This window comes from Poecile atricapillus, chromosome 4 (assembly GCF_030490865.1).
Source record: "Poecile atricapillus isolate bPoeAtr1 chromosome 4, bPoeAtr1.hap1, whole genome shotgun sequence".
NCBI lineage: Eukaryota > Metazoa > Chordata > Aves > Passeriformes > Paridae > Poecile > Poecile atricapillus.
This window is the reverse complement of record NC_081252.1, coordinates 30,342,378-30,486,556: the sequence shown is the minus strand read 5'-3', so window position 1 is coordinate 30,486,556 and position 144,179 is coordinate 30,342,378. Positions and strand designations below refer to the sequence as shown.

Below are 144,179 nucleotides of genomic sequence, written 5' to 3'. Positions count from 1 at the left end.
CTTAACTTTCATTTTTACCTAGTGGTAGGCCCGTTCCTTTCTTCTCAAAATACTGAGAAGGGAACTGAAATGAAAAATTAAAATAATTGTCTAATTTTGTACAAGCAGAAGGTTCTTTGGCATGGATTTGCAGTGAAACAGGCGTTATTGACAGCTTTGTCAAGTTCCCCATATGGACAGTTTATGCTGATTTCCAGGCAGTTACAAATAATTGAAGTTAAAGATCTCTGTAGCTTGTCAGACAAGGCTGAAACAAGAAACATGTATATGTTTGATTTCGGGAAGTTTATCATTTATGGTGCTGCTGGTTTGCTTCTCCAAGGAACTAGCAGGTTGTCTTCCATCACCAAACAGCAGAGACTAATTTGGCACTGCCAGAAATGATCACAAAGTGACTTTCATAAATGATCAGACTGTGCAGCTTGAAGGAAGCTGGTAATGTCAGGAAAAATGGAGCAAATCCTTCTGTTCAGTATGTGTTGAGCAAGAGTTCATTTCACCTGCCTTTGCTGTCCTATGATCTCATTTTCAATATGCAATAGAAACAGTGGCAAGGAAAGAGAAGCTTGCCAGCCTGACAGCTAGACATCTTTTTTTAGGGTGAAGATGGCTGTGGCAGTAAAAATCTGTTTATTAAAGTCTCTGAATATGTGTAATTATAGGATACTGTGTGATGAATAAAGATGAAGTTAGGCAGGAAATAAATGGTATTTTAGATGCTTGCAGGAGTTATTAAGATGCCTTGAAAGCATCTTAGCTCACATTGGTAATATATGAACAAAATGGACTTTCCTTGATGACAAAAATTGGAAAAATTACCAATGATCAAATCCAACAAGCAAAATCACCACAGTCATTATTGCTAAATTTTTGTGTGTATGACAAGATTTTCGTTGTATATTTTATAAATTTGCACTACTAAGAAAGCCAATAGGGGCTGGACCAAGAATCTACTGATAACTGATGTGTGTTGTAATTATGTTGGGTCTGGTTTACGTCTAGTGATAAGATTCCTGTGTTTATATAATTTAGACACCTGAAAAGAAAAATGGGAGTTTGGAACCTCAAGAACTGAGGGAGTTTCTCTTTCTGCTGATTCATGGAAAATAATAGGGCTGAAGGTTGAGAGGTCATCTAATCCATCCTCCTAAATCAGTAAGCCCAGTGCCTTTTGTGCAGCCTCTGAGGAACTGGGAGCAGATGAAGAGCATTTACATATTCTGAGGCTACTCTTGTACCCATTCTTCAGTGCTCTTTTTTCAGATTGCTGCAGTAGTCTTTTCTACATCAGTGCTCCTGACCTTTTCTTCTTCCTCCATAAGGTTTATTAGGGGAGAATGAAAACTCCAGGAGCACCTACTGTTCCTGAAAAAAAGAACTCACAGTTGATCTTTTCAGTGAAAATGAACACAGAACCTTGGGTTTATTCACCTTCAGTCAATAGGTTTGCCCACATGTCAGAATTCTGGTGCGTTTATGGAATGTCAGCTTTTTGCCCTTGTTAGAGGCCTTTAGGATTAGCTGGTTTTCTGCAAGAAATAGGAACTTTTTATCTTCATTGACATATAAGCAGTCAGTGAAGGTCAGGCTCATATCTCACTAGAAAATTTTAATGGGAGTCCATACTAGAAAATTCCACTTCCCATGTATACCAGTATGGTGCATTTGCTGACTTTGGGAATGTTCTGTCTCAAAGAAAATCTCTGAAGCATCTATGATTGTTGCTTAACTTTGGGAAGATGTAGAACAATGTGTAGGTCAGGTATAGAAAAATGTGATGGGATATTCTTCCAGCTATGGGATTTTCTGTCTGGCTAGAGACATGTTACCTTTTGTTTGTTCTGATAGAAACACTGAGAATCATGAAACTGAGAAAAATAGTATCTCATTTGCCAGGTATCTATTTCCCTTCTCAACCCCTTACAATTGTATTGACTCAATTGAGCTGATGTAATAAAGAAATTGAAATCACCTCTGAGTTTTGTTATTGCTCACTTCTTTGCTTCATCTGCCAAAAAAATATTGGAGTTTAATGCACGTGTTATAGATGTATGGTACCTCCAGTAGGAATTGCTTCAACTAGCACTATGTAGGATTTACTTTGAACAGGAGATTCTAGGAGATTCTATACAATCTAAGACTAGGTGTAGTAAAAAAATAGTAATATTTCTTTTTATGCCTACAGTCAAGATCTTCTTGACTTCTCCTTGCAAACCTTGTCCTGGAACATTTCTTGGAGTAATTTTGATCATGATTTACTGAAACCACTGCAAAGTTTTTTCATTGACATAGCAAGGACGTGGTACAACTGTGTTTAAACTGATCTTGTGTCTCTTTATTGTTGTGCTTGGCATTCTCAGTGTCACCTCCCAAACTTACATAGAGTTCTCTTTTGGCAATAGAAGTGCTGGCTTCCACTAGGATTCCCAGGGCTGAATTTGGACCAAAACCTCAGAGTGCTTTCAGAGTGCTTGTGATTTCCTTCTGAAGACACTTTGATTGTCCTACAAATATCATTGAAGTCTCTAAAAACCTACTTGTCAGACTCTTAAAAGACTAGCAGTGGTGTAGATCTCCAGAGTTCATCCACTGGTTGATGCCGGAGTTCAACACCCAAACACCGTGATCAGCTGTACCAGATTGATGTTTGTATATGGAACTAAAGAACATTTATAGCAGCAGCACATAAAATATCACACTGCATCTTTTCCTCTTCCTCACAAGTACAAATAGTTCAGAATATCTTAAAAGTCATTAAAGATGCAGAGAACTAACAGACCTAGTTTTTACTACTTAAAAAAAGTTCCCCTTGCAAATCTATTAGATCAAATCCTCCAGTCCCACTTCTGCATCCCAACATTTCATCCTAGTGTCATCACTTTCCACATAAATAGGAACAACCAGGTGTGCAATCCTTCATAGTTATAAGGAATTTCTCCCTTTCTGACTCTGAATTTTATTTGTGAGGAGCTGGGATTAAATTCTCATCCAAGTGTTCTGTGTTTCAAAATAAGTAAGTTTTCATTTACCCACAGATTAACTCCACGAGTGTATCATCCTCAGGACAGATAAGGCTTTGATGTCAAAGAATTAAGTCATTAATCTCTCTTGCAAGACTCTCTTGCAAAGTCAGTGTGCATTTTTAGAACTCTTTGGTGTTTTCCTAATTTCTATCAATTTGTGTCTGCATTTTGCATTTAATGTGTCCTCTTTTTTTCTCTTCCCTAAAACTTTGTACATCTTTGTCTGCTGATTGTAATTTCTTTCTTGTCTTTTCTTCACTTTTTACTCCTTTGAGGAAATCAATTCTCAAATTTTTAATTAATTATCCTAGCACTGTCTTTATATTGGGCATGACCTTTGAGATTTTACAGTTTTGGCTGATTTAACTGACCAAGTGACACACTCCTCCTGTTTACTGAATTCCTCTCCTTGCTGTAGAATCCCATTTGTTACATCTGGGTGACAGAGTTCTCTCAGCTGCAATACTTGAAACCATTTCAGAAGAGCTTTTTCTTTCTTATCACTCTCTTCTTTCTTTCAAAATAAATTCTATTAATTAGTTTTTAAATCATAAGTTTGAGTATCTCTGTGTAGTCTCATTCTTATCTCTCAGTCCTTTACACTGAGGCTGTCCTTATTAGGTTCCAATTAGGTTGTGATGGCTATTTATATTACTCCAGAATGTTCATCTCCAATTATAAATCTGTACAAAAGGCCAAGTCTGAATTTACACGGAGCATACTTCACCAGTTCTCATAATATAACTGACTGAAGTGTGATCAAAGAAACTAAGAGAGACTTGTGAAGACAATTTAAGGTTCTGTTGAAGTCATTTAAGTTACTGAGGCTCTATTAAAGTGATGAAATCAGGATTTGATGCCAGAATGGGAATTTTACATTAGATTTGGTATCCTATCTGTCAGGCTGTGAATTTATTTTCTGTTATACAGAATAAAAATAAAAACAGATCACTTAGTATCATCACAACTAGTATACAAAAATATTTTTGTTCCTCTATACAGATATAAACTTTAATATTTTTCTTGGGATTGTTTTTTTTTTTTTCCTAGCTACCTAAGCTCAAAAAAACCCCTGTCTCTTTTCTCCCAGCTGAGTATCCATTAACTTCAGGTGAATTTCATATGGTCAGTCTTTCTCATAAAATACTTATTTATAATTGTAAATATTTTTTTTTAAATACTGTACAAGGGAATGGCATGCCACATTTAACGTAATAAGCCTCTGGGTAAAAGGTAGATGCAATCAAAAGATTGAACACTAGTGAAATCAAGGTAAAGAAATGTGGGGATATTTTTCGACTGTTATCCTTTCTTTCTCTTTCCTTCTTTCTCTTTGTCTTCTTCTAACTTCTTCTCCAAATATATTGTAAACCAGACTAAAAAATCCAAGTCAATGCTTCATTAAGTGCCTTGTGTCTGGATAAGTTAAAGTTGAATAAATTTACGTTTGCAAAGTTAAAGTTTATTAAGTACCTTACTTTGTCCATATGCTGTTTTCAAATTTTCCAAGTACATTATTCTACCTTAGCATTCTAAAATTTGCAAGTAAAAGTTTACCACTGAAGCTTCTGAGAATTTTGCTGTTTCTCCCACACACCACCCAGAGTGAATCAACCAACCTTCCCCTAAACCCACTAAGCAGACCAGGGCATAACTAGGTGTTTTCACCTTGTCATTCACCTGTATGATCCACCCACAGATGCTTTATTCCTACTGTTCTAATGGGCTGGAATATATTGTTCAGTCAGATTGTGTCATGGAGGCTGACTTCAGGATTTTTACAGCAATCTAGAAATATCTACTGCACTGAATTTTAGCTAGAAAACTGCTTATTTCTGAACCCTGTTTTTGTTTGGGCACTCTGTAGAGCTGGTTTTCTCATCTATGTCAAGATCAGGGATGAAATATCAATGGAAAAACAGTGCCTCCAACACTGAGACCTAACTTCAAACTCAGGGCTTTAATTTGGGTGTAGACATCTAAAGGAAACTTCACTATTTACTCAATTTTATGCATTATTTTCCTTCTTTGAGACCTGTGTGCTTCCTTGATTAGTTAGGTGAGGAAATTAGTCTAACAGAAGTTGTAGTGACTGGAAAGCACCAACCAGTGGTGGATTTTAGTGTCTTTTGTCATTGGGATTACATCAGTGATGAATTTAATGCAAGTTTAACAAACACAGTCAGACTATAAAAATGTCTTGTATAAAGCTGAAAATTCCTCTGCCCAGTTCATTAAACAATCTTCATATTGGAGAGTAGTTCAGTGACACTGTTTCCCATTTGTGAACATTTTCCTCTTGCTTTAAAATTCCCAGTTATAATGCATCCAATTGTAGATCTTATCTACAGTTTAGGGTAAACTGTACAATAACACCCTTTAAAAATGGAAGTGTCTTCCCTCTAAGGTTCTATTGTGAAAGCTCCTGCAAGGGCTAGGACTGTTTTCTTCAATACTTTTCACTAGATCACAGAATCTCTCTCCTGCTTTCCTGCTAAACAGGACCCTGTCTGGGGTAGCATTGGCACTGAAGATAACTGATTCCTGCTAATAAATTTGTGTAGAAGTCTTCAAACAGCAGAACTGTTTGGGAGTTCAGGCTTGTTCATAGTAGTCCCAAAAAATATTTGACTTTCTAGAAGTTTATTGTTGAAATTGTAGACTTAATGTGAACAATATTGTTCTACAAATGGCAGAAAAAAACCAGCAGCTGTACTAATAACCCTCTTATTTCTTATTTTCCAAGTCAATGTTTCTCAGACAGTATGTTGTGGTCACTGGGGATCAAAGAGGAGGAGTCAGAAATCTTCACAATTGAGTCTAATATCCACCTTGGTGTGACTGATGTCCTGTCAGCAGTTAAAAGTAGCTCTTATCCTGGCTTGTGTAAACTGCAAAGGGAGACGCATCTGCAAAAGGTTTAAGGAATACTGCTTTAGGGTTTGTATAGAAAATGACAGTTTCCTGAAAACTGGTTAAGTGTTCACAGTCTAAACTTAAAGTCTTGGAACAGATGGATTTGTGGAGATGAGGAATCTGATGTTAATTGTGAATTTATTGAAGGAGAATATACTGCAAATCCTCAGGATCTATCTGAAACATCCTGTTTGAAAATGTCTATTTTGAAGAAACTACTCATGAATTTTCCTTTTCTCTGTGAAGACCTGTAATGTTTTGACACAGTATAGTTGACTAGATCAACACATTATTGCATGTTTTCTTGTAAGCTTTTAATGACTTCTTACCCTTTCACTAGTTTACAAATCAAGCAGGAAACTTTAATCAATAATTGCCAGCATTTTAATTCTCATTCCCACATCAAAAGTAATCAATCCCCTTTATAAGTCTACCCACACCCTTTCTTGTCCTGTCAGCAGATAGCATAACGGAGCTGAAGGAAATAAATTTAAACAGACCTGAGGGAAAGAAGTTCAGTGTGAGTGGTTATTATGTCTTTCTTTCCATTGTCCTTGTTTCTGTCCTTTGCATGGAAAAGCAAATGGATTGTGAGACTGGGAGGAACTGAGAAGAAAAGCTGTCCCTTTTTGCTTGGGGAAGGACAGAGTGAAGTAATATGTATCCAGCCTACTGTTAGCAGTTCCCATTTACCAGCCCACTTTAGCTTGGAATGCACTGTGTTCATTTTGTACTTATATCTGCAATTGATGCATAGATCCTGTAGAGCACTGCCTTGAGAAAATAAATCCTCTTCTATTCCTCTAACGGTGCATTTGATTTCCTGAGACCAAAATCTCAGTTTATTTAAAGCTTTCTGAGCACTGAATCTCTAGTATGTAAATAACCTCAGGCAGTCCAATCTATTGGGAGGAACATCGCCAGTTATTTATTGTTTTTCTGTAAAATGGCACACATGCAAAAGCAAACTGTGAAAAATATCACTGAGTAATAACATTATATAATTGTGTATATCATAAAGAGGGAAATGTGCTATCTACGCTTAATTGCCACTTCCACTGTAGTATCTTGAGGCACAGGTCCCTTCTTTCAGTAGTACACTTGTTTACAGAAATGGTAACTCCCTGCCAGACAAATGCTGCTGTCATCATCCTTACAAGCTCATAGTCATGTCCTATATGCAGTATTGGGGCAGGATTTCAAACTACTTTGTTTATCCACGTTTCCCTTGTTGTGGATAGCTGTGTTTGTGGGAATAGCTAACACAAAGTGATTGTCAGCATTTTTATAGTTTTTGCACTAACCTCTCTTCAGTTTTGCAGGGGTCTGCCCATGGGTGGTTCAGTGTAGAGCAAAAGCTGACTGTAGGTGTTAGGTTTTACTTCCTCTGTATTTTCAGTAGTGTGTGCACAGTGTGATCATCTGTCTGAAACAGGCAAAAGAAAAATTAATTCCAAGGAAGCAAAGAACAAACTGTGCCATGTGGGAGTCCATTCCAAATCAATTTTCTCTAAAGACAAATACAGCAAAATTCTTTCTGTACTTGCTGTGAAACAGAAGGTGAGCCTGCATACTGCTGAACTTTTTGCTTTTCCACATCCAACTCCCTGTTGGCAAATGTAGTTTAAGTTCTCGGTGCAGTGGGATAAGCTCTGTCAGTACCTCTCAACAGAATCATAGAATCATTAAGGTTGGAAGAGACCTCTACTCTCATCAAGTCCAGCCATTCATCTAGCATCACTATGTTCAACACTAAACCATATAGAGTGCTACCTAGAGCCAAGCTGCCAAATGCAACAAGCTTGCAGCACATCTAGAGCTTCAAGGAGTGGGTCCCAGGGAGTGCTAATATTGTGTTGCCTTCCCTCTGTAGACGTTACCTTCGCAGGGAAGTTTGATTTTTTTTTTTTTTACCTACTTAGCACCTTTGGGGCACCTGGTGCAGCATATTGGGAGGTTGAAACAAGACTCCAGAAACAAATTCTGTTAGTTGAGCACCCTAGTTCTGTTGAGGAGGAAAAGATGTTTAGAATGAAGATTTCCTACATGAAACAAGTCAGAAGCAGAGAAGATAGAACCTGCAGAATGGGCAGCTATAGCCCTGAATACTGAGATACTAGTTTTGGCTGATCTGTATTCCACTAAGAGAAGTTTTGAGGCATTTCTGAGTTCGTAGCTGGTCTTAGACACGGGGACAGCTGAGAGGGAGAACATCGTTGCTGTTGTGCAGAAGGATATTGGCAGGGTTAGCTCCTGCTTGTTTGGTGAGAACATCTGTGTCTGCTTCAACTCTCCCAGCCTGTCTTTATAGGAGAGCTGCTTCAGCCCCCTGAGCCACTTTCTGGCCTCCTCAGGACTCACTCCAAGAGGTCCATGTCCTTCCTGTGCTGGGAACCCCAGAGCTGGTGCAGCCTTGCAGGTGGGGTCCCACCAGAGCAGAGCAGAGGGGCAGAATCCCCTCCCTGGCCCTGCTGCCCACGCTGCTCTGGATGCAGCCCAGGACAGGTTTGGCTCTCTGGGCTGGGAGTGCCCATGGCTGGGTCATGTCCATCCTGCACCCACCAGCACCCCAAGGTCCTTCTCAGCAGGGCTGCTCTCAGTCTGTCCATCCCCAGCCTGTGCTGGTACCGGGGGTTATCCCAACCCAGCAGCACCTTGCACATGGTCTTGTTGAATCTCACAAGTTCATATGAGTCCAGATCCCTCTGGATGACATCTCATCCCTCAGGCATGTCAACCATACCACTAACCTTGGTGTTGGGGATTTTCATTTAATTCAGTTTCTTGAATAATAATTTATTCAGCTGGGACTAGATCTCATTAAAATACCTAAAAGATATTGACTGTACTTTTGTCCATAAAGAACTGTTATATTTCTCTTAAAATATGATAGTACAGTGCATTTTTGCAAATGGAATTTAAGTTCCTTTCTAAGCTGGATTGTTTTGGACAGACATAGAGAGATTTGGGATTTCTTCAAATAGAATAAAATGGTACCTGAAAATATTGTTTCATGCTAGAACACAATCTAAATTAGAAAAATAGTATTCTTTACAAATAGTGGGAATTAAACTTTAATTAAATAAAACAAAGAAAGCATTTTCAAATGTAATATACAACATTAAATTAGCAACATGTCTGGCAAGGATTTAGTGCATTCTGGAATATTTTTACAATTGTCAACTATTTAAATTGTTGTTTCATGATCAGCAAGGTAAAGAGAACCGACATAGGATCAGAAAATTGACAGAAAAAAAAAGGGTGAAAAGTGAGTTATGCAGCAGCAAAGGAAAAGAAGGAAGCCTCTGCCCATTCAGCTGACTACACAGCAGCTCGAAAAAATAAATTCAAGCTGTGAAAGGCCGCCTGTTACTGGCATCATCAGTGGCCTTTAAAGACATGAGAGAGAAGGCAGAAAGCGGTCGTGCATCATCCTGTGCTGTACCAATTAATATCTGCTGCTGAGGACAGCCCAGCTGGCAGTGGCAGCTGCCTTGGTGGCAAGGAGGTGCTGCTGCACCTTGAGCCTCTGCCCCTCGAGGCTGGCAAAAGGAGCTGTGCAACAGAGGCTGTGTGACCCAGGGTGTGCTGGAACAAGGGACTTCCTTTTCACTGAGTGCAAAGTTACCTTCTCCTGCGTTTAACAAGGCTCCTGAAAGTGGAGGGGTTCCGATGCTTGCAGTGAAAATAGGTCATTATAAGAAACAGCTACTATGTCAACTTTGTGATACTATTTTTGGATATCAAAACTGTCAGAGTTACTTTTCAAAAAGTAGATGAGAGAAGCAGAAGAACAGCCTGCTCCTGCAGGATCTGATCAATTTTGTCATCACACAACTTTTTTCCTATTAATGTCTTTGATAAACTTATTTACAAAGTAGTAGTAAAAATGAGTGTTCAGTGTATAGTTTGAATTGCAGTACAGTCAGACCACTACTTTTCTTAGCAGACTCGCAGCTACTTTTCAAGCATTTGCATCAAAGACTCAAGTCAAGTGCAAGAAAGCAGATATTCAAAACACATACTGGGGTTTTTTGCAGGCTCTGCAAAGGCAGATGTAGCAGTATCAGGCAGAGGTGACCAGAGAAGCTCCTTCTACCATGCTCTGAAGCCTTCCTTGAGCAGGTCTGCCAGCTGCTCCTCTCATCCACCCTGTCCTGCCTCCTTTGGGGCAGTGGCTGTCCTCTGTCATGTGATTCTGGTGTCCTGTGGCATCCCAGAATCACAGAACCTCAGAACATCTTGAGTTGGAAGGGACCCACAAGGATCAACGAGTCCAACTTCTGACCCTGCACAGGACACATAGAGTCACACCATATGTCTGTGTGTATTGTCCAAGAGCTTCTTGAACTCTCTCGGCCTTGGTGCTGTGACCACTTCCCTGGGCAGCCTGTTCCAGTGCCCAGCCACCCTTTGAGGGAAGAACCTTTTCCTGATATCCAATAACCTTTTCTCTCATTTTCTAATTTTCTAATATCTACTAACCTAAAGCTAACACAACTTCAGGCCATTCCCTCAGGTCCTGTTACTGGCCATAACAGTGAAGAGATCAATGTCTGCCCCTCCTCTTCCCCTCATGAAGGAGTTGTAGACTGCAATAAGGTTTCCCCCCGGTCTCCTGTTCTTCAGGCTGAACAAACCAAGTGACCTCTGCTGCTCCTCATACAGCTTCCCCTCAAGGCCCTTCACCATCTTCATTGCCCTCCCTGCTCTGTAACAGCTTAGTGTATTTTTTAAACTGTGGCACCCAGAAGTGTCTCCAGCACTGCAGGTGAAGCTGCCCCAGAGCACAGCAGGACAATCCCCTCCCTTGCCCAGCTGGTGATGCTGTGCCTGATGCCCTCCAGGACATGGGGGGCCCTCCCAGCTGCCAGGACACTGCTGACTCATATTTGATTTGGCATCCTGGTCCCTTTCCACAGTGCTGCTTTCCAGCCTGTCATTCCCCAGTCTGTCCATACACCCAGGGTTGCCCCATCCCAGGTGCAGAATCCAACACTTTCCCTTGTTGAACTTCATACATACCATGGGACTGTTAGAGATATAACTGTGCTACATCTGGAGTTTTGGAGGAAGTCAGGGTAGGTAAGCAAACTTCAGCTCCAGCACTTTCATTTAGGGGTATTATCACCTCTTATCTCTAAGCTATATTAATTCTAAGGGCCTCTCTGCCTTATCTGCTGCCAAATAAAAAGGGAGTCCAGATATTCTGGCAAGGTTTATAGGCAGCCTGTCGGATAAAATCTGAAGAAATACAGGCGTAAAAAGACTACAGACATCGTATTACTAGCCTTTCTTTTTATTAAGTTGCTTTACTGGAGAAAATGGTTTATTTTAGGTAATTCCATCTTTGTCTCTGTGTGTTGCAGACAGACAGTGGTAGCTGTAAATGCCGTCGTCTTCCTTCCAGTGACTTAGCAGATAGGCAGCATGTCTGCCTGGCAAGTACAATAGAAGAAATTGCTAAGATGGTTTTGAAACATTGAGTGAGGTCACAGAACCTGGAGTAGCAATGCTTCTGCAGGTCCTTTAGCACTACCTTCCTGCTTCACTCAAATAAATTGATACATTTAAGTTTGCTCCTGTATATTGTGCCCCGTGATTGTACCAGGTCTCTGCTACCTGCCTACATCCATTTTTAGCAGCTGAGCAGTACCTTTCTATTTTGAGTTGGTTTTTCAAGTGGGAAACAGTCTCATGAGAAGCTACAGCAATCTGAAAGAGCAGTTAGTTAGCAGTCATGAAATGTTGCTGGGAAGAAATGTAATTCCCACAATTTAAATATGCAAAACACAGCCCTGACATTTTGATCAGAAAATAATCTTTCAATTCTGATTGTGCCTCCATTCAGACAGTGGCACGATTTTGGTTGCCAGGCAGGGCTGCAGTTGTGTGTTAGCAGAACGTAGAAAGAAACAAAGCCAAATATTTTACCACACTATTTCCCATTGCTTTTTTAACAGGCCTCCATAGGTTTGGTATAGTTTGGCTTCTGGAATGGCCCATGCATTTAAGCCAGTCCTATAAACCTGTTAAGGAAACAGAGTAGACCAGATGTAATTTTTCATACCTTTTGTACTTAGTTGCCTAACAGTAAATAGGATTTGCCACCTATTTTTATCTGATTATGTAAACCAAGCTTGGTAGTACTGCTAGGCACTGATATAAAGCTGAGATAGTCAAGGTCACAAATCCACCATTTACTTGTGAGGTCTGTCAAGTGTTGAGGCAGATTTATGGGAAAGTGTGGGAGGAAGTTTGTGCATTTCCAGGGACTTGCTCAGACTGTTGGTCAAGGTGCTTTGAGCACAAAATTAATTTTATGTTACTTTTAATCCCATTCATTTCTGCCATGGCAGAAGGGTTTGTTTCTCAGATAAGGTTTTGAAAAAAGTAGTTATACCAAGGGTAAGACATGTGAGGTGCTTGCATTTTTCTGAGACCATTGACCTCCCAGGCTCCCTGTCAGTCACACCGATGGAAGTGTGCAAGGAATTAACCCTGGTTCAAATTTCCATCACACTTCACAAACTTCTTTTTTTAATGAAACCTGGAAGCTGCTTATCCTCAAATGTTTTAATGAACTGGAAAAAGCAAATGCACCTTCTAACTGATTATGGATAAAATGTTATGATAAACATATCTGGGTTTTTTTTTTTTAAATAGTAAGATTGATGGTCAACTTTTAAATGGAAAGAGCTGGCTGAGTCAGACCAGCTTTGATGCCAAGTTCTATAATGGAAGGACAAGATATTATTAGTTCCAAAGTATTACCACTTTATTCCTAAATTGACAACACCATGCACATAGGTGAAATCCATGTTACCAATCAGGACTATATAATAGGAGTCAAGATGTGGTTTTGTCAGGACAGAGGAGTAGGAATTATAGGAGCAAAATGGCTCTTTGCATACTTGATTAAATAATAAATATCTAACTGACCTAAAGCAGAGAAGGTACTCGCTCATACTACAGAGCATGTTTACTCTGGGAGAGGAAGTGTAATTGATTTATTAAACTAAAATACTTTCAACTTTAAATTCAACTAACCAATACTTAATAGTTAATTAAAGCCCACTTAAAACACTATAGGAGACATTGGTGTGAAGCTACATTTAGCTATAAATGATAGACAGTGCTCTAATATAGTATCCTTCAGCTATATACAGCATCCAGCCACAAACTGGGATTTTTTTCATTTCAGTGTTCAGTTTGGTAGGAGAAAAGTGGTCAACAATTCTAGAAATGTAATTTCCCTTTCATTAGGTGAAAAGGAGTCAGGCATAACCAGTACTAGCACTCTCAGGGACAGCCATGGGCACTGTCCTACAAGAGCAGCTAATTCAGTTCCAGCCACAGTTCTGACTGTTAAAATCAGCTGTCAGCATTAACTGGGAAAAAACCCGTAATTTTTGCATGGAAGTTGGAGCACAGTATCTACCCTGTGATATTCACTTTAAATTTTTTTTAATTGGCATGGAGCTGAGCCAGTAACAGCACAAATCAGCTTTTTGTTTAAGAAAATGCTATAAATGGAGGTGTAAAGTACTGGGCAGATACATTTTTAAATAGATAAGGAACTGTGCTTGAAAGAACATGTAAGAAGGGGCTGGGATCTCCCTTGGCATACTGCTCTTGGCAAAGCACAGATGGAGCTCCATGACTCAGCTTCCTTGTTCTGCTGGGATGATAGGACAAGTCCTTGGTAGATCCAAAGTGTTATTCTCCCTGTGCCTAGACAGCTTCAAAGACAAATTCAGTTTGGTGGTACGTGCAGCCTTCTGCCCAGACCAGAGCACTCTCTCCCTACCTGCTTACACAGCAGATGGAATGCTGTCGGCATTATGTTGTATAACTGTCAACATATTTTTCCCGTACATCTACTGCCAAGGTAAAATTGCTACTTATCCATAGGCTAAAACTGTAACTCATAGATCTTCATGCCCCTTAAACCCCTTAAACTGCTTGCTGAAAATGAAATATGCAGTCTGTATGGATACAGGCATTTATGACTGACTGGCGATACCAAGTCTTCAGAGAGAAACATTATGCAAGCAGATGGTAGCTGCTTTCAGCTGCCTTTAACCAGGAGACTAAGGGACCAGCTGGAGTCTTACTAGTGCTTGAAAAGCAAAGGCAGCCACTCATTGACATTTCCCTGAGCCACCCAGTTTCCAGAAAAATGATTTTGAATGTCTGTTCTGCAGTGCAGAGTTCCAGCCAGGAGCTACAGCCCAGCAAGTAGAAAAGGAGGAAGAGGTTTTATCAGCTGGGACTGACACTGATGTTGCCACTGGCTGTGAGAGCAGAATTTGGTTGCCATGTCAGCATAGGAGAGGGAGCCATCTCAATCAGGAATTAATCCTTAGCCAGGCAAACCACTGACAATAGTAAAGTGTTGATGGGGTTTCTACACAGAAATGTGTAGTAGTTTAAATGTGGACAGCATGTGCACCATCCAAATTTCCCAAGTGTAGGACAGCTTGCTGGTTTTTCAGGCTGAAAACTGGAAATAATCCTGTTTATATGTTACTCAGGAGTGGCAAAATTTCTCTGATAGTTTAGTGCTGTTTGAAAACTATGCTATACTGCATATAAATGGCTGTTTACAATATGGAAAAAAAAATACACTGTGATTGCTTGGAATTAAGCCACACAGGTTATTTCAATTATATATATATAGAGAGAGAGGGAGAGACAGACAGACAGACAGAGACAGAGACAGAGAGACAGAGAATGAGAGAATGAGAGAGAGATATTTTCTCCTTTCAATTTGGACAGTCCTCTCTCTTACCCAAACATCATGTATGCCAGGACCAGCCTAGAAGCAAATCCCAGGCCCTTTCCTTTCTGCTTGCAATCCTTCTAATGACTGCAGGCAGTATTTCTGTTTCCGTTGAAGTACAAATTTTAAAGTAATAGAATGGATAATTTTGGAAAATGGCTGGCTGAAGTATGTATGTATGCAAAGGCAGTGAGCAGATATTGTTGGTTCAGAAATATTGCCAGCATCCTCTTCACTGCTGTCTGGGGAGCAAATTTCTGCTGTACTTTCTCAGAAGCTGTGAAGCAGGGGCTGGAGGAGCACTGCTGCAATGCTGTGCTCATATGTAAAGCCTCTCTGTACTGTGTGCACATCATCACTTGCATAACCAAAGCCCAACTGACCACCAGATGGCCTTTGCAGAAGCAAGAAGTTAAGGTCAAGATTTTTATTTCCGATTTGCAGGTAGGCACTGTTTCCAGTCCTGCATAATCAGATTCTCTGTGCACCAACTAATTTCCTGAGGCATAATGTATTTAGATGGGTAGAAAATTGATAATGTTGTTCCCAAAGCCCTACAAAGGTAAGCAACAATACTCAGTATCCTTCTTGCAGAGAGCAGGATAGAGACATGAATTGTTAATCACACAGGTTCTCCATTCATTCCCAACAGGCACTGCAGGGTTGTGGTGCCTCCAGCTGGCTCAGGAGGGCTTAGTTTGCAACAGAGTGAATTACATCTGTCTGTTGCACCCACAACATCAGGGACTGCATAAAATGCTCCAAAATGGGTTGGAGAAACTGAATCAGCAGCAGGGTGGTTATTTCAACACTGAGTTTTACAGATGCAGCAGTAGCTGAAGAGTTTCTAACTTAGGTACATCTGCTGTATTCTGTCATTGTGGCAGCGAAGTCATGGTCAGGAAGCTGAACACTGAACGGTGCAACTTTCAGTATCGGTACTGATAATGAATCTACACCTCAACCTTTACCTCTGGTGTACATGGAAAATAAAAGTGTATAGAGGAATGCACTGGAAGGAGTTACGTCTGTTTTCAAGGGAGTTGGACACTGAAAAGCATTCCCAGATTATTTCAGTCCCAGTTAGAAATCACCCTTCCTGTGCCAAACTGACACAAAGTTCTGACTCCTCCTTCCACATGGCCCCTCAGATCTACAGAATCCAAAATCATTCTCTGCTACCATCTCACTTTTGCTTCTGCTGCAGCTCCAGGCCATCAGTCTGTGTGTGCATATGGTATGTGAGTGTGCAGTACTGCCTCTCACAGCAATTCCAGGGACTCTAGATGAATAGGTGTGCTATTTCATTATTCTGTTTTCTCAAGGACTGTTTCCTTCTTTCTCATTCCAGGTGAGGCAAAGGATGCTTGTGACTTTGTGTTTATATTGCATGGGGTGCTGCTGAGGGAGCAACATGGCATTTCTGGTTATGAAAAAATGAGGATGCCTGGAGTTCCCAGAACTATGTCCCCCTTGTCTGTCTTTTTTCCTCAATGCCAATGGGTTAGCAGTCACCTCAAAGCCTTCAGAGATTCATAGCAAAGGGTGGACTTGAAAATACACTAAGGAATTACATTCAATTGTTGTTTTTGAATTAGATGGCTGGAATAGTCTTCATGCCCTCTTCCAGGTTCAAGGAAAAGTCCGACCAAAATACTGATGAATTTTGCCTTTCACCATCAATAGACATTTATGAAATGCTCTTGTATGTACTGTGACTGTGAGTTTATTGAAGCCACCTATTTCTTGTCATTCCCAGATATATGCCACAAAGTGTGAATGAGTAAGACTTCACTTGTGAAGAAGCTTGTGAGCTTCTACATATAGAACCACGGAAGCATTAGGGTTGGAAAAGATATCCAAGACCAAGTCTTGGATCTAACACCACCATGTACATCAGACCACTAAGTGCCATGTCAAGATGTTTCTTGGAACGCTTCCAGTGGTGATCATTTCCCTGGGCCATTTCCATTCTAACACTTAACCACCCTTTCAGGGAAAAAGTTCTTTCTGGCATCTAACACGAACCTCCCTCGGTGCAGCTTGAGGCCATTTCATCTTATCCTATCACCGGTTGCCTGGGAGAAGAGACCAACACCCACCTGGCCACAGCATCCTCTCAGTCAATCGTAGAGAACAAAAAGATCTCCCCTGAGCCTCCTTTTCTCCAGGCTAAACAACTCCAACTCCCTCAGCTGCTCCTCATGCGAGTTACTCTCCAGACCCTTCACCTGCTCCACTGCCCTTCTCTGGACATGCTCCAGCACCCCAGTGTCCTTCTGTTTGTGAGGGGCCCAGAACTGAGCACAGCATTTGAGGTGTGGCCTCACCAGTGCCAAGTACAGGGGGACAATCACTGTGGACAATCCTGCTGGAGGCACTATTGACCATACAGGGCAGGATGCCCTTGGCCTTCTTGGCCACCTGGGCATGGCTGGCTCATGCTCAGCTGCTGTCAGCCAGTACTCCCAGGTCCTTTTACTCCAGGCAGATTTCCAGACACTCTGCTCCCAGCCTGTAGCACTGCCTGGGGTTGTTGTGGCTCAAGTGTGGGACAGGACACTTCCTTATTGGACTGCAAACTGTTTTCCTCAACCCATGGATACAGCCAATCCAGATCCCTCTGCAGAGCCTTCCTACAGTCCAGCAGATCAACACTCCCACAAAACTTGGCGTACTCTGTGAACTGAGGGTTCCCTCAATTCTCATGTTCAAATCATTGATAAAAATTTTAAACAGAACTGGCCTCAACACTGAGACCTGGTGAAACCCACTTGTCACCAGCCACCAACTGGATGTAATACATTCTCCCCCACTCTTTGGTTCCAGCCATTTGGCCAGTTTTTAACTCAGAAAAGAGTGCACCTGTGTAAGCCATGGCCTTCTCACTCCTATGCCATGTGAGACAGTATGAAAGGCTTTTCTAAGTCCAGCTAGACACATCCACAGCCTTTCCCTCATCCACTAGGCTGGTCACCTGGTGACAAAAGATCAGGTTGGCCAAGAAGGATTTGCCTTTCCTAAACCCATGCTGGCTGAGCCAAATCTCTGTCTGTCCAGTAGGTTCTGCATGATCACACTCAAGATGATCTGTTCCATAACTTTTCCTGGAACTGAGGTCACATTGACAGGCCTGTAGTTGTCTCAATCCTCCTGTAACCATTCCTGTAGCTGGGTGTCACATGGCCACCCTCCAGTCATCTGGGACCCCCACAGCTGGCCAGGACTGATAAATGATGCAGAGTGGCTCAGTGAGCTCTTCCACCATTCCCTCAGTACCTCCATGTGAACCCATCTGGCCCCAGAGAGTTGTGAGTTCCTAAGTGGCACAGCAGGTTGAGTAAGGATGTCATGGGTGGTGTTGTCATTGAATATACCCTCCAAAAAATGTGGGGGCAGAAGGCTGTGGGGGAGCTGCCAGTGGACTCCTGCAGAACCAGGAAGAGTGCAAGAAATTCTCCCAGAAATACCACTGTCACAGCAAAGGAGAGCTGTGGTGCAGCTTATGAGAGAAAGCGTTTATACAGTATTCCTTACCACACAGGTTATATGTCAAACCAAAATCACAACTATTAAATGGATAAAAGTGGGAATCCTGAGCAGAAGCTATTATAATGGCTGAATTCACAGATGTCTTAGTTTAGGGCAAATTAGGGAGGAAAACTTTAAATGGGGATTTCTCCAGGGAAATGCCCCCTCCTCACTAACTGGTCCGGGAAAGGGAAAAAAATTCCTTGGAGAGAAGTGGAAAAAGCTGTTTATTTAACAGAAATTGTATAATATTAAATAATAAAACCTCTTGCTGTTCAATGGGATGGCAAGTTTAGGAAGAAAAGTCCTTTTCATGTGGTGTAGCTCAGCTCGCTCAGGTTCTTATCAGTCCCTCTGGCGCTGGAAAGTGCCGAGGCCCAGGCCCCAGTGGGCCACAGGCGTGAGCTCCCGGGGTTTGGCTGAGTGTTCAGTCCAGAGCAGGCTTGCACAGATCCAAGAAAAAAGGAAAAAAAACAAAGGTCTAGGGAACTTCTCTGTCTCAGCTAGCTAAAACTAACTAAAAGCCAGAGAGAAGCTCTGTCCCGCTGTCTGTCCGTGCTGCAGACACCACAGTCCAGGAGCGAGATGTGGGGGAGTGATGTTTTTCTTTAACACAAACTGCGCGCTTCTTCTTCTCCCTTTCTTGCTCTCAAAGCCAGTCTTAAAGGTGCAGAACTTAATATATAACATAAACCAGATGATTTGGGATACCAGTATCATAAAGCCACCCCAGGACAACAGATCAAATATGCCTAATTCTGTGCCATCGCTAATTGTTACGTCACAGGCTGCAATCAAGCTTTGGATGAACAAAGCCACAAAACAGGGGTCTTACTTGTATAAGCCAATACTTTTTGCTGGGTGGCAGGCCAAAACTGTGGGAAAGGTTTACATTTTTTTCCAGGTCAACTTGGAGCCCTGTTTTGGCACAAAATCAGGACATACCTCATTCGGCCAGAAAAATTCACCTTTTTGGCCAGCCAGGAAAATTCACCTTTGGTTTCTGACCCACCACAGTTCTCCTCATTTTGTTTCCTTCCCAAAGCCAAGTTTCAATTAGTGCATTAAGAGCAAAGACTCGTGCCCCACATGACAGTGTTTACCTCAGTGTGGAAACCACAGGAGATTGCTGAGCAACCAGGACTGCTAAATAGTTCTTGGGAACTAGTGCAGAAAGAATAATTGAGGAGCAAATGAGGAGTTTATGTGGAGCCCGTTCACACAGGCATACACAAGCCTGCTCTCAGTTGCAGTCACTGAAGTTGTGCCTACTAACAGGTCTCAGCTGAAACCGTTGGTTTTATAGTTGACAAAGGGTGTTTGTGCAGTGACAAATAGTTGAAACATAACAGGTTTGGCGTTTTTTCCCGATTTTTATTGTACTATATGTTTTGTGAAAGCAATCACTTAGAAATCTCCATTATGTAATGCTGTTTTAGAATGTTCTTAAGCTCCATGAAAAAAATATATTTTAATTACATGATCAATTTCTTCCTTTAGCATGCTTTTTTTGCATGCTACATGCCTTTCTTTCTACCTTGTCTTTCTTTCTACATTATCTTCATGGGAGGATAAAGACTAGCACTATTTACTGTTCTAGGATTAGAGTTTCATAAATAAAACATATAGTGAGAATCATCACGTCTAAATAGGATTAGCATTATTTTTCTACTTATTTTTAGGTGGATTATTTTTATGTCATTTATTCACACCCATCTTTTGTGTAGCAGTAGAACAGCTTTAAGCTTCTAACCCTCTTCTTCCCTTCCCCTTCCTGCTGAATATTTTCTTAACATAGAAGTTGCTAGAGGCCAGGTCATGTATGAAACAAGATCTGAACCTATTTATTTTTTCTTAACTGGAGATATAAACTGAGAAGTCTATATCTCTCCTTCATCTTTTGCTTCCCACCAGAAAACATGCATTAAGTGGGGCAGTTTAGGAGGGGAAATGTGCCTTCCCTGGGTTTCGAAGAGGCATTTTACAGGTTCTGCCTAGAGCGTGCTGCTGGCAGGGCTCCACATACCCTTACCTGTGGGGACAGCTGGGCCATAACCAACTCCTGGAAGAGTGTCCTTGCTAGACCTTGGCCCCAGCTGTGTGGAAAATGCTTTAGGGAGTGCAGCTTGAAGCCTTCACCTCATTTTCATCCAGGCTGGTGGTAATCCGCTAGGGACACTCCAAGTAGGAATGTCCTCTGAGGCTAAGGGCAATAGCTAGCTCCCATCTCCTCAAATCAAACTGAAAAGCCCCAAGGAGCAGGTGCCTCTGCCTTTCACCCTGCAGGTCACCTCCTGGAAAGGGCATGTGGGGGCTCAGAGCTCCCCAGTGAGCTTTGTGCAAGGAGCAGGCTCAAGGGGCTCCTGGCAGACATCTGGAGTATTTGCTATGGTGACACCTGTGGGAGCTGCTTTAGAAAGCATGATACACAAGCAAAAGAAGCCAGTTTGACTGTTCAGATGGGATTCATTTCAGAGACAGAAATACAGATGCAATTGGGATGCTACTACTTTTAGGGGTAAGTGGCAACTGAGAGAAATCTTGAGGGCACCTACCTGAAACATGGAGTCATCACTGATAGTTTTGTTAGACAGTCTCACTGTGTTCCCAGAGAACTCTGGGACACATTGGACAAAAACTTTGTTAAAATATCCATTAAAATGAGAGAGACTATTTTCCTTTCTCAGCAGCCAGGAGTTTTAAATGAGGTGGTTGAGGACCTCAGTATTTCTAGGATGAATTTTAAATAACTATTTCGAGACAAAGGCATCTTCAGCTCTATGCCAATGTTTACAATCAGAAGATGGCATGATTCAGATGCTTTCAACTGCTATTTCTCATTCTGACATTCATTCTGGGTAAAATATTTTAAATGGGATAAAAAAATAAAATAGAGGAGAGAATTAATGAGTTTATAATTATTACTTCTTGCTATTTATTAAAAAGATTAAATGATGCTTTCATATTTGAAATAGATTGCTACATAAAAGGATAAGTTTGGCTAGCAGTGGAGAGCATAATGTGCTCAGACATCTGGTAAGAGTTTGATTAGATCTTACACAATATTTTGATAAAAAGTAAGACTGCCACAAAATTACCATAGCACATCTTAAAAAATAAGATGGGTGACAAGTCTTCAGTACATATAAGCAGGTAATCATGAGCAAGCATATGTGCCTCCACAGTGGTGAGCTGGTAGCTGCTTCTTGATCATTGACTAACTGCCAGAAACCAAAGTGGTTAACAATGACAGCAGTGTTGAGCTTAAAAGCCAGACAGAGCAACGTGGTTCTCTGTATAAAATGAGAATAAGCTAAAGTGTAGGTCTTAAACTGAAGTTTATTACTCAAATACATAGTTTAGGTGCAATTTATAATAATAAAAAATGAGGGGAGGAAATCTTTCTGTGTCCCAAAAAGCAGCAATCTGTAAAGAGTGGGAAGGGTAATTTGAACTGTTGGGGTAATAAGCTTCTTCTTCAAAGGATAGGGTCTAATGCAGTCCTCAGATGTACAAACAGGGGTAGCTCAAATAGCAATGAAGCAATGATATTTGTATTTGGCACTGGAGAGAGCACTAATGGAATCTGTGTCCAGGTCTGTCATTTGGAAAGGACATTGGCAAACTGAAATGGGTTCAGAGAAGAGTTAGAGAACAATTAAGAATCTGGAAAATACTTATGGACAGAAACCCCACAACCCAGGAGTCAGTGTGTATTTTATAAAAAGAAAGTTAAAGAGTGTGTAATTTGCAGTCCATGAGTTTACAAGGGAGGAAAGCTTTGGTGATGGCTTCCTGCAGCCTTGAAGCCAGAAAAATGGAACTAGAAGCATGGCACAGGATCTAACAGTAAGGATCTCATTAAAAGTTATGGTAGCAATTGTAAAACTTTTTTTTTCTTGTTTTTTCTTACAGCTACACTTTAATAAGAGTCAACACAGGGGAGTGCTGCTCAAGAGTCATCCCCATTGGACTCAGAAGCCATGAGTCTGAGAAAACTACTGAGAGTATCTCAAACAATAAGTGAGTTAAAATTGCATGATCATTCACGCAGAGCCATAAATATAAGCATGAGGTCAGAGTCTTACCTTAAACTAAATGCTTTGAATATTGAGAAAATGATTCTAGACTATTCACATGTACATAGAAGACAGGCACCTTATGGCACACTGGCTGTCAAGAGAGAGGTAGGAAAGTTCCAATGTTTGAGATTGAAATGAAAAAGGAATCCAACATGGCAAGTGAAAAGGTTTGGCTGGGCAAATAACATGTAAAGTGTGGAGCAATGAGAGTAGCAGAGAAGCCAAGTAACTCCCTGCCATGGAAGGAGGTCTGAGAAAAGTGGGGTTTTATACAAACATATGAGGGTGAAATTAATCCTGAAAGGAAAATGGATGAGGTAGGGATTTTTGTTGGGCTCAGTTTTTATGCAGATGTTCTCATTAAGGTGAGAGTAAAGGAAACTGCAGATGATGTGAAAGTATAAGTAACTGCCCTGGAGGAAATATAAAAGAAGATACAAAAAAAAAGTGGTGGAAGATAATAACACAGGCACAGAATAACAGTGTGAGATTCAGAGTGAAAATATGTAAATTAACTCATTGAGGCGGAGGAAAAGATGGAATTAATCCAAAGGAAGGGAAAATTGTACAGAGCAGCTATGCTGAAAGATAAGAGATGTGCAAAGATGGAAATGCGAAGCCAGTGAAATGAGTCTGCAGTGTGATCTGGTAGCTTAAAAGATGACATTAGTTCTGGATTTCACATGTGAAAACACAAGCTCAGAGTCTAGACCTGCAGGAAGGTCTGCTGCCAGGCTCCAAGCACAGCATGAGGTGAAGGTGTCCTCCTAATTGTTGTTTTCTTGGGAAGAAAAATACCACATTGTGAGTTGAAATATCAATAATACAAGGCAATTTTGGAGTCACTGAAATTAGTTTAATAAGGATCCAGACATGGACCAAAGTATATTTGAATCAGAATTTAGTTGAGGTATTTTGATATTAGACAGGATTTAGCTTGTCTGCATATTGAAAAGTGATGCAAATTGGATTGAGGCATGTTGCTCAGGAAGCTACAGGCTGAAACTTGGAGAAAATCAGTTCTGAAACTGATCTGGAAATCTGAGTCTTCCTTGGTTGTCAGACAGGGAATTTCCCTAGAAAACTTATAACATTTTCACCGTCTTAGCTACAGCCCTTGTACAACTGTAGCATAAAGAAAAATGTTTCAGAGGCAAGGAGATGGATTAGAATACACACTGGGTTTTTTCCACCTTTGTGGTGACTTTATGAAAGCACTTTGTCAGTGCTTCACTAGCTACTGTGTACTTAGCTCTGATCTGTCCTGTCAGACTATGGTTAGATCTAGGGAAGTTAGATTTAGCTATAAATTCCAATCTGTCTCTCTGAAATCTAAAAATAGAATAGTTGAGAATGTATGGGCTGAATTATGGATCAAATGTGTCACTGCAGAAATCAAGGACAAAATGTGTGACATTAAACCGATGTAAAAGAAAAACTCTTTACTTGACTATTTCTGTACTCATGTAGTACATTTTTCATGCACAGAGCTCTGTGAAGACATTAGCTAATTAATCCTCACAGGATGTCAGGGGACCATTACTCACACTTTCATTTTTTAGTCAGAAGAGAAAGTTTAGAGACTCTTTCCATCTACAACTGGAATCTGGAATATGCATATCTTGCCTATTGCCCCATGCTGAAGTCTCCATACTGCCACCTAATGCCTGTCTAATACATGTGAGAAAATGCAGCTTTGAAAAAAAAAAGGAGTAGATATTTTCAAACTACTCACAATGTTTAATAATTTAAAAACTTACATGATAGATAAATTGACTCCAGGGGCAGAACAGCAGGAGAACGTGTGATATGAAGTTGATGGTAACTGCACAGAGAAACATTGTTTCCCCCCGTGAGAACTAGCAGATAGCCTTCCTGGGCTGGGCTGGTACAAATGTGCCCTGTAGCAGCACAGGCACAGCTTCTGAACATCACTGATGGGTCACTCTGATAACTCCTGGCTGGAACAATCATTGGAAGGAGTTTCCTCATCACTTAAGGGGCTTCAGGACTGATATTCCCCACTATTGCTGAGGCAAGCATTGGTGTGTGAGCTCCACCTTTGTGGTAGAGGGGGAAAGTAGGCCAGGCTGTGATTGTAAGTCTTCTCAGAGACCTCAGGAGCCCAGGAATCCCAAGACGTCATTTGTGATTACAGCAGCTGCTTTGCCCTACATACTGATGAGGCCAAAACTTGTCATGGGACCACAATGCTGAATTGCTGCTCCCTCCATTGCAGTAACTTCTACCGCATCATCAATCACAATTTCATCAGTTTTCAGATCTGCCACAAGCTGTTACAGTAGCTATTATTCACAGCTCCATCCCCAGCACGGTAATATTCATAGCCACACAGGGCTCTGTGTGCTGCCCCTGGATTGTTTGCAGCTGCTGAGGCACACACGGACACGTCCACGCTGGCGCTGGACCAGGGGCACGCAGTTTACGCAGCCATCGACTGCGAGATGCCAGTGTCCTTAAACCAGAAAGAGGTGGCACACTTGTTGCACTGAATTAACATTCCTGATGTACCTGCACTCTAGACTTGCTGAAAAAACATGCTTGTCACTACAGCATGCAAGTAGCCATTGTCCAGAGGCAGTATAAAACAATTGTTAATCTTTTTCTCAAATTCTCCAATAGTTAGAATATTCCATTAACAGTAATATTTGCATGGTCTTGCCACACACTGACCAATTTTCCTGTAACTGTTAGGTTTAGTACTGGTTTAATGAACCCTGATATTTTATTGTCCCAGTGGTGCTGACAGCATTGCCACTGGAAGAAAATAACAAGGGAGAATTGTCACTAAAGGACACAAAATGATTCACACGACCACTCTCAGAGTTAGAATAAAACCCACGACTTTATTCTCTGACTCCAGTATTTATAGACAATGACCAGGGATTGGATAATTAAGTTACCACCTTCCCAAGCACACTGGTCATGTGAAACATCCATCAAAAGATATTTCTTAGAAGGAAAGTGATAAACAACTTATTTTTACAGGACTTTAATGGGAAAGTAACTAAAACTATGAAAACATTATCAATAGGCTTGACTTTCATGGTGACAGAGAATGAACTTATATTGTCATAACAATCGTTGCCATTGTTATAGAGGTGAAATTCTGTTTTGCTGTGGTTAAATAACCTTTTAACTGGGGGAAAAATCAGGCCTATTGTGTTTTGATATACAATATGCTGAATGTAGGGGATTGCTGACAAGGATTCACAGTGAAAGCCAAGCTTTTTCCATTGGAGAACATTTCTGTCTTTCTGACCATCATTCAGAAATCCCTTATTAATCTAATGCATGACATGTCCAAAACTACAAACCTATGCACAGAAACGCAATGCTATGCCTTTGAGGATTTGGAGATTACACAGTTTGTTTTTGTCCTAATTGAAGTGGGAAAACAAAATGTTTTGAGTCATTGATGTCAGCACTTGAAGGCATTCTTACTCTTGACTTATGTTAACTGCATAGCAGATATTGCTAGAGCCTTCAGCCCTTAAAGTACCCAAAATTTGTGCCCGCTGGAGATCTGTGCACCAGACAGACCAGCTTACCTGGCATCTTTTCCTTTTGAAGAGAGCTGCCAACTGACTGGGAAATGGAACAGGGAAGAAACCTGCTGAAGAGACCTTGTTTGTTTTCTTCCTTTCTAAATTTCACTGGCACAGACACACATTTGCAAAGCATTTCAGGCTCAGTTAATTCAGTAGCTTGTAGTGAAAAGAGAGTTTTCTCTGTTCTTCCCTCCCCACAGTGGTTCTAATCTTACCAGAAGATGGCTAAAATTACTCAGTATTAACTTTCATTAGAAACTGTCAAAGAGAAAAATTCATAGCCTGATTTTTAAAAGGTAATGACTGCAGACTTTCCCACTGGAGTGCACATACTTGAAGAAATTGGGTTATTTTCCTGTTTCAGTATCTTTCAAAATAGGCCAAATTCAGCTTGGGAGGAAGTAATTTTATTTATTACAGGAGAACTCAGTTTTCTGGGAAGTCAGTGTTTTTTTTCTGGGAAAGCTTCTGTTATTGTTACTATTATTGGTAGTGGTGTTGTTTCTGTTAATTCCGTATGGCAGTCCCACTGTGCTATGTAATATAAAAGAAGAAACACCCCCTACCTCAAAGAAGGTAGATCCCAGGAAGAGCAAAGCAAGGGAAAGAAAGGAAAGGAGAGAGGAAAATTGCAGTTTTCCCATAGGATCACGTGTATAGGCCACACTGTTTCTTATCAGTCATCTTCTAACTTTCCCCCACTACCACTCGAGTTTAAAAAGGAAATGTTTTTGATGGCACCCACCCCCATTCAGAGCACCACAGTGTCAGTGCTCTGTACCAGATTTCCAAGCGCATTCCCAAGCAGCCAATTAAAGCAGACAAGATAGGTACCAAAGGAAAAAATATTCGTCAGCTGCCACCTCGTTATGGAATGCAAGTGCCTGTCTCCTGTCAGAATCACTGGAAGGTTTTTGCAAATGCATAAGTGCATAAATTGTGTCTGGGAAATTGTAGCTACCATTGCTCCCAGAGAAGTGCATCTTGTTAGCTGCTTTTTAGATATATTAATTAAAGGCATAAGTGAGGATTGTGCAAAATTCAAACATATTGAATCTAGAACATGGACTTTTGCAATATTAACAGGCCTTCCATTCTCCACATTTCTTAGCAGATATACTCCTTTGCCAAATATTTCCATTCTGCTGTTTACTAGGCATGGGACAGGCTGAATTCAGGAAGAAGCAATGTCCTGCTTTTGCCTAGGAGTGCAGACACAATTTCTTGCCTGCACAATCAGGTACACATAGTAGCCACTCAAATGTTGAGACTTAGTGTGTTAAGAAACACAGAATTGTCCTTCAGAAGAATGATATGCCTATGAGGCAGCAGACATCAATTTAGATTATTTATCACAGATCAGCCATAATTAGCATGAGGAACACATGCTAGGCTTGAGCATTTTATTGCCAAAGTTACGTGGATACTGTATTTGTATAACAGGAATGCTGTGCTTTTTGTTTTGTTGTTGTTGTTGTTGTTGCTAAAACCAGCACATTACAGTGTTATTTGTACTGAAATAGTGACTGTGGGCAGTAGACCTTCACTCTTCCCTTTGAGCAGAGGGTGGAACAGAGGATATTTTGTGATGTGATTTCTACCTTTAATTGCTACTGTTTTGTCCTTCGAGGTAGGTTAGATAGAATATATTTTTCTGAGCCTGATAAAAGAAGCTGAGATCAAAGTGTTGATCTTTTTTCTTCTTAGTGGCATTGCTGTAACTAACTAAATTACTTGGGAATGGAAAGATAATGAGTACAGAAAATGGATTGTAAATGTTACCAGAATACCTTAATGAAATTTAAATTTAAAAAAAAAAAATAATTTCAGCAACACACTGTCCCTCACAAAGTCACACATAACAGTGCACAGTGCAAAGTGCAGGAGGAGGAAGGGCCTACCACAGTGACCAGATTCCATTAAGTATTAATACCTAATGATGAAGGTTTTGTCCTTGACCTCACCTTTGATGAGCCTTCTTATTCTCCATGAACTTACTTATGAAAGATTGGGTTCTTCAGGGGTTCTTAGGACAACAGGAGTGAAAATCTTACCATTGTAAATTGTTGGTTTAAATATAATCCCAGTTGCTAGTGGCCAGAATTCACCACTGTGTGACAACTGCTTGCTGGCACACATGGCCAGTGCTGGCATCCAGGCTGTGGTGAGATAAATGTCCAGGTCCCAGAGATCACCATGACTGGCTGTACTTGCATTTGCAAGGAAGGGATGTAGCTGGAAATTGATCTGCATTTCCACTTCTGGAGGCCAGCATGATCATGCATGCTGCTTTTGATATTTCTTTTCCGGAGGCAGATGATTTGCTTTCAGTCCTATCTGAGGCTCACAAAGACACCTCACTGCCTTGCTGGAGGGGAATGTCTCATGCAATAGAAAAGCAGGTTTTCCCCCACACACTTTTAACTCTCTGACTCCACATCAACATAACCCTTACAGACTGAGTACTCCGTAATAATGCAGTAGAACAGTTCTTCAACTCTGCCAATTCCCAGGTGTGCTCATGTAACTCTTAAAAGCCTGGCACCTTCAGCAGTAAAACCCTGCTTTTGTAAAATCTGAGGTGCTGTTTTTCTGGCAGAGCTGAGAATGTTGTTGGCACCCAAGCTGCACAGAACACCTTATTGTTCTGCTTGTCAACTACGATGCTGGGATCATTGCCTGCACGCTTCAGTGCACATCTCACAAATTATAGCTGTACCTGTCTGTGGGCTCAATTAGGTTCGTTTGTGTTCAGGGGAGCTGAGACATTTCAGTACTGGCTTTGGCAGTGCCTATTCCCAACATTCTGATGTGGAAAGAAAGAACAAAAAGACTCCTTTTCACAAGAGAGAGCAGAAAAACCAGACAGGATACCTGCAGTAACACCAGTCACTGCTGCCCATTGCATTTTCTACAGAACAGGCGAAATGATCCAGGGTAGTAGCAAGGGCCTGAGATGTGCACAAGCAACTGGGAAAGCAGGGAAGGAGCACCAGTAATATAGTGGGGAACCCAGGCCAAACCTTTAAGGACAGAGGGAAGTTGGGAATAGAAGAAATAAGCTTGAAGCTGATTTATAATCATCTGTCTGGGGTTTCTTCCTTCCCCCTCCTCCCCAAGTAAAGAATGGGACAACAAATTAATATTTCTTTAGTTTTCTGGTAACTGAGGCCTTTAATTTTACTCATAAGCTGTAAAAGCAATTAAAAAAAAATTCTGAATGAAAATTTGAACTTTTAGGCTTCAAAGGCATAGAGATGAAATTTTGATAAGTTATCACGGCATGATATGTTAAGATATCATGATAAGATATGTTATCACGACAGAAGACAACAGAGGACCCAACCTAATTCAGCTGAATTCATGTGTGATCACTTAAGATTGAATTTTTTATTACACTTAGCTGCATTTGCTAACAAAGTTTAATCCAGTCTTGTTTGGTTTTTTTTTTGTTTAATAATTAAAGTTTATGGTACTATGCTCATGCTGTAACCTAGATAGTTCCCACATGTTCATGTCTGGCTGTAATGTTGTTTCTAATAAATTTGGACTATTTTTTATTTCTTACTATTTAAATGAAAATTATTTCTGATATGAAATAGGTCTAGATGTTGAAGAAAGGGTGATATAAAAATATTGTATTTTTGAAGATTTGATTTCAGTAAATTCACCTGGGTTTGGTCAAATTAAACAAATCTTGCCAGAAGATCCATTAAATACTTTTTATCTAGGTAGTGGGAGATGCTTATAATTTATATAGCAGGAACTGTCCTTAAAATGTCTTCTGCAGTTAAGGTCCTTATGTCAGCTCTATTTATGAATTTTTTGAATAAAGGGGATATTGACCAGTTCTTTAACATCTGACTGAGGTGAACATTTGTCAGCCAGGCTCTGAAAATGTGAAGACAGTGAAGAAACAGATGTTGGAGCAAGGAGGTGATTATTATGGCCAGCAGGAGGACGGGGGCTACAGATGTGCTATTAAAGCCTGAAGCCTGTAATTTCATCATCACGCTTGTACTTGACTCAGTCTTCCCTGCAGCTTGAGCTACAACACAGCTTTTTGTAGATAGAGTTTGTTCTGTTAGAAGAAGAGGGTGGTGACCTTCCAGGCTGGAGTTACAGATGAATGCCTTTAGAAAGACAGCAGGAAAACTGTCCTTAGTTTCAGCTGTCAAAAATGAAAGGCATGTCTATGTCAGTTACAATACATACAGGCACACACAGATCTAAATTGATCTCTGGTCCTACTTCAAGTTACAAACAGGTTACAAAACCCAAAATGCTATTTTGTTGCATGTTACATTGCATTTTACAAAATACCTTACAAAATAATTGCATTATTTTACATTGAGGGTTAATGTTGTTTACCTTTAATAATGTGTATGGTAAAGAAAGGTGCATAATTTCTTAAAACACAGGCATAAAAAATAAATTTATTTTTTCATAATTTCTATACAAAGAAATCAGTGGTGACAAAGTTGAATGAGCATAATTATCTAACACTCTCCCAAAAATAATTCCCCTTCTACTTCAGTTTCCTTTCTCTCCACTCTTCATAGACCCTCAGCAGTTTTTGTCCCTGCTATTTTTCTTCTAGTTCAAAGCATGGCTTCCCTGCAGAGAAAACAGATGAAAGAAGTTTTGCCATTGATTTCAAAAGGGACTTGATTTGACTCCAGATCATCCTCCCTGCCATGACAACAAAAGAGTAAGGGCTGAAACACACAGTCTAGGAGCTTTTATGGAAATTCAGGGCTTTATTCTGAATGCACTCAGGTGCAGCATTTCACAGGAAATTTCCAAAGGTTCAGCCAAATGACAGAAATCGAAAGTGCAATCTCACAGCCAGTCTGACCACTTCGTCTGAGACTGAAAATCATGAGGATTTCCTTTGAGCAGGGCTGATCCCAACAAGTGCATCAGGCCTTTGAGGTTAAATGTATTGAAAGGCAGTCATTAATGTCACTGGAGTTATAGCAAGGACGTATTTATGCTGAGAGAAATCTGTGGTGTAGAAGTACAAAATGCCAAGCTCAGTTGAAAGGTTTTGGGGCATATGTGTGCAGATGGGTAGAAAGATGTGATTTCTTTCTGCTCTGTTTGGTATTTGTTTTTTTATTTTATTAGATTTTTGGAGTAGTAATTTATTCTATGCAGCATGTAGTGCTATTTGTCATCCTTATTCCTTCAACTATTCCAAAATCGAGGCTTACTAGTTTTGGGTGACACGTTTCAGGTCACTAATTCAGGAAATGAAATGAAACTGGAAAGCCAGTAGAAGTAAACCACCAGGAAAATCTCCTTAAGGACTGCTATTATCAGAGCATTGAAGAATAAATATGGAAAAAATATGCCTGTTTCCTATTTATCTGAGCAAGACAGTGACTGTGACCTACATAAGTTGTGGACAGGACAAGGTCTGTTTGTCTAGACCCCAACCACAACATGGATATATACAGCACCTTGTTCAGGGCTCCTGAGGGAACAGCTTAACCTATCCACAGCAAGTCAGTCTAGAATCTTTCATTTATAAATGCCAGAATACCAGTAATGTGGGAAGGTTTCCCAGTTTTGCTCTGCTATTGGATCAAAATCTCTCTCATCTCAATGCACAGACCATAGTAATTGTTTGTGTGCATGAATATTAGCTTTGTTGGAGCACAATCTCCCTACCAAGGAATCTCCCTTCAAAAATGCCTAATTATTCTAAGGTAAATTCAAGGTGAACCCACAGCCCTTCTTGAACGTGAGTGCAGAAACTATCTCCAAAATGCAGATCAATGAAGGTGTCAATGAAGGCATCTCAGAAAGAATGTCACATATTTTATTATTCATTTTGATCTCTCAGGGGTCTTTGCAAAACCATTTAATTAAAATGTGATTTGGGATGTTTGCACTAGATGTGGAGGTGGTACAGAGTCCTTTTCTACATTGCCATTGGCAGAGGAAAAAGCTGTGATGGAATTCTTAGTGGACTTGAACCAGCTGATATCAACTGTCCTACCTCTGCTGACTGCCACACAGCTAAAGTGGTTTACCCTCAGTAAAATCTGCCCCAGTAATTCTGACCCTTCTCCAAATCTGTCTCTTTTTAGCAAATGAGTTTCATGAAGTACCTTCACCCATCTTGTGCCCCTCTTTCTATCTAATATTTTCCAGAGTGAGACATCCTTTAGTAGAATACATTTCTCTAGGTTAGTTCCCCTAAGGTTTATAAATAATAAGTCACATAAGCGCAGCATCTTATTTGCTGTATTTGCTTCATTTATTTCAATACAATTCAGTTGTATTTCTCTGCATGGGAGCAGCAGGAAATAGCCTGCAAGTACCTAACAATACTCAGGACAGTACAAAAGATGGTACTGAGTAATGAACTCAGCACAGCTCAAACATCCAGAGACAAAGCTGTGACAAAAGTCTCTCACAGACCACAACTTACAGAGCCAACCTCCAAATTACCTCTCGGTGCAAGAGTCTTGATTGTCCCTGCCAAACAGAGGGAAGCAACACTAAAAGCTAGTTCAGCAGCTGGACCCATTTATCAGGGTTTCTCAGTCCTAAGGCTGGTGCTTGCCGTCCCTCTACTCAGTAGAGAGAAATGGAGTTGGCATTGGGGAAGAAGGCCTGCTAACAGGCTGGAAATTGCTGTATAGACTGCAGGAATTAATTGAACTTCCCCTGGAGCAGAGAGGAACCAATAGTGAGAGCTCTTGTGCTCTCCACCTAAAATTTACCTGGGAGCAGAACACCAGAGCTCAAGTGCCTGTCTCTAGGGTTTATTCAGTGCCTATCCCAAACTCAACAGTGACACCATTGCAACTAGCAGGATCTTAAAACCAGTGGGGGAGAACTGCTACTGGCCCCATCTCTTGAATCAGCAGCCTGGGGCAGCCCTCAGGGGCACACACTGCTGGGAGAGGGGCTGTGGAGGGCTTACTTGGATTTTAGCAGTGGCTGGCCCTTTTGCCCAAGTCTAGTCGTTATCCAGTGGTGTCCAAAACGCAGGCTCCAGCAGAGGGCACAGCCAGCCAGCAGAAAGCGGGGAGCTGGGCCAGCAGCAGAGGCAGCAACAGCAGCAGGATGTTCCTGGGAGAGGTCACAGAATCACAGAATCTTCTGAGTTGGAAGATACTCACAAGGATCACCGAGACCACCATCCCAGCCCTGCACCGGGCCATCCCCAAGAATCACACCACATGCCTAAGAGCATTGTGCAAACACTTCTTGAACTCTGCCAGGCTGGTGCTGTGACCACTGCCCTGGGCAGCCTGTTCCAGTGCCCAGCCACCCTCTGGGTGAGGAACCTTTTCCTAATATCCAACCTAAACCTCCCCTGACACAGCCTCAGGCCATTCCCTCAGGTCCTGTCACTGCTCACCACAGAGAAGAGATCAGTGTCTGCCCCTCCTCTTCCCCTCATGAGGAAGGTGTAGACTGCAATGAGGTCTCCTCTTAGTCTCCTCTTCTCTGAGGAAGACCAAGTGACCTCAGCCCCTCCTTCTAAGGCTTCCCCTGAAGGCCCCTCACCATTTTCATTGCCTTCATTTGCACACTCTCTAACAGCTCAACATCTTTCTTAAATGGTGGCACCCAGAACTGCCCCCAGCACGGGAGGTGAGGCTGCCCCAGTGCAGAGCAGAGCGGGACAATCCCGTCCCTTCCCTGGCTGATGCCCCCAGGACAGGGTTGGCCCTCCTGGCTGCCAGGGCTCAGTGACTCACATTCAATTGCCATTGACCAGGACCCCCAGGTGCCTTTCTGCAGCGCTGCTCTCCAGCCTCTCGTTCCCCAGTCTGTACATGCCAGGTGACAAATCTGGCACTTTCCCTTGTTGTACTTCATGTGGTTGGTGAAGTCTCAACACTCAGCAGAACTGGCTCCTGCTGCCCCCAGATGCACCCTAAGAGGAGCTGGGGTCTTTTCTTAAAAACACCCTTGTCCCTGCCACTTCAAGAGAGGCACGGCATCTGCTTTTAGCACCAGAGCACATGAGCACCTGGTCTGGGCAGGTGAAAGGAAGGCAGAACAGCCAGAATGTTGCATTTTTTTCTTTTCTTGCTATGTTATGTTTGATCTTATTTTATATGTGCATCAGGCAGGCTTCCTGAGCTGGCAACTGAGGTTTACCATTTCTTTCCACTAAACTCTGGTACTAGACTCAGGGTTATTTGGGAGTTACCTGGTGAGCAGTGTGCTTGCCTTGCAAGAAACAGAAGACCCACCAGGTCTAACCTGTAACTAGGTTTTCTGCCTAGTTCAACAGGGAGCCATGGGCCTGAGGAAGGGCATGGAGGCCCTTCCTCTCCAAGCTGGGACGGCTCTGCTTCCTGTCCCCTCTATTAGCCTGTGCAGCATTTCAAAGAGACCAAAGCAAATGGAGGGCATTCCTCCTTTTCAGCCAACATGTAAGGAGAAAATTATAAATGTCCTTCAGGGAATTACAAATCAGGAGATGTGCCTTCCTTGTGCAAGGGAGAGCTCAGGGACCCCTTCTTCCTGTGATGCCTCCCAGTGTTCATTTTAGCTGTCTTCTCCCCAGTCAGAGCTCTCCCTCTGCGGCATGATTAAAAGCACACTTGAGTTTTCTGTTTGTCTCAGTAGAGCATCACTGCAAGTGCAATTGTCATATTATACAATATGACAGCAATTAACACCTAGCTACAGCACTATGGCATCTAGGTCTTTCTTCACTGATTATCACAAATCACAGACAAACATTTACGCTATAACAGTATGAATAGGGTAAATTTTAATTGTGTGGATAATGTATGTAACAGATAAGCAACATAACAACTATATTTTGTACATAAAATAACACTTTCCTTCTAAAGTTCTCTCTACATTTAAAACTTGGTAATGAATTTAGCCTTCTGTATCAGCTGTGATGGGAAAGTTTTGCTCTTTAGAGAGAAAATGAAGCAGAGAAGTGACTTGTCAGAAGCATCTTAGAAACTCTGCCATTGACCCATTTAGGCTTAATGAATAAAACCCATAAAGTTCACAGGTGTGGGGTGTGACCATAAGCTGTGTTTGCACATGCCTGCTTCTGGGGCCTGACGGAAGCCCAACAAATAATCTGTTGATTCCTGTAATAATGAATTAGCACTTTGACCTTCAGAGACCATGCTGTGACACAAGTTATAAGAAGCAAGTGATGAAATTTCCTGTCTTCTGGGTGTTGATTTGAACAGATGAGGGACTCAGATAGGAAATACTTGCTGTCCTTCCTAAGGAAGCTAGTGAAAAGCCCCACATGGAAATGCAAAGAATCTTTCTCTGGTCAGTTTTTCATGCTGATCATAATGACTTATGCATATTCAAACCTTCATCCAAGAGTCATATAAGCATGCTGGAAAATTCATCTCTCTTCTTTGGACTGTCCTGGACAAGAGAGAGAGAGAAATGACAGGAAAAAGGATCTTGGGATCAAAGACAGTGGTATATTTCTGTATCTTCCTATGGGAAGGCAATTCTTATGGAATCTTCTTATCTCTTCTGGAAGGATCTTTCCCAGTATCTGTACTTTTAAAAATGCTGGAGAAAAACAACAAAGTTCCAGATTTTATCACCCTTTTTTCATATTCAATATTGCTTAAACTGATATAATAATGTCCTACCTTATGTCCATATGACAACTTATGTATGGCCTTCATACCAGAACTCTGAAACTCCTCATTTCCAACTGAGAGCCAAACTTTAATCGGAGCCTTCTCCCACACTGAGCAGAAGTTAACTAAGCTGAGCAAACTTGAACCTACCCCTTTCTGATCAGAATAGTTGGCCCAGGGCTAATCTATTTCAAGCACTCTGCTTCTCTGAATGAGAAGCTGTTTCTGCTGTAAGCTTTCAATGCTGCAGGCTTCTCCTTGGACAGCACCTGGCTGTAGCAATACACATTTCCTAGTTTACAGATTGGTAGATAGATGACCACTGAAGCAGTAAAACAAGATTAAAACAAGTAGATAGCTGGAACTGAGGAGCAACCTGTCTGCTCAGTAATATATAAAACCCAAAGAGAGCTGACACTTCACATTTTAGCACCCTTGCCATACTTGGCAGGTGGCCTTTCTTTCCTGCCCATCCCACAGCCCCTGGAGATGTTTCATGAGTTGGCCACCAAGTTGTCTTGCTGGCTCACTTGGCCCCTTTGAGAGAGTGTAAGGGACCATCCCAATTCCAGCTGCACCACCGAGCACAATACTCACCCTTTCTATGGGCCAGATCTGACCTTTCAGGGAGCCAACACGATTCATTGCACAAGCTATTTACCTTTCTTTTTTTAGCTGAATTACCTACTGTAGTGAGCTGCATCAGCTGATGGAGGGGGCCAAGGGAATGCCAGGGTTGCAGAAGTAGGGGGAATTCATGACCAACAGGAGAGCAAGGAGAAGAAACTCCCCTTCTGTGGCAACCAGGCTGGCTCAGCCCTTCCACCCAGGCAGTCTCTTCCTGCCAGTGTGGCAATCATTGCAGTGCAGAGAGCAAGATGACTTGTTATTTTGGAACACTCCCCAAATAACATTCATCCTCCAAACAACTGTCATTCCCGTGGCTCTTCTGTTGGAATGCAAACAGCTTGAGGTGCACAGGCATGGTTATGTGTCCAGCTGCAGGTGACTGCATCCATGGGTAGGTAGGCTAAAGTATCCAGCACACTTCTGGGGCTGGCACAGAGGACATGAGGTTTGGGGGAACAGCTGCTGGAGGCCAAGAAGAATACTGGAAGTCATCTCAAATAGCAGCACCAGACACCCATCTCTCTGAAAACGAGTCAAGAATGAAGCAACTTAAGAGTCCTCAGCCATGACATAGCTCCAGCTACACTGATGAAAATGCTGGGATAAAGGATACTCCAAGGTTTGATTAGCAGGGGAAGAACCTTCCCACAGACTTCCCCAAACCTCTGAAATAGTGACAGCAGATTTAACATATAGCTGGGTACAAAAACTCGTCCTTGACCCCATCAGCTTCGTACAAAAATCCTTGTAGTTTTATTATCATAATTTGTTTTCCTTTCTTCAAGTATTCAATCTAATACTATCATAGACCACATTTTTATGCCAACAAAAAGCACTTACGAAGCCAAAAAAATACATGTGCAGAAGATGTTCAAAGATGTGTTTAAAAATTAAAAGAAGCCCTTTGAAAACAGCTTATCTGTGCAACTGTGCAACTTTCTATAAAGCATTTATTTCTTGCACTTTAAAGTGCATGCATCTCTAAAATGCAAAGTAAAGTTCTTTTCTATACAATTTTTGCACAGATTCCAGATGGCACAGAGCAAGTGACTTTGCTATTGAGAGCTAAAGGTTTTAAAGAAGGTGACTATAAAGATTTCTTCATCTTTTGCACCCCCTTCCTCATTGACTGCAGGGTTTAGTCTAACTGATGAAGTGAAAGAACAAAAGAAAAGCTCAGCAATCATTTGCCATTTGGAGTCTTGAAGAATCAGCCTAAGCATTATTCGAGGCACCGTTACTTTTTTGATAAATCCCTAAAAGTGACTACAATCAAATATTCGTATGGTTAAATGTCTCATTATTACAGGGAAGAGTGAGACCTCCTTTTTCCTCTTTTTAATCAGTGAGCCTTTGTGCATACCTGTATGATCTCATCAGCAGCAGGAAGATTATGCGGCATACCTATGTCTAGTCCTGTCCTTCATTTTGGTAATCTCTACATGGCCCTTCTGAAGCATATTCACATTTGATCTAGTAACAGTAGTAAGTAATCATAACCTTAACAGTTAATCAATAATTAACAGGAATTAATCCTGTTCCTGCTGTGAAGGAGCCCAAGTGATAATTTTCATCTTCATCTTTCCAGATCCCATCACTGGCTGCATTCCCTCAGATAGCAAGTGTGCCACCACATCTAGTCCCTGCTGAGTGGCTTTCCAGAGCCACTGCAAGATACAGCACAAAACTCTGCAGCAGAATCACAATCTGTTTGTACTGCAAGCTGAAACAGTTGGGATAGAGCCTGTAAGCCATTTGGCAATGCCACTGTTGCATTATCAGGGGTTTTTTATGGAAGGGAGTGAACTGGTTTGTTCAGGAGTGATAGCAGTATCAGTTGTGTTGGCTCTGGAAGTAGTTAAACCTGCACACGGCAGAAGCAGATGAAAAGTCCAGGCTTGTTTGATGACACTTTCCTAATCACAGCTGGCAAGCAATCTCACTGCTAGAGAGTGAAATCATGAAAAAAAACCCCAACCACAAGATTTTCAGGGTGCTCAGTATTTTGCTCTGTGGCCACTTTATCAAAGCACCTGTCAGCTTTTTGCTCACTTTCCAAGACCACGAAATATGCGGAAACAGGCTTTCAAGAAATCCAAACTATAAAAGAGCATGGAAAGTAAAGGTTGAAGTACACACACTTGTTGCTGTGTTTACATCTTAGCACTCTTCACCCAAAATACATGCATACCTACCCAGACACCCGTCATAACAGAACTAGGCATCTGAAGCCATGTTTTCTGCTTCTGTCTCTTTTGTACTGTAAAATTAAAAGTCTTTAGAATGTGAGTGCACAGACCCCATTACTTCAACCATATTTTCCATTTTTAAATTAACTCAATTAAAAAGTAATACACAGGAATGTCAAGAAAATATATGGATTAACATCAAATACCATAAGTCAGCTCCTATTCCAATCTCTGCCATAGACCTTTATCATGACCTCAGCCTGCAAACAGGTAATTCAGCACGGGCATCCAGCTCCAAAATTATGTCCCGTATTTCTTTTTTGCCTTTTGCACCTGCATCTTGCCTCCTAGCCTTACAAAACAGATTCTTTTTGTTGAGCTCTGAACAATGAAAGCCAGTTTATTTTCTCTCCCATTTACTGATATCATCCTATCCAATGCTTTAGGGATAGAAGTACGCTATTGGTGTTGTGCTTTCCCCAGCTTGTACAGATGAAGCACTCCACAGGTCTGCAGATGTACTGGCAGATAATGCAGAAAAAGACTCGTGTCTTTTGCCTATGAATGAATACCATCTGGGATATGCTAAGAACTGCTACTAGTGTGTGCAAAGATAGCAAACACAAATTTGGTGATTTATATGGAAATGGCTGTAAGGAGGGAGATCTTGCTCTTGGATTGTGCTTTATATACAAGATGTCATGTGATCCAAACCCACAGATATTTTCCAGTTCTTGCCACAAACCATGGCCTAGAGCTTCAGCTCAAGCTGAAGAATGCTTCTGGTTCTTATGGCTGTGAAGGGAATACTGAGAGGGGCTGAGGAGGTGAACCATGTGAAGTCAAAGATAAAATTACCCCACTTACAACAGTAAGATTTTATCGAGCCAATCTAAACCAAAGCCCTGACAATGAGGAGGGGCAGATTTCCATCTGAGCTACCCACAAGGGCTGCACCCTGGAGCTGCTGCCCGGGCCCAGCGTGCACTCTGCAGCTTGCTCCTGCCCATCATCTTCTCTGTGGTAACTGGCATGAGCTGCACTAAAAATATTTCAGAGCTCAGACCTAGATGGTTTCAGAGCACACAGGTGACTTCTAAGCACGTGATCAAGATGAAGTCCCTGGGTACTGTAGCATGACAGAAGGGAGTACATTGAGACATAGGCTATTTTGCAGGCCTTGAAGATGACACAATAATTCTGCTTTAAATTTCCTTGTAATTCAGATTAGTGTTTGCCATTAATTTGTTATGTGCTAACACTTCCTGTGTACAACAGTTGGTTCATAGGCTTAGACTTAGCATGGAATCCATTCAAGCGGCTTCCCAGCTGCCCACGGTTGAGACCAGGAGTAATGCAGTGGCACAAGCAATTTGGGGGCCTGAGTTGTTAGGTAGACTTGGGCTGGCCATAAACATCCTTTGGACATTTTTTGTTCATTGCCTGGCACTTGATGAAATCTTTCTCTTTGTTAAGACCATTCATTCTTGATACTAACTCCCATCTCCTTATCCAAGAGCATCACCGGGTTGCTTCTAGATTATGGGGTGTATACAAGAACTCAGTTTTCCATGGCTTCCACTTTGCCTGTTGCTTTCATTTCAAATATGGCAAAATCACAGACAGAGAGATTAAATCCTTTGATGCATTAATTGATACAGCTGGAAATAAGCTCTTGAGCACACAGGCCTCCTTCAAATCTTTGTGTGTTTTAGTAATCGATGTTACACTTAAATCACAATGTCAACTCTCATTGCCACTTACTATACCTTATGTTGACTTGTCAGCAGTATAGCATCTCATTTTCCGGCAGCTGCTAAGAGTTTAGTTGAGACCTAGCTATTCATCAGCAAGACTAACTATTCAAAATTACTTCTTACAGCAATAGAAGCCTAATGATTTTTGCAATAAATTAACTCTATGACACAGAGGGAAAAGTATTTGCTTGGTAGCAGAAATGATAATGGTAAGGTGCCCAACCTGATTAGAGAGTTATCTGTGAATCCTGAATGAAGCTGCTTGCATTATTCAACCAAAGGGTCTTGGATAAACAGAAACAGCATAAACATATATCTGGTATAAAATGTATCATTTACCTGCTATGCCTTCTAAACAGCCATAGGAGACATGCTAAATAAAGGGAATAAAAAGTAATGCTCAATAACTATCCACTCACTGAATGAGATGGGCGTCCCATAAAAAAACACAATATAAAGGTATGCACATGAACAAGCACAGAGGGACTAACGTTGTGCTCCCTGTCTCTTGAGACCACATAATTCTCCACAACGTCCTTTCTCCTGAGAAGTATTTCCTACTTTCACTTCAAGTTTGTGCTTTTATGTGAGAATTAATTGAATTGCTTCGAAAACAGTTACATAAAATTATTTTCCTTTAAAAAAGACTATACGTTTTTGTTTACTGTTCTTAACTGTGATCAGTATAAACTGGAGTAGGTCTTACAAACTCCTCGAGGTCAAGAAGGTTTTATACACTCTTCCATTGTTCACGCAGATTTTTCAACTGACCCCAAGCCTCATGATTAACTTGTAGATAGTAAAGTGCTAGGGGAAATTTTCAGGTAGAGCAGGACAGGAAAGGAAGTAAGATTCACTGCAGATTGTTCAACCTATGCAGAAGTCCTGAGAGATATAGAAAACTTGGGAAAGTCCCCAGTGAGTTTTTGAGACTCACGTGAATCTCAGTAGGGTTTAGTATTTCCAGGCTGTTAATGTATTTCCTGAAACTGTTACAGTAAAATTTCAAGTGTTGCTATGACTTAACCTCTACCTGATGTCTTGCACTCCACAATGAAGGCTGAATGCCACACGGATGCTTTCTGAGTTTGGTTGGCAGCTGAGCTCCCATCTAGACAGAAACCCTGTGGGGGCAATAGTCAACCTCATCTGAAGCCCTATGGCCATCCTAACCCTAAAGGAGCCCTTGTCATAATATTTCATAACCTTTGGCTTCATCCTGTGGGCTCCACCAGCTCTGACACCAACTTTAGGATGCTGCCAGTGTAATGGAGCAGGTCTTCAGACCTTTGGGTTAATGGGCTGAAAACCATGACACTGAAGAGCATGGTAGTCCAAGTGCAAGCAGGATCATCAGACTGGTTAGCAGTTGATGTCTCTATACTTGAGGGCTCTCTCTTTTAATTTTCTCAGTGCTTGGGTTTAATGATACTAAAGCCTTCCATGTCAATGAGAACTGAAGTCCAGGAGAGCCAAGAGCATGCTGACCTTGCTAGACCTGCTTGCTTAGGCTGGGTTCCTTGACATCGTTTTCCTCCTGCCTTAAGACTGCAAGTTCAGTGGGGGCTGGGACCACTCTTTTAGCTCTGCTCGTGCTGCAGTGCACATCCAGGATGCTGCTGGAGTCGGAAGAGCTCAGCTGGAAACATCAGCAAGTGGCAGATGAGACGGGAAGGAAAATTAAGGCTACATAAACACTGTGTGACCCAACTGCGAGAGCAGCTCAGCAGGTGATGGTTAGACCTAGGGTCTCTGCCCCACACTCCACCAGCCCCATGCCTACTGTAACATCCAAAAGCGTGTGTGTGCACAGCAGGGAGCTCGGGGCAGCCTGGCTACAGGACAGCGCCCCCAGCATGGGGACACCCAGCTGCAGTCCCTGTCCCCATGCAAGCTGGACCCGGCTGGGCAGGGGGGCAGAGAGCCCCCTCCCGCGGGATGGAGGCACCCGCAGCAGGTGCGCTGGGATCTAAATGCAAAAGAGGACATGTCGCGGGGTGTGTAGGCTGCTTCTGGGGGACTGCATGCGTCTGCCCTTCTAGCTAAATCTGGGCTTGTGCTTCTTTAGCTCCCGGCTGGCCGGCGAGGGCACGCAGGGCGCTGCGGCACGGATTCAGCACAGGGGTGGGGGCTTCCTATTTTTGTAGCTATTTTTGACACCTGGGGTGGGGGGGGTGCCGGGGGGGACGGAGTTCCTCCCTGCCAGGAGCGCAGCCCCGCCGCGGTGCACCAGGAGCGCCAGGGCTGTGCGAGGGGCGGCGGGGGGCGGGTGTCCCGGGCAGCGGCGGCGGCGGCGGCGGCAGCGGGCGGGCACTAAGACCGCGCCGCCCCCGGGCGCTGCGCGGCGGCCGCAGAAGAGGAGGAGACCGGCGGGCCCGGGAGGAGAGGCGCGGAGGGGAGCGGAGCTATGCTAAACCCGGGGTACCGCTGAGGCGGGGCGGGCCAGGCCAGAGGCGGGGGATCTCCGGCGGCGGGCGCGCAGGGGCCCGGCTCCCGAGGCGGCGGCAGGCAGCATCTCGGCGCGGGGAGCGGCTCCGCAGCCACCGGGCCAATGAACATGTCAGTGTTGACTTTGCAGGAATACGAATTCGAGAAGCAGTTCAACGAGCATGCGGCCATCCAGTGGATGCAGGAAAACTGGTGAGTGCCGCCCCCGGGCCCCGCCGCCCGCCCGGATCGGGGAGGCGCTGAGCCCATCCGGGTGCGCGGGTTGCGCCCGGCCGGCGCGGTGCGGCTGGGCTCGGCTCGGCTCGGCTCTGCGCCGCCGTGCGCGGGCACACGGGCGCTGCCGCCGGCGCTACCTGCGCGCCCGGGCGGGGTTCACCGCGCCGGGTTACACAAGGCCGGGGCATCCCGCCGCCGGCGCGGTGCGGTGCTCTGCGGGGCCCGAGCCCCACCGCCGCCCCCTCCCGCCGCGCCCCGGCCCTCCGGCTGGCCCGGCGGCGCAGAGCCGCACACGTGCCCCCGCTCTGCCCTCGGCCTCCCTTGCCTCCATCCTTGCCCGAGCCTAGCGCTCCCCGCGCTGCAGCCTCGTTCAAACAAGTTGCGCGTTTGCCCGCCCTCCCCGCGGAGCCCCTTTGCCTTCCCCCTCCCCTCCCCCAGCTCGTATTAAACTTCATTTGCAGCCATGCGGTTATTAACTTTCCCGGCGTGTGCGTGTGGCCGGGGAGCCGGGGCGAGCCGAGCCGCGGCGGGACCGGGGCTGCGCAGGGACCCGTCGGGGCTTCCCGGGTCGCGGCGAGCCGGAGCCTGACGGCCCCGCGAAGGGACACACGGACGCTCACAGCCTGGCCCGCCGGAGGGGAGTGGCTGTGCCGGGAGACTGCTCTCTGCCAGGCGCTGCCCCGGGGGCATCCCTGGGCCTTGGCCGGTAGCAGGGAGACGAGGATGGAGAGCGCCCCAGCTGCCCTTGTCTGCTCCGCGGGGCCCTCAGAGCTGTCCTCGGGGCCGGGATCCCTCTCTCCATGACGCTTGCCCACCTTGCCTCAGTTCTCGTCCTGGCTTTGTCCACCTCCACGGGCCTTGTGTTCACAGTCTGCCCCCGCTCACCTGTGCCTTGCTGGTGCACTGTCCCTGACCACCCTTTCCTAGTGCTCAGTCCTGCCCTTTCTGCTGCTCCTGCGGTCTCTCTCCCCAGCTAGCCCCCAACTTTTGCACTGCCTGCATGCCCTCCTGTGGCTGCGCTGTCTGCCCTTTTGAGTTCCTGAGGACCTTCCCCATGCCACCCTCATGTGACAGTGGTAGGATAGGACTGTCTCTGGGCCCAGGCTTTGGTGTCTACATTTGTAGGGCAGAATGGTCCAGGATCCTAGGTGGATCTCAGCCAGGGATTTGCTAGAATCCTTTATTGACTTGTCTGGGGAATGTCAAGGGTGGTATAATTAAAATGACTATTTAAGTGCATGTATGTCTCCCTCTGTTCTGCAGGTGAGTTCATCACCTCTTGAAGGGTGCCTGGTGTCACTCATGTTTCAGGAGAAAAGAGACCACATAGATATTCTTGGGTTGGGAATATTGGATGCTTCCCATTCTGTCCATGTTCCAGAAGAAAATTGGTATCAGAATAGGACATGCTGGTGAAAGAGGCTGGAGGGGATGATACATGAGTATACATAATAGTCAAATAACCCAGGAGAGATACAGTTTATGTTAAAGAACATGCCTAGCAACTAGCACTCCTGCATCTTCTCCTTGACTCTCCTGTGCTTCATGATGTGACCTTGGGAACATTACATAACCTCTACTAGGCCTCAGTTTCCCCAGCAAAGAAAGACCAGGGGAGTGCAGAATAAAAATGCTGAAATGCCCTTATGAGGTGCTTCAATGACTTAGTTAGTGTTTGCCGAGTGCCTTGAAGATGTCGGGTACTATGTAAATACTAAGCAGTGTTACTAAAATCTCCCTGGCAGTTTCATGTGCTGCAGAGGTCGCCAGCTGGGACTCCATAACACCAGGCTCCCACTTCCCAGGTTCAGAGGAGGAAACTGTCAGTGTTACACTGCTGTTGTGCAGCTAAAGAGACACAATCATACATGTCCACATGCTTTTCAGTCCAGTTTCACCTTCTCTGAGGGAACCGATGAATTAATATCCTTGATTCTCGTGAAAGTGAGGGAGAATGATCTTCCTGTGTCCTGGGAATGTTTTTGGAAACGAAATAGAGCTGTGGCCTCTGAGGTCTCTGTTGTGACAGGCTTTTCCTGAAAATGCTGCTGAAGACTCTTCTGAGTTTCAGGTTAAACTGTGCATTTTTGTTTGAATTTGCATATTTATTTGCATTTGAAAAAATGCTCTTGCTTAATGAAACAGGTCCTGTTCAAGCGTTAGAGTTTTGCAGGGAGCTGAACTGGTAAAATACAGCAGCTTTTTTTACTTCCTATCAGGATGACTCAATAGGTTTGTGTATGCAGACATCAATGGCAGTACATGGCTCCTGCACTTTGTAGGTGTAGCTTTAATGTGCACATCCTTAACGTAAGAGCCATCCAAGGTGAGATTGTCAAGTAGTAGTATGTAGGGATAAACATGTTCCCTCTTTGAGCAGGACAACAGACTAGGAGACTAGGAGGACTTGCTTAAGGGAAGACTGTGACAGGATTTTATACTGTAATTATTATTTAAATTTGGGTGCAATATTATTACAATGTCTAACATGAAGGTAAACAAATTCTGTAGGTGTGGCATTTGCTAGTTTACCTCATCTCAGAACTATGTCTTGTTACCTTGGAACATATACACACACAAAAAAGGGCTGTAGGGTGTTAGGGGACATGAATTGGCTCTAAGGAGTTAACCCTGACTTTTGGATTTTGAGATGTCTGACTAGGTTCCATATAAAGATGTAGCCTAGTTTGAGTGTGGATGTGAATCATTTTACATATCCTCTGAGTTCTGAGCTGGTTAAAGCACCATCAAGCCCTTTTAATTAAAACTAAAGCTGGAAAAGCTGGTATGCAAAGCCTAGGGGTAGTGGCATACACCCCTAGGTACTGGTATGGTTGGTCGGGAAGGATCATGGTGCAAAGTCTGGTTCTGTTCAGCCAAGGCTCACCTCTTTGCCTTGGTCCTTTGAGTGTGCTCCAAGCTCCATCATTCCCTGGGGCGAGTGCATGTCCTCTGCCCTCACCAGTAGCTGGCACCCAGTCTTTTCTTCCCCATCCTAGGGCTTGTTTTCTTACTGCCATTTACCCCTGAAAATTCCATCTGAGGGCTTATTGGTCTAATGGCAGTGAATGAGGTCCTCCTTCCTTCATTCCAGATGTTCCTGCTTCACTGTATGGAGGACCCCATCCTGCAGCATGCATGGCACTGATACCTCCTCAAAGCTTGGGCCTGGATTCACAGTGGTGTAAAGAGGGTGCTGGTTTTGAGCAGAAATGCATAGTCTGTTGCCTGATACTTACAATCTGATGGGTTTCATGCCTCCCTGAATGCCTGGCTTTATATTTATGTACACCTTTGTGGTATAGCCACCAGACTGCGTGGCTCTCATGCAGGGAGGCAGGAGTGGCAGAGCAAGGTTGGAGGCTGCAAACTTGGACCTGCAGCCTGATGGTAAGAACTGCCACTTAGTTGCCTTCCCTAAACTAACAATGACGGGATTTAAGGAGGTTAAAGAACAGCAGGTCCATTTACTGTCATGAAACTCTTTACACTTTATGTTGTGGGAAAACTGTTGTTAATACACATTGAAGTATAGTGCCATTGAATAGCTTTGAATATAAAATACAGTGTCACTTTAAGATACTTTCATGGTGTGCTCAAACTGTCAGAGGTGTGAAGTCAGTATGTTCAGGTTTAAGTCAAATGTTTATTAAAATAATTGCTTAAAATTATTTCTCTAATCAAACTCTCTCAGCACCTCTTCCCAAACTTCTTCAAAGAGGGAAGTGGTATGAAGTAAATAGTCTGGAGAAGATTATTTTTTTTCTTTAAACTGCTGCATGACAATTAACGCAGTTCTAGTCCTTTACCTACTCCTTTATCTCTTATGGATAAGTATATTATTATTTTTTGGAGAAAATTCACGGTTCTGTCAGACCTGCAGCTAAAAGTGTTGTAGCTCTGAGATCCCAATTCCCAGCTGCAGCCGGTGAGGCAGCAAAAACTGGCCGGTGCTCAGGAAAGGCAAAGGGACAGAAATGCCTGGATGGGGTGGTGACCACCGGAGTCCTTCTCCATCGTGCTGCAGAGCACCAGGTTCAGGCATCAGCAGAAAGTGACAGTCGTTCCTGTTATAATTGTCTGGCCAATAATAATTATCTTCAGATGTCTGCTGACGAGGGGCTCGCCAATGGGGAGGCAGGAGGCCTGTGCTGACTGCGCCGAGATTATCTGGGAGAGCTGACGTCACACCAGGGCTTGCCTAAAATCACAGAAACTTTTCCTCTGCTGCTCCGCCGGCTGCTGCAGCGCTCCGGACATCCCTGCCCCAGCCTGATGTCCTCCTGCCAGCTGCTGCCCTGAGCAGGCTCTCCTCAGTCCTCTCTCTCTCATTCCCCTCCTGTTTTTCTTTCTAAAAAGCCAAGGTTTAACCCTTGGCAGCCAGCAGCATGCTTGCAGGTAGTACTGGGAGGAGGACGAGCAGGATGAAAGTGAAACTGGTTATTTCCTAAAGATGCTGTTGGGCTCTGCTGCAGAAGGCTGGTGTGGTTATCATTAACTGAAGTAATGATTCAGTAAAGAGAGAAGCGCTGCATAAGGACTGCTGGGTATTTTTGGTTTTAAGGGGATCTGACAACTCAAACTCGATTCTAAAAGCAGTTTAGTGGACCTTAGATGAGGATAAATGTTTATGTACTTGGAAGAAAACATCTGTTTAGGAAGTTATTTTTAACCTTTTGTTACCAAAACTTTTATGTGGCAGAGGCAGAAAATGGAGCCAGTGCTGGGAGAAATTTATCCTTTGGTGTAATTTTCTTTCAAGTCAAAACTAGAGATAAATGTTGAAGGGCAGAGGGTCAGCTAATTTGGATTTGTAAATGCACTTGCCTTTTAATAATTCACAGAAGCACCATCGTCCTAGACAGGTTTGTTTCCTAAATGCAGAACAAGCTCTCCTCATCCACTTAAGGTACTCTTGCCTCATGCAGAAATCAAGAGTGAGAGGCTGTGAGTGTATCTCTCCAGGCATATGTGTATAGCAGCCAAAAACTGATGTAAATTACTTCCCCCCCCCCCCCCCCACTCCCCAGCCCCAAGCTCTCGCTAGATGCCAAGTGAAGGATGTAGAGAGGGATGCTGCAGTCAGCCTGTGCTTTCCTCTATGCTGCAGCAAGGACTCAAAGGGAAGATGTGAATTGGTTCTTTTCAACAGAGACACTGTTTTACTTGAGCAGAATTCTTTTGGTCCAAAAAATTTAGCCTACCTCCTACACATGTCATTCTCCAGAGGGGACTTATCCTGCTTTCTTGTGCAAACTGCCCATGAAGCTGAGCAGAGCATGGCAGGGATTAGAGGATCCACTTCTTTGCCTTTCTTTCATCCTGCAGGCCTTTCTGAGCAAAAGACTGATGTTTTGGAGTATAACAGGGTTTTGGCTCTTTGAAAATAGAAGGATGGAGTCTATGAGGAATAACAGCAGATGTCCTTTCAGAGTTCAGGTGTTTTCTGTCTGTATGGGTTTAGGGGGAAAAAAAAATTAAAAATATGGTGGACACCAAAATATCATCCTGAAGATAAATACATCAGTGTTTTCTTGATTCAGCCTACCACTGAAGCGTTGGCCTTTTTTTTTACTCTGTCCCTGGAGTATGAACACATTTGTCATCATGTTGCTTTCGTGATTTTAAACCTCTTGAGAGTGAAGATTTCTCTTTCACTTTGTGAAAGACCACATACTTCTGGGAAAAATAAACTTATAGAAGTGAAGCAAGGAGCAATTTAGGAACTTGACATCATTTTCAGAAGTGAATATGATGTTCAGGAATGTGAAATGTTTCCAAAACACTTTTTGGAAAGCTTTGTTAAGAATTTAGATGCTTTTTCTTTTAATGGAAAAGAGCAGAGATTAAAACATTATTTTTAACTATAAATTAGCATTGTCTGAAGTATAAAATAAATTTTTCACTGGCTTAAGCTATATCAATGTGTGAGATGTTTGTGTAACCACATTACCTGTGTACTGCTACCCAATAAATTTTTTTTTGCCAGCAGTTTTGTCAGCCCACTTGAGCCTTGCCTTGGGTTGGAGTGGTAGGGTTTTGTCTTCTACTGTGCTGCTGCATCACTGACCAAAGTGTCCCAGACTGCTGCTACTACAGGCTATGCTGTTCCTGTGTGCATCACAGTCTCAGGTCTCCTGGGGCTTCCTGGGTTCTCTGGGGAAGGCTGGTGCAGCCCTGTGGGGAGCTCTGCAGGGACACCCAGGTTAACATTCCACAAGCTGTCAACAGAACAGGAAACAGCGAGGCTGTGGCTGCACCTGGGCTAGTAGAAAAAGAAAATTATATCAGTTTGTGTGCAAGGTTTGCAAATATTATGACTGCTTTCAGAGCCAAAGTAGCAGTGGTACTGATACTGCCCTTCAAGGTGTGCCCTGTAATATGTGCTCTGTTGCAAACCAGCAATTGCAAGTCTTGTTGACTTTCATGAGAACACAAATTTTTTTTTTGCTGTGAATTTTATTTACATACTAGGACAAGGTGGAAGGACTCCAAAAGCAACATGACCTCGCTTTGCCTAAAGAAGGGACCCAGGTCCCACAGAGCAGACGTGGCATGAAATGATGGGCAGAGCTTGCATCTGCTGAGCAGTCCTTTACCTCCTGTGGGAAGAGCTGGTATTCAGAGTGGGGCAGAAGAGGGGGAGATGCAAGTCATGGAGGAGACTCCTCATGCCAGGGGAGTTGGGACCTTGCAGAGCACAGGTAGTGTTTTCTGCAGTGCGTGGCATGCAGGGGAATGATCTTGAGGGGAATCTCTTCAGGATGTGGGGAGCCAGACTTCAAACTGAAGGCAGCCATATCCACCTTTTAGACACTGGGCATCAGTCAGGTGCCTGAGTGCCATCATTTCAATGGAAATCAAGGACCTGTGTCATTTCTGAAAATTGCTCTTTGTGCCTCAGTTCCTCTGCTGTAAAACAGGGAACAGTTCCTTTCTGGGGATATTCAAAGTTGGTTTTCTGCCATGTCAGAAAGATGATCCTGAGGTGGTAAGATCTGTATATAACTACAATAAAACAGTACAGAAAACATAATGGTCTTACACTATTACTGTGCAGCTTTACATTTGTACTAGCAGTGAAGAATACTTTATTCTTGCCAAGGATGTGGGGCAAAGTTTGTCTCCTTGATTGTGGTAACCGAGGACTGAGAAGAGCTGCTGTAATATTAGAGGCAAGACAGTTTAGTGTTGGTAGCATGGGATTAAACTGCAAAAGTCCAGACCATTTTTAATTGCAAATTTATGAAAGGAACTGTCCTTCAAATAGTCCAATAAAACTTCAGACTATTCAACATCTGATGATAATTTCTAAACAGAATTTTTAAAATTTGTTGATAATTAGTTTCAGTATGTGAAGTCTGCAAACTGAGTAAAAAAATGAATTGGACATCATCCAGGGTGTGAGCTCGTCAGATTGAATGTGTTGATTTTCATATCTGATGGCCTCAGTTACCCCTGGACGTAAAACTTAAGGTCAGTCAAGAGTGTTAGTAAGGCCAAGTGTCTGTTCTATATGCCTCAAGCTATCAGTAGTATAAATACACCTGGAAAGAGCAATCCCAGGGAGTGCCAATTAATATTTTAAGGGGAAGAAACAATGGGCCAAGTTAATTTTTGAAAAAAGAGGAATCTTACCTTTGACTAATAAAATTTCCTGTGTTTTTCTCCTTCTGTCTTTCTCTATCCCTTCCTTCCTTCCTTCCTCCCTTCTTCCTCTCTTCCTCTCTCTTAAGAGCTACTTAAGATAGCAGTAAAATCCCCTAAGTCTAAACAAAAGTGGGATGCCAAAGTTGTGGCATTGTGCCATTCAGATAGTGGGTTTATTAACAAATCTTTACAAAGTCTGTCTTTTTCCTTATGTAATTTTCCTTTTAGCTTTAACTGGGAATTTACCCTCTAGATCCCCTGATGTGATTCTTCTGAATGCAGATCCTCTGTAAACATTAATGGGAAGTTTGTTGTTGCCAACATACATCATCTCCAGGCAGCTGAAAGCTGTGACTTTTCTTCCTTTTTGTTCTCCCTGGAGGAGCTGGCTGTCCAACTCCTTTTCCATGTCTTTGCAGGGCACAAGCAAAATAAATGTTAGTTATTAGCTGGAAGTGATGTAGACACCTTACATTTCAATTCCTTCTTGTTTCCTCGCCTGCCTTGTCTTGACAGCCAAGCAAAAAACTCCAAGCTCTTTTGTCCACCACATGGATGTCTAGATGCTCTTTTCTACCTCAACTTTCAGAAAGACTTTTGCTCTGCTGGCACAGTAGCTCTGGGGCTGCCAGCTGCCCTGGACCCTGTTGTACTTCACCCCAGAACAAGGATCCATCCTGTTCTATGTGTGCCTGGCGTCTTCCATGCTCCTGGGCGTCTGGCCCAAACCCATGAGTGATTCTACTGCCATTCCCAGGTAAAAGCAGAAGCTATGAGGATGAGCTAAGTGGAACTGCTGATGAGAGTGTGCAGCATTCATTTCAGACTCATGATGAAACAGGTTGCTTAGCAGGTAGAAATATTTCAGGATTCATAATGTTTGCTTTACATTATTTTGTGAGGGCATTTCCCCATTATAGTTTTCCATAAAATATTGCTGTTGGCACTGTCTGAAACAGCATACTGCCTATTTCAGTCTTTTATCTGACCTGACTGCTCCTGTGTGCTTAAATATACCATTTTTGGTCACATGCCTGATCAAGAAAATACTACTTTTGGTCACACGACAACTGTCTGGAAGTGACATTGCCTCTTTCAATGACAGTGTACACAAATGATCAGATTATTTTGTTACACCATTATTTGTTGTTTTAGAACTCTGTAAATACTGTGGAGTTAAATACATTATATTTAAATCTTGCTTGGGAGTCTTATGCTAGGCAAGGTTCCTTCTGGGCAAGGTACTGCCTGTGGATGCAATGAAAAACTCTTGTCTTACCCCAAACTTGGGCTTTAGTTTAAGACTAGTACCCCAAGCAGACAAAACTCACTATTTTTTAAAAGTTTAGGTAAATTATTGCTTGGACTATGAGAGCCAGGTCTGTGCAGCATTGCAGGCATTGCCACCATCTCTGTGACCCGATGGGAAGTTTTGCTTCTGTTCCATTGGAGAGAGAATGGCTCCAAACAGCTGGAGACCACAAAGAAAACTAATGTTGTAGCACTGAAAGGAATCCTCTGTGTCCTTGTTCACTAACTTCTAATACCATGACTGAAATGCCTATTTTTAATTTTTAAGAAATTCACATAAGCTTTCCAGCATTTTCCAAGAGCTCCTCTCTTATATCAGTGCTTAGATCATGGACAAATTCCAAAATTTTGTTTGAAAGATAGGATCAACACCAGCTATTCCTATTGTAACACTTGGAGCCTGACTGTTTCAAGGCTGTTGTATCCAGGATGCTCACCCTTGTTAGGAAATAAAGGAAAACTTATTTTCCAGTTTTTCTGAAAGAAAGATTCTGAAAACCAGTCCCCTGATGTTCGTGAGAGTTGGTCCTTGTGTAATGGTGCCCATGCATAAAGATGGTAGTTACAGTAGATGTGCTTCCCACATCCTTCCGCATGATTTCTTTTGATCCTGCTCAGGATGTTTGCTTGGGATATTTTCTTTAATGCCCAAGATTCTGGTATTTGGTGATTACAGACAGTTTATATTACTGTTCCCTCAGTCAGGTCCTAGGAGTACCTTGCAGGCACTGGTGATGGTATTTGTCTGACCACACATGCCTGCTATGTAAGGTGTCTGAGTCAACAGGAAGTGGGCAGCCAAGAGAAATTTTATTGTAAGACCGCTCCCTCTCTTACCAAATGTAGAGACAAAGGGAGTGAGCCAGACCGTAGTTATTTGTCCTGATCCTTCTTCTCCCCCATAATGCATTTTCTTCTTTTTTCAGATACTTACTTGGTTTTTACTTTCTACCACCCTTTTCCCATTCCCCTTTCATTTCCTGCATATCTTTTTCCTTTTAGGAGCAGTCAAGTCAGCAGCACAGGTGGCTGGGGAAGCCCTGGATGTTTCTGTAGAACACTCTTCACGGTGGGGAAACAGCTCGTGCATATTTTGGTGTTGGGCTGGTGGAGCTGGGAAGCACAGGCTTGGCCTTGTGTTGTCTCTGGCTGAACACAAAAAACACTGCATCAGGGTAGTCCCACTGCCATCTTCTAGTAAAATCACTTGGACCTTGGTTTCTGGAATAAGGCAATGATAACCAAAGAAGAGTGCTTGCTTGTACCTTCCCACAGCCCCATCATATACTGGTATAAAAGGACCCTCTCTTTTAAAAGCCACTTCCCAGTCACTATGTGGAAAAATACTAAATAAAATCCAGAGTTAAACAGTGGTTTGCTTCATTGTAAAGATTTATTTCCTAAACCTATGTGTGTTAGCTAAATGTAATGTAGGATCTGGTATGTGAAACAGTTATGGCAATTCACATATTTTGAAATGGTCATTACTCTAAATGAAATATTTGGAAAAGATGGTAGGAGAAAATGAAAAGAAGTTGTGCCTACATGTAGAAAAAAATACCCCAGGCTGATAACATGGGCAATCCAGAGATTAGAGAGAAATCGTAACTGCAAGAGCTGCCCCACAGCTTTTTATTGCGTGGCGAGCAAGTAGAGCTCCTTCCTCTGCTTTCTGTAGTGGCATGCCCTTGATGGAGAGGAATTGAACAAGGGTAACAAAACAGGATCTGTTAGCATCTATCATATATCGGCATTATCGCTGGGAATGCAGATTTTGACCTCAGGCTTTCCAAATGTTCTTCTTGGTGTGGCAGTCCTTGTGACTTCAGCTGTTGGGGTGTCATGGGGCATCTTCCCTAATGAGTGCTGGTGGCTCTGGGGTAGGTGTGCTAAGTGTGTAAGATACTGAGGGTGGTCCTTTGCTGTATCTCAATGAACTGTTCCAAGTACTGTGAGCAGTTTTCATTGCTTCCAATAAAATGGCATACAGGATTAAGGGAGATTCTTGGCAGACCACAGGTATCTCGCCTATGTTTTTATGATTGTGGTCCAGCATTTTGTCTTCATAGGCTGTGTCCTGATGACCTTAGTTACGATCCATATTTATTGCTGGCAGAGAGTTAGACTCCTTTCCATTAAACTGGATAGTGTTATGTCTGTTTACAGGGGATATGAATTTGGCTTCAGACATCTTTAACTCACTTACCTTGTTTAAATTTTCAAGAATGAGTCTTGACTCAATGGAATTTCAGGTAGTTCTTGTGTTGTAAAGTAGCTGTACATCTTGAAAGAGGAACACTTGTGTTCACTGTATTACCATCAAGAGTTATGGCATTTTAAGAATCCTTTTTCCCTTTGTTAAGATAATACAGAATCCCGCAGTCACATTCTTGGTGAGTTAGATGCTTTAATGACAGAAAGCTCTATAATGTAGCATTTCTAAGAACAGGAAGGATGCCTTGAAACTGGTGGATCCACATAGCCACAAGGGCTGCTCTGAGCGTTGCCCGAAGCCACTACAGCTGGAGGTCTTCCCAGATGAAAACAACCATTTCCACTGACTTTCAGCTGAGGTCTCTCTTCTTAGCTTCCAAGTCCTGTGTGACATTAAAAGAAAGCATGACTTTGGTTCCCAAGACTTTGGAGAGTCTTCCATTGCATGTACAGACATAAACTTGGTACTATCATGCATTTTTCCTGACTGCTGGATCAAATGCTTCCTCTTGAATGTCAGCCAGTCTGTGAGGCAACAGGGACAGCCTCCCTGTCAGCCAGGTTGCACAAGGGGCTGATAGCGGGGTGTGTTGCCTTGGGTTTACTGGCACTGGAGTAGCTTGCCAGGGCTGAACTTTGCCACACACATTGGAAGCACTGCCACAGCTGGGTAAAATGAGCCTTTCATGACTCCTCCTGGGACTGTGATCTCCTGTGGCAGAGTGGCAGGGACCAGCAGAGGCAGTAAACTATCACACTGCTCCAGCTGCCTTGGCTGTGTAGCTGTCCTGAAAGCAGTCCTGGAGAGAGCACAGCATGGAGATGATGTGTCCTAAGTAGTACCCATGATGGCATCTGTACTGGTGCTTGTGTGCCCAAAATGTTGCACCCATGCAGTTTGGGCTGTTTCACTATGGCTGTAGGAGTGGGGATAAACACTCTTAAGTTGTGAATTTGACAAACATCCCTCTCTAACTGGATCCCACGGTATGCTGTGATAATGCCCTGTGGTGTGGTCCCTAGACTATCTTGCTTGACGTGCTTCATTCAAAGAGTGGGTAAGGCACCCATCTGGAGAACTAGAGACTGTCAAGGACCTTTATTATTAAAATTGGAGCCTGGGAATCATCCAAGTCAGTATCCATGATGGGAATGGGAAGAGGATGTAAATTTTTGTGGATGAATAATGAGATGGCTCTACCATTACCTGTAGCTTTGGTGCAGACAGAGATCTGAGAGCTGCTGAAGTTGGACTAAGCCACCACCCCACAGGCTTCCTGTAGAAATACCCATGAAGAGTTTTAAATGCAGGATCTGGCTGTGGAGTAAGTGGGTACGTGTGGGAGATCACTAGAAAACAGGAAGGCTAGATTGAAAAGGCCTTGTTTCCCAGAGACAGGCTTAGATGTAATTCTCTCTGTGCAAGTGCTCCTCTTCCAGAATAGAACTACCCAGTGTTGAATGAGTTAATATGAGCAATGGCTTAGGCTGCCTTCTGCCATGCTCTGAGGTAGTGGCTGTACACTGCAGAAAGCCTTACAGAACAGAAAGAGGAAAGATGTCATTTCAAGTCAGGCTGTGTTGACTCATAGGAGACATTCTGAAGGTTATGGATATATGTTAAGCAGGTATTAAATAGCTCTTGCTTTATAAATATCATTTGCAAAAGCAAGTATCCTTGAGGCGCCAGAGTATATAAGCATGTGAGTTAATTAGAGTCTGCATTTTCAAAGTGGCGGAACAACAGGATTTAGATCAGAAAAACTGCAAATAAGTTTCCTGGTGACGTGAAATCCAGTGACTTCTGTAAAACTTCCTGGCTTTGTGCCTTGCTTTTTCTTCCCCCTCCCTGCGTCCCTTGGACTCAGTGCAGTGTGTTGTGATGTGTGTGGCCCCAGAGAGGAGAGGTGCAGCCCCGCTCCCCACGGCTGTTGCGCAGGTTCAGCGGGGATGGGGATGTCACAGCAGTACTCTGAGGCACTCAGTCACTTCTTTTGCAGAAAAAGCAGGCTGACAGGAGGAAGAGCCAAACCACAGGCTAAACAGGCTCAGTGGAGCATTTCATGGCCTGCAAAGTGACCAGGCTAATCCTGGAAACGTGCAGCCTTTATCATGACACCTGACACAGCAGCACAGCCAGCCTCCTCTGCTTTACCAGATTTCATGCTGACATCCCTGTCTTTCTAAACATGGCACAGATTTTTTTCCTTTCTCAGGCTTAAGGATGGGGGTAGGGTGGGAGCAATGGAAAAAGTCTACATTAAAGTCTTCCCAAAACCAGTTTGAAAATTTAGAGGTCCCCCTGCAAAAGGGTGGGGGCCCTCACACCAGGATGGTCTTCTGGGTTGTCAGGGCTATGACTTTGCAGTGTGAGCAGCCTGGTGGTGCATTCAGAAATGCTTGCCTGACTAACATATTGCTAACATTTGCTGACTCACTCTTGCGCTGCCTTTTCTTTCTTGTTCCCTGGGATGTGTTGATTTTTATCTCTGTTACTAGGGCTGTGACCCAGACACTGTATAATCAGTGTGTTTGTGTTTGGCTCCTGTGTCGGTGGGAGGTATTTACATTTGGATACAAACGTTAATATCATTCACCCTCCAGTGAATAACAGCAGTGAAATACCGGGGTCTGAAGACCCCTGGCATGGGAAGGAGGGCAGGGACACTCTGCTCTTGGCCAGGGCCATCCCCAGCATCACTGCCTGGCGTTTCACACCACCACCTGCATTCGGTTTTGCTGTCTCTTCAAGCCCTGCTCCCCCAAACTGTTTTGGACAATGAATTTAAATTCAGAATCACAGACTATTCTGAGCTGGAATGGACCCACAAGAGTCATCAAGTCCAGCTTTTCAGTGAATGGTCTGTAGGCAGCTTTGTGTTTTCACCTGCAGAAGACTCTAACACAGGCAGCCTGTGTCTGAAAGCACTTCCTAAGTGGGAGCCGTAGATGGGCATGGCTAAGAACTTTGGCGGAGCTTCTGGGTCCCCACTGTCCTGCTTTCCTAGGAGAAGCATGGGCGATCAGAGGCCCTTCTTACTACCTGCCCTGCTTGTAGGTTGCTCCTGGAAGGGCTTCATCTGGCTGCTCTTCACCAGCTGAGCTGCAGCAGCCCTGCATCCTCACAGCCCAGAGTGCTTTCCCACTTTGATCTCTCACCCAGAGCCATTAAGTGTCTATGTCTCTTGTCACTTCAAAGAATGCCTGTTATTGATATGCAGTGTTCATATACTTCTGGAGGTACAGCTCATTTCTTACATGTCTTTTCAAATACTAGTGGTCCTGAGTGATGGTCCTAAAATATTTGAGGGTCCGGGTTAGTATGCAAGGACATTATGTCCTTGCATATTAACCCTTTAAATTTTAGGCTCCCAAACATTTTGTATGAGTAGCACAGATGATTGCAACCATCTTGTCTTCCCAATGGCTTCTAAACCAGCCACCATTTATTTTTCTTGTCCAGCTTGTTTAGGTCTAGTTTGAAGACCATCTCATTAAGATCCCGTCACATTACGCTCCTTTCTCTTGTTTTAATCAGATGATGTCCAGTGTATTCACAGTAGTCCTCATGCAAGGACACTGCATGGCCAGTTACCAGGGAACTAATTAGCAGCTTCTTCCTCACGGTTCAAAGAGCATTATGTACACATTCCTATGAGATCATATCACACAGCATCACCTTGCAGCAGCATTGCTGTAAACAAGACATGCTGTTTGCCTCTCTGCCTTCTCCTTCCTGCTCACCACTTTTGTGTCAGTTTAGGTGCAAACAGACAGCGCCATGTGGAATCCAGCTTCCATGGTGCCTTCAAAACTCTCCCTGTGTTGAAACTACAGCCTCTCTGTGCTGGTTCTGCACATCAGCAGCTGAACAGAGCCAGGCTTCTGTGTGCCTGGACACTTTGAAGAACTTTAGCCTGGAAAAGGCTGCCTTTTTGGTTCTTCTTAGGCATGATTGTTTTTCTCAAGTTAAACAGTATTTATAGGATTTCTTATTGCAGGTTTCAGTATTCCAGATTCAGTGAGATCAGTGATATTTAGCATTTGCAAACAGAAACTTCAGAAAAATCTTGTCATTTTTGGTTGTGACTTTTGTAAGTGCTGGAGGGAGTTTAACATGCAGCTTCTCTGGTGTCTTCTGTTAGCTGTTTCTTCATAGTGGAAATGACTGTCAGCTTGTTGAATCAAGCTCTGAAAGCCCTCCAGGCATTTCAGTGGCAATGCTAAGGACTTGTGCCCAGCTTTACTCACTTTAGCATTTACATTTTTGTCATTGATTCTGAATACATAATGGACCAAGTATATATTCAAACAATATCAGGACAATGTGTGCTTGCACACATGCTTTTGTACATTTGTTAATGCATTTTTCTCAATCCCTTTGACAGTAGAATGCAGGTTACAGTCTGCTTTCACTTGGAGGGGCATGCAGTACACCTGAAATCCACTGCCCCAGTGGTAGAAATACAGCCCTACCCTCTGCCATGGATTTACCCAGACTACACTGGAGTGGGATACAGCTTTGGAACACCTGTCATTGGTGATATGTGGGGCAATAAAGCAGAGGAAGTTCTTAAAAAAGGGAAGAAAATTATCAAAATCCTTCTGAAAGCCACTTGTCCTTACTGAGTTCCAAAAGCAGTGCCTGGCACCTTGAACCCATACAGTGAGAACTAAATGATGAGCAGAGCTTTTGTTTTACATTAAATTAGCCCGTCTTCTCCATTCCAGCTGCTTCTGAATTTGTGTTATACTTACTGGCAAAGAGTATCTGGCATGACCTATTTGTAAGTCATATATTTAGATTTATTTTGCTCAAGTGAACAGAAGCCAGTTCCAGAATACACAATAATATGAGAGCTCTATCAGTTAGTGGTAGTGTGTATTCTGGTGAGGTCTGCTCTACTGAAATATTTCTTCATTTCTGTTGCCTAAGGTGAGCATTAAGCTTTTTCTTCAGCGTGACACACTCTCACAGGACTGGGTGAGCAGTGGCACTTCTCCACCTCCAAACTGCAGCACCTGCTCCTAGTAATGTTTTATGTTCCTTTGTGCATCTGGATGATGAATTTCTGGGATGAAAAGCTGCTTCAATGCAGAGTATAAATGGAAACCAGGACTTTGCCACCCAGCCTTCAAATCCCCTCTTTTGGAGAGCTGAAAAGGCTTTGTTGCTTTATCAGAGTATCCAGTAGTCTGGAAACCCTAAACCTGCACCCACCCTGCTTGACCTCCAAACTGCTGACCCCTTCAGCTTTGTGCCACAGGCCTTCCCCAGACCAAAGTTGGCCACTTGCCTTTTTCTGTAAGATAAAGAAAGAGGTTTGTACCTCTGGAAGGTGCTTTAGGCTGCAGTCAGTCAAGGAAATATCCATGTATTAGTTATATGGATAGTTAGATCTGATTTTCCAGCTGATTATTTTACAAGCATGTTGGGACATCTTAATGCAGTTAGAGGTTATTAAGTCCAAGTTGTTAATTTTAATTATTTTAATAGACCTGTAGCATTCCTGTTTAATCCAGTACTACTTACTGGCCTACGTTGTATGTTGATACCATTTAAAGCTTCAGATTTGCCAGCTCTCTGAAAGAGTACCTGTATTTCCCAGATACTTGGATGAATTTCTTTCTGCTGCTGCTAACCAACATAGATTTCCTATCTGCATTTGGACTAAAATGCAAAGCCATCTGCAGAAAGGAGCCTGATGCTGTCATTGTAAGCAGCATCACTGATTTTGAAAATGGTGCCTGGATGTGTCTGCCAGGCAGAGGCATTGGGTGGAAGGCTGATTGAGAGAGAAAGAAAAAGATTTGGTTTGGTTCAATGAGGCATAAAATATTGTACCAGCCAAGGAGGTCTGAGAAGCTGCCCAACAGACCATGTGAGCTTGATCACTGAAGTGAAGCCTAGCACAAGATGCTTTCAGCCCTCTTCAGATTCCCTGGGAGAAGCATCCTGTTGGCTACAGGACAACAGAGTAAGTATCAACAACCACTTTTTTTTGTGTTAGTTGAACATCTTTTCTTTAGGTTTAGAAGTGTTTCTCTACTAATTCAGTTTTAAGTTTCAAAGTTTCTAGACTACATTAGTATTTAATCTGCCTTCTACTAGCTGGCAGTTTCTATCCTGATTTGCAGTGATTAAAAAGTAATCTAGGTAGGATTTGATGGTATTCCAGGATTCAGGCATTTTGATCTTTTAAGTCAGATTTTAAACTAAAAGCACATTATATGTACACCTTATTTTTAAAAAAAAACAACAGAATGAGTTTCATTTTTCATGTAAGGACTATTAATGGTTTTCTGATTAACTCAGAATTCTATAACTGAAACCACACAACGAGAGAGTACTTTTCATTTGACTGGGTGCATCTTTTGTGGCTGGTATCAGAAAAGTATAAAAGCAGTTTGTAAGCCCTTACCTGTGGCTGCTGCATTTTTGCAGTTGTGTTGCAGGAAGCAGACCCAGGCAAAGCTTCCACTAATGCCATAGGACAAGTTTTTTCTATACCATAAGGAACCATAAAAGAATGCTAACTCAGAAAGAGAAGAGCCACAAGGCCATATAAATACTTGTTTCTCTTACAGAGATTATCCCTATGTGACTTTATGTTTTGTCAAGCTTTTCTGTCTCTTGTTTTCTGTAGTGTATGTTGGCACTACATGTCTGCTGAGTTTCTTTGGATCAGCCTTCATTGTTTAATAACTTGAGGTAATGTGTGCAGATCCTGGTATTTATTTATTTCACTGGTTTATGAGTAAATCCATCTCAGTGTTTGTTTAAATCTGCTTAAGTCTTAAGCAGTGAGGATGTTGATACACTACAGATGTATTGCAGGCGTATTGCAGGTACTTGCACATGACAGGTTTTTTTTTAATTATAACAAATTACCAAGTGGGAGTGCTGATTGGGGTACATGACATAGGCCTGTTGGAGTGAGTCCAAATGAGGCCATGGAGATGATCAGATGACTGGAACACTTCTCCTGTGAAAACAGGTTGAGGGAGTTTGATTTGTTCATTCTGGAGAAAAGGAGGTTCTTGGGAGACCTTAGAGCAGTTTTCCAATACCCAAAGGGGGCTGTAAGAGAGCTGGAGAGGGACAGTTTACAAAGTCATATAGTGATAGAACAAGGGGTAATGGCTTTAAACTTAGTGTAGCTTTGGATGGGATATAAGGAAGAGATTCTTTACTGTGGGGTTGATGAGGCATTGGAACAGGCTGCCCAGAGAAGCTGTTGATGCTCCATCCTTGGAAGTGTTCACAGCCAGGTTGGAGGGGGCTTTGAGTAACCTGGTCTAGTGGAATATGTCCCTGCCCACAGCAAGGGGCTTGGAAATAGATGATCTTTAAGGTCTCTGCCAACATAAACCATGCTGTGATTTTATACTTTTCCATAAACACACCGTAATTAGTATTCATCTGAATTCTTCCTGGCTGCTTATTAGTTCATAAAGGGCTACACTGCACTTTCACTGGTTAAATTCAGTGATTAAACATGTATGAAGGAACCCATCTAACCAAAGCTGTAGTCGGTGGTTCCTGGTGTCAGTGCTTTGTCCGTATGACTTTCATGGCTTGCCTCTCACTTTTTCATGTTATGATCTGTTTAGCTTAAGATATCTTTTGATCTTTGGCTTGTAAGCAGAAGCAATAAACACTTCTGTAATGTGTCAAGAGCTTTGTAGAGAGAGGAGTCTGTTGTGCCATTAGGTAACTGTTTAGTGAAATAGCTTATCCCTGTAGACACTGAAATGCATTTAAATGGAAATCCTATTTCTAACCCAGGTTAGGCAAATAACTGTATTTGGAGTCTTCACCAAGGTTGGTGTGTTACCCAGTAGCGCAGTCACACTAGTGTCAAACATTGTTTTATCTCCCTTGAGTAGAAAAGGCATCCTTGAGTAGCATCATGCAGTGTCTCAATTTTAGGCACTGCTCAAAAGCAAATGTAATGAACATTGTTTTTTAAAGACTTATTGTACCTGCAGTCATTGACACATGGGGATAACCCGTCTCCACTTCACTAAGCATGGTGAACACTCTTGTGTTTTACATCATTGCATTTTACTTGGTACTAGCCTGGACTGTGGTCCTGCATGAGGTAGTGCCCTTTCTCTTCTTCTGGGACCTGCTTCCAGTTCACCTTGGGGTGAAGATGCAGAAAATCTGCGTGCAAAAGTGAAAGATTCAGACCCAGGTTTCAACTATATTAGAGCTTTTGAATATTGAAAATATTTTATTTAGATTCCTATTAATTTCTTAGTGAATGTGAACTAGGTCTAAAATTCCAACATGCTGTACATTTTTAAGTCCATATAAGTTCATTTCATTGAATTCAGAGAGTTTAAAACCTTTTAGGGTTACTTTTTCCAAGTGAAATCCAGAACAATGCTGTTGTTGTTCTTTTGTATATAATTCTGTTCTGTGACTTCTTCAGTTATGTGCAGTACATTTTTTCTATTACTTGGGTAACATTCCTAAGTCTGATAAGAGGTTAATTTAGAAGACCTAATTCTCAAACTTCTGTCATTTTAGTGATGTGGTCTGGCATATATTAGCAGAGTTTTCAGCATTATAAATTTGTCATATTCTGCAAGTAGATTCATAAGTCAGAACCAAGTTTTAAGTTAAGTAAGCAGGAAATAAAATATCAAGTACAGACTTCCAGAATAAAAAAGCACAAGGGTTTAAGCAAAAATCCCACAGGTTTTAAAGAGATGTAATGTTCTTACCTTGCTGAAAAAGCTCTCTAGAGAAAGATCACTGCTGTCTTTAGGTTATTCTCTAGAGTCATATTTTTCTCAACTAACAGCTAATCTCTAATACACTTACTGTTCAGTTATAAAATAATTTTGCTTGAAACACCAAAGCTCTCTTCTCTTATTTAAAGTTTCTTCTTTTTGCTCTCCATAGATGGGGCTGTGATAACTGTCCTACTATACAACAGGTATAGCAGACCAAATACAGGCACAGTAGTGTCTTGCCAATTTTCTGAGAGATCAAATAGGGCAAAATCAGGTAGCCAAATTCCTGAGAGCATTGAAACTTCAACAAGTGATGTGTGGGAATCTGGATGCTCAGCACCGGACTTCAGATTGGAGTTAACTCCAATGGAGACAGACCCTGTATTTAAATGGTGAGCTTTCAGAAGGTGATAAAATACATAAGCTATTCTTCAGTAACAAAAGGTGATGCAGGAACCTGCACAGGTTGGTGTAACTGGACTAGAGTGTCCAATACAGAATGGCAATAATGCTGTTCCTTACTACCTATTATCAGTAGAAGAATGATGGACAGCCCAAACTGCAAACTCATGTAGACACTGCATGCTCTTTCCCCCTTCCCATGCTTGCAGAACTGTGCAGAGATCCATCTGTTCTTCTCTGCACTTCAGAGTCTACGTGGGGAGAGAAAAATCACAGGTTTGCAATGTTTTTAGGCTCAGTCACAGTCTTCACAGAAGGCAAATTTTGAAGTCATTTTGGAAGATCATAATGAATGAATCAGCTAGCCCTGTACTTTTCAGTTGTTAGAATGATTACATAATTCTGTATTAGATTTAGTTCAATTCAGTGTAGTTTAGGCAGTTAAAATAGCAGGGAAATAAGCAGGATGTCGTGGTTCAGCTACCCCATGACACAGGAAGACTGGAGAATGAGTCCAGGGGAAAAAAATTACCAAAACCTGGTCAGCATCTCAAAGGCTTAAAAAACTAGCTTATTTGCAAAGAACTTCAAGCTGCCATTTCCTTTAAGGCCAAAAGGAATTTTCTGTATTCTGTCAAATATTTTTGGATCACTCCTTATGGCTCCAAAGTGTATAGGTGGCCAAACCTAAATTTGCTTAATGGTCACTAGAAAGGGGCTATGTATTTTTTTAACCTCTTCCTTTCAATCCAGGATGGAGAGAATTAGAAAGAGGAGAAAAGCCTATGAAGCATGGTCTGGACCTTTCATTGCAGACCTGATTAACCTGGGGAGCTCTTAGTAATTATGGGGTTTGTCTTTCTAGTGTCTCTTCAGTGCTGGGCTATGCAAACAGGAAACAGTTGGAGGAGAAATACAGTGCTCTATTTCCATTGCATTTCCTGTGCAATGCTGAGGGTTGAGCCATTTGGGAATTTTCCCTTAATTGCACCCTTGGTTGTGAGAGGCGTGTTGATTGAGCTTCAACAAGACCCAAGTTCTGGGTTCTGGACTTCATCCACAGCAACCCTGGGCAGTGCTACAGGCTGGGGGGAAGAGAGGTTGAAAGTGGCCCTATGGAAAATGACCTGGAGATCCTGGACAACAGCCAGCTGAATGTGAGGCAGCGTGTGCCCAGTGGCCAAGAAGGCCAATGGCATCCTGTCTTGTATCAGTAATAGTGTGGCCAGTGGGAGCAGGGCAGTGATGAGGTACTCAAGTCCAGTTCTGGACCCTTCACTACAAAAAAGGTATGAAGGGGCTAGAGTGAGTCCAGAGAAAGATGATGGAGCTAGTGAAGGGTCCAGAGAGTTAAATCCTGTGAGGAGCAGCTGAGGGAGCTGAGATTATTTAGCCTGGAGAAAAGGTGGCTCAGGGGGATTTTATGGCTCTCTTGTACAATTACCTGAACAGATGGTACAGCCTCATGGGGGTTGGCCTCTTCTCCCAGGCAACAAGTGACAGGACAAGGGATCTTCATGCCATAGTCTAGTTGACATGGTGGTGTTCAAAAGCTGGACTTCATGATCCTGGAGGTTGTTTCCAACTTAACTGATTCTGTGATTCTGCGGCTGATTTCACCTCACGCCTGCCTACACACACACCCGCTTGGAAGTGATTAGGGCAAATTGCCTTGTGTAATGAATGGTGCTTCAGCTCAGTTTGCTAGCTAAAAAAACTGAGGGCTGAATTCAGTCCTGAGTTATGCAAGATGAGTTGCAGAGAGATTGTGACCCTCTTGCCAGCTGTGGGAGGAAGATAGCATGGTATGAGCTTGGCACCATCCTCCCTTCAGGCAATCCCAGAGAAGTATCACTGTGATTACGGCTTCTGCTGGTTGCAGGTAGCTACACAGTGTGGTTGGGGAATGCGCCCCTGCCCTTTGGTCACACATGGAGTTATGTGTGTTGCACAAATAAACATTACTATATATAATCCTCTGAGCTCTCCGGGATGAGCTGCACTGCTTGCCTTGGGGCTTCCTGTTTGTTGCCATGTTGCTGCAGTAATAGTAATGACATAACTTCAAATCAGAAGAGACCGTCTTAGGCAGGCAAGTCCTTTGAAAGTTTCGTGAGTGCCAGCAAAATGAAACTAGGACATCAGGGTATCCATAACCCCTTGAAAGTTCAATGAATTTCTGCATAATTAGTAGCAGTAACCAAAGCAGAGCAGCAGTTGAACATTGGTCTTGGCTTGTTTTGGCAACTGTTTGGTACGTCCATTTTCTTGACTGAGAAGGATCAAGACCAGAAGTAGGTTTCATTGCTATCAAACTCAGTGCCACTGGTAAGCTTTAGCACTGTTGAAGATCTCAGAATTGTGTTGCTCTTTCATTTGCCTTCAGAGATGCATTAGTTCTGAGGTATCCAAAGGATGAACTTGGCTGCATATACACTAAAAGATTCTAGAATTGCCCAAGATGACTAAAATTTTTCCAGATTTCTGTAGTGCTGTTATAGAAGAGAGTGCAGGCAGCTGTTCTCAAAGTCCTCCTGTAAGTCTGGAATTAAAAACTATAGGGTTTTGTGATACTTGCTAGAGTATTCATCTGGATTCTCCAGAATATGTAGCTGTGCTGTAGGGAGGGATGCATGTATACAAGTAAACTTTTGAAAGACAATTTTAATGGAGAAACAATGAAATGACACAGTATGGGGATTACTACCAAAAAATGCTTTAAGCACAGAAAGGTAAATAAAAAATAAGTGCATGGTCAAAATTAAAATCGATTACTTTATGTTGGTTGGTTGGTTTGTTTGGCTGTCTGGTGAGACATGCAGTCTTTGGTAAGATGATTTTTCTTGGTGTGATTGTGTATGTAAATATCACTGTTTGGATTAGAAGTTTCTGTGTGAAATGCCATTTGGCTTCTCCCTGAATTAAAAAGCATCTTATGATCATCCAACTTGAAATATGAAATTGGATTGATAATATGGCCATAACTATAGAAAAGAATACCTTTTAAATCTAGTGCAGAATTACTCTTTTTATATGGTTGTATTTGGAGGGATGGTATTTAAATTACAGCCTAGAATAATTACAGGAAAACAAACAATTACATTCATGCATCTACATTTTAGAAGTTCAGTTTCTTAAATCTATTTGCTGAATAAATATCACCTTTCTGGAACTTTCACAACTGGGTGATTTGTTCACTTGCACAATCCAGAGCAATTCAAACAAGGCAGGAGGACAAAGATAAGCTTGGTTTTGTAATGATAATGCCAAAGGCCTTTATTTTTATGCAATTAAAATTTCACCTTAAAATTGCGTAGTGAGTTGTTTGCAAAGAATTTCCTTTGATTATTCAGCCATCTTATCACAAGAAATATATGTAAGACATGTGTTAAACAGGTGCTGAGCTGCACTTTGGAGCTCTTCTGGGCTGTGGTGCTTACTTCTGATGAGGCAGTGGTTAAGGTATCAGGTGCTTTTAGTTGTAGCCATCTTAAGTTTGTCTGCTTTCATATTTCTTCCCAAGGGCTGAGAATGACCTCCAGTGAAGCATTTGTGGATAGCTTAACCATTTTGCAGTTAGTCTTGTGCCTCTCTGCCTCTGAGTGCTTTGGTATTTGTTTTTTATAGCAAGAAGGAGGAAATCCCAGCTTTTCTTGATTGTTTTTAATCTTTGGTGAAGTGCCTTGTAGAGAAATCAAGCACAGAGGGCCCTTGTTTAATGGTACATCCAGTATGCTTGGGGGTCGTCTGATTTTAAACATCTCTTTTGGAGGATGTGCCAGCTGTTGTTGTTGTAGACAGGTCAGGTTTTTCCTTCCCCAGAACATGCTCAAGTCAATGTCCAAAGAGACAAACATGGAATAAAGTAAAAAAAAAATGTTTTGGATATTGGAAAGTTATGTATGTATCCAGCATTGACAGTATTATTGCAAAGATGGAAAAGTTGTGAAAGAGCTGTCAGATGATTCAAGGGCTGCAGAAGATGCCCTCTGAGGAAAAATTTAAGCGTTTATCTGATGATTTTATCCAAAATTGTCATGTTAGCGCCAGAAAAGAAAGAAAATACTGGGTACTGAAGAGTTTTTCCATCTTGTAGAGGGAGGAAAAACCGGGGTCTGTGCCTGAGAGGTGAAGTCCTATGCACACATTTGTGACTAGTAATAAGCCTGATTATGCATTGGAACAAATTAGTAACCTACATAAGGAGACTGCTGTAAAATGTTTTGGCACCTAGGAAAATGTCGTACTTTCCTTAAGTGTATCCTGCCAGTTCTTCTTGTGATAAGCATATCTTTAGAAAAAGCATGTATTCTCATCAGTCCCTAGGTAGAAGCCTTTGATGTAGAATTTCTGGAATTTCAGTAGTGAAGCAAGGTTCAGAAGTTGTATTACTTTAACTGCCATACATGGTTCTTTATTTGTAGCATTTCATGTGTTACCAGTGTTAATGATGGCATTCTGGGACTTAAGGCTCATTGTCACATAAACAGCTGCTGGAGACAAGACACATCCCTTTCTTTACTCTTGCTCACTGTTGTTCACAGGATCAACTTAAATGTATTTTCAGTCTGTTACCTGTATAGTTTCATTGCATTAGTTTTATTTATTTATTGCTGTGAATGTGACAATATTTAGAGATACCGTTGCCTTTCATTTTCCACTGGATTATTGTGTTTGTTTACTTATACCTTTGACAAAAATATTTAGCCAGAAGGTGAAGCTAAAATGAGGGAAATGAGGAAACTAAAAAATACCGAGGCCACTTAGCTTTGGTATGGGTAGCAAACCTTTTTTTATTTATTTTTTTTTAAATTATTATTTTTTTAATTATTTTTTTTTCCTGAAAACAGAAAGCGTTTGCAGTGGGTTAAACCAGGGGATGACAGAATTTTTGATCAAATACTGCTTCTCAGAGCTGCCACTTGGGTTTCAAAAAACAAATCTTTGGATAAAATAGAACTAAATACTTGGAAAAAAAATTATTAAACCCTCGTGAATTAAGTTTGCATCAACATGTAATTTTCTGCCCCATTGCTTGAACTGAATTGAATGCTGCCTAATTTTTTCTTTTGTAAAGCACTAGTTCTGAGAGTTTGATGATAACAATTTAAAAGCATTGTTTGCTGATTCCTTTGTGGGCAAACACAAACGAAGTGGACTGGAGGCATCACATCTGAGTGCTGTCTGTCATCAGAGGTGTGATGGGCTGGGTCTGAGAAAGCAGTTTTGGGGTTCGTTCCACTCCAATTCCCTCTCCTCCCCATACATCCCAGTATCAGTATGCACACAGTGTGTGTATATAGCGTGTGTGTAGGTATTGCTTTTGCGCAGTGCAAGAGACATAGATGTTCCAGATAGTAAATTTTGCAAGCTTGTCTTTCCTAAATGCATGTATTAATAAAAAGCCCATTATTGGCTGTTTGTGGAGCAGAGGCAGGAGAGCTGATGGTGGGCAGCAGAGAGGAGCCTGTCTCTTATGTAAAAGACGTTTCCCCAGTCCAGCGGAGCTGCGGGCGGTCCCTGCGGGTGCTGTGCTCCAGCAGCAAGTGACCTCATGCTCTCTGCAGGGACACGGTGACTCAGGAGCAGACAGATCCCGTACAGACACCGCACCGCTGATTGGAGACTGCTCAAACACAGCGGCCAACCGGGATCTGAACAGTGCCTGCACTTGAGAAAATGAATCAGGGGCAATGAAAAAAAAACCACACTAAATGGCTGGAAATTAAAAAAAAACCCCAGCAACCAAAAACAAACCCCACACAACAGCCATAGCACACTGATCTGCTTATTGAGATATGTGTGTGTGTCTGTCCTCTCTCTTTCTAGTAATCTTCTACACTGTTGCTTGGTATGTCTGATTTTTGAAAGACTAGGATTGTTTTTTATTAAGAAACTAACAAAAGCACTATGTCAATTAGTCAATTGTTGTGGAAGCAGGCTTCTTATTTTAGTTTATTGTAGGAGTAAAATATGCAGTTAGGTCAGCAGAGACTAGCTAAGCCTTGTAAAGCTGCTTATGTTGTATTAGAGAACCTGTAAAGTAAGGGGAGGCTCATTATTTCTTCTTCAAAGTTATTTCAGGAATGTCACTGTGAAGTGCAGAAGATCCCACTTCAGAAGAGAGAAGAGTCCCAAATACTTGTTGGGAAGAAAAAATTGTCATTGCAAACAATAAAACGATCTGTCAGTAGTACAACAGTGCCATACCTTGCTGTTTGAGGAAAAATATAAATACAGAATAAAGTTCCCCATTTCTAGAGAATAAAAGCTTTGTGTTCAATCAGTGCTGTTGAAAGTACACATTCTTCCTGTCAAGTCTCTGAATGCAGACAGATTTGGTTTTGCTACACTGAGGTAATTCTGTTTCCTTTGCCTTGAAATATCAATATGTTTTGGAAGCTGCCATCCAATCTGTTTAGAATAACTATTAAAGTCAATAAACAAATAATTTGAATGTAGTTATGATTACAACACTGACTGATCGTGAGGCTTCCTACTAGCCACTCATCAAGACATTGTAGTGTGTCAAAGACTTGTTTTGGTTGGAGCCTTTTTTAGTGTTGAGGGTTTTACCTAGGAAGGCTGTCTGTGTGCAAGCAGGTGTTTATGCAAGGACCACAGGGGTGACTCCCTATCCCAACTGGAGACAAACAAGTGAAAACACGGAGCAGCTGGGTTATTACTGGAGGGTGCATGTGTAGTTTAGGTGAAAGCCAAGTTTCTTTATGTGGTGTCAGATTTGGAGGGTTCTTAACTAATTAAAGAAGTATTTGTTTGAATCTTAACATGTGACATTCATTACTCTGCTGCAATATTTGCATGAAATTTGGAAGTGGTGGGAAAAGAGTGCCTGTGAGCAGACCAGTAGCTGTGGAGTTAAGTCTGCCCCATGTCATGTGAAAGTTTCTCTTTGAAATGTGTATGAAGTGAGGTGTTTAGTCTTGGATATCTGCTGTGTCTCAAGGTTTTCAAAGTGACTAATAGTTATAATGTCTCCCCAGGAGTTTCCTAGTGAGAAACACCATGTGAGAGTCTGCAAAAGGTACTGAGCAGCTCTGCTCTGAAATCCAGACTGGCTGCCAAGATCTTGGCCACAAACATTTACAGTCACTATCCGCTGCGACATCTAAGACAACACTGCTCAGAAGTTGTTCTTGGCTCTTTCATGTATTGCCAATTGCTGAGGCTCAGTCATATATATGTAAAAGTAAATATATGACAAATTCCCAGTTAGGTCAATGACTGCTTTTTACTCAAGCTGCAGTCATTTTTCTTTTTAAAAAGGTAAGCTAGAACTACTATCCTATACGATATGACTAAATGCTAAGCATTATTTTTTTAAAATTCAATTAATAACAGTGTCCTGCAAACATTTAGTTTATCCTACATCTGCACACATGGACATTGGAAAGTCATAGCCTGTGACTGCATTTGAAAGAGTGCTATGATCATAGTGTCAAATCCACAGAGGACTGGGTGCAACTCAGCAGTTTTAATTTCATTTTCCATGGCCAAAACAATGGTGAGGGTTTGTGAGATCTCCCACCAGTAATCTCTTGCAGAAGATAATCCAATCCATGTAAAACTGTTGTGAGGAGACTGTGGAAGGGGAAGGCTGAGGTAAGCTAGGGAATTGCGTTTATTGCATACATTGCCTGTTTTGTCAAAATCGGTGCTTGATGAGGGTGCTTGTTCAGGATTGATTGAGTGTCTGCTGTGACTCCACATAAAAGCAAGAGTTAGACGGCAAGATGAAGGGTCATGATGCTGGAGGTATCATCCTGTTAGTGAGACACATAACCTCGGTCAAGCCCATGTGCAGTCATAAGAGAAGGGTTGCCAGCTTGAGAGCTTAGAATTTCTGTTTGAGTAATTATGTTGTGCCTACCCGTCCTAAAGTTCCCCATGAAAATGTAATAAGTCCCAGTTTATTTAAGTCCTTGAGAAAATAGTTTTGTTGCATGTCCATGTCACATTTTACTGTCTGTGAAGAGGCAGCAATGTATTTTAAGGCTTGCACTGGAATCCTGTCAGGGTGAATTTATTATTTTTGGTATGTGCTTATGTATGGGCTGAATTGTATCAGTACCAAACAGAAGAGTATAAATTTTTAAAGGAGTGGACGTGGACACTGTATGTGTTGGCTACCGCTGAAAGTTGTGTGTATTTTGGTTTGCTGGACTGACAAGAGGGTACAATATACCAGGATTAGCATGGTTCACATCCCTAAATGCATTTCTGAACCTAATGAATGACTAGCTAAACCTTAGACACAATATGATCTTTTATGGGTTTAGTATTTATTTTCCTGTTCTCTTTACAAGTGTGCTAAAAGCAAACAATCTGTGACAGTGAGTCAGAGAGACACATGGTGTCTTGCACAAAAAATCCACAAGCTTTTTCACCTCCAATTATTTCTTTTTCACCTTCATTTAATTCATTGCTGATGAAAGATGCTGGGTGAACAGTCCTAATGTCTGAAATTTTCTGACCACAGCTGTGTAAAAGTAGCAGTGACCTTCCTCAGCTTTGCCTTTCTGCTGAGAGGAAATAATAAGGCTGTTTCTTGCTTAAGGCATGGGCTTAATGCTTAATGCTACCAACTCATCTCATGCAGGTTATCAAATAGTTTTCAGGTAGTAATGACCTTTGGTCATGGTGGACATGGGCCAGATCTAAACTAGCAAACTGTGAAAGGATCTGTATCCCATTACCAAGCCACTACCTGGTCTTGCTCATTAACATTTTAGTGGCAAAAGTTCAAATGAGTTATTTCATTAATAGTCATGAAACTAATTACATTGAAGTGCATCTGTCAGTGGTAAAGACAGCTGACTTGTATGCATCTGAATAAATTCAGTCTGTGTTAGGAAATGTTATTCTGCTTCTAAATGAGAGAAATACATTGCAAATCATGAAGATGTATTAAAAAGGAGAATGTAAATGTGTCCTACATGTGATGTGCTTGTTGCTGCAGTTCCCTAATGCAGTCAGTTAATGAAGTGAATAATCAGAAGTGCACTTGAGTAGAGGCAGGGTCTTGGGTATTTTGTGCCTTATTTCCTCCCACAGACACCAAAAAGTCTGCAAGTTAAGAAAGGTAATGGGGCAGAAGGGTTGTCACTGACTTGAGTAAAACTAAATGCACCCCAGTACCAAGATTAGTTTGGGCATATAGAGACATGGGTATAATGAGAGTGTGTCAGGGAGGAGAGAGAAAAGGGACGAAGTCTTAAATCTGTTCCTGCTAAGTTTTGTTGTTGGACAGCATTCAGCCACTGAAGAGACTCAAAAGCACAGGTAAGACTGGGGCCAAGCCTATTTTTTTAACACGGTCTTCTGTCTGTTAAATGGCACTGGCCTGTTCTGGGCTGAAGTAAAAAAGTGTGTGAGAAGAATGTGAGCAGTAACAAGGTTATGCAGGCATTTAAAGTGGATAAACCACTTTCTGTAGTAATCATGGCCTGAAGTCATCTGCATTTACCAATAGTCCACTGTTAGGAACAGTACTGTATATGAGTAGTTGTTACTGTGAATCTGTCCATACTAACATGTCTTTATGTGTCCCATGATGCTGTGGCATTTTACACAGGTATGAGAAACTAGCAGAAAAAGATAATTTTCCCTCTTGGCTTTATTATTTCTGATTTTTGTGCTGTAAGGAGGCTCTAGCAAACAGTTGTGTTCCAGGACATTGCAGGAGGTGGGAGTCTCCAAAGGTTTAAGAAGATGGTGCAGAGAAAGAAAATATAACACATATTTATTTTACCTCTGGATAAGCAAACTGAGATACTTCATGTGACCAACACTGAAGTTCATGAGGTGGTACTTTGATATCTAACATACATGCTTGCATCTAGTGAGCTATTGTAAACCAAAGATGAAATTCAGTTACTTTTGCTCCTGGTAAATTCTGGGTTTATTTCTGTTCTTTAGACATTACTCTAGAGAAACCTGCACTAGAATAAGTGTACAATGGAGTTGTTCAATGCAGATTCACAGTGTAGACAGCCTGGCACCAGTGCAATTTACAGTCTTATAGCACTGCCACAAATGCCAATGAAGTGAACTGTAATGGGCATAGCTGGGCTTTACATGCCAAAAATTAATAGAAAGAGAAGAACTGGTTTTTTTCTTTAGTAGAGTGCAACTTGCTCCCACTTTGTATGTACAATGTTCTCCAGCAGCCTGGGGATTCCTGGTTTTTCTTGGGAAGAAGCTGAGTTGTAGCGGGCCAAGGGATGATGCCACCTGTATGCAGTGAGTGGGAGTCTCACAAGGAAGCAGGAAGGCATTGATGTCTATCCCCTTCTGACTCCCAGCTAATGCCTGTTGTAAGGATGCAGAGGCTCTAAGTGGCTTGAATTGACTCCTGTGGTTGACCACAGCAGGAACATGGTCAGGATGCATAGTTCCGCCCTTGAGATACCTTTGTTTAACTCACTTTTGAAAGCTGGACCGAGTGAATTTTTTAGATGAGGAATAGCTTTTTGAATTGTTTCTTTTTCACTTACTAAGCAATATAGATATAGTCAACACACCCATATAGGGAGTGGTAATCTTGCCAATCCAGTCACAAAAAGGCAGAACACTTCAGAGGTACTGCAAGGTCCCCCAGGGAAGGGGAATAGGTGTTCAACACACTTCTGCCTGTGAGTAAGTCACACAGAAAGAGAGATCACTGAAAGCTGATCAGTCCCTTAAGAAAGTTTGCTTAATCAAGAAAAAACATTGGGCGGGGACTTGGGGGACTAAGAAAAAAATTAAGATTGTTAAAGCTGTTGAGTTTTGCTGTCTGACTTAGGAATGTCAAATGACAAAAACAGGGTCCACCAGTTAATATGCAACTTTTTCAAAGTGTTCCAGAATTTTAAGGAATTTTCCATTAATGCCCCTAAGCTTGGACCAGACCTAAGTGTTTTTCTGGCAGTCAGAGAGAGGTGAAATCTTTTCTGGCTTCTGTGTAGTTTCACCACATATTTTGGCAGTGTTTGGCGTCCTCTGTCTATTATTTCCCACTGGGCCTGTGCAGATAAAAAGGACAGGATACAAATATGTTTGTTCTTTGACAGGCAGTAGAGCAGCTTTGCCTGCAGCATTTATGTTTGGCTTGGAGTTGCTGAGCTGTGTTGCTCAACTATAGAAATAGGTGCTTTCTGCCAGCTTATGCCCTAAGCAAGAGTTGTTCCCTACCCGCCCTGCCCAATAAGTTGCACTAACTTAGGAGTGTGTCCAAAGAAGGGCAATGAAGCTGGTGATGGGTCTAGAGGATGAGTCCCATGAGGAGTGGCTGAGGGAGCTGGGGTTGTGTAGCCTGAGAAAAGGAGTGACCTCCACCAGACTCTACAATTGTGTCAAAGGAGGTTGCAGTGAGTTATGGAGTGGTCTTTATTCACAGAATGATTTGTGTTGGAAGGGACCCCTGGATATCATCTAGTCCAACCTCCCTGCTCAAGCAGGGTCTCTTAGCCCATGTTATTCAGAGCTGTGTCCAGATGGCTTTTGAGTATCTCCAGAGAAGAGACACTACAACCTCTCTGGGCAGCCTATTCAGTGCCAAGTCACCCTCATAGTAAAGAAATTCTTTCTCATATGGAACTTCCTGTGTTCCAGTTTCTGCCCATTGCCTCTCATTCTACTTTCTGGCACCACCAAGAGGAGTCTGGCTCCATCCTCTTACATCCTTCCCAAGTAACAGGCGATGGGACAAGAGGAAATGGCCTCAAGTTGCACCAGGAGAGGTCTAGATTGGATATTAGGGAAAATTTCTTCACATGAAGGGTTGACAGGCACTGGAGCAGGCTGCCCAGAGGTTAGTTGAGTCACTGTCCTTGGTGGCTTTAAAAGTCATGTAGATGTTGCACTTAGGGACATGGTTTAGAGGTGAACTTGGCAGTTCTGGGTTAATGGTTGAACTCAATAATTTTAAAGGTCTTTTCCGACCTCAAAGGTTCTATGATTCTATTTTTTCTTGATACATGCATGGTTACACCTAGATAATTATGTGGAAAAGCACATTTATCAGTGGGAGCAGTGGGAGTGCCATCTTGGCAGCCCTTTGTCCAACCTTACAGGCTGATCAGTGCAGGTCTCTCTACATCACCTCAGCTGTGACCTGGGCTGACCTGAGCTGAAGTGAGAGAGTGACTCAGTTAATTCCCTGTCAGCCCTTTTGGCGTCAGCTGCCACAATGGCTGAACTGCCAAGTGCCGTCAGTGCAGTGCCGTGCTCTCCTTAAGGAGTTCTCTTGGGAAGGGGGATGAAACTACAAAAGACTCGTCAACATCAGTTGGTAAAAACTTCCAAGACCTACCAAGTCCTGAGCTCAGATAAATATTGTTATCACTAAAAGCCAGACTCGCTTTCTCTCTCCTTTGTGCACACACAGTGTAGGGACAAACCGTGAAATCTTTATCCTCTTTCTATTCTGTGGTGATGCATAACAAATGCCATTGATCCAAACCAAGCCAGACAAAAATGTGCTCTTACTACAAGTGACGTATTTGCTAGGAATGGGCTAGAAAAGAGTTGACTGTTTAGCTCCAATGCACTGCTGCAGCAAAGCAAATAAAAAGAAGGAGGAATCTGTGCATGGCTACTGCTCAGTAAGCTTTTTCGAGTAAGGGGTTTAAATATTTGGCTCTGAGTTGCCTTCTAAATTGGAGCCCTCTAAAGTGTTTGGGTAGCTGCAGGGATGTGGGATGTTGAGCAAAGCTGGGCTTGGCTTGGGGAGGTGTGGGAGCCTGTTCACTGGTAAATTGTAGTTCACTGTTCTGCTGTGAGGGAGGCGAGCACATGGGGGAAGGGAAGGACAGGCCAGTAAAAGACTACATTTCTGTTATGAGTCAGCTCCAAAGGAATCTTAATTTTAATTTATTAGTTTTGGGTTGAGCTACGAGCTATTACCAGTGCAGCCAAAACCCCTGGGTCTACAAAGCACTGTACTGGAGGCAGACTTGATACCATGACAGGGACCACCACTTCAGGATCCTTGCTGATTCCACTGCCACTGCAGCCCATCTCAAGGTCCAGAGTAATGAGATTTTCTCAAGCTTCATCCCAGGTACTGGTCTCTGTGTCTGAGTGGTTTAGACAGCACTTTTCTTCAGGGGCCCTGGAGATAGAGACCATCCTTTGTCACTGGGCTACAAGGATGCAGAAGATGACGTACCAGCTGGGTTGGACTGACAATCACTATATGGCTGTGCAAGGGCAGACCTTTGTGCCTCTAATGCTTGCAAACTTACTTTTCCTTTCCTTCTTTCCTTCTCTAGATTTCCCTTCCTTGCTGATAGCTCTGCAGCTCTCCTAGGTATGTGGTTTGTAGGAAGTTTGCTGCCCAGAGGACGGCTGTATATCATCTTTATTGCTGTTGTGCTATGCAGGAGTCTCAGTCAGAGTTTCACTGTGTACATCTTGCTCAACAAGTCCCGGCCTTGCAGCCTGGGGGATTTGCATTGGCGTTGCAAGTACTGAAAGGCAAGGGAGAAGTTTTTGCAAATTAAAGGTGCTAGGCTTGCATGCTTCTGTCTGCAGAAAGACTCTGTTGTAGGGTGGAGGTGAGACTTGTCTGCCACCTTTGCGCATCACACGCAGCCGTACCCAGCACCACCAAGCTTTTCCTCTCCTGGGTCTGTGTTCCCAGTGATAGCTTTCAGCACAGTCATACAGGAGGTGATGGGGCACAGGCAGGAGTGCCCAAGCCCAGTTTAATTTTGTAAGGAACCTGAAGGGTCATGCAGCCCATCACCTAGTCTTTAATTATTTTTTTCCCCAAACTTGCCAAGCACCATCTTTGATGCAGGCAAACTGTTCTGCACTTGGAAAGCAGAGTCTCCCAGAGTTTGGATGTCCTAATGACTGGGAATCATCTTCCTGCCTACACTTAGTGGTGGCTGGCGTCTGTGGGTTTGTTCTGCTGCCAAAAAAACTGAAGCAATTATATACCTTCCTCACCTTCCCTCTTGCATGAGAGCGAGCTCAACCTGCCAGGGCTTTTTAACAGACATGAAGCAGGGAAGAGTTGTGTGAGCCTATGTAAGGCATCAAAAGATCTTTTTTTAAAAAAAAATAAATTAAAGCATGTGTGGTTAGTGCAGGCTGAAGAGCAAGATAATCCTTCAGACCTTGTGAGATCAGCCACCCACTGTGTCTGTTGTGATAGATTTTCCCAGCCTAGCCAGCTTGTGCTAGAAACTATTTCTCACTGTTATTTTGTTAGTGTTTATCATTTAATATGAATGCAGAGATCCTCTATCATTTAAGATGCTTGCTTGTTCCCCCTCTCTCTCCCAAGCTAAAGAACGCTGAAAAGTAAGGCTGTACTTAAGCAAAGGCAGCAAAACCTTTTCCTAGTATTAAAAATGGAAATGGATTATAAAAGGCAGCTGCACTGTTTGTTTTTTCTTTTAGTGCAGAGAAGCATGTTTCCTTTTCATTTGTTAATTATGAAGGAAAATTCACCAAGGAGAGTCTTGTTAAACAAGTGTGGCATTGAGCAGGGAAAGAAAGCAAAGAAAAGGACCTGCCTTCACTCTGTAGCTGCTTGATCCAACTCACAGCCATGACCTGAATTTAGTTTCCTTAAGCTTTTTGTTCCCACATTTTTCCTCCAGTTTTTTTGGTCCAGTATTGACAGCTCCAGGAAGGATGATAGAGCCCTATATTTTACCCCCAGGCACCGCATAGAAACAATGATTTAGAAATGGAATCGTCAGGTAAGGACTTATTTCATGTGACACACTCTTGCAGCCCAGGGAGCTACGGGAGCACTGATGCGTACCCGTTGCTGGCAGGCAGCTGCAGGGACTTTAATTTCCCAACCTTCTCACTGCCTGTCTGACTTCCTCTTCCTCAGACCCATCAGAAACAAGTATTTCCCCAGCCCATTTTATCTCTCCATAAAATGTTTAATTTGGGGGAAGCAGAGATTTTTTTTCCAGACAGACTAAGACGGAGTGGGTGTGTGAGCATTTGGGTTGAGCTCCCTTGCAGGATGCTGACCTGAAGTCATGGAAACATCTCACGAAGAGCTTTTGACTAGTGAAGGGAAAGAACTGCAGCTCTAGGTCTAAAACTCTGCCCCCCGAGACAGCATTCAGGAAGCTCACAAAGTTTGCTGGAAAACCAATTAAATAGTGAAGGAGCCTTCCTTTTGTGAAGGAGCCCTAGTCCTGGTGTGTTCATGGAGCTTTGGATGCAGTTTTCCAGGACTCACTCTCTCCAAAGTGCATTAGCATACAAGAATAAGCCATATGGGGACATCAAGACATTATTCTGTCACTTTCCAGTTATATTAGCTACAGGATGATTAGGTTTTGTACCAGGATTTTCACATTTTCATTTTGGCTGCAGGACGTATGCCGGAAGGGTGCTTAATGTGCCACCCCTATAGTTTAAACAACTTTATGGTTTAGAATGCTTCAGTGTAGAATGGTGAGGAGGAGAAGCAGCTGCTTGAGAATGTTTTTGCTCTGTTCCTCTTTTGGATCAGTGCAGCCACTTAATTCACATAGACACATTACCAGCTTTTTCTTGGTCTCAAGGAGCTCCCAAACCATTGCTTATTAACACATCCTGTCATCAGTAGGTTTTAGAAGGTCTAATGGAATCAACTCATGAGTCTTCTCAGAAAGGTGTCAGCCTAGCACAGCCTGTGAGCACCAAATTTAGCCAAGTGATCTGAATGTGGTTTTACTCAAGTTTACAGTCTTTCTGTGAATACAAACGTAGCACTGGGGTTAAGGTTCAATTGCATGGTGCCACATTCTCAACTAGTTAACTCTTTTGTGAGTAAATCCATTTTCTTTAATTATTATTTAAGAGGCTCATTTAGTATATAACCATTAGTAGTATTATCAGTAGTATTTAATTTTAGCCATAGTGCTGGTGTTATTTTACCAGAGTGAGTTAGGAGTAGGAGTGGGATTTATTCTTCTCACCATGCAAGCAAACAAGCACATGTGAGACATTAATAAAGTGTGTTATAGTGCAATAGGGAATTTGGTGTGTATCAGCACAATGTTTAAATAGAAATACAGAAGAACAAGGAAGCACAGGCTGATTTAAGTAATAACAACTGATACAGTTGTGACTAAAGTCTAGTTATGTCCATCATCTGGTTTGTAGCCACGCTACATACCTTGTTTTATTTAGAGCAAAAGCTACCAGGGGTGGAGCAGGATGGGTGTAGCAGTAACTGTAACACAGATCCAGCATTTTCCAGAAATGTGGATGAGAAGCTCAAAGCTGTATTTACGAGAATTCTGTCCCCAAAAGAACAAACTTCTTCTGCAACTGCAGGCTTGATACATCTTTGAACAAGTCACCTGGGTCCTATGAGATTACTAAATGTCTAAGGCGGGGAGTTACTGATTCTTTTTGCTGATAGAGTAGACAGGTACAGGGACTAAAAACATAAACGGTCGGCTGAAATAAAAAAATTTGCAATGAATCACAAACTGACTGTGTTTTTGCTGAGCCCAACCTGTTCTACCAACAGGACTGAAACTGCTGAACCAAAACTTTGAACATAAATGTTGTTCCTTCTTGGCAAAAGACAGACGACTCAAGCATTTTTCTTCAGTGGTTTCTCTCTGTCACTTGTCCTTGCTGTCACCTCAGTGATTCAGACTAGCAGGAAGGACCAGACTATAGGGCTGCACTGGACATGTCCACGTGAGCTGGTGCACCCCTGCACTGTGCTGAGGATGTGGACATAGCAACTTGGAGCCCCAAAGAAGCAAAGCAGAGCTTGAGCCCGAGACCATTGCTGCTGGCTCTCAGTGCAGGTACAGGCTGACTGCACCACAGCAGGGCTGTGGCCAGGGTGCAAGCAAACGCAGGGGCATGTGTCTGTGTTGTGGTCACTTGGTGGTGGTACAGGTCAAGGTCTCTAAAATGTTTTTAGTGAGCTGGAGTCCCAGTGTTCTGGAGAAATTGGATAAAGTAGAAAACCCCTTGCAATGGGGCAGAAGGGAATCAGTGGCATAGCTCCCTAAAACATGAGTAAACTCCTTCCCCTTGGTGCTTTCAATTCCAAGACTATCTGCCTTTTGGAAAACAGCCTGGAGTGAAGTGTCAGTCCAGATGCAGAGTAATTGTGGAAGTCTCTAATATGCATTTATAGCATGCTTACACTCATAAATCTCAAAGCAAGCTATAGCAACAGACGAAACAAACCCAAAAGCAGTGAGCATTAGCAAACTGCCATTTGTTCTAGGGTGCCATGGAAGTGAAAAAGCTTGTTGAATACACAGCTGTGCAACTTTTTCTCCGGGCACTTAGGTTAGCTGGGTTGTAAATGTGCAGTTGTGTTGATCATTACCAACTTCAAAGAGATAGCATTTACCTTCCCAGGAGAGGCTCATAAAAGCAGGATAATGTTAATGTTTACTTAATGCCCAGAAACTGGAGTGCCCCACCTCTGGAGAGTGTGGTAGGTGCTTGAATCGTACAGGTTTAGCAAGAAGGCATCAGGTAGTTCCCAGGTGCATGTGTGGGTTTTGTGATGGGGCCACCAGGTTCAGGGGCAGTGAGGGTGACCAGTGCCTGGGTGTTGCTTTTGTTCAGCTGGTGGGTTCTGATGGGAGAGTGGCAAAGCACTGGAGCACCTCAGGGCATCCTCTGAGAAAACAACATCTTTGGGAAGATCCATTTCTTCCCTCTCTCTTGCCCACCAAATCCTGCACGCAGGGGCCAAGGGACTCTTGTATTCTGTTTGCAAAGGGAATAGAGCATACTTGAATACTTGAGATACTGATGCAAATCTGTTCATGTGTCATCTGATCATAACATGAGAGAAAGAGCGGACAGATACAGGAGACAAACTTACTGCTGACTTTACAACAGCCCCGCAAAAGAAAAGCGGTAAGCATAGGTGATGAGAGAGGAGAGTATTCTACTACAGTAGTTGTGTGATACAGAAATTAATGTAGGACTAGCCTGGCTTTTGACCGAAACAGTTTTTTTTTTAACCTCTTTATAGGCCACCCATAAGCTAGTAAACCTGCCATGGAGAGATATTTGAGCAAAATTCACAAGTTAGAGTGGTGTACAATCCAATGAAGAAGAGAATGGCAAATGGAATATATTAGGAGATGTAAAACAAATTTTGGTTATGTGACTTTTGAGAACAAACCAAGGTCAGGTAACTTAAATAAGTTCTCTACCTTCACAGGAGGCTGCTTCCTGTTTGAAAAGAATCTGAAGCAGGAACACTGACATACTAACAGGTTCTATTCTAATCTATTCTAACAGATCATTTGCAGTGATCTGGTTCTGCTTTTTGTCCCTTAGTGACCACAGCCATTAAATTCTAACTGTTGATGTCTGTGAATTGTTTAAAAATTTATTCATATTTATGTCTTTGCTTGTTCCATTTGTCTGCATGTCCAGGAGAAGTGGATGTCAATCACTGCTCTCTCCTCATAATGCTTCTTTTTCTTCTCTTGGGTCATGCATGCAGCCACTTCCACCATAGTCCAGATTCACCACCTCGTTTGTCTGTGATTTCTTTCCTTTTGGCATCTCCTGTCTTTTAACAGGTCCCCTCTGAGCAAGATTTAGCAGAGACTAGGACAGGCAACTCTCTTTGTGTATATAACACTTTAATGTTATACTTCCTAATCCTTTAGTAACCTGGTCTTCTTACGCTGCGATGGAAAGTGAAATACGGCTAAGCAGTTTAGTATCCCATCTAATTAGGTGAGGGGGTGGCTAATGGCAGAATGCAGTCAGTCAAACCCTCATGGCTGGAAGCGAAAAGAGATTCAGACTCTTTAATTTGGGGGACCCAGTAGGTCCTGCCACCTGTTGAGACAGAGGGGTGTGTGCCAAGCATGACGCTGTAGGCAGAGGTGGAAAGCCAGAACAAGCTGGCACAGCCATATTGCTGAAAGGATGAAGATAAGCTACATTAATGCCATGTACTTTGTACTGCTTTGTGCCACTCCTGGTTTATGCCGATTGTTTTGGACTTGTTCAGGAGTGCAAATGGGATGTCTGCAGGAAATAGCCATAAAACAGCTGAGCTGTGATATTTAGCTGAGGAATGGATGTTGGTGATTGTACAGTTTTTGCTACATTCCTTTGTCCCTCTAAACCCATTGCAGGTTTAGGAATGTCATCCTGCTTCTTAAATTTTGTCCATCTCAGATCCTGAAAATTCTGACAGTAATTAGAAAATTACCTCCACTGGTTTATTGCTTGCAGTATTTCTCATGGTGTTTAATATACTCCTCAGAGACTTTTAGTTGGATTCAGGCCAGTTTGCCTTTACCTTTGCATTTGAAAGGGTCTGCTTTAAAGATACTGCCTTGATGGATTTCAAGTAAAACAATTCTGGATTTAATGGAGAAGCTATAGGTCACGGTCAATCATATGGGAATTTTGACAGCTTGAAAGTACCTGGAAATTTATTAGCAGATTATTCTGGGTATTGAAGCTTCCACTGTGAATGAAAAACAAGAAACTCTGAAATAAGTAGTAGTGATGTTTTGTTCACAAAAATGCCATTTGGTAATGATAACATAATCAAATAATGCTACCTTCTCTGCCAGTGGACACGTTAGACAAGTGGCAAAGCATTGTGCTGGAAGGAGGTAGCAGCACGTAAACCTGCCTCCTAGCTACTCCAGACTGCTTGCTGTTGCAAGTCTTGAGCTCTGGTGAAACACCTTTCTGTTTGTTCTGACCAGATTCCCAGTTGATTAAGAAGGAAAACAGCTGTTGGGAAGAGCTGTTTGTTTTAGAGAGGTAATTGAAAAGATTATGAAAAGGTTGCCCCATTTTTACAGCTTCTTATTGGTCAAGAGTTAGATCTGGGTTCACTGCGGCATTAGCATGTCCATTAGCATCCGTTGTCACTTGCTCTTTCACCCACAGAGAGAGGTCACTTGTCCTTGAAGATTTTATTATATACATCGAGCAGTCCTTGACATCTTGCATCAGAAAGTACTATGGGACCAGTCAGAGCAGGCAGTTGTTCTCAAGATGACCTGATTTTTCTTCAGTAGGGAATGTTGGAAGATACTCTTTCATTTGCTTCTCCACCAAAATGTCCTTTTTTATGAGTTACATTTGCTCCCTTCTCTTCCACAGATTGCCTGGACGTTCAGAAAGTTTGAAAGCAAGGCATTTTATTCCACAATTCCATTGCTGCAATACCACTGGTACCCGTATCCCCTTTTAATCAAAGCTAGGCCACCAAATTATATTGCTGGCTTGCTCTCATCCATGTATATGGTTTTAGGTCTTTAGGCAGGGAAGAAAAGGGGAGTTAGTGTATATCTGACATGGTTCAGGAATGGTATGTTCCAATTTAGAATTCCCACCAAAACCCATGCTCCTCTCACTCCCTCCCCTCCTGGCCACACCCCTGCTGTAGAGGAGAATTGGAGGCACCACTGTTTGAAATAAGAACAATTTACTGGAAGGAGCAATGAAATGAGAAAGCAAACAGTAGCAGCAACAATACCAATGACAGAGGGTATAGGAAAGGAAGGATTCACACAGAAAACCCCAAGCAGCAGACAGGACTGGACAGCTCCCCCTGCCATGCTCACTTGACCCAAAGGAACCCCTTCTCCCCAGAAGACACTCCCTTACCTCCACCCTGGGCAGTGACACAGTGCCATATGATGGTACAGAATAATCTCTGGGCCTGAGCCATGCCTCATTCCTGGCTACTGCAAAATTAACCCTATCCTGGCCAGAACCAGGACAGTATTCTAAATTATTATGCTCTTCAGGCATCCCCTTAGTTTGGTTTCCTCCAGGATCACTTAATGCTTTCCAGCACTGAAAAAGTTATATGGTGATGCTTTCTGTAATGTGATCAACAAGGCCTGGCTGTAAGCTCTTATTTGAGCACTACCTTTTGCTGTCCTGTTTTTGCACTCTGCTCTGTGGGAAAATCATGCATGCCTGTTTTGGCTGAGAACACACTCACGGAAATCAGAGCAGTTTTATTTATTTGTGTTTTGCAATCCACTGACAGTTGTAGCAACATCATTTTCTGAGGTCGTATTGCAGAAGGCTGGAAGGGAGCAATGCCTGCTGGAATGTCTTTTAGGGCGGATAGATAGAAAAATAACACGCTACTCACAACCCCTCCATTTTCCATGTTTCATCTTGAATGACTGCTTTTATTTTCACTTGAATATTTTTGGAGATCTGACAGACACTTTTCCAGTGTATTTATAAGTTTCTTTGCAATGGTAGAGGGACCTGATCTTGCCAGTGTAGTGCTGAGGCTTTCCACAGGTGCACAGGCAAAGGCTGCTTCAGTAAGATATTCTTATTGATCTTTTGCTTGAGTTGTGTTTTGTCCTGTTTAATAAACAAATATGTATCTGCTAAGCAGTTTAAAAAAACAGCAATTGTCTATATAAATAACATTTTGAGTTTCTTCAGGGATCTTCCTGGATCTGAAAGACTTACATTGACGTAATCCTTTAAGTGTAAAATTACAAAATGTCGTAACCATTGATTAACTTGATCAGATAAAGCAGATCAAAGTAGAAAGGCAGTTTGGAAATCTAGTTATTTTCATGCTATGTCTGTATGACATACCTCTATTAACATCTTCATTAGCTGCTTTCAGGTGAAAGGCAGGAACAAACAGAATGACTTCAGCTGGGAAGGATGTAGGTTAGTAGTCCCCAAGTTCACTTGCAGTTGTGTTTACTAGCTCCAGGTTTTTACTGTAGAGGCCAGAGGTTTACATTTACATTGATGAAATTAAAAGTGAAAGTACTGTAGCTTTTCATCAGAACTGCAGTGCCTATGACCTACATTAGCTTCTCTGCTTTCTGCCATCTCTCCACCAACTGCCTGAAAGTCTCAGCAAAGCCTGGAAAAGCCTGTGGTGGGTCCAGGGGGAGTTGGGACATTCTGATTTGTCACCTGTTATAACTCCAGATCTTTGTCTTGAGAACTATATATGTTGTCAGAGTGATACCAATGGATTTAGCAGTGGCTCCCAGTCAAGGAGTTTCTCTGACTACACTGAGGTTCTGTAAAGGTTCTTAATAAGGACAGGGATGGTCATCATTTTTCCAGTAGGCTCCTATGAGGCTAGATTCAATTCTTAGCACTGGTACTGTAAATCTTGAAGGGGGTTGTGCAAACATGGTTGTTACATATGATCAGTGCCAGTAACAGTGGGGTCAGATGCCATCCCTGGGATGTGGCCCATCCTTGGGATGTGTGGTGGCACTGAGGATGGGGTGACACAGGCTTTGACTTAGGCTGAACCGTGTCACTTGGGATGCCAGCTGGGTAGAAGGGTATGGTGTGGCTCACCCCAGCCACCCAACCCACTGGGCTGCAACTTCCGCTGCGCTCTGTGCCAGGTGAAAACTTCAGGGTGGCTCTTGTCACTCACCTGCCATCTCCACTGGGTGAGTCTCCCTTCAGAGCGTAAGTGGAGGAAGTCTGAGGCAGAGCCAGAGATGAAACTGATTTTCCTTCAGTGCTAATTTTGGCAACTTGGTTTCAAAACACAAAGCTTTGTAACTTGTTTTGGGGTATTTTTCTGAGGTGCTTTCTATTTGAGAGGTTCTTTTCTTTGATGACATGGCTTATATTTGGGATTGTAACTTACAAATTTTTGACAGGTTTATAGTTTGTTCCATCAAGCCTATATGAGGCTTATAAAGAACAGGGTTCTTCAGGTGCTTCAGAGCAGAGTTTTCCCCTTCTATCTGAAAAAACTCCAAAATTGTTCCTGATTTTAACTTTTTCTCTCCCTTATGCTTTTCTTATATTTTCCTACTCACAGAGAAAACAAGAAGTTTGCTGCTTTTTTTGTTCCTAGCTGCCCACATTTGAAGTGTGTGGCTAATACTCTGTAACACGTATGTTTTACAAACATGAGTGTTACAAATTACCGGCAAATATTTCAACAAAACAGATGCAACCCTCAGGGAGGTGCAGGACATGAGCCACCTTCCCCCATGCCCTGCACTTCCGTGCCCTTGTTTCTCCTCTCTGTAATTTTAGGACTGTTGGCTGCCCTGCCGATGCAGGAGTGGTTTCCTGCCCCTGGGTCTGACTGAGTGCAGCGTGGGCAGAGGCTCAGGTGGGCACAGCCTCTTGCTCCCCTGGGACAGTGCTCATGCAAATGGGCTGGTGGTGAGCTGGGGCTATCTCCACTGGACCAGAGCAGGCTATGAGCTGGTGATATATCACAAGAAGATAGTTGCTCTGCTCTCCAGAGGTTGCTGCTGCTGCAGTTCTCACCTTTGGCACTCTGACCTGGGCAATGGGGGACCTGGGCTTCAGGCTGCCCCTCAGCTCAGGCACTGTTCCTCACAGAGCAAGAGTGCAAGTCTTCCTCATCTCCATTCTTTTCAGCAATGTTGTGCTTGGGACAGTTCCCACTGCAGCCCAGGCAGCCTCCCAGCCCCATGTTTTTTTCCTTTGTGTGGGTTAAGGTGTGGGGGCAGCAACACAAATACTGTCTGGCAGTAAGGGCATGAATTGGATGATGGGAACAGCACCCCAGGGAGAAGGCACATATGGAGGAATAACAGTTCCTGGCCCATATGTGTTCCCAGGGCCCTGACTCCTCTTTCTTTGCTCTCAGACAGTAGAGAGGTGCCTGGAGAATTGCTCCAGCTTTGGGGGAAGCACAGACTTGCACAAACAGTACCATCCAAACCAGACTACTCAAACAGTACCTGTCACAAGGAGGCTGAATGGCTTTTTGAGACGCAGGCTTCAGAAGTCAAGGGATCAGATGATTGGGATAAGATACGTCTGTGTTTACTCTCTGATAGCTTTTTACGTCAGACTATCATCAGTGAATCACCTACATGTGTGTGTGACTGTCATCATTGCTGTGCTAAATATAAATGTCAAAGGACATTGGGCTGTAGGAATAAATCAGACTCTGTCAGACAGGTCTTCCTCTTTTGTGTGTCCTTATCTCTCTGTTATGAAGGCTGCTACGGTCAATGGGAAGCAGCTGCAGGAACTCAAATCTAGTACTCAGGAGTACAGGTTATATTTTTGTATAGAGATCTGTCATATCCATACATTGGATCTCTTCTTGCTGGTTCTGTCAAAATTATATCAGTGAAGAGAGAGAAAGGTTTGCTTTGACAGTATTTCTGAGATAGAAACACTGAGAGTCTGAGAAGCATTTTCACACCCTTTTTTATACAGAATGTGTGATTTTTAAATAAGCACCAGAGAGAAAGCAACTTTGCCAAGGCTAGCAGCCCTGCTGGCTGATCTGTGGACATGGGTGTGGTGTGTAATTCACATGGGTTCAGGTAAAATCTCTTGAGCTAGACTCTCAGATTAGTAGTTTCAGTTATAAACACAAGTGATTGTTGTTATTTTCTGTTGAAAGCTGGGAGAAAGCAGTAGGAAAATTCCCTTATATTTAATGTAGCCAAACATTCTTTCATTTATTTTTTTTTTTTATTTTCAGTGTATCCTTTTATTTTTTTTTTTTTTTTTTTTTACATCAATAAAATGGTGATGAAGAAGGCCAAGGAAAAAATGTCAGGAACCTGAAACTGCCTGTTTACTTTCCAGCAACACTCTGCTCTGGAAGTTGCAGTGGTTTTTTTTTTAACCTGTTGTGCTCCTTTTGCAACAGATGAAGAAGCAGTAGCAAATTTAAAAATGAGCTTTGAATGTGCAAAGTAAATATGTCTTAATTTTAAAAAAGCTTAAAAAATCCTATGGAACAGGATTTAGAAATAGAAAGAGGGGGCTAGCACCATTTTACTACTCCCCTGCTGAATGCTGTTATGCAGATAATCCTGTATTACATGATAAAAGATAGTTAAACAATCTGTGATAAGGTTGTCCTTTGGGCATTTCTATAAGGACTTTCCATAATAATTAAGGAGAATCCTGTGGAAATAGTCAATTTTATAATGCGCACACACACATATATATATGTGTGTGTATATATATATATATATATGTTTCAGTTTACTCATTAACATCAGAGAACGCTACAATAATGACTCAGTCTGCTGTTTTCAAGGGAAAAAATGGCAACAGTGCATCTGGGCTTGAAAGCACCTCCCTCAGCAGTACTGCAATATTCAGGGCTATTTCACTTTGCATCAGAGACGGGGGGATGTCTCATGCTGCTGCACATGAGGCTCACCCTCAGGCTTTGGCCCCTAATTTTAGAACACTGTGGTAATTCTTATTTTATAGCATTTTATAAATAAATGCTTCTGAGGAAGTCAGGATTTCTTAGTCCTTAGCCATTTGTTTACCACTGCTTTCCACTTTGGATTATTTGCTGCCCCTTCCCAGTGTTGTTGTGTTTTCCTGCCTGAGGTTTGGGTGGCTGATCTCTTCTTGTCACTGCATGGTGCCTGAGTGGGCTTTTCTGCGTGGGACTTCCTGGCTGGAAATGAGAAGAAGCTTTGTCCCTGTCTTCCTTCATCGTTCTCAGTTTCTGCCTCCCTCTTCTCTGCTATACTCTTCCTCTTTCCTGTCTCTGTTCTTCTGCCATAGGTGTGCCCATGGATGCAGGAAGCATCCTCCCAGCGTTCTAGCACAGAAAGGACTTCAAGCCTCCTTGCCTTCCATGTTGTCCCAGCTTTATGTCCATTTCATGGCTGCCAGCTCCCATCATTTGCTGCCATGCTTTCTATTTGTCCTTTCTTTTCTTTCTCCCATTATGTCTCCCATCTTTTTTCTCTCCCTTTGCCTCATGACACAGCCATCTCTCTACTACTGTCCTGGAAGATGTGTCTCACATCTTCAGCCTGTAGCCCCTCTTGCCTCCCTCTCTTGTAGTAAGCCCAAGTAGAGCTTTTAATAGGTTCTCCAGTAACCTATAAAGGGGGACAGAGCTGGCAACTTTTGTCACAGGAACATGGAGTTGTATTCAGTAGAGATAGTACTTAGTCCCTGAAGTCTGAAAATGTAGGAAGGTGGGAGACAACTGTGAGAAACATAAATGACAGAAAAATGTGGAGGATTTGGCAGCTCTGTCTTTATGTCTACTGTGTTACCCTGCAGAACAGAATTGAAGACAAACATATGAATGTGCTAACATTTAAGTTATTGGATGCAAGTCTGTTACTGAATTACTTTGAGGGATTTTATTTTTTTTTAGTTTCAGGGTTAATTTGTTTTGTCATCATTCTGCTCTATTTAGTTTCTCTTCAGGTAATAATATTGAAAAGTTATATTGGTCCAGAACAACTTCAAACCTCTGTCTTTCAAAATGCTTGTTCAACATTACTCTCCTTTGGCTAAAATCGTATCAGGCTGTCCTGGTTTAGGGCAAATTTGGGAGAATTCTAATTGAATTCTGTCAGATTGCCATTGCTTTGTGTCACTAGCCCAGGACCAGACTGTAGTATGAACCTTTGGGAAAATCCATCACAAAAACACTAGTAGGAAACTGGTTAATACCAGTCTAATGGAGTTTATCAGATTAAGAGTACATACTTGTGCAACCCCTTTGTAACTCTATCACTTGGCCTGCCCAGTTCTTTTAACCATTGTTAGGCTGAAAAAATGATGAAAATTTGAAGTCTTTGAGTGCAAAAAGTAGCAGGCATCAAAACAGTGGATGATTTCAAGATCAGCTTAATCATTATTTACTATTGTGATTACCTCTGATGGGAGATAATACTACTGTGTCCCTCCTTGTCTGAAACTGCTTACAGCTGCTCTCTGCAGTTCACATCATGTGTGCAGTCAAATCTTGCCATGCCTGCCACTGCTGATGCAAATCTGCCACTGATGAAACAAAACCGCATACTGTGGCAGTACCATTTACCATCATTGTAAATAATGCTATACTCATTACAAAGCTTTAAAGTGACTTAAAGTATATCTGTTCTAATTTCTGTAACATAACTATTGACCTCAATAAATTGATTGAACTCACAAAAGATAGTTTCAGTAATAAGAGGCAAAGTGAAATGTGTCTTGATGTAAATATATAGATTATCTGGCTTAGGAAGAAGTGAAGGCAGAACATAGACCTAAACTGCTAACTCCTTCAGACTGCTTTTTTTGTCTTGAACTGGAACTGAAGTCAAACCATTACTTTGAAGTCTCGGCTGTATTTGATCTAGAACAGAACTGTTTTCAGCTTGCCTTCCTGCAAAGTGTCTCTACATACTGGTCTTGAATCCTGACATCCTTCTGTGCCAGCCTGCATAGCCTGTGCTGTGTTGGCAGCTGCATGGCAGCCCTGTGTTGCAGGCTTTTCTCCTGCAGTACTTGGGATGTCATCCTGCACTGCTCTCGGTTGCTTTGGAGATCCATGCATGGATAAGTGCAAGATGGACCTCACCCATGCCCAGCGTGGCAGTGGGCTGCACTTCACACTGCTGCTGAAAATGCTGCAGGGGGAAGGAGATGGGAATGCAGTCCAGACCCACACTAAGAGCCTGCTTCTATCTTTAAACCCGTAAATCTTGTGTAAACAGTTAGGTGGTTCAGTATGAGCAAGCTTGAGGTGGTTCATCATTACCTAAACTGGTTAACAAATATTTGCTGATCTCCAGCCAAGTTAAAGTGCACTCATGCTTTCAAAGTGGTGATTCTGCCCCTTCCCTGACCAGTGAAGTACAAATAAATGGTTTTTTTCTGTATTATATGAATAAGGGTCGAGGCTTTGTGATTTTCAAAACCTGGTCATGATAACCATTGCCATGGCAGTTAGACCATCTCAGTGCTCAAGGTGAGGGTGCTGGCTCTGCGATCGTCCTGATCTTCCTGGGGTTTTTACCAGCATGGATGCTAAAGCCCACCCTGTGGATTACAGGCACTGGGCCCTCCCTTCTCAGAGCACCAGGTGTACTTTCATACAGTTACCTGTGTTTTACAGCATAGAGCTATAAATACATCAGTAAAAACAGATTTTCTCAGTGTGAAGAAAATGGCATGCTGCAGAATGTGTACTGATACGCATCTGTCTCTCTGGAGTTAGTTTTTACTTGGCTTTGAAACTTACATAAAATTCAATTCATTTATCTTGATTGAGGATTATATGTGCTTTCTTTGTATTTCTGGTCAGATGTGCTGCAGCTGTTCTTAGTTTTTCTGAACCTTCCAGGAAGACCCTTGGCTATTGAGGGTCTCGTGATCCATTACCAGCGGCCTTGAGGAGGCTTGGCCCTCAGGACCATGCTGTGCTGGACAGATTCCTTGCCACAGGGTAACCTCAGCTGGCCAATCACAATGGAAGGGCCCAGAGGTGGCATCTACTTGGTACCAGTAGTGACACCACAGACAAGTCTTTATCTTGAGGTGAAACAACATACTGCCATTTAAACATCCAGTTGAAAATCCCATGAAAAGTCTGGAGATGTCAATATGGGTGAGCCTCTCTCCCAGTGGGAAGCATGGGCAGTGTGCCATGCCCTAATCATAGGCCTGTCTGCTACTGGTGCCCTCGGGATTCCAGTGTCAGGAGATAAAGGTCCTGTAGCCTGCTGCTGTCTTTTTCTATCACATTAATGAAATAGTTACCTTCCTTGGGAGTATTTGTCATTCCTTCTTGGTGTACAATAGGAACCTCCTGGTTCAAAACCATTGTCCACCCTATATTTGTGAATGTAACGATGAATTATGTAGAGAAAATTCTGTTCTTGAATAGATGCCCTCCCAGTTAGGGTGCCATTAATGGTGTACAACATTAAGCCTTAGTCAGTGTAATATTGTGCCGTGTGGGAAGGAATCCCAGGCTGAGTCTATTTTTGACCTCTAATGTTTGATTTACAATGAGTTACAGTAGCAGAGTTCAAATATTTGGTGATTATTGCTGAGCTGGACTACTATCAGCCAGTTTTAAAAATAAAATTTGCAATTTGAAGAGTAAAATTGAAGTTCCTTAAGAGAGCCCTGCTTGACTTTTCAGCAAATGCACTGGATTTCCTGAACCAGCACTTATGGGCAGGGTGATGCCACAGGGCAAGGCCAACCGGCATGGTCCTGCTGCTTAATGGGGCTATTGACCTCTCCTGGCTGATTTTCTGCTTCTTGTGAGGTTCATGGCAGTGCTCATGATCCTTAAGTGTCTTTTTAGGGGAAACATGGGAAACTAAATTGCTAAATTCCTGATCCTGCAGGAAACAAAAATTTGTATGAAAAAGATAAATGAGGTGCAAAACGTGATCAGCTGGTTCAAGTACCAGCAGTGTTTTGCTTGCAGAAGTGTGTCTGGGCTCTGCAATATCTATTCTGTTCCTCACAGAAGTTCAGGCTTCTGAAACTGGCAAAGAATGGGAGCCAAATTTTGTCCTTTTCTAGAACTTTGCCAGCGTCAGTTTTGCCTGCACCCAGCCCTGAGTGTGTGTAGTTTCATACAGAAACAATCAGCTCAGCTGGGATGAAGGAATGTCTCCGAAAGAGTTTCCTTTCAAGGAAGCACACAAGCCCTTAGCCCTTAGCAGTCCATATGTGACTCTGCTGTGTATCTAATACTAATTAAACATTTGACAGGTATTTTTTGGTTTTGTTTTGCAGGAAGAAATCATTCCTGTTTTCAGCTCTGTATGCTGCCTTTATATTTGGTGGACGGCACCTAATGAACAAACGAGCAAAATTTGAACTGAGGAAGCCGCTAGTGCTCTGGTCTTTGAGCCTCGCCGTCTTCAGGTAGGCACTTCTTCACACCACCTGCCTTTGACATCAGGCCCTGAAGAGGTTCTTCACATACAGCAGCACTGCTAGTGCAACAACAGGCTCACACAGAAGTGACATTTCTTTGCTTCATTCTGGTATTCAGGGTTGTGTCCTGATCCACTCCTTAACATTGAAATGATCCCCTTTGACTTACGAGATCATAGAGCATTTGAAGAGGAGAGAAATCAATAACCCTCTTGAAGAACAAAGGTGAAAATAAGGGAGGACATGAGAAAAAGTGCTTTGCAATACATTTAGCATGCAAGCTACAATTGGAAATAAACACATTAAGATGTTAGACTTGTTCTCACATACTAGCAGTATTATGTTTATGTGGTGTGTATACATAGAATATTTAGTCAGGACTCTGATCTCCATTACAGTGAGGTAAAACAAAAGTCACTGCTTTGACGACAGGTAAATTAGACTAATGCAACTGATATCAGTTATTCCATCACAGATTGCTTGTGACTGTAGCAAAAAGGTGGCTCCACAGAGAAAGGCTGGTTTTTAGTGATGCACATTTCTCAGCGGTGTGTTGACCCTGTATTTAGTATGGGGAATGTCATGTTCAGATTGTTGGTAGTTGCTGAAGTCAGAAGTAAAATTGACCAACCTGAACTCCACTTTATATGCTTAGTATGCTACTTTTTAATGAGGCTGAAGATAAATGAATGAATAAACAAATGCTTATAAAAATAGCCCTTACAAACACCTGACTTTTGGTACAAATTACTAGTAATAGTACACAGGTGACCTGAGGACTATCCTTCATATCAGGAGCTATTGGGACTGTAAGTCAGAGCGCACTAAACAACATATAGACCAATCACAAACCATTAGCAAACACTGCTCCTTGTGTCTTTCTAATATTAATATAATAATTATTGATTATATTACTTCACAAACATGTCCATAAAACACATTTGCTTACTGAGCAGGTGTGAATGGTGCATTATTTTCCACAGGATGGGAATAGTTTTTGCCTAGAGAGTCTACAGAGTGAAATGAAGCAGGAATGGAGAAGTTTCACTTTGTTCATGGCTTGTCCATTTGTTCTCCAAAACTGCATCATCTTGAAACTTTCCAAAACTTTGGCAGGGAAAAATAAGTTGTATTTCTAATAGCTAGGACATGGTAACAAAATAACTTTAATTTGGCCTTAATTTGGTTTGAATAGTTCATCAACACATCAAAGAATATATCAGAACAGACAAAACTTTTAGTGGTCTGAATAACTTTGAGAGCAAGTTCTAACACTGTGGAAATCTGTAATTTGCATTTGATTGCACCTGGTGCTGTATTTCTGCCTGTGTGTCTAACATCATTTTGCTTTAAGGTCCTGTAAGCAATTGTCATTGTTTGTTCCAGAAATGGCTGAATCTCAGCAGCTGTTGAATTGGTTCCTAGATGGCATTTTGGTTTTGGATCAGTTTGTAAAATTGTTTGTAGCCAGCAGCATCCCAGTTGTGATAGCACTTTCTTAATGAATGTGGACACTAGGAAATAGCTGGCTTACACAAAGCATTTGTAGTTTAATTCTCAGTCTGAGGTGGGGAAGCATGATTTTGGAATTCTCCTTTGCATAAGATGTCTAGGGAGAATTTAAAAATCAAATTATTTTGAGATGTGGCTGACATTCACAGTGTGGGGTTTCAAAGCAATTTCACTAGCTAATTTCCTCCCAAAATCACAAGTGATCATTGATCAGTGGATCAATGAATAGCATGAATTTACACTACACTGCCTAGATGGACTTCCAAATGGACAAATTCATTACTTGCTTATTGGAGTTTCCCATCATAATCATATGAAATATATATATATATATATATATATATATATATAAAACTCATGGCCAGCATGAGCTGCTGAGTGATGCTGGATGATAATAAAATGTGGACTTCATGTTTTGAAGCTTCAAGCTGCCAGGATGAGTCTGCCACAGAGACCACCTCAGGGCAGGCACACTCGAGCTCTGCTTGTGCAGATGAGAAGCATTGGCCAGAAAGGTTAGGAGAGGGATTCTCCAGTTAGGAGAGGGATTCAAAACTCCTCCATCTTCTTGCTCTATCAACTCAAATAGCACCATTCAGGGACAAGGGTTCCCCCAGCACTGCAGAACTCACCTTTTCCTCTGTATGTTAGGAAAAGAGACAGCAGAGTGGAGGGGGTGTGTGAGACATTTGGCCTGCACAGAAACACTGTGCATTTAACCTGCTGGATTTGCTGTGGGCATCAGTTGATTATGAAAATTACACGACTATGCTTTGCTCTTCTGAGGTTCCCAGTAATATGCAGAAGAGTGAAATAGGGAAGGGGGAAACCAACCCCAAATGTTAGCAGTGAGACAGAGCATGAAACCTTTGTAGCTTCCATAGCAACCAACATGCAATCGCATACAAAACCCCTTGACTTCTTGCCTGGAAAACAGGAGAAGTGACAAAGTATGCATTAAAACGTGAGACAAAGGCTTAGAGAAGTGTTCACAGGAACATCCATTACCTGGTGATTCAGCACCAGTGTCCCTTCTGAGGCTGTCATTCACAGTCTTACTGACTGTCTCAGCAAGCAGCACTTGAAATGCTGCAAATGTTCCAAGTAACTTGGGTTTTTTCTGGCTCCTGTCATAACTAAGTGTTGCATTTATATATGCTTGGGCTGAAAGGCATTCTTGGCTTCTGGCGAAGGTCGATTCAGGTACATTTAGAGGGCTGTAGACTTACTATGGATCCAGGAAAATGCTCCTTAAATTTCAAAATACTTCCTCTGGTTTTCTGGGATGCTAAAATGCTCTGACTTTTATAATACCTTGCAGAAATTCTAAGTATTATATTTGTCTGCCATGAGTGGTTGTACTGAGGAAGAAAAACCTGCCTGGAGAGCCCTCAGTATTCTGCCTCAAGGTCAATGTGAGGGTTTTTTCTGGACTCCTTGTTCATCTCCCTTTTAGCACTCCTACCATTTTACCTGCTTCAAATATCCTCAGAAATAGTAACACTTAAGAGAGGCTGAAAAGATGTGTTTTGGGCTTTAAAAGAAAAGGAAATTGCCTGCCAGGCAATCACATGGTCCTTCTTCAGAATGTATCCTGCATGCCCTTGCACTTGCCAAGATCATTTAAATGTGGTAGCTGCTACAGTAGGAAACTTGCCACGCTTATAAATAAACAAAACAATTACACCACCCTGCTGAGCTTGCTGAGCATTCAGGAGCCTGGTCAAGAGCAAGTTTTGTGTCAACACTGGCAGCCAGCAGGATTTCTGAGAAAAATAGCAGCTTTATTTCCCTTTGAAAACATTGACTAGTTTTGAACATTTTGTCACTGAAAACTTCAGTAGGAGCAATGACAGCAAATCTTGCTTTTCACTTGGAAACCACTGTGAAAACATCATCTCCTGAAATCTTTTGCTGAGATATCAGTTTGAGATAGTGGAGTTGCTAGGCTGCTTTGGTTTTTTGGTCCATAGCAGGTTTGTTGATTTGTTTCAGTCACTGAAGATTTGTTCTGTTCTGTTTTGTTTTCTACACTTTAATTAGGTATGTTTACCCGGCCTGGTTATGTACTGAGGTCGTGGGGGAACAGCCCCATGTTGCTGTGTGGTAACAGGAACCTACTGTTAGGAAGCTACACAAAAGATCTTTCTTCAGTCCAATAAGACCCCAAGGAAACCACTGCTGTTTCACCTACACAATCAAAGTGACAGTCAGTCCTGTATTTCTGAATGTTTCTTGGGGTTAAAAATCTGCAAAACACATCAAACCTGAACTGTCAGTTTTATATTTGTGACACTTTGAACATAAAGTTGGGACCATTCATCGAATGTTTTACTTGGACTCTATCAAAAGTGTCATGCTGGCATTCGTAGAAATCAGCAAAGCTGAGGCCAGGACTCACAGAAGGCTACAAAGTCATTAATTCATGTTTTCATTGCATCTCAGACTTTTGTAATTCCTTTTACATGTGTATGGGTAAATTTTCTTTCAAGGAGCTTAAATGTGTTCAATTGCCTCGTCTTCACAGAGGACAGCAGCATGGCACCATTTTCTTAAGGGGCTGACAACAGAAGTTTCAGGGTCAAGGCTCTAACTAATAATAGTAAAAGGTTGTCTTTCCTAGGGAGTACTGTCACATCAATGCAGGAGGCAAAGAAGCTAAAACATCTAATGTGGTGCAATCATTTGTAGGCAGAGGCTAAGCTCGACCATGGGTGGTGGGTGCAGTGAGAGGAGGAATATCTCTTCATCTAGCCAAGCTACACCACTATAATGCTCTTATCATCTCCTGAGATCGCTTAGATTCTAATCCAAACCCAGCTACCTAGCTTTGTAGCAGTGGTGGAAATGAGCATATCAGTGCAGGGTTTCCAAATAGCTTTCTTCCTGGTAAGCACTTTCTGTAAGCACTTTCTGAAATAGTATCAAATGTAGCTAAAAGGTTGCTAGCTGATTGCCACACAGCTAGCCAGAGCCCCAAAAGCAAAGTAATTCCCACAAGAACAGGTCTTATATTTGAAAGACAAACCCAAAAAGAGTCACTAAAGAAGGGTAACTCACTTTGCCTTTACTGACCTGGTGTTGACTGATTTGCTACTGGAAGCACAGCAGCACATGTAGAGGGGTTTGCACCCACAGAGGGCTCCTGACAAGGAAATCTGAGACATGCCTTTATGTGAAGAGCTCTATTCTGAGCTGAATTAAACAGAAAAGACAAAACAGATGTTTAAAGAAAGATTTCAGTTGCTTGGATTTGTGACTCTGAAATATGTCCTAATTGTCATGCGTGTAAGTAGGAAAATTGATGAAAGATGATTGAGATTTATGTCCCATCATAAGAACTGCTTACAGATACTTGCCATGGAGATTTAAACACAACTTAATTTTGTGGGTTGCTGAGCAACCCATCAAAATCATAAAACACTCTGAAATTTTATAAGGTCCTGACAGTACATTCAAAGAGAAAGTTAATTACCAAAAAGAGGAATGTTTGCCAAATAACATTAAAATTAATAAGCAGCATTTAAGGTGAATTAATAATCTTCTCACTTATAAATTTAAAAATAAATTAATTCAAAGTGAAACATTCCCTATATTTGTAAAGCATTAATGCATATTCTCAGGACATTTCTCAGAACCCAAATCAGTAAAAGACTTAATATACACCTGCTTAACAATTTGTTTCTATAGGGCCATATTCATCTTTACATACTTATCTGATTTTCTTACATAACAGATAAAGAAACCACTTTTAATTACCATTTTGGAGATGAAGTTGAATGTTGGGTGAGCAGTAGAAATTTAGAATGATTGGAGAGAAGACAAAAATCCATTGGATGAGATTTAACAGTTTAAGAAGAAATGTTTATTTTCCATAAGTTACTGTAATTCCAGTAGGAAAATACAAACAGTGTTGTGTAGAGCAAATTCATACTGTGCAAAACAAATGCTAGCAGGCTTTTTAAAAATTGTGTAGAGGTGATAAAAATATACAGACTAAGAACAGTAAAGTACTGTCAAGAAGATGTATCTCCAATATCTACCTTATTTATTCTATCGTTGTTCCCAGATTTGTAATTGATGCCATGTGACAAAATGCTGTGCCCACCTTCTAAAATCTCACCCCTTTGTTCACTCTGCTGTTACTCCTGTGGACTTCTTTGTCCATCAAAGTAATTTTGAATGTAAGCTGATTTTACTGTCTTTACTTATTCAGGCCTAATTAAAAGTAAGACAAGGAGTCACTGTGAGACTTGGCTGATTCTACTTTACGGGAGATACGGATAAGACTGTCTAAAAATTATTATGAAAATCTCTTTTCTCAGTGCTAAACTGGGCCTTCTTTCTTTAAAACCTTTTCCTTTTCTCTGACTTAGCTTGCTTGTCTTTATTGCTAGAAAATGAAAATCTTAGCAAAGTGAATTCAATATATCGTTTGAAAAGCTGTTGTTGTGCTCATTTTGGCCCTGTTCCTTCCCCTCTCTCAGAATCAGTGACTCTGTTGACATTCAGTGTGTCACCTGGAATTACACCTTTCTCAGCCTGTCCCAGCCCACAGGAACCCTCACACGTCACCCATGCAGCATGAATAATGCCCAAAGCAAAGCCCCTGAGAGTGAAACTTTGCCTCAGTTTTATACAGGGATCAGACTGAAGTGTGCATTTGAGTAATAAAGAACATCTGTCTGGTGGCTTAAGCAGGGAACTGTACCAGAGAGAAAGTATATAATTAATTTAAAAGCAATCAATCAAACCTCCCTTCTCTGTGAAGTGCCCATGTGGCAGAACTTCTGTATTTTACTCAGCCTCAATACTTGTTTCATGAGCATGGTAAAAGGGCCTCCTCCATGCAGAAATCCCTGGGGAGCTTGTATCTCCATGTATTTTCTTCTGAGTAAGTCCCCGACAGCTTGTGCTTGTTGGAGGCAGCGGGAGTACAGCTCTGAGAGGTGTTAACTTGCATGACCTATCAAATCTAAGCTTCGTCTGCGGACGAGCTGTTAATAAACACTGCCAGAGCCAGCAGCGCTCACTGGCACGCAGGGCTTGCCTGCGTACGGGTGTCCGCCCGTGCTTTAGCACAGCCACTGTTTTGTCACAAGTTTAGCTGCTTCTAAACAAATGTGCCCCTACCATTCAGAATCTTCCCTCTAGGTTGTTGAATTAAAAAAAAAAAAAAGTTATTTGCCAACTGTAGGCGAATCCCTGAGATATGAACTTCCCTAGGTGCTCACCCCACTGAGGACAGAATGAAAAAGATCAGGGACTCCAGACCAGCAGCTGGTATTAAATTTATGGTTCTGAGCAGCTCATTACAGTAGTATTATAACTTCTAGCTTCTTTAAGCCTCCTTTATTCTGTCAAATGCTACTGTTTCCCTGTAACTTGGATTTTTCTTACTTTATTATCTGCTGGTTTTACAACTTTACTGATGGCTGGCTTCATTGGTTGGCTTGAGTCTTTGCTAAATCTTTTACTTTTTTAGTGTTTGTCTTTATTTGCATAGGATAATTTCAAACTCCTGAATAGATACGTTTCAGTGCTGTACATGACAGTTACTCTGCCAACCTGATACTTTTGATCCTGTAAGTATCTTTAATTTATCCTGCAGAACTAGATAATGCCACTTTTTTGGATTATCAATTAAATCACTGTAATTCTGTACTTACTCTAAGATTGCCTTGAGATGATGTTGGATGCTGAGAATAATTTCAGTAACAACACAGGAACAAGTGCAAATGTCCCTGATGCATTCATTAAGGATTGCTTAAGAGGCACACTGTGCATATGAATCCTCATGGGCTAATTTAGAAATCCTCAGATGGATTCCTCAATTCCAATGAGATTTTGCACCAAAGACAAGGCTTACATTGAATTTTTTCTTTTTTTTCCTTTTTAGTAGTTGAGCCACAGTCCAAACCTGTTGAAATAAATATCCAAGAACCAGGAAATAGTTCTTGAAAGAAAAATATCTCATTGAGTATGCAGGCTTCACATGGTGCTAGAGAATTTCAGCTACAACCAAGTCCAGTTATTATTCAGTGATGGTATTGCTTGAGAAGTAACAGCTTTCATCAAGAAATATTGTTCCTGCAATTAAGTGTTCCTGCCCTCCATGTGCTAGATTACCAGGAAGCAATGTCAGGTAGCAGCACACTGAAGAGGGTAGAACTGGGTGATAGGTAATTACTATTGATTAGCTTGTAACTGACTCTGGAAATCAGAGGAGATACAGGGATGCTTGAGTACAGCTGGAAAATTATTTCTCATTCTCTGTAAGAAAACAGTTACATGATTTTTGGCAGTGTGTGGGTACAAGAGTGTCCCTCTGGTGTTCTCGGGTGATGATTGAGTGCAGTTGCCCTTCAGCCTGACCATTGCTCCCTGCTTATCTCTACCAAAACCCAGCGGGGCTTGCAGAGCTGCTGAGTGCTCTGGGTAAATCTCTTCGTGCAAGCATAACTCTTTTCACTTTCACCAGTTATCTTCCCCTCTGTTGCACAGACTACTGGTAGGGATCTAGACCCAGCTTTTTTTTTTTTTTTTTTTTTCCCTACAGTGCTTTTTAAGCAGCGCAGGTTCTTCTACTGGCTCACAAAGCCTCAGTTGTTGATTAATTTTTTTGTGCTCTGCTCTCAGGATTGTCTGAATATAGCTGTTCCCAATCATAAGGAAGGCAGATCTGGAGAATCAAACTACATTTATTCAGGCTTCACAAGGAGAAGGCGGTACCTGTGGTAGATTGATTTTTATCCACACATACAAATAAGCCCCACGAGTAGTAGTTGCAGCAATTGGCAGAATTGTTGAGTTTGCCACTTTAGCAAGGGAGAGTCAGATGGATTTTCCTCTGCTGTGGTGTTAATGTGATTAAAATCTCCAGATGACAGTGTCCATTGATCGGGGGCCCTGCAGAGATGTCACTGTTTGGGTATGCTTAATGAGGTCCCCGGGGAGGGAAAGAAATAAGTTAGGTCTGGCTTTCCTTCTAGTTTTGTCAATAAAAAGGACAAAGAAATGCTTTGGGGAGCCAGGTGAGTTGTGCCTAAGAAATCTAACAACAAGAGGGAAGGGCTGAAGGGAGTGGCATCGTACTGAGGGATTTACTGCCACTAAGAAAAAAAAGAGTGATGCAATATGCACAGTATTTGCCCTCACTTGGAAACCACAGAGCAAACCATCACTTTAACAGACCTCATTACCTCCCCCAGAATTTATCACATGGGATCCTTACACCACCCAGGCATGCATGCATATGCTGATGGGTCTATAAAGCTGCACAAATGATATATTATTTCTTGGAGCCATATAAAATACTTGCACAATTTCTAAATTAGTCTGAGCTGGCCTGACTTTAGATTTTGGTCCCAACTGAAAACTCAGATGATTCGCATTGAAAAGCTTTCTTGAAAGGCATCTGGATCAATGAAGTAGGCACGTCTGAAAAGCAAGGCTTGGTTCAATGGTAAGGGTCTTTTTTAGAAATGGAAGAGAAATTCTCTCAAATTTGCTTTGGGATTTTGATAGGACTGAGCTCAAACCTCAAAGTATGTGTGAGTTTACACAAAAAAGTTTTCCACCAAAAAGACTGATAATAACTGCAAAGATCAGCACAAGTTGTGCTCACACACATGGTCCTGAGAGCCAGAGAACCTCATTATAAAACACTTCCAGTACTGCTAACCAGCAGGTTTTAGGATAAGCAAGCACCATACTGAAAAAAAAGAGTTGTTCCTCATCTTCCCCTATTCCTACTTTTTTTTCTTAACGTTACTGAGGCTTGGACTTCACCCTGAATGAGTCTCTTTCATCTTGAAGTCTGGTAAAGAAGGACTTTGTGGATGAACTGCAAGATTGGTTTGTTCTCCTTCCCAGTTAGGAAATGGTCAGGGGGAGAGGCTGAGGAGCAGCTAGGCAGGAAAATATCAGAGGGAAGGTTTTACTGTTGAGCTTGTTAAATTCTTGGTGTTCTTGTGCCCTTGCATTCGTCTGTGTTTTGGAGGGACCCATTTCTGTTATTCAGAGCAGTGGATTATAGAGTTTGTAATAAACATAATGGTACCTAATACAGCACTGGTACAGTTCCTGCTGCATTCTCAACCCTAGCCTGTGTATTTCCGAGCTTTTGAGTCAGTCCTGGGATTTTTTGTCACTCTGTAAAGGAGCATATCTGAAATAAGATCCAGCAGAGATGCCAACCACTGTCTCAAATTCCTTTTCAGTGGCTTCCTAGAGCAGAGTAGCTGCTCAAGAGTACGGTGCCACATTTTGAACTCTCTAATGCCAAGGCTGGCTGGAAAGGCTCTTGCTTTTCCTGGCCTTTGTTTTGCCCACTATGAATGAGAGCAGTGAAACCATGTCTTTGAGAAGTGGAGGAGAGACTATTTTAGCTGCGTCATTCACCAGTCCAAGTAAATGGCATGGCCATGGAGCCAGCCAGAGCAGCACAGTGGGGTGGACAGCAAGGCACTGGAGGCAGTACCTGCTTGTGGGACAGGTGGAGGGGTGGGATAACTCCAGCAGGAGAGGGCTGGAGCTCACTGTGGGGTGCATGGATACAGGAGCTTAGAGCAGAGAAGAGCCACAGAGAATGCCCATTGCTAGTAATCACATTCACCTCCCCAAAGAAAGCAAATATTTATAATTAGTGCATTCCCTCTCCTCTCTCAGCTGGAGAGGTGAAATTGCAAGTGAGAACAAAGGCATTAGTCATTACAGCTTTCAGGCAGTTTAGGAAGTTAAAGACATTTTCTAGCGTGAAACATTTGTGAAAACTGCTGTTAATTACAATGGTTTAGTCATCTTAGAGATACCTTGCAGACTTTCAGACATATGGGCTGAAGAGGATGAGTTCTGTCTTCTTTTTAAAAAAGGAGATTTACATAAGTGCTCTTAAATGACTGTTACGTTAATTTTTGAAAAAGTGCTTTTAAAGGTGTTCAGTTACCATAAGAAAAAAAGTGTATCAAAGAACCAAGGTGCTTATTCCTTAAGTTTTTCTTTTTCCTGCCTGTTGTAAGAGAATAAATAATGGTCCCATATAATTTATCTACAGGCTAGGCCTTGGAGGACACAGGCATGAGGGAGTTGTTCCTGTGCTTTCAATTATCTCCTGCAACTGAATTGTAGTAACTGAGCACATGATTGTTGAAACACAGTTAACAAGGGGTAAAATATGGTGGGAAAAACCTCCTTCTTTGTTTTTACAGTTTTACACTAAAATTGCTAGATGTAGAATGAGCATGTAAATAGTTATTATAGCTCATCGGCACCAGAGAAAACTTGGTAACAATTTTTCACATCTGTGCCCAAAATTACTTTTCTTAAAGGAAAATGTGAAAAAAATTTAGCCAGTGTGATGTTTTTTTTTCCCAGTGAAACGCAAACAATATAGAGCAGAAAGGAGTTCCGTTTAGGGGCTTGGTAATGTTATGATAGTCCTAAATCCCAAACATAGAAAAAGAAGCATTACAGTCCTCTGAAAGATTGACTTTGAAATAATCAGATTTTTTTCATTTTACAGTGAGAGTTTAGGGTTCTGTTTTTGTCCATAGTTGACTCACTGGTTGTGTTTTCAGGCTTTTCCTTCATAGACTTGGCTGGATAGAAGCCTTTTAAAAATGGATTTCTCACATACTCTGTTGCTGCTGAATAGGATTAAAACTCCATTTTTGTAGTTTTGAAGGCATAAGTAAGGGAGAACAGGAGTTTTTAATATTGGCACTGAATTTTCCACCTCACTTTTGTATCTGCTCATGTCGCAAGGAGTTAAGCTCCCCATCATGGATTCTGATCCATACCTGATGTTATTCTGGAGTTCACTGATGCTAAACAACTACAATAGTTAAAACAAGTGGAAAACTTGAGGGAGAAAATGCACTCCTACAGTTAATGTCAGCTGCTGCAGTCTGGTCCTGTGAAAACTCAGGAGGTGTGACAGTGGGGACAAGGTAGAAACATGGATGCTGTTGAAACTCACTTTGTAGGTTCACATTCTCTGTCATTTCTGTACAACTTTGTCAGGCCAAATCTACCCTGGTGTTCGCCTAACATATTTTCCTAGGGGAAAACAGAGGGAAAGCAAGAGTCTGACTACATCCGTGGAAGGTACATCTGGTGTTCAGGCTAGGTCAGAAGGTTTTCAGCTGTTGGTGTTTCTAAGACAGCACATCTTTGTAAATTTGCACTGTATGTCTCTGCACATCACTGTATTTTTAGATCTTGAAAGCGTGCTGCCAAAATATCAAAGGTAGAAGCAATGAAGTGTTAAGAGGTCTACAAATAGCTTTTATGTCTATAAACTATTATCTTGAAAGATACAGGTGTACCGTAGGTAGCTAAGATGAAGGACTTCGGACTTGAAGGTTTAGAGAGCAGCTTCAAAAAGTGAGAAGAAAATCTGCAGTAGGTCAAAGGACTCCGAAGAAAACTCCTCCTGCTGGAGTGTGTTTGCTGTTATTTCAACTATACTGTTTTCACTGATACAGAGTGAGGTCAGAGCTCTTTCTGCTTACATCAAACAGACCTCATGGGTAGGGCACTGAACCACAACTCACAGATTCACAGAATAACCTGAGTTGGGAGGGACCCACAAGGACCATCAAGTCTGACTCTTAAGTAAATGGCCCATAGGTGATTGAACCCACTACCTTGGACTCATGAAGTTGCACGTCATTTCTTATCCCAACTCAGACACAGATTTTTGACAGGACAATTAAATTTCACTCTGCCTCACCTCTCTGTATTTGAAATGGGTTTTATGCTTAACCACCTTACAAGGCTATCCACATGAGTAAAGGCCATAAAATTCTGTGAGGAATCCATACATACAGTGTTAAGGGCCTTGGAGATGCCAACACAGACAGAAGTCTGAAGGAAGTTACCTGAATAGCCCCCAGATTATGAACAGCTTTGTACCTAGCAGTTCTTCACACAGGAACATCTGACATAGAGCACTTGCTGGCCTGAATATTATTTAGGTTGGGACAGCCCAGGCTGGAGGTGGTAGGTCTTGGCTGTTGGAAAGCAGAGAAGACCAAGATTTTGGAATGGCATAGGAAGGTCTGCTCTGTGGAGAGAATGGAGATGTTCTTTTCATCCAAAGTCGATTCAGTGAGGAGACAAAACCTTATGGGGAGGTACCTGGATCAGTTATAGGAGGTAAAACAGAGAAGCGCTTTGCAAATGTCTTAAAACAACAGCCTTTCTGCAGGAACAGGTCTCCCTCTGCATCACTAACCTTGGCATTGCTTGAAAGCACTTTGGACATGTTGAAAGACAATGAAACAATAGCCTAATTACATTCATTTTCTTTGCCATTTCTTATAAAATAACATTTGGGCTGAGTTCATCATCAGCTGTGATTTGAGCAAGTGTCTCTCTAGGATTTCAAGGCAACTCACTGTTAAGAAGTCCTGTCTTTTAAATGCTTATAAAACACCTCAAACTATTACATTTACAGTTAAGAGTGACCAAATCCATGCTCAGTACCATTCTTTTTCAAACATTTTTGGGAGTACCATATCGCTGTGTATCCTTCACTGACCAAGAGACTGATTAATTTAATTTGGAAAGTTAAATGCTCTCCCACAAACCTAGCAAAATAATTTTAATAACTAGGAGCAAACTTACAAAGCTGGTTCTTCTAGTCAGTTATTAATGCAAATGGATATTTCATACACGTTGCCCTTGTGGCACATTGACCATTTAGGATGTTGGGTGCCAGATCCTTTTCCAGACTGCTTTTCTGTGAGTTTCGAGGACTCATTATTTTGTAGTGACTTAACAAGAGATTTCATTAACTCCATGAAATCAAAATAAGAGCCATTAATTCCATGTAGGTCACTACATGGAACAAGAGTCAAATGATAGCTTTCAGTCAGTGGTCACGTTTCATTTGTGCATAATGATTGGGTTTTCATTGTACAGTACAAATATCATGATTTTGCAATCAAACATAAGTCTAAAGAAACCATATCGTTTCTAAACCAATTTAAATACAGGAAGATCCTGGACTTTTAATAATTCATGGAATTTATGTAACTTAAATTTTATTGAATACCATCAAGACAAACTGAGACAGGAGTCACATCTGAGATAACATTTAGGTAGTCTGACAACCTTTTTGTGACACTATATATTAAGATTTTCGTAGGCATAATTGATTCCTTCTCTTTTTTATAAGATTTGTTCCATCTGGAAAATCAAACTTTTTTCCTTAATAGTGCACTACCACATATTGTACATTTCCCAGTGAAGTTGGTGCTGCTTTTCTCTTCCCCTGGCAGAGCTGTCCAGATGTGGAAGAATATGACCATCAGTGGAGAAAAAACATAAGAAGACTTAAGAGGTGATTCATTAAAAAAAACAGAAGCAGAGGAACAGCTGGAATGAAATCTAATCAATCCACAAACACCCAAGAGCAGCTTGGCTATCAGAAATCAGATCGAAACAATTGCAAATTCTGGTGGGTTGATGCTCCTGCACACATCAGCCCCCCCAGAAAGTGGGGCCCACAGAACCCACATTGTCTCTCAGTGATACCCTGTAAACATGTGCCCATGGACACAAAAGTTTAAGGAAACTTAATTAGCCAGTATTTCTCACTAGTCCTTTGCTTCAGTACACTGCAAGATTGGTGTGTGACCAGGTTTTTCACCGTCCCCTCCCCATGGAGGGAGGAATGCTGTCTGTTGGACAGGCTCTTAAGGAGGCTTCTCTCATGGTCCTTATTCATTTCCCAGCCTGGGAACAGTCTGGCGCATCTGCCCACAAAAGCTTTTGAAACAAAAGGCTTTGAATAAGCTCCCAGGCACCAGTAAAAGTCAGTAGGCTGTTGGTCCATAGTTCTGGTCAGAACAAACCAGACTGTAGTGTATCCTTTCCTCACTTGTCATTAGCCAGGTAAACACGTTAACCTGGACATTCCCTTTTGATATTGCTCAACTTTAAAAAGAAACTACCCTTTCTATAGCCACATACTGGTAGAACTGGAAAAAATGCTGGTTTTTTGTTTTTTGTTGCTGGTTTTTTGTTGCTGGTTTTTTGTTTTTTTTTTTACAGATGATGAAGGCAGACTCCCATAAGCGTTCTGATTTAACTGCTAAAACTCTGTTTGACTGTCCTCTCTTTTTGCCATTAAGGTTAGCAGTTTCACAGAGTACTCTGCTCCTAGGGGACCTGAAACCACCACAAAATATAAAGACAGATTTTAGATTAGGACCAGGCCAATGGTTCATTAAATCTTCCCTTTGCCCCACTGGGCTGATAGTATAATCACCACAGCAATAGCAATGCAGCAATCACACTGTGATCTGACTACCTCACCTGTCTACACAGATAACAGTTTAGGTTTATCTTTCTGCAATACAGCTGTAAATATATATCTAGTATGCGGTTGCCACACAAATGCACATTCCCAGAACTCCTGCCCTGTTTGCTAGGTAGGACCGGTCATCTTGTCCTTCCTCCCTGGAACAGGCCATTTCCCAACACTGGTCTGCCAACCTTATCTGTAGTCACCTAGGAAAAAATAATACAAACTTGGAAAAAACCCTTCCCTCTGCTGGTTGGCAAGTGCCCCCTTCAATGCCTGCATCCTCTGGAGGCATTCATCCCCAGTGAATATTGAGTCAGCCAAAACTACCATTCTTTCTCACATGGCCAAAGCAGGGTCTTATGAGAGACAGATAGAAATCTCCTACAAACAGCTTCATTTCCATCAACAAAATCTGTCAGTTTCTTAAGGAATCTGTCACCTATCTGCTGTGTTATCTTTGTGGTGCACATTTTTGATGGGCGGATACTCTGGAACCACAGAGGAAAGGAGTGATTGGAAAGAAGCTCGCCCTTATCAGGTGGAGAAGAAAAACTATAAGTACTTCAGAGAACTGCAAAACAAACCTACCACTCATGTTGAAAAATTGCTTTGTTACAAACTTATTTTTAGGAATGAGCTAAAAAGCACAGCAAGGGAATGACTGAATGATATGAGGTGTTCTTTGACATTTGCACCCACCTTGGTATGTGGTGCTTGGTAACACCAGGAGTTCCTGAGTTTCTTTACTCTTTTGACAACTGTCCTAATGGGGAGTTCAGCAGTGTTTGCTGAAGCTGCATTTCTTTTCAAGAAAATTAGTTCTGAGAGCTGGTTCTTACACGTTTCCTCCCTGCATTTTCCCAGTATCAGCTCATAGTTTGCATGTGTTCTGTTGCTTGGCTAAGCACAGGAATACTCTGCTGCCCCTTTTTACAGCTACTGCTGTCTCTAGGTGTGCTCTCAGGACTGCTGCTGGGAACTGACAGACTGAGGGGTACTTCCCCTGGTCCTGTGTTCACTCAGCATTAGCAGTGCAACACCTTCCTCCTTCCTGAGGACTGTGGGATTTAAATCAGAAGGGCTGCTGCTGACCAGACCAGGAAGGTGAACATGGTTTGATTTGTCATGAAGGAAAGTGTAAGAAGCTCCACATTCTTCACCTGCTGTCCTTTAGATATTTCAGAGTGCTCCCTCTCTAAATATTTAACATGCTAAAATAAATTTAAAAACAAAACAAAAAAAAAAGAGTCAACAAACAACTGAAGAACCTGCTTCTCCTCTTTTCTTTCTGTTATGGTACAAGTGGGCTGCAGTCAGTGTGGTCATCTCAGCTGCTTTCCCAGGACCACTGTCTGCTCGATGTGGCTTTCACAAAGGAGGATGTTGTGCTTTTTGCCATAGCCTTGTGCTTCCAGGGCACAGACTTACCTGCCAGCACTCCTGTGAGTCACCATGTAAGCAGGCCAGGGCAGAATTAATGTTTTTTCTCTTTTCCAGCTGGGCTTCAAGCTGAGAGCTGGAGCTGGACCTGTGAGAGCTCTGTCTGCGTGGCCAGCTGGCTCGCTGCTGGACTAGCCCAGCACACCCACAGCATACTGTAGTCCAGCACCTCAGAGACTGGTTAAACCAGCTTGGTGTTGCATTTACAGACTGCATGGTTTGTTTGGTTAAGTTCTTTTAAAACCAGAGCAGAGACTTTCCTTTAGGACATGCTGCTATATTCCGTGCTGCGCTTCTAGATTTGTTCTTATTTGGAAATCACATTCCCTGCTCAGTTCTGCAGTGTTGATCCTGGACTGGATCTGGACTGGTGTCCAGAGGTGTCAGGAGCCAGGTGTCAGGGGATGGGTCTCCATAGAAAGCAGCCCTAGCAAAATTGGGCAGTGACCTCCACTGTGAGGAAGAGCTGAGCCTCCTACAATGCCTGCTGGGGTTAGTCTGAAGGCTTGAGGTACCTGCTTCTCACCTGGGCTTTTGACAAACAAATACTTCACTCCCTACTGGCAGGTAGGATGGAGACAGCAGAAAGTAGCAATAGCCTTCAGACAATAACACCTGTGTTGTCTTCCCATGAGCCAGTTCTCCAGCCCTTCTTAATTCTGTGCCTAACCCATGCATGGGATATGTTTTGAGGCCCTCTGAGTACTGAATTTCTGTGGCCAGGTTTTGGTAGTAAAAAGACTATTCCTCATCCCCCTCCTCCCCTTGCCACTGAGGAAAAGGAGGTACAGAATTCAGGAGTAAAGTTTAACCAAGGAAGAATAGAAGATGGGGTGTGTTTTTAAGATTTAGCTTTTATTTCTCATTATACAACGTAATTTGATTGGTAATAAAGTCATTTCCCCAGGTTGACTCTGTTTTGCTCTTGATGGTAGCTGGTGAATGATTTTTCTGTGCCTTTATCCCAGCCCAGGAGCCTTTTGATATATTTTCTCTCCCCTGTCCAGTTGTGGAGGGGACTGATAGAGCAGCTTTACTGGGCACCTGACATGCAGCAGGGTCAACCCACCAACCCCTGCTTGAAAACAAATTTGAGATGGAAAAATATTAGTTTGTATTTTCATCATACTATGGACAGTAAAATATCAGTTGGGTATTTTTTAACTTACCAGAGAAGTCACTGCCTGAAGGGAGGAGAATGTAGGACATTTTGAGCCTGAATAGATAAGAAAGCTGCATTAGATGGTACAGTTTGTTTCTGATTAGTCTCTCTAGTTGTAAAAGTCTGTAATTGTACAGTAACTCACTGCTACCTTATTTTGAAAATCCCTGCAGATGATTCCCACCAGACAGACTGCTTTGCTAAGCAGTTCATTTCAATACCTCACAAAAGCTACAGCAGAGAGCAGGGCGAGGACAGAATGAAGCAGAAGTGATTTACTGAGTAAGCAATGTCATCACTCTGCTGCACATCATGTCTTTGCAAGATAGAAATTTGTTGGTTGATTTTACCTTACAGAACAAACAAGATTAAGTGGCAGAGGCACAGAAAGCACTCTTAGTTCTATGGCTCCAAGACACACTTGCAGGCATGCATTGGATATTTTTCAGTCTTGGGTGGTGCATACTTGTTGGCAAGTTAGTGTTTTGGCATGCAGCATTTCTCATAAGCAGCTCACTGTTCATGGTGTCTATTTAGGTAATTAAATCAGTTACTTGGAGTTTGCTATCCTTTTGCATAAAGCCTTCCATGGTGAATTATGTGAAAATGTAACTCAGTTTCTCCAATAAAAAAAACCAAAAACAGTTTAGTCTGACTCTCACAATGTAGAGCTGTAACTGGGGTCACTTCTAGAGTCATGGAACTAGGGGAAGCAACCATCCTGTGGAATTGTAGAAAAGTGTGTGAGTGTGAATTGGTGTGTGTGTGTGCTCCAAAGACAACTCTGTAGTAGTTGCTAAATGGAAAGACAGGCAGAATTAGATCAATATGATGTCAAAGACAGCAAAGAGACACTGTAATCCCCACCAGGCACAGACATTGTGGCTCTGTTATCAGTCTAGGTTAGATCCCTGGGTGTCCATACCCAATCACAGTTAGATCATTGTTTTCCTGTTGCTCGAACAAGCGTCCTTCTCGTTTGTGTTTGTGTTCATGGCACAGCATTCTCTTTGGTTTTAAAACTTAAGTAGCAAACGATTTTTAGAAAAGCAATACAGCTTCCTTATAGAGAAAGACATATTGCTTGCAATTACTTGATTTCATTAGTTAAAATTTTCTTTTCTCCCCCCATTTTAATGTCAGCACTGAGAGACTTGCTAATGGGAGAACCAGTGTATCCTTAGGTATTCTGCCTGATTTTCCTCCACCCAGTTTTGCAACCACCCAAAACACAGGAGCAGGCAGCAGCATGCCCTGGCTAGCCTGAGGAGTTCATTGCCTCAGGAAGTGATCAGATCACATCTCTTTCAGGATCTCCTGTCTTCTTGGGAAATAGAAATGCAGCTCCTGTGAAAAAAAATAATAATAAGGGGGCATGTTTTAAACACCAAAGAGGAAACACAGAATGAGTTGCACCTCATTTCAAAACTCCTCCTGCAGGTTTTGGCACTCTCTGCTGAGTTAAAATGACCGATGCCTGAAAGACGTGAGAAAAGTGTGCTGAGAGAGTGTTTCTGGGAGGAAACATCCCTGCATGGAGAGGATGCACTATGAGCTGATGCTGGGAGCACTGCACTGTCTCCTCTGCATGCAGCGGGGGGGTGAACATGAAAGGCTGCAGTGGCTCTCTTCCCTAAGCCTGGGAATATGTGCACTGCTTTGGGTAATGCTAATGGGAAACACAGACTCAGCTAAACTTCTCCAGCACACCTGAAAACCACAGGAGGTGTATTTTAACTTGCACATAGCAAAAGAGGACTCATCTGGCAGGAAAGCCAATGAGCAAATACCACTGTGCAAGTAGCAGATAATAATAGTAGCTTCGTAAGTGCTCACAGTCGTCTGAATTTCCTGATGGCTCAGTGAAACCTCAGGCATCAGAAGGTAATGGTGCAGGAGCCAGGATGCAGCACTTCTCCATGGGTATGACCTGGCTGTAGAGCCCCATCTGTGATGCCACTGACACCCCAAAGAGCAGCAGGCACTGTGAAAATCCACTGGGCTGCAGATTCCGTGCAGTGGACAGGGGAGAGCAAGCTGCATTGTTCCTTAGCAGCAGGCAGATTTGACTGGGTGTATCAATGCTGCAGATTTGGAAATCTAAATACTCTTTGCATATTATATATAAGCTATGTAGCAGTTTTCCTGTGGAGTAGACTTACTAGAACCATCTAATCTGACCAAGTACTGTAAAAACTACCATCAAACTCAGCTTTTTGGGCTGCCTTGATGATTTTAAAATATGTTTTTTATGAAATATTGACCTCACAAGACAAGAACAAATAACAGAGTATCTATAACTTCAGAGGAACTGTTCCTTCTTTCACACACTTTGCATAAATGGTAGCTTGCATTGCCCGCATGTGTTTATACACCAGTTTTAGGTGGCTTGTTTTGCCTGTTGCCATGAAATACTCATGAAAGACAATGAGGCAGAGTGGGAGCCAGGCTAGGTCAAGGTCACAAGGAAGTTAGAGGGGAGATAAGATGGAGCTGGGTAGAGGGATGAGGACGTATGATGTAGACATAAAGTAAGATATACTCAACCCCAAAATCGATTGTGACTGTCTTTGCTCGATTTCTCTTTGAAAGCTGTTTCCTTCATCCAGTATTCATCACAAGTTATGCAGGGCCAGCAAACTACAGTGGCAGATGAGGGGAAGGCATGTTCTTGCTATAAAGCAGTGAGACAAAACTCCTTCTGCAGAGCTCCTTTCTGGTGAGACAGAAGCCATTGTTCTTGATATGAGCTGGATGTCAACCTATCCCCTCTGTAATTGCACTAATGAATACTGTTACAAATCTCTTGAAGTTTCTCATTTACAGAACACTGTTTCCTTGCATCTCACTTTGATGAGGTGAAGGTGAATCTGCTGTTTACAGCTTGATGTAACTATCTGTTTCCTCTGTTAGCAATGACCTGCTAAGGGATGAAGTCAAGCATGTGCATCAAAACACTGGCTCTGACTGAGATGCCTCATGAAAATCTGTGTGCCCTACCTGGGTATGGCTGTGCTCAGAGCTCCTGTGGATGTAACAAATATAGGGAAAGATGAGAGAAAACTGAGAAAACCAGAAGAATGAATTGGTCCTGATTATGTTGCTAATACAGCATTTTATCAACTCATTTCTTGTTCAAAAGTTTCCCAGCCATCAGCATTAAAACTCTGAATGTTGTTTTGAGCTGAAATGGATGTTTCCCTGCTCCTGAAAACTGAAGGATCATTCCTGTGGTAGTGAGATGAAAAAAATTGATGTTACCATTACAGACTTTCACCAGGGGATGTGGCTGCAGTCCAGCTTACAGGTCTGACTTCAGAGTAGCTACCTAGAAGCCAGCAGAGTTTCTCCAGCTCAAGCTGTCTCAAACTTATTATTTCAGCACAGTTTTCCTCATAATGATTTGAAGTGATGCCATGTAGATTTCAAATGTCCACTGACCTTTCCTAATTTTCTCTTTTTGTTTTAAAGTATATTCGGTGCTGTTCGAACTGGTGCTTATATGCTGTACATTTTGATGACCAAAGGCCTGAAACAGTCAGTGTGTGACCAGAGTTTTTACATTGGACCTGTCAGCAAATTCTGGGCATATGCATTTGTGCTAAGCAAAGCACCCGAACTAGGTGAGTACCCTGTCTCTCTTTCTCTCATGTGCCTTTGTGTATTTTTAGAGAAGAAATGTCCATGCAGGAAGTACAAGAAGGGTCTCATCACTGTCAAAATCCCATTTGAGTCTCAGAAAAACCGAGTAAGCATGACCAACCCCAAACTACATGTTTTAGTCTCTAGAGGTCAATTCCAGCTTGGCTGAAGTTAGATCAGTGTGCAGCTGAATAAGACCTTTTCCAGCCCAGGAATAAACTGCAGTGATTATACACAGCAGGGCAGACAAGAAGCAAAAGCAATCTGGCCCGTAGCTCTTCCTGAACTACTTGTAGGCAAATAGGAGTGGCATTATCAGCAGTCACACACCCCGTGGCTACAGAAGTGGAGGGTGGGCTGTAGCAGCTGTGTCAGCAAGAAGCTTTGAGTCAGGCTCTGCCTCCATTCTGCAGCTTTCATTCTTCAATACACATCTAAGTGTACAATTATGAACAGTAAGGTGCTTCCTCCCAGACTGTGAAAGCTGTGGCTGTGTGCTTCCTCCAAGTAGAAACTAATTTCCCATAATATCCCTGGCTTTTCTAGTCCTTATTTTTATAAACTGATACCTCTCTAGCAGTTTCTTGATAAGGATACTTAACAATATACATGTGAAAGCCAACTTGAAAGCCAGTCTTCATGTGTTCTTATCCATGGCTGATTAGTGTAAGAAAGGATTGTTTTAATGGAAAGGAGCAGCCCTCCAGCTTTCATTTCGGAGGATGCCCTTAATAAACCCCAAAGGACTGCAGCTCTCACTGTGTTCAGGTGTACAGCAAAAACCTTTCACACAGGTAATTTGATTCAGCAAATTAGAGGACAGCAATTCATCAGCATTAAAACTAGGATGAGACAGCTGAATGACACCAGTTGCTTTGCTGTGTCAGAATCCCTTGGTTTCCTGCTGCTTAAATTGCCGCAAACCCACAGAAATTTAGTTGTTAAAAATGGGGAACATCAGCTAGAGCTGCCCAGCAACAATAAGTTGAACATATGATTACTTAATAAAATATGAGTCAACATCTTGCAGTTAATGAAGTGAACAGCAGTGTTACAGTTTATTATAGACCTTGTGAAGACAGTGTAGTTTTGCTTCCATCCATGACTAATATTCATGAGTTAGATTTCCTGGGATACTTACACAATAAACTATGTTCCCAGGTTCAAATCTCAGGGATCCTTTTGGAAACACTGTGTGTATAACAGTGGAAAACAAGGAGCATACATATACATCCATATATCTAATTGGGATGCTCATTGCAATCATGAGAAGCAGACAGAAGAAAAAAAAAGCAAGAAAGAGGAATAGTATTTAGTTTTCTACAATAGTAAGATGGATTTGTAGAAAAGTGACGTGTGTTTCAATATAACCCAAATTTCTTTCTGGAAGCATCTCTTTCAGTATGGTGGGTTGCATATGCAACAGCTTTCTTGTGTATTACTTCAAAAGGCTCTACTGATTTTTATTAGGTTGAGTTTAAACATAAACATTTGAATCAGAGGACACTGTGCTGCTTCCTCTAGGTTTTCTGGTCTCTGTCAAGCTGCATTTCTCTTCCAGTCACAGTATAGAATGGGCAGTCTCACAGTTAGGGATGATGCATGCACATCCACCCACCTCACCCCAGACTTTTGTGGATAATGTTTGCAGCAAAGGGTTACCAAGTAAACCTATAGAGTTTTCAGATGGAGTTATCCATACAGGAAAATGTAGATGCATTGGTTTACTAAAGATTGCATAGGGATTAGGAGCCAAACGCGCTCTCAGATCTAGAGCTGAGGTGGATTTCATGCTCTAAAGTAGTGTATACTCCAGCAACAGCAAAGGAAAGAGAGCACTGCGTTAATTGTGGAGTTGTTTGATATGTTTCTCATTTCCTCCCCTCTTTTGTTTTGTGTTTTATTTTTATTACAGGTGATACAATATTCATTATTCTTAGGAAGCAGAAGCTCATCTTCTTACACTGGTACCACCACATTACTGTGTTACTTTACTCTTGGTACTCCTACAAGGACATGGTGGCTGGCGGGGGCTGGTTCATGACCATGAACTACGGAGTACACGCCGTCATGTACTCATACTATGCCTTGCGGGCTGCTGGCTTCAGGGTCTCACGCAAGTTTGCCATGTTCATCACCCTGTCGCAGATCACTCAGATGTTGGTCGGTTGCGTGATCAATTACCTGGTCTTCTCCTGGATGCAGCAGGGCCAGTGCCATTCCCACGTGCAGAACATCATCTGGTCCTCTCTCATGTACCTCAGCTACTTTGTGCTCTTCTGCCATTTTTTCTTTGAGGCCTATATCGGCAAAACCAGAAAAGAAAGGAAGGTTGACTAGTGGTAGAAACAAGAAAGCCATAGCTCAGGGTCATCAAGAAAAACAAAATTATAAGACAAGAAAAGGCACAAGGAAACACATATATGTATGGTGCAGCTAAAACTTGGCAGCTTAGGGAACGTTAGCATGGTTTAACCCAGTAAGTTTATGATCCTATCATGGTGAGGACTCACTGAATTCTACTCTATCTCAAAGGACTGCTGATGAAAGACAACTTCCTTCTTGTACCTCTCTGCTCTAGAAAAGAAGGAGAAAAGAAGAGAAAAATCAAGAAAAGAGGAAAGAAAAAAGAGAAGAAAAGAGAAATGGAATGATGTTAAGGGGGGAGAAAAAAGTACATTAAATAAGCATTGTGTTTCTCCAAGGTGGAGGAGAGACTTTTATTTTAAAAAAGAAAAAAACATGTTTCTAAATCCTTTCTAATAATTTCTCTGCATTAAGAAAAAAAAAAAAAAAAGGCAGAGATGACAAAACAATAATCTGTCTATAATAACAACAAGATTGCAGAATTAAAAACTTTTCCATAGAAGGTTGATACCTTTAGCCAAAATGAAGCCCAAAAATGTGTTTCCTGCATGGAAACTGGCTGAACTCCACACTGTGGTTATGTATGGAAAAGAGAAAAGATTGATTTCTCTGCTATGTGCTCTGCCAGGAGAGCAGATCTGGGACACAGAGTGACCTCCCTCAGAAGGTGGAAAGGAGCAGTACTCTTACAAGAGTTTAATGTGAAAAGATGCACTGTTGCAATACATATCTCAGAGAGTGCATTTTCCAAGTGCATTTTTCAGTTAAAGGCAAGGAATTTCTGCAGCAGGATAAGTCATAGAGGGTTAAATCAATCAATATTTGCTAAATTACCAGGGGCTAATAGTGGAGGGATGTTCAGGAAGGAGGGGGAGACAACTCCCCTCACAAGATTTTTAGGAATTAACCATTACTCTTAATTTAGCCCGCAGCAACACTGAATTAAATGGGGGAAATCGGGAGAAATCGCAGTTAGCGAGAAGAGAGTGATTTATCTGCCCACTGTTTTCAGAACAGAGCCCTGTGGTACAATCTGGATTCTGTGTTTTTGCAGACACAAGGATGCCTGCCTGAGTTGGGAGAGGTGGCAGGACTGTGCGACATTGGGTATCACTGTGCTTCTGCATCTGCCTCCTGGGCAGTGCAATGATGTTCAAAGTGCCCTCCTCTGGTCATGTGGAGATACTACTACAAAACATACTTGGAATAGGTTTTTCTTGAGATTTGTGTAGAAAAAAATAGTCTAAATGAAGTAATTTTGCTGCAACAGCTTGACTCTAAAGTCCAGAGAGAGTTATCTTTCATTAAATAAATATATCTCTGCAGAATCTGTACTGTAACATCAGATTGACCGCTTAAGAAGACACTCTTTCTTCTCTGAAGTCAGCTACAGATATATGGAGAAGTGTATTTCACTCTGAACCTTAGAGAGTTAGTTGAGAACAGCCATAGTCTTTCAAAGACAAGTAGATTGCATTATCTGTGATATTCCAGTCCTTACAAAGCCAAATAAAATGTGTAAAAGTTCCTAGTATTTCAAAGACGCAAGTATGTAAACTTGATGTTAAATGTGTTAATGTAGTATTCTAAATTGTAACAGCTAGGTAGTTTAACTAAACAATTAGAAGAACTAGATCAACAAAATAGGGACTGCTGTTCTGCATAGAATATACACACACCTATAACTACACCCATATACACATTCTGTGAATTGTCAACAAGAAAAAAACAGCCCAGTGGCAGAGAATCACATTTCCTGGCTAATGCAAAAGATTGTCATTATCTTTCTTGCTTTAATTTGAGATTGTACAGTACAAGGGTTTTTTTTAATTATGATTTTTAGCTTTAATTGTGCTGTCATTCATGAAACAGAGCTGCTTTAGTATCCTGTTAAGAGATGACAAGGGCTTTCGGTGTCTCATTATATACAAAAGAAAAACAAATAAAGTTACATTCCATATTATGTGAATGGTCTTACAAATCAAAGGCCTTTTCAGGCTCAAATCGTAATTATAACAAGCAGAAAACGAGTTTACATTTGTGTTATTTAAGTTATTGATGTGCTGACATTATTTTATGGTACAAAACATAGCAAAATGTGATATGCAGTAATGAAGCTATGATATTCATTAATAGGACTACTGTATACGTGGAAATATTAGACAAAACCAATTAAATGTGTAAACCATTTTGTTATACAGCTTGGGAGTAGATAATTATAATGCTGAATAAGCCTTTTTCCTCATGTTTAATTTTGCCCTGGCTAAAAAGCAGGTTAAGAAGACCGGTAAAGAGTGGAAAAGGCAAAATTAGAGTTAACTGCAATTAGCTGATAAAGCGTTAGTAGAAGCCCACCATTGTGCCATTTAGAGCCTCAGTCCTGTGTGTCTCGAGTCTCTCAGACAGAGCAAGAGGGCTGGAAGTGGTCCAGGGTCTGGAGCAGAGACCTTGGACTCTCTGAAGTCAGTGGAGGCTTTGCTGTGCTTTGAACAGTGCCAGAGTGCCTGACTGCCTTTATCTGAGCAGAGGGCAAGGAGCCCTGCTATCTCCTGCAAATTTGAGGCTTATGGCTCATGACTCAAAACCTTTATCAATGGCAAGTGACATCACAGCATGGCAAGGACTTGTGGCCCAACATTAACACGGGCGTGAAACAGGGACGGTTGTAAACAATCTACCCTGTTTCACACTCTGTTTTCCTTAATTGCATAGGATTAAACCCCCACTTTTCTAGGTCCTGGATGGCAATGCTGGCAGTGCCAACACTGATTTCAGCAGAGAAAGAAATTCATCTGCTCTTTCCCCATCTCCTAGAGCCCTCATGGGTACCTCTGCACCGTTGTTCCCAGCTCTTGCTCCTCACCATGCCTGCTGCCCTCCCAGACGAGGCTGGGTGTGGGAGAGGCAGCTTCCCTGCTGCCTGGGAAGTGGCTCCAGTGCAGTCACCAGCCCAAGTGACCTCCTCAGCAGGCAGTGCAGCTGCACCCCTGGTGTGCAGGGAGCATCCTGGCAGGTGACTGGGCTGCGGACATGCGCGCTTGTAGGGATGTGGCAGCAGGATCAGACATGTAAGGTACAGTGACAAATTAGGGAACTTTCATTGTCACTCTGGGAAGTGGTGTGACACTGCCATTTGCTTCAGGAAATTATAACATCACACACCCATTTACACAGGTCCTGTGGCCCTGCTTTGGGCTTTTCCCATGAGGTTTTCCACTGGAGCCAAATGGGGTAACTGGCATTAAAGAATTAGACAAAAAACAGCTGACACTGTTTTTCTTACTTTTCTTCCCCTGAAACATACATGCATCGTATTTAGACATCACATTTAATCCACTTGCATATTTCTAAACACTGAGCTTGTCAACCCTAAGGTAAGGACACCTCAGCAGTACTCCTGCTGTTCCAGCCTTTGAGCAACAAGATACGAACAGAGCTAATTGGATCCTACTTATTTACCCTGTCTTGAGTCTTGGAGTCATTTTTTCAGATATTTCTGTCCAGTACCAGAACTCTTTTTTCCCTAATTATTTTAAAGAAATCTGTAATTTTATTGCATTCACGCATGCCATGGGGAACTCAAATTTATATAAATTATGATTATAGGACCTGTGACAGCCATGAGAGATGCTAGAAATGCTGTTATGGGATCCACTGTTAAAGTCAGGAAAGTTCCACTGGTGATGAGATCACTCTACCAGTCAAAGTCTGTGTTTTATGTTTTGATGCATTAATCCAATGTACTGAAATAAAACCAGGAGGGTCGGTGTGGATTTATGCTTAGGCAGCTGCCAGCAGAATTTGGCTCTTCCTTGACACTACTTCTGTGTAGTGAACACTTGAAGGAAAATATGTTTAAACTAGTTAGTGAAAGAACAAAAGCTTGGATAATTCTGCAGCCTCTTTAAACTGTGCCTGTGATAAGAAGGAAATCTCTCATTCTTACAGACCTTCTGTAACTCAGAGTCACAAATTATTTATGTCTGGGCTCACCAATAACACCCACCTAGGAGCAGCTGGCTCCGAAGAGACCTCTCACCAGCACCTCACAGTAAAATGATACAAGTTTTATTTGCAAGATAAGGGCAAAAGTGTGCAAAAGGAATCACTCAAAACAGTCAGGCAAGGTAGCAGGAGCAAAATACTGGGCACAAGTTGCAGAAGAGCCACAGAGGGAGATCTATTCTGTATCCCAGGACAAAGTATTTTGAGGCTGAACACTCCTTTCCAAGAAGAGGAAAGGCAACATGGAAGGAGGGTGGGCTGCACAGTGCCAGGTGCTCAGGATGGGATGGCTGGTGGAAAAATGCTTCCATGTAGGGGTCCCTCCTGTAGAAGTTATTTAGGCAGTCACTCCCTGAGTGCAAAGGTGGGTCTGTGGATTTGTTTGGAGCAACATCCATGGTCTGATAAGTTGTTCAAGTCCTGGGTGTATTTTATATTTTTCTCCTGAAAGTAAAAACTTGGGACATTTTTGTTGAAAATAATGGTACCTCAGGGTTCAGACAACATTCAGGTGGGTGGTTTCAGGCAACAAAGAGCACAAGAGACCAATTTTTGTGACCATGAAACAGCAGCCTTTCTAAGCAGTGCCAGATACAATGCAGTAGTGCTGTAATATCTCTAGTAGTCTAGTATCCTGTACTTCAAAAGCAGAAGTGCAACATCTTTGTATAGAAACCATAAATACATAAAGTAATGAAGATGGCTTTGACCAAGGAAGAAATCAAAACCAATTTCAGACCATACTGCGTAAGTTCAGGACTTGTGCCAATGCCTGTTGAAAGTGAGATTGTTGGTGAGATGTCCAATGACTTCAGGTAGCTTTGCTTCAGCCCCACTGGAGCCCAGTTGCAGAGGGTGATGTAAGACCTAAATTCCCTTTTTTGCTTAGTGGAGACATAAACCATCTGGGGCATTACTCAGCTCTGACATGGGTCTTCAGTCATATTTTCCAGCCTAGTATCAATGAGCCCTCTACAAGGGAAGAATTGTAATTGTCGGTGGGTTTCCACTGTTTTATTTCAATACATTTTCCATTCCATTTATTTTATTAAAAGCAAGCTAAAGGACAAGTCCCTGATCCTGCTATCATGAACACTCCATTGCAGCCAGTGCAGCATACACAGGCTATTGCTTACAGGGGTAAAGGCAGGACCAGGGTCTTGTTACTGACTTAATTTCTAGCAGAGCAAACACCACAGGGTAGGATTTGATTTCTTAAATTAAATCAACTGTACCAACACAAATAAGATTGGGTCTGCACATTAACTTGACAGCTAAGGGGAACCAGGGCCCTCCCCAGGACATCATAATGTAAAATGCTGCATGAATAGGGGTTAGAGTGTATTTCCCAATGGGTATAGAATAATACTTCCCTGAAACAGTGACCTTCCTGACAAATCTCCCTTCTGTCCAGTCCTGGACAGCTTCAAACAGGCCTGTCTGCTGAAAAAACGCAGCTCTGATTGACTTATCTGCTTTCTCAAAAGGGCCACTACATGCTTTAGGCTTTTTGGAGCCTTAAAGCTCAAGCTAGATTTATATTCAGAAAAAGAAAAACAACCTTAATATGTGTACAATAACTAGAAGAGAATAGTATGATAAATATCTTTATTTTACCATTTTCAAATGGCTATTTCATTACATAAAAGGAAGTTTTTATTTTTATTTTTTTGGGGTATATTGATATTCCAAATAAATTTTAACTTTTGGTTCAAAATAAAATATGTCTCTGTGTCTTATTAATTTATAACATCTATTTTTTTTTTTTGGTCTCTACTGCCACCAAATCCATCTGTTGAAAAAGAGAAGTGGTTCTCCAGATATGAGACTGCAGCATGACTACTGCTTCACTTCCCAGCAGGTCTCTACCAAGTTCATATTTTTGTGCACCACACAGAAGTATCATGGTTTGGTTTTTTTTCTTTTTGTGTACCTCACATGCATCTGTGTGATGGGAGTGCATATCATATAGGTGCATAAATGTCCTGATTGTACATGCTTACATTTTGGAAACCCTACTCCGTTTTGCTTATATTTGGGAACCCCCTTTGATTCTGTGGTAAGAAACTGAATCCCTGTCTGGCTTGGTACCGTCTGTGCAGGGAGAGCATGAGAACAGAGCAGCACTTGCCAGTGAGCCCTGCCTGCACTGTGCTGCTGCTGCTGCCATACCGATGGCACTGACTACTCTGCAGCGCCCCTGCACCAGCCATTTTCTGGATAATCCTGTGTCCATCGGTCCCTGAACATCCCAGTTACCCATCCCTCTGCTGGCAGCACAACCTGTGCAGACAAGCACCCCTGCTGAGTGATGGACACAGCCATCCCCGCTCTGCACAGCAAGAGCAGCTCATGCTTTGTTTTGCTCTTACCCTTTTGGAGTTTAGCTAAAACAGGCTATAAAGGAACAGCTTTGTTGCACTGTATAAACAGATCAACAAAGTGACTTGCATTTATCACATAACTAACCAAAATCTGAAGCAAGATCCAAAGTGAAAAATGTTTGGGTTCTGCTGAACCCTCACCACTCCCCCCCTGGCTTCCAGCCCCACAACAGCTTTCTGAGCAAATATAGCAGAAGCTGGGGGCAGAGGGAGGAGGGTAAAACAGAGTGGGAAGCCCACAGCAGGGACACATGGGGATGTGAGAGACCCTGGTGACCTTCCTGAGGACAGGCTTGGGAATCAGCCCAAGGAGCAGTCTGAAAATGAAACAGCAAGAACAGGGAATTGCACGTATGGACTGGGAAGTGCTGCCTACCATCTTCAGTATTATCACAGGGAGAGTGAAAGAGCAAATAATTAGCAAAGAAGATGGGTATTTCCAGGGTAGGTGCAGCTCCATAACTGGTTTAATAACCAGGCAGAAAAAAAACCATGGGATGTGGGCAGTATAGGATTGTTTCAGGCTTATGGCAGAAACTACATTTTCTTTCCTCCAGGTCTCTATGCTTCTGACAGGTACCTGTGACACTGTCTATGCCCCAAGTACAAAAATCAGCTCTTCTTTCTAGTTTCCTCTGCCAATCTGCTGTGGCTTGCACTGAGCTTGTGCTTAGAAGTTCCCAGCAGAATCAGTCATCCTGGCATCCCACTAAGCATGGACTGCTGCTAACCCAGAAAGATGATACTAGGATTAAAGAAATTGTGTCGTGCTTCTCCTTCAGCACTGAGTGGACAGGCAGGAATCCATCACCACATGGCTCTGGCAGTGCTCTGTTTATTGCCATCCCAATAAGAAGAAACATTTTGCTAAGCTGAGCACATCCAGCCACAGAGGCAGGGAGCTGTGGAGCTGCAGCTGAGGCTCTCCTGCCAGCTTGTGCAGGGGCTTGGGTACAGCCCCACCTTCAGCCATGCTCTGTCCCTCGTGCACAGCGCCTGCCTCGAAGTCAAAGCTGAAACACTTCACAAAGTTCACATTAAGTCCATGCAAGCAAACAAAGATTCAACAGTGATTCTGGGCTTGGCCAAGAAGTTCCTTGAGTCTTTGGCACATTGCTTAATGTCAAAATGCTGAATAAACGTTCTTCATCCATTCTCCTCCAAGTAGCTTGGTGACCTTTGTGCTCCCTCAGAGTGATGTGCCCACAAAGTCCCTGCCAGAAACTCCCACATAAATGCCTTCAGCTGTGCCTGCTCTGCCACCTTCCAGCCCTTTGGAGGCCTGAGAACTTGTCAGGCAGTGAAGCCTTGCTTCTGCTCTGTCAGAAGCTCACCAAAGAAGGCTTACAAGGAGTTATTTATGATGACTTTCACAGCGATGGAGCAGGCTCTGTTACCTAAATTACTGGTCTGGGGGAGACAGATGAAGCCAGATGAATTCTGCTGTGGCATGGTGCTCTGTCTCGCCTCTCATCTACACTGCTTTTCACACTTCCTCTCTGCTTTACACAGCCCCAGGCCCTGCTACTTCAAGGCTTTTGACAGTCTGTCTGTCAGCCCAGGCTGAAATCCATTGCTTTGTGTAACAGAGGAGGACTTTTCTGTCCACCTGCTCCAGTCCCCATCCCACTGCTGCCAGCTGCAGTTTTGAAATCAAGGCTCGAATCCTTTCTGCTGCTGTGGTCACTTGTAATTCTTCATATTTTTCATGCATCACCAGTGCATCTCAGCTGCTGCCCCCCAGCACTGCTGGCACCTCCACAGGGCAGGTGATGAAGAAAATCTAACCACAGAAATGCAGGAGATAAAGTTACAACAAAGGATACAGCAATAGAAAAACCAGGTTTTGAACATTAGAATAATTTACTTTTGCTGAAAGGACCTTAAAGGTCACATGTGAAAGATTTTTTTGGTCAGTATTTTTTCCTTTAAAGTTTTACTAGAAATACCAGGGATCTGAGGCTTGTCCAATGCAATGCTGGCACTTGCATACAAATGGTGCTACTAGAACTGCTAAGAGCATTTAAAACCTTTTTCCCAAGGCTTGAAACCTTTTTCCTATTTGTTAGACAGACAGCAAAATGCAGTAAACAAAGACTTTGCTGTTCAAAAACAGCAAACTTCTTCATTCTCCCTACAGCTTTTCTTTCAACATGGCTTTACCCATATAAGATAAACAGCCCACAGAGGCTGATGAGCATTAAGGGTATCTGTCTGTAAGACAGGCAAGATCACAGCTATTTGCTGTCTGCTTGCCAACGTTTTTTCTGTTGTGTAATGGAGTCTTTGTCTAGGTAGATGAAAGCTGTTCAGGCCTGTTATCACTTAAGATAATTATGCATTTCATGATGGCAGCTCTGTACCATTTCAGTATTTAATTCACAGCTATTGCTGTCCATAAAGTTTTAGGCTGGAAGGATGTTAAATCACTTCAAGCATATCTCATGAAACTGTTGCTTCAGGTAGAGCTTTTGCAAGCCCCAAGCAGATATGAGCTCCTTTGTCCCACCTGGCAATCAGCATGATGTAGGCGTGGGGCTTGAAGCCACACGCAGGAGCTGGAGAGTGCATCTGCAGGTGTGCTGGGCCTGGCATGCTGCAGCTGTGAGGAATTCCCACCTCGGGGGTCCCTGGCCCTGTCTGTGGGCAGCCAATCTCCCGCAGAGGGGGTGCCAGTGCTCCCAGGGAGCTTGGAGAAGGCCTAGTCAGCCTTGGACCACGGGCTTGGACCACAAGACACTGTCTGCGGGCTACTCTTGGTGGGATGTCTGCCCCTTGGCTTGCCCCAGGCAAGGTTTTAGGTTTGTTTTAGGTTGGCAGAAGAGGACCTTAGCCCAGGCGTGCAGAGTGGCTGGAGTTGGTAGATGCAGTTTGTGTGTGGCTGTTAATTCTCCTGGTAAGTTGAGCATAGTGCAGAAAGTCATGCAAGGATGGTGCTAATATCTTTACAAGGTTAATTTAAAACAGAAAAGGATAAAACATACAGGAAACTTGTCTTCTGAAAAACATCTTCTGCTTTTAGTTGATGGAACTTTCAAGAGAAAACTGGGAAGATCTCAAAGACTTCAGCTTAAGGTCTTGGTCCTATCTGAGGTCCTCTGTGAACTTCCACCCTGCTATTGCAGCCAGCCTTGTCAGTACAAAACCATTCAGTGCAACAAACCATGTGGGCCAGGAGAAAAAAACTCGTGAGTTAAAGAGTTTTAAGTATGAACTACACCCAGGGAACAAAATTCCAGAATATCTGCTCCTACGCAATATAGGTCTCCTTGAGAGAACACCTTTGAGCTGCTATTTTCCCTGCTTTGTCCTAGGCTGGTTTGAATTAAATCAGGACACCTATTCCTTCAAGCAAAAGAAGAACACAAGAGATGAGATGTGGCAGCTGGCCAGGACCACTGCATGTACATATAATGTTGGTGGCTTGTACAGATTTGCATCCAGAGGCTGGGAACGCCTGGCTTGCTCAGTGTGAGGAAAACACGCAGGAGTCCCAAACAGCTACCATGGACTTGCAGAGCCTTGGCACTGGATTGCTCCCTTCCATACACCTGTAAGCACTTTTAACTTTCCTTCAATGATTTGCCCATCCCTGGTGCCGCAGGAGGTGGTGGGCAATGTGCAGCAGCGCTCTGGCACTCGGGAGCTGCTCACTTCTTGCACTGCCCTGACAAAATACTTCTTACTCTCTGCTCTGCCACCCCGTGGTGTGGCCTCAGTCTGTGCATCAGTAAATGAGGAAAAGGGCTTTTCCCTCAAAGGGAAAAGTAAATTATTCATTTCTAGCAGGGGAGGAGGTAGCTGCAGATTTAAGGCTGTGTGTTGTCCTGGAAGGCAGCAGAGACGCCACTGGCAGCTCCTGCTGCTGCCCATGGGACTGGTTTGGGCTCCAGGCCACCACACAAAATGACATGGCTCAGAGAGAGCGAGCTTGGCAAGGCAAGACTGCATGGGAGCCTCAGGAACAATGACATCTCTGTCTTCTAAAATCATACTACACCACAGGAAGGATTGAGTGAAGGAGATGGCAAAAATTGGACAATAGAAAGCCTCCTTTCCATTCTACCTCCCTCAGTAGGCAGGACTAATGAGCTTGAGGGTCATATGTTGGAAAAAAAAAGCATGTAACTTCTGAAAAATGAACTTCAGATGTAAAACAGAAAGAAAATGTTGCTGATATTTAAAAGAGGACAAACTGGTTGTCATCATTACCCACCCAGACTCTCCCAAGCAGACACTGCACATCTGACCAAAAGCCTCTGCCACAGCTTGGCAGTACCAGGGCATGCTGTGATGTCTCTGGCACACCAGCACAGCCAGAGCCACCTTCTCACCCATGAGTCCCAGAGAAGCTGAGCAGTCCCTGAGCTCTGCCTGCCCAGGGCTGGTGGATGTGCATCACTCCTTGGCAGGGAGAGCTTTCTACTCTTGTAAAGGAGTGAACTTCAGTCATGTACAGCTTCAGTAAGTCCAAACTGTCCAAGTGTCTCTAGAAAATTAAATTGTTCTCAACTGTGTAAAATCTTTTTAACTTCCTTTCTTGTTTTTTTTACTTTCTCAAACTCCTTTGTGTATGATAGTGGCAGTAAGAGGAACCAGGAGGTAACTTTGCTTCTCATATTCTGTGGAAATCTAGAAAATTCAAAAGTATGTGTGCATTTATATATATAAAATACCAATATTTTAACTACAGAGGTCTCATAGGTGAATATTTGATGTATAAAACTTCCTGGAGTTTTTTTCTTAAAAGGCAGCAACTGAGTTTGTTCTTAAAATCAGGAGATTTTTAAAAGAACATATAACTTCCATTATGAATAACAGCTCACTGCTTGAAAGTGTCTCATGCAAACTTTGAACTTGCAGTGTTACAAGCAGTGCTGTGAAATGGCAACCAACTATAAAGTAAGTATTGAGAATACAGTTTTGTTCCTGATTCTGCCCTCAGAAAGGACTTGTATAACTCCTGTATAACTCTGTATGCAGCATGCACTTGCCAGTCCTTCATGAATTTATTCTTCAGTGGGAAAGTTCTCAGCAGTCAAAACCCCACAGTGCTGGTCAGCTGCCTGCAGAGTGAAGGGTGTGTATCAGACACCAATTCTGCAGCTGTCACTTTTTAACTTTGAAATTAGCAGTAATGTTTGAAGCAGACTGTTCTTCACTCATACTGATAAGCCTAATCCTTCAGTATGGCAAACACTCTGGGTTCAAGATCTGTAATATATTTTTGTAGATTTTTTTTTTTTTTTTTTTGTAAATTCTTACCTGCTGTAATTCTACACACGGCCTCCTGCTCCTGATTCATCCCCTTCTGTGCTGGAGTGAAGCACAGGTTACCTCTGGCTTTGAGTCCATTACTTTGAGCAAATCCTTCTCCTTGTGTAATTCCTCTCTAATACACTGGCAAGCCTAAAAGAGGAGAACAGAGGGCAAGAACATGAGTTATTGTTCCAGAATGATGCCTGGTGAAATAGTGAAAGAGTCACTTTAACTCACCACGTGTCTGAAGAGTGCCACAGTCACTTTGCTGCTACCAATGCCAGGACTGCCAAAAGCTTGGGCAGGCTGGGCACTTGTGTCATCTCTGCTGCAAGAGTTAGAAAATGTGAGCCTCAGGCATGTCCCCAAACAAACCACAGAAATGGAACAAGGAAAGGCTTTGCACATGCAGTAGCCTACAGAAATGTGACTGGGTATTGTGATGTACTGAACCAGTTCCTTTACCAAACTCCCCATTTAGGATTATTTATATCCGTTGCTTAATGACTGACTGCTGGGTGAGATGCCTGTTGGTGCTTGTGGCTGGTCAGTTGTGAACCTGCCACAAAATATTTGCTGATAACTTATTTTCTATTTCTCCCCCTTCTCTCACTGGGCTTAAGTGCAGCTACTGATGAGTTCTCAACATTGATGCTCCTGTTTGTGTACTGAACCCAATCTTTACCCTCACAATCAGTGGTAATTAGGCAAAACTTCTATTTTTTTACTAAGATTGCCTAGATAAGACAGACACCATCTGGGTAAGGCAGTGGTAGTCATTCTAGGTGTCTCCAGAGCTTAAGCTACTTTTTTAACTTTTCCCCAAAATTCTGCTCAGGTCAGATCTACAAGATACCCATTTGTTTCATCATTTGTTACTCTTTTTATTGGCATGCTCCAATTAGAGGCAATCACTGGTTCCAAAAATTAAGGTAATATTATCCATTACCTTTCACAATTCTTTACAAGAGCTGCAAGAGTGAAATTTCCAGTCCTGCTTCTTATTTGGTTGAGCTATTCCATAGCAATAGTCATAAATTGTGCAAGAGGAATACAAATAGTTCTTATTGAATTCACAAAGACTAATTATACTGTTAAGCAATATATACCTTACAGGGATAACAGCTCTGTAGAGGATGAAATAGAATTTTAAAAAATCAAGTTAAGCTATAGATCTTTAACTGTAGAAAGTAGCATTCAGTAACAAATGACTCATCAGTTCTTTCTTTAAGTCCACAGTTACAGCTTGAGCTGAATACTGCTATAATTAACTGGGAAAGCTTCCAAAACAAACATAAAGAAAGATCCAGACAAACATATTTTTGTATTTTAGCTAAAGCTAATCTCTCCTTTGGTCATATCAATGGCAGAATGGGAGCCAGTGTTTTTCTTAAAAATATATATTTCACCAGCAGGAGTGTTACGAATTCTATGCTTTTGGATAATTATTGCATCAGGACCCTTGAACCTTGAAAACATTTCTGAAGACACAAAATAAAAATCTTGATGTCATAATTAGAGGGTAGTACATAATGATGGGATTTGTGTGACCTAGTCTCTAGGCCTGAACCATCTTTTAACAAAGTACTTGTCACTCATTACTTTACTCCTGTTTCACATGGATATGAATGCCCTCACTTAGCCTGACAGCTGTCCTGGAGAGAGAGAGGAGGGGAGTTAGAAGGTGTGCACAAGAAATGCCTCAAAGAACCTCTCCTGGTTTATGAGAGGCCGTGCTGGCGTTACCAGTCTCTGCTCCGCAGTACAAAATTACCGCAGATGCGCGGTCCCTCTGCAGACCCTCCACTGACCTGCCTTTCTCTGTTTCTTCCAGTCCTCCCAAAGATGGGATTTGAGGGCCAAGGGCACCTAAAATCTGCCTGTTCACATGGTTAGCCAACAGGACAGTGAGTGCTGCGGTGTCCTGTGATCCCACATTTGGATTGCACCTGGCTGACCAGTGCCTGCTGCTCTTCACAAGTTCCTTCTCTCCAGAGATGGTATTTTAAGGGATGAGGGGTTATTTACCTTCCTCCTACCAGCTGGACCTGAAAAACATAAGACTTTTTCTTTTACCTTAAAAATTTCTGGAATCTGCCATTTTGGGAAAAATGTTTCCCAGCTTTCATCACAAGCTCAGAACCTAAGCCAGTAGGTTTTCAAACTTTCTCAGCTTGAACTTTACAAGAAGCTTAGTTTTGTTCTTGTGGTAACTCTTCTTCCCCCTTCCTCTGGTGCCAGAATTCAAAGGAAACTTTGAAAACATTATCTTTGTACCTAAAATTGAAGGAAAAACAGTCTCTACTTCTGCTTGGAACAAACTTTATTCCCATAAAGGATGCCAGCAACTAGCTCCTGGGATTTCCCTGCGAAAAAGAGAGCATGATTGGGTGATCAGCTAACCAGAGGGGTGACAGATCTGCAGAAAAAGGACTCACTTCAAACACAAAGTATGTGGAAGAAGTTGGCCTTCGAGGGTTTTTTCCTGAGTTGCTTTCCAACTGAGAAATACCATGCCCTTCTTCCCAGCTCCAGCTTCCTTTTTGCCACACAGCATGAAGGTGAAACCTCCATGCCAGCCTTCCATCATCTGCTGGCAGCACGTGGATTGCATTGACCTGGATGAGCAGGTCAGCACGGATACGTGCCTTGGCACTTGGAAAGCTTTGCTTCTTGGTCCACTGTCTGCAGGCAGGGCCTGTGTCACCGAGTTCCTGAGCAGGGAGCAGCAGCAGCTGGGCACCTCACAGCCATGAGGATCACTGTGGGCTGGAGTAGCAGCCCCTGGCTTTATCAGCCAGTGCTTTTTCTCCCTGGAAATACATTTTGCTATTAAACTCCAGGCTGACAGCAGAGAGCACCAATCCTAAGATCACAGTGTGCCTAGGCTTCTGCTATTGCAGCTCAGGAGCAGAGGAAGAGAGTGCTCCAGCCCAGCTCTGGAGATGGCTACTGTGGAGGAGTCAGGAGGCCAGGGCTTGCAGATAGAGAGGGAAATTGGATAGCTTGGGAAGACCAGCCTGCAAGGGGAGACCAAGCAAGCCCATGCAGAAGCCTCTGGAGTAAATATCAAATGGGCTTTAGTTTGCCTGCCCTGATGTAATTTCTTACACTGTCACATGATACTCAATCACAGGACAGGGGAAAGAAGACTTCCTCAGGGAAAGGGATTGTCATATGTTTGCATTTGTACAAGCTCTCAAGTAGGTAAAGGGATATTCATGTGAAAAGTCAGCCCTGATGGAAGACAATATGGATACTCCCTGGGAACGCAGCAGGGAAGAAGGGGTGTTTTCTGTCATATATTCCTTTTATTCCTTCACATGTAAGCCTATCTGAGGTTTTCTGGATAGAATCTGAAGGAAAGGAGATGAAACAAGTCTCCACCAGGACTGTATTTTGATGAAGCTGTCCTGTGAGGGTGAGATGTAACTCTGTGTGTCCACTGTGCAGCCATGGCTCTCCACGAGCAAAGCCTACTGTAAGGTATGTGCAAAAACTGGGAGAGAAAATGACTGGCAGGGCACCTGGCTGCTTAATGCTGCATGACTTCCAGGGGAAAAATATCTGCTTGGCAACCATCTCAGTCAGGCTAATAAGGGGGAAAACCTCCCATTCCCAAAAATTCCTGCTTTCTAAACAAGAGAGCTGAGATCAGGTGGGAACTAGGAAGTGACTGAAAATGAGTGAATAACAAATATCTCTGCCAAGACATATACTGTGGGAAGAAAGTGAATGTCTCTGGGGTTTTCTTTAATCATCCACATAGGTGACCCTCAAGAGGTGCACTGGGGACATTTAAAGAGAGAAGGAATCTTTGTTTTACTCTGCCATGAAAATTGAAAATGCAAACCAGTGGATGATGTATGCTGCAGTTCTGGACTCCTGCCTTACATAGCCTGGTGGGCACCTGAAGGCTCTCCCCAGGAAAGGTGGGAAGCACCTGTCTGAGCTGCAGTGCAGCCCCAGCCCTGCTCTGTTATAGCAGCTTTGTCAGTCGGGCCATGTCTGACCTGTCTGAAGTGCAAAAGAAATCACAAAAGTAATTTGGATGCTCCATGGGACACCAGTCTGAGTGTAGAGATCCTGCCAAAAGTAATGTGGGTCTGAAAAGTGACAGCCACTCTGTTTTTGTTTTCCACAGTGCAAGACTCCTGAATTTCCTAATCAGGCTGTTTCACTACCTAATAAAACTTCAGTCCCTTGAATAAAAATTTAGCCTTCAAATTAAAAAAGCAATTGTGTTGCTCCTCCTGTCTGCAGACTTCTCTTAATGGAGTTTTCAGATGTTCTGTAAACTGATTTCTGTCTCCAAATCCTCATGTAACAGTGCAAGGTGACAAGCAGTGAACATGGCAAATCTGGAGAACAGAACCAGGTAAGGGCTGGCTCAGTGCTGCTTGTCACACAGCTTCCCTAAGCACTTTTGATTTACATTCTTTTACAGACATTAGCTAGCTGCTTTCCTGCTGGATAGTTTCATTTGCTTCTGGGAAAACCAGAGAGAATTTGCAATAGGGAGGCTCACTCAATAGCCTGGTGGATCTGGTTTTCCTGTGTAAAATGGCCATAGTTCACATTCCTGTTCCCATAATTTAAATATTTTGTATATAAAAGGGAATGCAGGAGCTGTGAAGAAAACCTGCTCTGTTCACTGTCTCTTCAATTAGTAGATTCTGTCTGATTGATGAACAGATGATAAGAGATGTCTTCCCTTATCAAAGCTGATATAAATCAAGCAGAGCAGGGTGTGGAAGCAGCATTTCCCACACCTTTGGGAAAGCCCTGCCCAACAGCCATGCTCTCACCCTGCTCAGTAGCACCAACAGCCCAGTGTTGCCTTTTTTTAACAGATGGATCAGACAGGTGGGAGTACCAGGAATTCCCTTCTGCTGGTGCCCCTGAGGAGCTGGATCACCTGGCAGAGCTCTGGCAGTGGGAAGCATCCCTGGTGCCACCACAACCACCATCATTAAGGAAAAGGGCAGCAGGATGTGGAAAAAGTGTGGCCTGCATGCCCATAAGGGGTATGGATAAAACCTTTTTTCAGAGACAAACATGGCTCTTTGATTTCTTTGGCAGTGTTCAGGGCACCAGAGGGACAAATGCAAACCAAGGTAACCAAGGTAACCTGTGCCAGAGTCAGTTCCAACCACATCTCCTACTAAACCTGTGCATTTTAGATACCCATCCTCATTCCCACCTGTTGTCCCTTTCCTCCCAGCTCCCTTCTCACTCCTATCCATAGGCCCAGGCAAGCTGGCCAGGGGATGACTGCACATAGATGGTAGATGGGTCAACCCAGTGGTCCTCTTCTTTCATCACAAAACAACATTTCAGACATCACTCATGCTTTTGAGTTAATCTCCCAAACCTACAAATTGTGAACTAGCCCCAAGGTTTTCTCTACATTAAATGTGGTGTTCATGTGATTTGGTGTAATGTTTGACTGAGTAGGAGGTGTTTACATAAATAATACAGGCCAGCCAGAAACTCAGTGGAGAACATCTTACTCAATGCAAATTGGCAAAGATGGCAGCATCCCCTTGAGAAGACTCAGAAAATTGAATTGAGGCAAAAAGCTAATCTTCTTTTCATTCACTAGGACTAAGTGCTCCAGTGTCACTTTCTCTCTTAAAAAAATGTTAAAGACTTCTTGATAGTTCATCAAACAATGTTACACACTGCTGTTAATAAGGCCTGGAGAAACCTTGTCCCTGAAGGAGCCATCCAGAAAGTCAGCAGCCTGAAGGGACAGACTAGCCCTTAGGAAATGGTGAAGACAGAAGTGGTCTAATCCTCTAGGACTGTAATTCTGCACACCCAGTGAGAAGATAAATACACTGATACTGGAATAAATGTAGGGATGGGCAGTGTGAGGAGCAAACAGAGGCTCTGACTAGAACTTGGCCTCCAAGAGAGCATGAGTTCATCTCACAGCAGGAAAGCAACTAGCACAAATTGCCATTCCATGTTTCCATCGCTTTCCATAGCAGAGGCAAGCAGTTATGCAATGATGTAAGGAATTTTAGCAGGATTAAGTAATTTTTTTCTGAATTGAAAGAGTGATCTTTGATCTTTCCCTCTGCAGAAAGGATCAGTACAAGCACGGTGAACACGTGGACTAGCATGAATGGTTTGCATTGCTGTTAGGCAATACATCAGCCAGGAGACCAACCTCCTGAGAAGCTAAACACTTAATTTCTGCAGGTCTATGCTCTGCCACAAGAAGAACTGTCAGAATCAATTTTTTTTGCTTCAACTCACAAAGCCAGGCGAGCTTTCAGCATTTTCTTTCCTTCTCATTTTCCTTCTTCTCCTTTCTGAGGAGCCTTTGTTTGTCTCACACACCTTGCAAAGTTGTTAAGGCCAGAACAAAGTAGAGCAAATCAATCATTTCTCCATCTTTAATGAGGTGATCAAAGAAAGAATGAGTATACACAACCAAAGCAAAGTGGATGCTCAGAGGTTTCAACAAGACAGACTCTTGTTTGGGAATAGAAGCCACTCTTTCTTCTGATGCAGCTACTTATTTTCCAGGAATCTGACATAAAGTATATTGAAGCAAATATATCTTTCCTAACAGCCTGACTACCACAAGGATTTTCTGCAGCTACACAAAAAAAAAAAAAAAAAAAAAAAAAAAAAGTGCTATATTATTGATCTAAAAGATTGCTTTAAATGGCAATGCTAAAAACTGACAAACAAATCCTTATTCTATGACAATTCACTCAATTGCAGTTTAGACTGTAAAAATCTTGCCAACAGAGAAAGATCAAAGAGCATCTCTAGAATAAAATTTACAGCATTAGCTACACTATCTACATGTAGAACACAGCAAATTAGATGTGGTTTATTATTCTTTTATTTTTAATCCAGAGAGAAAGAGTGAAAGAAGGAGGAGGAGATCCCCAGCCTATCCACTCCCCTGATGTTACTTCTAGCAGATGGGCATTGCAGCACACTGCTGTGGGTGTTTGGTGGGTAATCTGGGGCAGTGGTAATGGGGGTTCAATTTACCTCCAGCCAGGTAATACACAGGCTGTAACACCACCCTGCAGGGCTGCACCAGCTCAGCCAGGCTCTGGGCATGTATTTCTCAGCTCTTCCTCTGCCAGTGTTTCTGCCCTCAGTGCCAGGCTGGGGATTTAGTCAGAAGGGAATTTCTGGCCCCAGGCACACTGCCCAGAAAACCTTGAGGTGCTGAAGGTGCCTCATACCTGCATTGAAGTAGCATTTGCAAGCCTCATCTAAGATGTAGGGCTGGTTGGGCTTTGCTACAAGGTGGTCAGGTCTTTAGCTGCCCAAATATAAGCTGTCTGGTTTTACATAAAACTTTGAGGGTAGGCCATTCTCACAGTTGCATCCTTTCAACACTTTTTTTTTTCTTTTACCTCTTGTCAGCACACCAAGACACAACGCAGTCTGAGCTCCTCTCTTAATTCACTGTGGTATAATTTTTCCCTTGGAGTATCAAACCACAAAAACAGCTTATAGGAAATCTTGGCAAAGTTATTCCCATTTGTCCAAACACAGTCACTACTCAGCATGATAAAGAGCAAACAAGGATGAGTGGTTTGCTGCTCTTCCTAGGTTACAGATTAACTCTGTATATATGTATTAGCTGAGATTTGATTTCTGTTTTTTCATAGTGATCTGCTTCCTTTAATTCTTTACAAACTTTTTCTGGGTGTAGGCAGAAATTTTCAGGGGCAGCAATAACTTCTAATATTCATGTGTCTTTCAAAATGATTGGGCACAGCAGAACATGTTGTTCTGTGCTGTCAAGTAATTTCAGAACTTTGTGAAATATCATTCATAGAGTTTTCCCTGAAGCATGCAAACCACAGAACATCTCCTTCTCTGGAGGAAACTAATCCTGTTTTCAGACATAAGCATGCACATGTATGCAAGCTACCATTTTGTTATTCATTTCATGCCCTGTACAAAGGCTTTTTGAGGGGGGGGACATTTTTCTCAACTCACACTCATAAGCTAAAATGAAATCATGTTTCTTGATCCTGATTCTTCATAAATCAGAAAGCCCCACAGTTTCAGTGATGCTGGTTTGCAAACCCATCATTTTGAGGAAGGTCAGTCAGAAAGTTTTGCTCTAAAATAGATGTGTGGCTTGAACTTTTGGGGCTCATCTATAATATTTCAAAGCATCCACAGACTGAGTGAAGGATTTATAGCTCACACTGTCTCAAGGTGAGACCCAGGGTAGTGGAAGAGGAGACAGGTACTGCAGTGTGTACTGCAGGCAAGGCTGTGGTGTGGTGTCTCCAGCACTGGAAATATTGAAGAATGTATTAGGAAGATACAATATGATAATATTTTTGTAATATTTATAATAATATTTTTACAAAGGTTGCTGTTCTTATCCTGGAGCAGAAAGAATCAGACAAGCTACTGGTTTGCCTTTCAACCCTGTTCTGCTATGATTTTTATTGCAACCCTCAATGGGTTTTCCTCAATTATTTTTTCCAAGCCAGAGCTGTACAAAGTATTTGCTAAGAAACGTAAAACTCACAATTACCAAGTTGCATGGTCAGTAATAAAGCTGTAAAAGTTCACTTTTTAAATAGGAACAGATGGGGTTTATTCCAGAGGATTAGACATAACCAAGAAAGTGTACTTAACTTGCATAAAAAGGCCAAAAGAAATCTTCAAGCAGCTACTAGGCAAAATGGTACTAAAAGCATAATCAATCATTCTGCCACATACAGCAAATTACAGAAAAACTGTAACTCTCTAAAAATCAACTGGTATTTCTCTAGTGGTCCCCCTTGGCCAGTGATGGTGGCAGAATTTATATGGATTTCTAATAGCGAGTGTTAAAGTTTAAGATTAGTGTCAATTTTTTTTTAACGTAATGGTGTATCTTGTGTCTTCCCACTGAGATTTATCATGCAGACAAAGGAATAAACCACTATCACAATTTTGATAGCATGGGACTACACCTGAAGAATTGGTTCCAATATTAAATTACCATGCATGGTCATTGTTAATCACTGAAAAATTGCTCAGTTAAAGAAACAGGCTTAATGAGTAAATCTCAGTAACTTATTTACTCACACAGGAAGTTTTGGAGTTTTGCTACTGATAGTGGACATGCCTGAGTAGGAGGGAAAAATTTGAGTCATTAGAAAGAAGTTGAGGGACGCACTGTCAGATTTGGATTACTTGAACAAACTATGCGGTGCTAACTTGTGATTCTTTGTGGCTGGGCTATAATTCATACAAATGCAGATTTCACTCTGTCACAGGGAGTAAAATGCTTAAAAGTGTGCCAAAAAATTGCTCAAGTGTTTTTTCCCAAGGAAGGGTATTCCCTCTCAGTTTAAATATCATATCCTTTCTTCACTGTAAGCAGCTCACAGACTTAACCTATTTCACCTGCATTCCCTCGTATAAATTCCTCTGCCTTGCAGAATCCTGAGTCCAAAGTCTCAGGTAGTTTTCTGGATTTTTCCATCAGCATATAAACCTTGTGAATAAAATTTTTGCCAAACTGATAATAAATCAAATTCCCAGAAATGTTCAGGAAAAAATGGTCACTCTGAAAGAGAGTTGCAGGGGGAAGTTCTCGTGAGATGCAGATTTCACCTCTCAATCAACACTTAGACATTGCAGGAGCCATGGCCTTCCTACAATTCTCTTGATACAGCTTTAGGGATGTCCCACACCTTTCTTCTTATTTTCCTCCTACTTGGTTGCCAAAATGTATTTTTCTAAACACTTGTCTCTTAAATCATACTTTCTCCTACTTGAATGTTATTTGACAATATTCTATTTGAAGAATCAATGCAGGTTGCAAAACAGTTCAAGTCAAAAGTCTGCATTTACTGCAAGAAAAAAAACCAAAAAAAACCACTCCACAAATCTAAACTATCAAGTACAAAAAAATGAAGATGCTGAGATGAATTTACCCCCAATGCTTACTTCTCTTTATGCATTAGTATATAGAAATATTATAAAATTAATCACTTACAAGCAGCAGATCAAAATACACATTGCATATGGACAGACAAAGCCAGTGGAAGTCACATATGGATTTCAATAGCCAAGGTTGCTCCATAAGGTAGAAGCCACCTTATCAGAAGTTTCATTTCTCACTCTGCACCTAAAATTAGCTATATGAAACCTTCAACCATGCTGGAAATATCTGGAAAGATATTAATTTTTTTGGCCACTACTCAGATATGCCTCTCCATTAAAGAAAATAACCATCTTTAAAAAACAAATTGTTAATGGGTGAATGTCTAATAAAGGCAAGCCATGAGCAAGGAAGAGCTTGGTCATGGCTCTGCACAGAGACTATCTGGCTACAGAGGGAACTAGGAGTTTTTGTAAATGTTGTTGTATGATTTCAGGATGTATAAACGAAATCTGAGGACAGCAATGCACCCATAGTGGGACTGGCTGCAAGGAGTGGGGCTTAGTGATCAAAAATGAGGTCATAAGCTTCTCTTGTTCACTGAGGCCCTGCTTGCACAAATAGTCAATTTTCATTTCATGGGGTTTTAATTTTCCACGTGTAGGAATCTAACTTAACAATCAAACAAGATGTCAGAGCCACAAATGGAGCTTTTGCTTTGTTATAAAGGGTCAATTCTAGGTGCTGCATAAATGTAATACTAAAACATTTTGAGGTTTTATATAACTGCTTCTTCCAAGATCACATCACTGATGCTGCATTTCGTCAGTGTGAGCATTTTTTATAGCAGTTTTTGAAACACCCTACGACTGGGATGGTGGAGTGACAACAGGGGAACATTTTGTTAACAGACATAACAATACTGCACCAGATGACTGGGCCAGGCACAAATAAAAATGGGAAATGTCTCCTGCATGGCAAATTTAATGCAATAAACCCATGCCTGTGTTTACACAGTAGATACAGTAAGTGGATTCTGGTCAGGCTGCTGTTTCCTGCGGCAGGAGCACTCGCACCTGCGTGTTGGGGGCTGCGCACGCAAGGCTGCCTCTCTCTCCTCTGTGTGAAAGCCCCCTCTGCTGGACCAGCCCCACATGGAAACTGAACGACACTAAACCAGCAGATCATCCCGCTTCCTCCCCAAAAATAGACAAGTCAGCAAAGCAATTCTCCATCAGCTCTCCCTTCTATAGGGAGCCCTTTTCCCGACTGACACAACGCAAGTCACTGGAGTGGTTTTCTAAAACACTTGGATGACCACACGCCTTACCTGTCCGACATGTGAGGTGGACAGAAGGCCTTTTCTCCAAAGTATGGAGGATTGCCAAATTTCAGGCTGTTTCCTGATGTCATGCCAAGGAAGTTCTTGCCTGCTGGAGGGCAATGCTATTCCCCAAGTTCTGCACTCCAAATCCTTTCATCTTTATGAAGAAAATCCTCTGAATGCTGAGGAACATCTGAACTGGCAAGATGTCAGGTTGAGGAGTGAAACCAAAGTGTCCCAGTGAGTTGAGCAGGCTACACTGACACCTTGAAACCATCAGCATCAGAGAAGTCCTGGAGCAAAAGTAAAGAGTGTTATTTCCCTAAGCATGATGTTAAAGAGTTATTTACTCTGTTCAGAGATACCTACAAAGAAATTAATGTGTTGCACCCCAGCTTCCTTGCTCTAATTTAAGGGTGTTGTGTATGTCCTCTTCACTCATGAGCCACTGAAGACAAAGCAACTCCACATTGCTTTGTGGAGTTTGATACCTTTGATATATTCTCATGACTATCTGATTCTTTAGACAAGCACCATCTTTACGAGCTGCCCACTTTCAGCTGGATCTTGACTCCAACAAAAGCTTTCCGACTGCCCCTTCTTATTATTGCCACGCCCAATATCTAAGCTGCACCCAGGAATGACCCTGTCCAGCTGCTCAATAATGCATTAGGACATCAGTCAATATGGCTTTTGTCAATGAGCTGCTGTCCACAGCAGGAGAACCTTTTAACATGTGTGAGGGGGAAGAACTGTGGGTGCTTGCTGGACAAAACTGGATGCTGTTATCAGCTGACTTCATAATAAACCAAGTTATGCTGTGCTGTACAGTGGGAATGTTCCTGCCAGGACTTCTGCTTAAGCAGTTAACAATGGCACAAATCTGTGGGTTCAGCATCTAGGCTGGCCATAACAAAGACATTTATACAACCTATGTGGGGTTCTTTCTGGTGTCTGGTGACAGGGGTTTCAAGTTTCAGAACTAACAAAATGGCTTATCTTCACCATGTGGTGTTTTATAACACATGCTGAAAATGACATTTAACACAAGCTCATAAGTGAGAGGCAGTGATGCAGCCACTCACTCTGCCTTGATGAAGACTAAACATGACAGCAACTCAAATAAACATGGGGACTATCATTAGTTTGCAATGAATCTCTCTCACACACGGCTTTCTGGAGCTGTGTGACAGCATCTCACAAAGACAAAAGGGAAAGCATCCCCAGTGAGCAGAGGGAAGAACTGGAGGGGAAAGGTCCACAACCCATTGAGAGGTGAGAGTAAAAGCTAGCTGAAACGTTACTGAGGAGAAGGGAGCCCTGTGATTTTGTGAGGACTCAAGTGAAAAGCATGTGAGCCAAGATACTCAAGGAAAGGCTCACAATTAAATTTTTGCAAGTGGAGTAATTAGTAGAGCAATAAATGTAACTAACATTTTCAGTGCAGGTAAAAATGGCAGAGAGGAATTAAGAGGTGGTAGGAGAGACATAAATGTGGAAGAGGTGGCATAGTTTCATGGAAGAGTATCACAGGGTTGGAGAAGGAGCAGTCCATAAATCTGTCTGAACTACTCACTGTGACCCAGCACACCTGGAAAGCAATGAAAATAAATAATGTTCATTTCCTTTGGAAAACACATTTTAAATCAGTATATTAATCTCAGTCCCTAAATTACTTTTTTTCTGGAATGTGTGTTCCATGTGGGCAAACTGTGAGATAATGACACTCCCCTTTCTGCCTCAAACATGCTTCTGTCATAGTACATTCTCTTCCTGATTCCACCACCTGTAAAGAGAATAATAGTACTACCCTGCTCTATCACACCTTCTCAAAGATAAATACTCTGATATTGCAAGGGGTCAGGTACAGTGATGTCCTGAAAGAGATGAACACAGAGCAATCTTAGCCTTCTGCTCCAAATATGAACATCCTACCCCTCTGAGATGAAATAAGAGGCAGTATTTGCTGCTTTGCTGCTGTAGTCACGGTCTGTCCCTGATGGCCAATCTCTGAACTCATGTGGAAATCAAAACAGATCAGTAAAACCCACTTCAAAGTTTACTTTTAAAGTTCACCAAATCTTTGACAAGAAAAAAAGAAAAAAAACACAAATCTTGGTCAGCAATGTTAGCTAACACAACATTTTCAGTTTCCTCTTTAAATCTCTTGAAACAGGAGACAATAGAAATATCTGGCAAAAGAGGGTATGACCAAAGCTTTCACAATGCATCTCCTTGACATCCAGAGGTTTTGCTGAGGTCTGAAACAGTGCAGTTAACTTTACCCTTCTGTCTTCTCCTTCTCCCTATGCACTCCACAAATTTGGCTCTTTCAATTCTCCAAGCAATTCCTTGCTTGGACCAAGGTTGTGTCAAAGGGATTTCATCCCTAGTCATTATCTCAGTGCAGCCATGTGTAAATGGCTCTTTTGCATTTCTGAGCTTCCACCTACTTTTAGTTTAAACCTCACAGTTGCAGCTCTGTATCAGTTTAAATTTCCTCTTTCATCCACAACTGGAGCTGGAGAAACTTGTTCTCAAAAAATTACACATCCCATGATGTAAGAGTCTCCTTCCATCTGCAGAATATCTGAGACCAATTGTAATTGTCTCAAATGTATTTTGTTTCTACCACTGCCAAAAGAATTATTTTCTTCTGTAAAACTCTAGTTGCAAACACCATTCTGCAAACATCTATGCAACTGTTTAATTTACCAATTATTTCAATAAGATTTATAATTATCTACTAAGTCAGACTGCAAGGAAATACTTAATGTTCCAGACTGAGGTTTGCTCAGCTATTATTGGCCATGACTGGGACTGCTTCCAGCCCTTGGCTGAGAGAGCAAAAATAACTGTGTAGCTTATATGTATTTCTGTTCACTGAATTCTTTTGCTTTTAGAGTTTGAATGTAACTCCTCTCAGATATTCCAGATAAAGTTTTGTACCAGAGAACAAAAAAAAAAACAGACATAAAGTAGCTGCCAAAATTCACTTAAATGTTAATTCATAGCAAATGTGTTTTTGCAATGCTGACTTTCAAGCATACTCATATACACCCTCAGCGAGCAACAAGGTGTCCCATAGATAGTGCTAAGGTCAAAAGCTTTATGATTAAATTACAGTGTTTATGGCCCCCTCCTTCAGAGAGAATAGGAAGGCTTGTTAACAGGTTCATAAATCCAGGTGTAAAGTTTAACCTAGTCATCCAGGACTATATGTCATTATTTTTTGGAAGATGGTAAATAACAACATTAGTGTTTACTGTTACATGCTGAATGCAGACTGGAGTCATCTTTTCCCTTTATACATAATATAATATATTATATAATTAATCCTGAAAAGCTATCAGCATTCTTATACAGCATGCTTCAAAAGAGCTTTTATTCTTCTGAGTCAGGCTGAACAGTTCCTGGGTTCCTGATTATACTGAGTGGTGAGTAAAACTAACACATGAAGAAGCCAGCTCTCTGTGTTAGCTTGCTACAGAACTTGCCTTCACGCTTATCTGGAGTGACAGCCCCTCTGGGTATGCACTCCTTACTGCCCTTCCTTTAAATGCTACAGCTCCTTTTCTTTAAATGTGCTTATTTTGAACAGAAGACTAAACAACTGTTATATCCTAATTTAATCCATGTAAAACCTCACATCTAAAAGGGTTGGACAATAAAATGAAAGGAGATATTAACACTGAATACAAACGCCCAAAACCAGGCTCCAGCACACAATTATCTTACAAATAAAAACTACATGACAAGCCTCCAATGGCATTTAGAGCCTCATTCGTGATCTTCCTGCAAGATACTCTGAAAACCAGGGACACTGAACCCCTTGGCAACTTAAAGCTTGTTTTATCAGAGTTACAGTTAACTTCTGCTCATGGACAGATTATCCAGGTTGCAGCTGAGTGGGCTCCTTCTTTCCCGAAAAATTCTTTGGCTACCACACAGAGCCCAGCACAAATCTTCAACTATTCCTACAGGAAAAAGAACTTCTTTCTAAACCAAACTCTCCAAATATACCCTTTTTTTTCCCCTCCAATTACACATTTCTGTACAGAAATTAAATCAGTTCTTTATCTCTTTGCCTTCATCCCTGTCATATTAAAACAATAGTTCTTGTTTCTATTCCTTAAATGTGAAACTCCTTCCCAATTGATAGTTTGGCGAGAATATAAAGCAAAGTAATGTACTGAAGATACTTCCTTTCCCAGAAAGGAAAATAACATGGTACAAATCCCTTAACACATTCAGTGCTGTTGCTATGCATTTTCTCTAATATATAGTCATTATTGCCAAGTTCTCCCAACATGTTCCCAAAAAGTTTGATATGAGCTTTAGGAGAAACACTGAACAGGTTGTTAAGTGCATACAATTTAGTTCTTTGTTTAGTGGCATTGTCAGGCAGCAATACAGGTTGGGCTTTTAATAATATCTTATTTTACAGCTCCAAAAGAAGAGCCAGCTCCCTGTGTCAGCAGCTTGCACTTGTGCATTTTGACATGATTGTTGCCAATACCAGGAACTGAGAAAAGTGAAAGTAAGAGACAAAACAGCGTGTAGTGTAAAGCCAGTGGGGAACTCACCCGAGATGTCCCAACTTTTATGATGATTCATCCATCCGCTGCCTAGGCACAATGTTTCTCATGCTCAAGCTGTCTACCAGGAGCTAGAAAGCAAAGAAACATCATCTCAATAACAATGGTTTAGAAATTATTTTCATTCTGATTCCCCACAGTCATAGAAAACCATTTGCTGGAAGAGAGCCTGTACCATTCCCTTGCCAAACAGTTCCCCACAGGCTGTGATCCTGTCATTACACCCCAGTCAGCTCCTCCATACGCTTTGAGAAGTTGAAAAGAGTCAGAGACCAGGAGGACTCCACTCAGATTCAGCCAGCTGCTGCTGAACCCTCTGACTTTGCTCATGATCTCTGGCACACGTGCCCCTGGCACGGCCCAGGATCATGTTGTCCTGGTGATTCCTGCAGGGACTTGGTGGAGGCTGTCACAGCCCCTTTCTCTCCTGTGCACTGAGGTTTCCATCACTTGGAAACGAGGTGCCAGCAGCAATACATGCAGGTGTCATTGAGTGATGGTAACACATTTGGCCAAGGCAAGCAGCTGACCTGAGACCTGGGAATTGATCTCAGTTTAGACACAAATCCTGGAATCATGAGGGT

At 42.3% G+C, this 144,179-nt stretch overlaps 1 protein-coding gene across 1 annotated transcript; it reads left to right on the top strand.

Annotated features, from left to right (window-relative positions):
* Nucleotides 1-42,439: 42,439 nt before the first annotated feature.
* ELOVL6 (ELOVL fatty acid elongase 6) lies at nucleotides 42,440-121,872 on the top strand. The gene is made up of 4 exons (XM_058838504.1): nucleotides 42,440-42,736; nucleotides 92,561-92,692; nucleotides 113,608-113,759; nucleotides 115,694-121,872. Exons 1-4 carry the CDS (start codon nucleotides 42,648-42,650, stop codon nucleotides 116,116-116,118), a joined length of 798 nt encoding a protein of 265 aa, XP_058694487.1. The 5' UTR covers nucleotides 42,440-42,647; the 3' UTR covers nucleotides 116,119-121,872.
* The last annotated feature ends 22,307 nt before the right edge of the window (nucleotides 121,873-144,179 follow it).

Excerpts from the sequence above, each read along its gene's own strand:
- ELOVL6 (XM_058838504.1), top strand. The coding sequence starts at position 42,648 with ATGAACATGTCAGTGTTGACTTTGCAGGAATACGAATTCGAGAAGCAG. Across the intron at positions 42,737-92,560 it reads CAGTGGATGCAGGAAAACTG|GAAGAAATCATTCCTGTTTT; the intron begins GTGAGTGCCGCC and ends TTTGTTTTGCAG. Across the intron at positions 113,760-115,693 it reads AAGCAAAGCACCCGAACTAG|GTGATACAATATTCATTATT; the intron begins GTGAGTACCCTG and ends TTTTTATTACAG.